At 37.5% G+C, this 144,179-nt stretch overlaps 1 protein-coding gene and 1 long non-coding RNA gene across 6 annotated transcripts; one reads left to right on the plus strand and one right to left on the minus strand.

Annotated features, from left to right (window-relative positions):
- Positions 1-7,528: 7,528 nt before the first annotated feature.
- LOC308662516 lies at positions 7,529-22,152 on the minus strand. Of its 2 annotated transcripts, none has more exons than XR_014025212.1 (4): positions 22,079-22,152; positions 12,869-12,915; positions 8,856-8,955; positions 7,529-8,520 (listed from the first exon to the last, which is right to left on the minus strand). It is a non-coding gene; the product is annotated as an uncharacterized lncRNA (long non-coding RNA). The 2 variants fall into 2 exon arrangements; XR_014025213.1 differs by lacking the exon at positions 7,529-8,520 and adding an exon at positions 8,609-8,672.
- A 942-nt stretch (positions 22,153-23,094) lies between these two features.
- Positions 23,095-83,530, plus strand: CSNK1G3 (casein kinase 1 gamma 3). Of its 4 annotated transcripts, XM_081318408.1 has the most exons (17): positions 23,165-23,287; positions 23,907-24,055; positions 26,372-26,453; positions 32,082-32,152; positions 35,350-35,782; positions 45,564-45,604; positions 54,560-54,629; positions 56,077-56,225; positions 57,579-57,813; positions 59,212-59,297; positions 59,397-59,481; positions 65,737-65,885; positions 67,017-67,112; positions 70,030-70,125; positions 73,472-73,578; positions 74,709-74,732; positions 81,280-83,530. In XM_081318408.1, exons 5-17 carry the CDS (start codon positions 35,608-35,610, stop codon positions 81,332-81,334), a joined length of 1,368 nt encoding a protein of 455 aa, XP_081174534.1. In that variant the 5' UTR covers positions 23,165-23,287; positions 23,907-24,055; positions 26,372-26,453; positions 32,082-32,152; positions 35,350-35,607; the 3' UTR covers positions 81,335-83,530. The 4 variants fall into 4 exon arrangements, with proteins under 4 accessions (XP_081174536.1, XP_081174535.1, XP_081174534.1 ...); XM_081318410.1 differs by lacking the exon at positions 23,907-24,055 and having other exon boundaries at positions 23,095-23,287; XM_081318411.1 differs by lacking the exon at positions 74,709-74,732.
- Positions 83,531-144,179: the final 60,649 nt, after the last annotated feature.

Here is a 144,179-nt window from a genome sequence, read left to right on the forward strand (position 1 = left end):
GCTCATTTTGGAGCTGATCTAATTCTTGCCGAAGTTAATAGCTTGCTAGAGTATTTTTCAGTCTTCAGGCAATCTCTCTTTGCCAATTTTCCACTGTGTACAGAAATAAGGAGTGAATAAAGCTGTATCATACTGTACTAGATGAGGTGGTTACACAACATAAAACCAATTTATCCCAGATGGTATACAATTATCTAATCAAAGCAGAAAGGTAAATACCAGTATCATAAGTTGTTCTACAGCCATATTGTAGACTAATCTAAATTATGCATTTGCCACACTCATTACAACATTTCACAAACAGAATATGAAATATATTTTTTAAAAAATATGTCAGAAAAATAGATGAAAACTTGGGAGTTGTACAAGATAAAGTGGCAAACATTAGAAACAGCTGGGACAACTCTTAAGATGGACTGAACTATTTCTTAATCTGAGAATTGTGCTTTGTCTAATACATTTGTCTAAAACTGCTGGGTGGAAAATTATGATTCATTCCTGGGTCATATTCAGCATGAGCTAAGTCACCCAGCAGAATTCACTTATTGTGGGAAATTTTATAGAAGAAATAGGACAATGTAGTGAAACAATAAGATAGAACAAATGGGGAATGAACTCATATCGTTAAAAAAGAAATGAGCACATTTCATACTGCAGTCTGACATTAAAAATAAATCCAAGAAACTTGGGAATCACTGGTCTAAACACAAAATATGATTCAAAAGTCAAAAGAGAAGAGGTAAAAATGAAAAAATTAGTCTTGTTCCGCTAAAAGTCAGTGGTGAAAATCCAGATGGATGAGCTGCAGGAATTCAGGTACAGAAGGAATGAAAATCTCTATAGTTGGATATTTATTTCACTTTTATTCCAGGATTTGAACTTTGTTGTGTGATGCATCCAGCATGTGGCCACTTGGCAGAGCCCTATTCCCTTTCACAATGTTGAGTTACACATTTAAAAGTACCTGAATTGGGCTTCAAGAAACTACAACAACACAACACATTAGATTTATACATCATGTTTGTATAAATCATGTTTTGCTGACTAAGGCACAAAGGTTTAATTCAAAAACATGTTAAACCATAAAGTAAATGCCTTTGAGCAACAATGTGGCATGTGAACCCAGACTATTGGTGTAATAAAAGGAAGAGGACCCAAAAATAAAGCAGTCCTTTAGAGAACGTATTTTCACATGTCAAAATATACTCCAATGGATATTTTTCTTGGTGACATGGCTGGGCAAAAATGAAACGGAATGTAGTAGACAAAAATTAAATGAAGTTTAGCTTTCTTCTAATTTTTTCCTCCACCAATGAGCATACATTGCTGCTGCTTTCATGTCGGAAGCACCAAGGCGCTTCCAGGGTGAATGGATTAGCTGGTGATACTACCGTTGCCCAGGGGACACCCAGTTAGGGGCTCCATTCATGTCCTCATTAATGTGTCCACTGAAACAGTCCCTATCGATCTACTCATGATTATTAATTTTAAAACTGATAGGTCAGCAAGAGCTGGACCAAATGACAGAAGCTTGCACGCCACTAGCAATTCTCGGGTCTCAAACGCGGGCTTACTGATTGTCAACCCAGTGTCCTAACCATGTGAGCCACGCTCCTTAAACTATTATGTGGATTATTATAAGTGATTATTTTTACCTGAGTTATTGTCCTCATATCTGAATACACTAGAGAAATCCCAGCAACTGGCTTTGGTTGTTTATAAGAAATAAGAGTTTCTTCAGTTGCTGCTATGAATAAGTCAGGGATTTTAATTTACTTGCTAGGAATTCCTAGGAGACACATTCTGTCAGTAGATGGAAGCGTATAGCTCTGACTTTCCCATCTTGCAGAACCGGTGTTGCTTTTGCCTGGCTCTTTGCCCAACAGCATTTTCTTTCAAAAGCTTTTCAGTTGTATGTGAAAGTGGTATCTGACAACAGATGTTTATTCTTAACCGGAATTATCAAGAGGATTTGCTTGAGAAATATTATAGGTTAAGTCTATGATTATGTTACTGTGTATTTGTCACACAGTTTAAGCATAGGACTTCTGGAAAACAGGAGAATATAAATTGCTTGGGGAAAAAAGTCATTGTGTAGAGCTAATGTCCTGGGACATAAGGATTGACTTTACATTGCATTTTGATTAATAGGGCACATGTCATATGAAGAATTTTTAGTTTTACTAAAGCAACATCTGAAGTTACAGATTACAAATTGCAGTACTGTATGTCTTAAGTAGTATGTGAGCCAGGCCACTTTATGGAAATAGTTCCTACAGGATGCTTTTTCCAGTTGCTCATGGGATTAGCTCAGCAGCTGACCTAATTCTGTGATTATACACCTATCATTGTGGATCAACAGAAGGTTTGAGGCCTGGAGAGAACTGGTTTAAAAGGACAGTTATTCAAAAGAGATACAGTTCATTTGTTTTCTGTCTTTGTTATTTTAACAGCTAAAACAAGTTACCATAGCAGGAAGTTTTAAAATGCTCTTAATCTGCCCAATACAGTGAACCACAAACTACAGTATATTTTACATTAATCTTATGCAAACCCATCCCTTGTGGCTAATTTGTTCAATGTATTATATGAACCTAAAGAATCAGATAAGTCATGATTCAATTAACAATGGTCAAGCCTCTTATGAGAATACAACCACTGAGAGAAGCAAAGCCATTTAAAAATCATATGATAAATACAGAAGGGTCCTTGGTGCTCTCCAAGCTTGGTTGTTTTCTTGCAGATGTTTCATTACCCAAACTAGGTAACATCATCAGTGCTAGTAAGGAGTGAGTTTACTCTCTATTTATATTCTAGTGCAGGGGTGTCAAACTCGCAACATCATGTGACGTGTTGCAACATCGTGATGTTTTTTCCATTGCTGGCAATGCGGGGAGTGCAGTTTCACCGTGATGCATCCAGCCCATGGGCCAGCAGTTTGACATCCCTGTTCTAGTGGCTTGTCCTGTCAGTGTTGGTAGAAGTGGTCTTGGAGGGCTATTTACTCTTAGCTTGTTTGGCAGTTCCTTGATTGGGGTATTGTTTACTTCTTGATTGTTGGTCTGATGTTAATTTTGTTATTAATCTATGCTCATCTGTGTGCTGATTGCTGGTGGAGAGATGTTTTGGTCTTTATGTTCCTTTTTTGGCTTGTGTTTTTTGTGCAGTATGTAGATGTTGTTTATGTGTTTATTGATGGCCAATTTGTCAGGGTGTCAGGTTTCCAGGAATTCTCTAGTGTTTTTGGACTAGGCTTAGTCTAGGATGGTCACGGTTTTCCATTTGAAGCTATAGTTTCTCCATGTCTTCTAACTACTAGTTGGCGTTCATGGATGCATTCTGCTAGTTTGTCCTATGTAGTAGCTTTGCAAGTCTTTACACTATATATTGTAGATGACTCCTGGTTTTTCTTCTGAGTGGGCTGGGTGTTTTGGTTTACTTAGGATGTTTGGAGGGCTTTAGTTGGTTTGTGTGCTGTGCTAATTCTGTGTGGTTGTAATAGTTTGTTGGTGGTTTCTCAGACATTTTTGATGTACTCTTTTTTACAGATTATGTTGGTTGTGCTATATTGGGTTTACAAAGAGGAGGAACTTATGTTGTTAAGGAATGACTCTGCTTTTGTCATTTGTTGAAAGCCTTGGACTGTCAATCCATTTAGTCATGGTATAAGCTGACAGAACAGGACTGTGAAAACAAACAACTGACTACTTTGATCTTATTGTCAAGATGGATTTGAGTTTTTCAACTGTGGAGGGAACAAAGAAAGAGGTCTTTAAGTGTGTAGCTCAGGCAAAATGTAGAGTATATTAAAGTGAAATGGTTGTGCCAGAATGAATAATTATTGCTTTAATAAACTTCACATTGTACAACAATCTACTGTAAAAAAATTGAATTTGAAAAAAAAGCACAGAATTTTTCAGAATAGGGAAGATAGTGAGACAAAAATACATGCTGTCCTTGTTCCTGTAAAGCAATTATTAAAAAAAATTTAAAATAGCAGGATTCAAAAAAGGTAACTGCAGTCAAAATTGGGGGTTAAATTACTAAAAATTTCAGATAGTCAGATAACATTTTAGCTGAAAGTATAGACAACTTAATTAAATTCATTATCCAGGTAAAAATAAGTAAAAAATGCCATCTTGCATACTTAATGAATCTTGGCAATGAAAAAAAATGAAGGTAAATAATTTTGTTGAGCTCATAATACTTAAATACTCTACTGGTGAAGTGATATCAGCAACCAAAACTTATATAAACTGATCATGAAAAATGGAAAATCATGGACAATCCAGTTGTACAAATTAAAACATTAAAAAATTTCAAGGGATGGCATCTGTGGGTGGTACATTTTTCACTATATTTTAGTTAAAAACTTATTTGGCTTATCTGCAGTTATGTTTCTCTAAGTGTCCTAGCAAAGAAACCTATCTATAGGTATTCCAGTGATAAAAAGATGAAGCAAAAATCTCTGAATTAAACAGAGGCTATTTATTAAGTCTCTGATGAAGTATACTGTAGCTTACAATTCCTGGTTATGTTTGGTTCCAAAGTAGAAGTCCCCAACATTCAATATATTAAAATGCCAGCAATGCTGTGAAAAGTTTAACTACCGTATTTTCCGGCGTATAAGACGACTTTTTAACCCATGAAAATCGTCTCAAAAGTTGGGGGTCGTCTTATACGCCGGAAAATACTATTCACCTCTCTGATCTGCAGTCCCCGGCAACGCGCTCTGAAGCCGCCTCCCAGCCAGCATGTCGCCACCAAACTTCCCAGCCCACACCGCGTCTAGGCACTGCAGCCCAGATGGGTCCGGTCCCGGTCAAGGACGCCGCGGAGCCCGCTGGCACCGGGCGACACCCGGCAGAGTTGTCCTGCGCGCGCGCTGGCCAGCTGCCGGGCGTCGGTGTGTCAATCACTCATCGGATCGGGGGAGGGGGCGGAACGGCTTGGAGCTGAGCCGCCGCTGTCGCCGTTGCCACCGGGGTTCGGACGGGAGGGAGAAGCCTCCTCTTCGCGAGCCTCCCTTGCCTCCGAGCCAGGCTGGCGATCACTGGAGGGACGGATGCGCCGTCGGACGGTCGGAAGAAGCAGCCGATGCACGGAAGGCAGGCTCACGACGAGTCGAGGTGGGCCTGCGTCTGTGGCGTGCAGGGATGGCGGGGGTGGTTCCCGTAGCGAGGGAGGCGCGTCCATGGGGAGACGGGTGAGGCCTGTGTGGCGTGCTGCAAAGAGGGGCCCCGCTGAATGTCGCGCCCGTAGGCCACGACAGACAGTAGGAAGGGAGCACCTTTGCTCCTGCCGAGACACCGCCTGACCCGCGCCGACCGGAAGAATCGCTTGCCTGGTCACAGAGTGCGGAACAGCGGTACTTGGCGCCCCTCTTGCCCGCAGACCATGCAGCGGCCCTCGCCAGCCGGCCTTGGCATGGCCGCCCCAAGCCCGGCTCTCTAGCGTGTCTTCCGGGCCCGCCTGGCCAACCATCTCCTGGGCGGGGCTTGGCTCCAAACGCGGCGGCTGCTCCGTCTGCAAATGCTATCTCAAAGCCGAATCGCGCTTGGCTGTGCAGGCTGCCGAAAGGCCGGGACTCAGAGTTCCCGCGGTGGTTGCGGCTTCTGGTGTGCTGTTTGCAGAGTCTGGCCTGGAAGAGCGCGTGGCTTTGCACCATTTGCATCAGACGGGGCTGAATCTGAATCGGGCTTGTGTTGGACACTTGGCAACTGGCATGTAAGTATTTTCCGGCGTATAAGACGAAAAACATTGAAAATCTTCTCAAAAGTCAGGGGTCATCTTATACGCCGGGTCGTCTTATACGCCGGAAAATACGGTAAGAAAATTATTAAGGACAACAAACATGTAGTTTATAGTCCCACACTTCTCTGGTTATAACATGCACAAATTATTTGGATGGTATGGAAACATTGCTCAGAGAAAATCATGTCTCCCTTCCAACTTTATTATTATTATTAAAGTACTGTAAGAACGAATATTTTGGCAATAGTTTGGAAAAGGGACAAATTTAATGACTGTTTCAGATGCTAATAAAGAGGTTACATTATACAATATTACCATTTAGAGAACAAGAAATCCAGGAAAATCTGCAAAAAATACTGGATGAAATTAGAAATAAAGAAATCAGACTGGAAAAGATACCAATGGTTTCTAAAATCTTACATCAAATTAAATTGTTCTACCAACAATTATTTATCTTAACAGTCTGAGAAATAGAAATTATGTGAAACAGAAGTATTTTTAATGTGCAATTAATCAGGAAGATGGCTGGCATACAATTTGGGAAAAGAAAGAGAAAATCCAAGAGTGAAATGGTAATAAAATGACCTCACTTTTATTCCAATGTTTATAAGAAACAGGAACTAGACATGCAAAAAAAAAGATCATTTACAAAGACAATATTTACTTAGTCCCTTACAAGCTTAGAGACATCTTACAAATGAACCAGTAAACCACCTTTGCAATACAGTTAGTCCTCAATTTACAACCTCAAATGAACCCAAAATTTCTGTTGCTAAGTAAGACATTTGTTGAGTTTTGCCCTATTTTACGATCTTTCTTGACACATTTGTTAAGTGAATCACTGCCGTTGTTCAGTTACTAACCCGGTTGTTAAGTGAATCTGGCTTCTCCATTGACCTTGCTTGTGACAAGGCTGCAAAAGGGGAATCACATGACTCTGGGGCACTGCAACGGTCATAAGTATGATTCAGGAGCCAAGAGCCTGAATTTTGATCATGTGACCATGGCCATGCTGCAATCGTGAAAAACGGTCATAATTTTTTTCAGTGCCGTTGTAACTTTGAACGGTCACTAAACGAACTGTGTAAGTTGAGGATTACCTGTATTAGATGCTATTAAAAAACAAAACAGGCGATGTTCAGGGTTCAGACAGTCCCACAAGTCAATACTATAAATGTTTTGAGACCAACTCTTACAGCCATTAAAAGATATAATGGATGGTGAACTATAGGGAGCTAAGATGTCTCAAACTTGGAAAGGAGCCGACATAGCACTATTACCAAAGGAGGGTCAAGATGCCTTGAGAAATAAAAAACTATTGACCAATTTCATTACTAAATAATGAACACAAACTTTTTACTGAAATTTTGTCTGAAAGATTGAAGAAGATTTTAGTTTTATATTCATTAAGACTAATCTGGTCTTTTTGCTAAAAGGACAATATGAGATACTCTAATGTGAGAACAGTTTTGAATGTTATCAAATATTTACAACACAACAATGAGAAAACAGCTTTAATATTTCTGGATGTGGAAAAAGCCTCTAACAATTTAAATTGGGTCTTTATGTTAAAAGTCTTGGAAGATATGAACTTCAGACAGAAATTTATTCAAGGGGTTACAGTGATTTAAATTTCATAACAAGCAACTATTATTAATGGAGACTTAAATAAACCATGTAAAATTCAAAAGAGCATGAGACTAGGAGGTCCCATAATCTCCTTTGTTGTTTATATTAATATTGGAAATTTTGACTAGAAATACTAGACATGATGAGGAAATAACAAGCATAGAAATTAGAAAATTTATAAAGTGAGGGCTTTTGCTGATGATTTAGTTACATTTCTACGAGACCACAAAACTGGTATAGAACACTTGATGAAACAGTTAAATGACTTTGGAACTTTAATGGGCTTCAAGATAAATTAACAGAAAACATTCAATTTTATTCAAAGGCACTTGATTTTTTTCAACATTTTTTGGTTATAATAAAATTAAGTCATATAATTCTTGAGTTTTCTAATGGGTAACCTTCAAAGCCTTATCAGCAATTTATAAGTGCAATCACTCTTCCCACAGGAAAGGATATTTTTAGTTGACTTCTTCATCTTTTCAAAAATCTATTTCATTCAAATTCTTAGTATTTAAAAGCTAAAACCACACTATCGTTCCCCTTTGCTATGTTTTACTTAAAATAAAATGTTACAAAACTGGCAAAAAAATATTTTTCTTCTTAAACTGATAGAAGAAAGGCTCACTCAATGAATATAAAGCTTGCAAGTTCTGAAGGTTTTTCAATCTTGAACAGGTCGGATAAAAGAGATTATGGGAACAAGATACATTTATTTTCTTGTTTATATTTGTTGTCAAGATTGGAAGTCACTGTATTTTTTTTCTTTATAGTTCTTTTTTATCTTACTCTGTACTTTTTACTTCTTTTTACTTTCCTTTATTTTTCTGAATATAGATTGTATTTGTTGTTATAATTAAAAATCTTCATTATATATTCATTTTACCTATCTGTTTCAATATGATTTCATAAGGCAAGTTACAGATTTTTTTTATTAAGATTAACAGATAAGTATTAACGATTTATAACATCAGAATTATATAGATCTACCTCGTGTCATATTATGGAAATTTTATAGGAGTGCAGTGACTCACCTGGTGAGGGCACTGGGTTGATAATCTGCAAGCCCGCATTCGAAGCCTGATTGCTGCTTTGTGATGGGGTGAACTCCCATCATTTGCTTCAGCTCCTGCTCATCTAGCAGTTCAAAAGTATGCAAATGTGAGTAGATAAATAGGTACTTCGGTGGCTCATTAATGGAGATATGAAAGGAGCCCCCACCTGGATGTCCCCTGGGCAATGGCGATGTCACCAGTTAATCTTTTCACTATGGAAGTTCTTCAGTGCTTCTGACACCAATGTATAATATATGAAAAATTTATTACTACTGTATTTCAAACACGACAGGCTCAAACATTCTGGAAAAATACTTTGAGATAGGATCTTCTACTTAAAATTCTCTGTGGCATAACATTCTTTAAAAATCTATTTTGGCAAGTCATCAAAGAATTAAACATAAAAGATAACATTACCTTCTTATAAAGCTGCATTTCATAAACTGCATTCTTCCTTCATTGTTTTGGGGGAGTTGTACAACCATTTTTGGAGAGCATGCTCATTTGGTTATTCATTCTGATAAAAAATGTTTTAGGAAATTGTGAAAATCACTCACTTATTATTCATAATTGCTATTGGTTTACTGGTCAGCTTTATAAACCGGTGTAGCATAAGAAATTAATTATGTTCTTAGCTGAAGAAACAGCAAGCTTAAAATACAGCAAACACAACAGCAAAAAGCTCAGAAGAATGCTACATTTAAGGATAATTTGCGTCAAATCTGGTTGCCATTTCAAAATTATATTAATATTTTATAACAGAAATAGCTTTCTAGGTAAAAATAGTGAATATATTGTTTGAACTGCATTTGTCCATTCTTATACCTGTTTTAAAATATTTCAGTCAGGAATTTTTCTCTATGGAGCATTTTAAAAATCAGCAGTAGTAGAACAGATGCCAAATTATGTATAATTGGAAGGATTTCATTTCTAGGAAGGAAATACAGTAAGAAGTGTTCTGAAAATGATTTGTATTCTGAATCGAGACTGCTGTATTGTGATTAATCCCTTGTTATCACTGTTAACAACCCTTCTCCAGATAGCTGAACTCATGAAATACCTTGATCATCCAGAAATACCTTTATTTGCATGTAGCATAGATTACAGCATGATAAGGTGAGTTAGGAGATATTGTACAGTATTCCAAGGTCAGAAGATGGTAATAACTCACAGCGCCTGGTGATTAGGATCTTCATCCCTACCACCTGAATCACTCCATTGAGGAGGAGATGGTACAGGATGTGAGATGCCACCACCTGAATCGCCAGTGTCCTATTCACAAAAAACCTCACCCTCTTAGAAAATGTCATGAGCTTAGAGCTAAGACTATACAAGAGCGGAAAGAGGTTCTCTAAAAACTTAGAATATGCTACAGGTGCTTGCTGTGCCTCATATGACCATTTTGCTAAAAATTGTAAAGCCTTTGTCAAGTGCACAGAATGTAATAGCGACAAGCACGATACAGCTATGCATCCTGTTCCACTTCTAGGCAATCCACAGGAATCACCTGTATCCAACCCTGCTTCAAATTATGGCGGGGAGCAACAAGCTCACGCTCCAGTCACAAAGGTCTCATCTTTACCCCAATCTTCAAGTCAGAGACCTTGTTCTATTTAAGGACCATCAATCTCAAGAATTGAAAGGCACCAAAAACTTTCATCAGACTATTGCAGAACTTGTCTTGCTTTTGCCCCTTGAAGACCAAATTCGTTGCCTTTCCTGGTTGGATCCTGACTCCAAGAAGACAAGTTATTTGAACTTTAATCTAGACTATTTGCAGCCTGTAATGGCAGTTCTTATTATTGCAATATGTATGCATGTTTATTTCTTATATTTATATCTCTCAGGTTTTAATGTCTCATATATCTCAGGTTATCTCTTATATCTCTCAGGTTTTATGTCTTATATGTATGCATGTTTATTTCTTATATCTCTCAAGTTTTTATGTCGTATATATCTCAGGTTATCTCTTATATATCTCTCAGGTGCTTTATGACAACCAGCAAACTACAAACATGTATTTGCATTTGAATAACTACCGTTATATAATTTTATATGGTGGTATTATGAAATACCAGACGGGGAGTGTGCTGCCACCATGTGGCTGTTTTACGGAAATTACAATGTGGGCAGCCAGAACCCCTCCTACCCTATGATGTATTTCCTCTCCCCTCCCCTTTTCTGGGATGGACTTCCTCCTTCTTCATCCCTGGAGATGTTCATTCTCCATTACCGGCAAACATGTGATAACCAGCAGACATGTGCTCCAGATCCACGTGCAGATGCTGGGAGTTATTACTATCTTCTGACCTTGGAAATACTGTTCAGACATCATCTTAACGCACCCCACCTGTTGTATTCTACTCTACATGCAATAAAGGTATTTTTTAGATGATAAAGGGTGTTTCCACGAGTTCAGCTATCTGGAGAGAGAGCTGTTAATGGTAATGGCATCTGCTTATATAGACCATAGAAGTCTTAATAAGGGATTAATTACAGTACAACGGCTTTGATCCAGAATAATTTGTATAGTGATTTATGTAGCATATAAATTTCTTACGAGCTTTGGATTGTTTGCAAAAACAAAGTAGGCTCTTTAAAGATATTTTCAACAGAAATGTGAAAAACCAGTTTGTTAGATGGACAATTTATCCTAACTATGCTGTTTTCTATATAACAAAAAAAGAAGTGCAAATATCATCAGACTAATAAAAACCAAGACACTGCTTACACAATATTGCTATAGCAACATTAATGCCGTAATTATGCATCTATTGCAAAAAAAAAACTTACTAGGATTTACTCTCAGGTAACAATGCATGGAAAGTAGCCTCAAGAGATTTTTTTTAAACAATATATTTTCTAATCCATTTTTGCTTGCCGTTCTATGATTTAATCTGATCAGTTTAATCTGATGTGAATTCTGGCTGAATAAAATAAGTGTTGTGCTACAGATATTCATTACAGTATTTGGCAATTTTAAGTGGATTCAGGGCACTACAGATTAATTTACAGAACAAAATTGGATGTTGTTAATAAAAGAAGGAAGAGTAAAAAAGAAGATATATAGCCTACAGCAATGAAGAAAATTTAAAACCAATGGTTTTTGTCATTATTGGATGCTCAGATTAGATTGGTAATGTTCTTCTATAAATCAGTCTAATGTAATAATTGAAGACTAAGATTAGAAACAAGGTGGCCCATGTTTAGCCATGCAAATCATTCTGGACTCGATCACTAAGCAGAACCTATTTCACAGGATTGTTATTTTTAAAATAGCTGTTCTGTACCAGCCTACTACCGGCCCTGCAGAAAAGGCAGGGACAACCCCTTTACAAAAAGGCAAGAGGCTGGAACTAAGCCTGCCAAATTTATTGACCCAAAACAGAGCAAAACAAAAACACGAACCATGAAACGGGAGCTATTCAAACGGTTGTCTTCAGCAAATCAGCCCTCCCACACATTCCCCTTTTAAACAGTTCAAGGCGTGGCTTCTCTCTGCCTCCTTCCGAGGTGCCCCATTGCCTTCCTCTGTTTACTCCTGATTGACTGCCTCCTGTGTTGGGCGTCCTTGAACAGGGCCAGCTGTGGGTCATCTTCATCCATGCTGTCAGGCTCACACAGCTGGGTCTGCGTCGTAACCAGATGGGAGGGGCCTGGCTGAGGGCTCTGCAAAGCCTCAGGGCTGTTCTCTGCAGGCTCTCCAACACCCCCCTCATCCTCCTCTGAATCGTCCGACCCAACTGCCGAACCCACAGGCTGACCCTGAATCACAACAATAGCTTCCATGGGTAGCATATAAATGGAATGGGGTGTGTGTAAGAGATGCTTAATTTTTTTATTAGTTTTATTTATTTATAACATAAAATGTGAAAATACAAAAGCAAATAGTAGGGGACAACAGTAGAAAAAGGGAAAACAAAAAAGGTGGAAGAAAGGGAGGAGAAGAAACAAAAGGCATTGACTACCGACTCTCTCTGTTGCAGCAAAATCAGACATTAAAATCAAATCTCAAGTTTTTACACTTCTATAGTAGTATGCACTAGCCAGTTCTGTATCGGCAAATCAGTCTAATCAGTAAAACCCAAAATCATAATATCATTTTTTTCCACCTCAAGCACAAAGTCCAGAAGTGGTTTCCAAGTAGAAACAAAAGTACCTAATGTTCTTTTCTTTTATCAGCACAGTCAATTTGGCCATCTCTGCTAATCTCATCAGCTTTTGTAACCAGTTGTCCATGGTAGGAATCCAAGCATCCTTCTACTTTTGTGCATAGAGCAATTTTGCTGCTGTCGCCATATATAAAATCAGAGTTCCAAATTTTTCCCCCACTTCTCTTTCCATTAGACCAAAAAGTTTCTGGTTTAATCTTTATGTTCACTTTAAGAATTCTGCATTAATATATGAATCCTACTTCAATATTTCTTTACCTTAGGACATGTCCACCATACTGCTAAGCTTGTAAGCCGCCCTGAGTCTTCGGAGAAGGGCAAGATATAAATGGAATTAAAATAAATAAATAAAATAAATAAATGATAAAAAGTCTCTTCTTTACATTTCCAACATTCATTTGAAATAACTTTATACATGCTTAATTATAGATGCTTAATTTTTTGAGGACAATGATCCACAATCATTTTGGCTCCGATATCAGAGGAAGTCATCTGGCTGTTCTTTAGGATTCTGTTTGACATGGAAATCTTGATAGGCATATGAATCGGTAAAGACTATCAGCTGTTTTCCTCTGCCTTTCTTGTTCCATAAGACAATCCCAAAGAGGAGTTATCCCGCGGAAGTGAGAAACACAATGTTATGGAAGTTGTTCTTGTTTTAAAAAATTAATAAACTTTTATTAAATGAACTTTGCCTTACACTTTCTAGGATACACAAGGATACTACTAATTATGTAGATCTACTGTGTTTCCCCGAAAATAAGACCTGGTCTTTTTTTTGCCTCCAAAAGAGGCACTAGGACTTATTTTCAGAGGATGTCTTATTTACTTACCTGAGGACCGCCGCAGCCAGGCCTTCCATGCCCCGACACCTGTTGCACCACTGCCTGACTTCTGCAGCCACTCGCAGGCTGCAGGGAACATTGCGCTGGTGCCGCTGCTCATGGCCAGACACGTGTCATGTGCTAGTGGCAGCACCGAAGCAATGCACCACACGGCCTGTGAGCGGTTGCAGAAGTTGGGCGGTGGCGTGATAGGTGTCGGGGCATGGGAGGCTTGGTTGCAGCAGTCCTGAGATAAGCGTGGGCCAGCTTCCCCCCCCCCACCCTAGCTTAATTTTTACGTGTGTATCTCACTTCTTCTTGTACAACCAGATGGCAGGACTGAGTGGGTGGGGTCTTAACTAGGGTTTCAAATCACTTTCAAGTGAGATATGGAACTGAAATTAATTTGGTCATCTTGGACAATGTTGATGAAGAACAGAATGTGGAAAACTTGGTCTTATCAGCTATTTCTGTATTCATCCTTCTACATGCTTTGTGATGAGGTTCTCCAGACTTTGCAGCACTAATACTGAGATGCTAATCTGGTTTTTTGCAGATGCTTTACCCCATGTCTCTGCAAGGTTTATTCAGTGAAATAGGTCCAAAGAGATATTACGTTATGGAATTTGTAGTCTGCATGGTTTGAACTTGGGTGTGTGTGTTGGTTATTGATTAGGGGCCCTATGAGGTTCTTGGAATCATTTTGCTTAATTGAAGATCTGTTTTTAACATGTTTAAGTCTTAAAAGTCTTTTAAGGACTTTTGTGCAAGAATAAAAATAGTTTTTCCGGGGTTTTGAATCTCATGGCAGAGACTTCCCATTTTCCAACCAAGCAAACTGTATTAGGACCATGAATTTCTTAGAACAGAGATAGCCCTATATAGTCCGATTTTGCAGTCTATGCCTTATGGTTGAATTCTCTGAATTTCAGAGTATTAAACCAAATGGAAGAATTTTTTCACTATAGTCTATGCAAAGAAGTTTTGTAGGAAAGGACGATTATAAAATTTATCCCAAGTGTCTAATTTTACTTTTTCATAAAAATCCTGGTATATTTAATTTAAAATATTTATTAAATTTATATACTGCCCTACTCCCAACAATTCTAAATGGTTTACAAGTAAAAAAAATATTAAACAGTGTATATATTTATGTATACACACATACACACACCATAACAGATAAAATCAAAGGAGTAAAATACAAGAAGATAACAAGACAAGAACAAAAAAGAAACAGACCCACACAATCCAAAGGGGCTTCAATCATGTTCATCAATGCCTGGGAGAAAAGCCAGGTCTTCGGGACCTTCGAAACATCAGAAAAGTGGGAGCCATCCAGATCTTGCAGGGAATCTCATTCCAGAGGGCAGGTGTATTTCACAGACTGTACTGTTTAACTGTAGCAACCCAGAGCATACCAACCCTGACAAACAGAATCAACTACCTAGAGCAGACATGTCAAACTTGCGACGTCACATGACGTCGCGCAATGTATCGGAGCTTTTTCCCCATTGCCGGCAATGGGGTGGGCGCAGTTTTGTTGCGACACGTCCGGCCCGCAGTTTGACACCTCTGACCTAGAGTCTAGGTGGAAGATAGGTCTTCCCTGAAGTAATCAGTCCCTGTGCCATTTAGGGCACTATAGATAACTGGACCCATTGGGCCATCACTTCAGAGCTATTTCCTTAACTAATCAGAAAAACAGAGTGACCACAGACAGGGAAAAAAACAGTGATAACAGGACTTCTTGCTTTCTATTGGCTTCTCTACTGAGTATCCCAGTGGGAAACTGGTAGGGAGCATCAGAAATCTTCATCTCTCCCTTCTTTCCTCTCTGTTCCTTCCTTTCTTCCCCCCTCTGCCTTTTTGCCACATGATGTTTAGACTTCCTGCTGGCATTTCCAACGACTTAAATGAGGATCATAAAGCCAGCAGGAAGTAGCAAGTTCAAGCCATCAGGCAGGTGAATAGCTGCTGTTGAGTGGGAGAGGGATTGAGGGGTTGTGCGGGTGGCTGGAGTGAATGTAGAGACCCTGGATGAGGGGCATGGGTGGGAAAGACTTACCCCAGCAACTTGCAATCTTCCCTGATCGACTCTCTCCCTGAAAGCTTCCCACAAGCAATGACTTTGCTATTCGGAAGGTTTCAGGGAGTGTTGGAAATGAAAATTATATGCTGCAGCTGATCAGTTGTGGTGCTGAAGCAACACCAGTGGAGCAACACTAAAGTCATCACAATTTTTCCAAATTTCATTCCATGGGAGTTATAAGTCCCAGAATTTTGTAAGTTTGAATTACCTTGGTTAAATAATAGTTGCCCAATTGAAAGTTAGAGTGAGAGTTTTAATAGTATATAGATGACCATGATGTTATCTCAATCAAGAATGAAATGATAAATTGAACCCAATCTTTATTAAAAGCTTATTTATTAAACTTTTTATATATATCAGTAAAACTCACACAGCCTCACCTATTACATAAAATGATGTTGAAATGATGGAAGAACACTGTAGCTGACTTTTTTCACATCTGACCAACCAGAGGAACAGTTCACAATGGACTATATGGACTAAGACAGGGGTCCCGAATTCCTGGGTTGCGGCCTAGTACCAGACCATGGCCTATTTGGAAATGGGTCTTGCAAGTGGTGGGCCGGCTTGCATGTGTGCAGCTCAACTTGTGCAAGTTGAACTGTGCAGGGGTATATGCACGTCGGCCCACCTCTCATGTGGCCCGATCCACCTCTCTTCCCCACCTGGGGCCTCGAAGCCGCAAAGGTTGGGGACCACTGGTGTAAGAGATATGGTTTCACTATAGAGGATACAAAACAACAATGAGAAACCAGATGTCTGCTATTGATGCAAAGGAAAATATCTCTTTGGGAATTGCTAGTCAGGTCATTCATGTCTTTGTCTCTACCATGAAGTCAACTGATATTAAATTGAAATGTGGCACAAAGTCATTTGTGTGAGAATAGGAAAAGATCCCAAGTACTTATTTTAATGATAGCCAAAATACTGCACAGAGAAGGAACCACTAGCCACCTTTATACAGATTGCCGTGGTGCAAATAGTATATTTCACTGTAATACTTGCACTGTGAATAAAACTGAAGTTTCCAGGAGTCAACACTGACTACACACAAAAGACAATAGTATAAGGCATGTATGCCCAATCTTTTGGTTTGCCTAAGCCTCTTTGTGTGAAGAGGAATTGTCTTGGGGCACATATAAAATATATAGTTAAAGTATATAAATATATACTTTATAAATCAGATAATAATATTAAATATTTATGATCTTGTGGGGTTGCATTACTGGTTGCTCAGGGCTGAATGCAGCATCTGGGCCATGGGTTGGACATACCTGTTGTCAGGTATTACAAGATGGCTTGAAATTCCAAATACAGCCACAAAATGAACATTTCTATTTTACACTGTATTGACCTAAATATCAGAAGCTTCGAAGAATATTAATTGCTTTGATACAGGTTAAATACAGTGTATAGAAATACAAATATTTATTTATTTATTTTATTTATTTATTTAGTTTACTAAAGCTAGAATCTAAAATTAACCTCAATAGAAATATCCTATGTAGTATGTAGTGTATTTCAATTTTAGGTAAATGACAATTTTTAAGACAAACATCAAAGAATTTGAGATTGATTTAGAAGGTTACTGGTTATAAATAAATTTGAGGGGAAAAACAGAACTCCATAAATACATTATTTCCAGCAGTAGGTAAGTAAGAGTCTTTTGTATTCAGATATACAATACCTTGATGCAGAGTGCATTACAAAATGTGGATGTTTAGTCAGTTTTGTAGCTAAAGAGCAGACAAACCCAGGCCTTACCTGTGGTCCAACACCTTAACCACTATATCATACTGATTCATTGGGTATAAAAGCCTTTTATTTCTTTTAAGAGATATATAACCAATATTTGGTTTGAATAATTCTTAAGAGTCAAAAATATATTCTCATTTTTTACAGCAAACATAACAGCATATTTGGTGTTGATGATTCAAGCTCAGTTCATAGCATCATAATTTTATTTATGTTGATCTCAGGATTTATCATGAAATATTTATCTAAAGAAATGGGATTGACAAGACTATGCAAACCAAGATCTCTATTTGCTCTTCATTTTATACCCTGCATTGACTGAGAGTAAAATGTTTATTACATTTTTTTGAACAGGATCCAAGAAGAGGCAACAATCCAACGTACAATTAAGGATGCCTAAGTTCCATTGAAATAAAAAAAACACAATGGGAGTTAATGTGCTTAACAGCATACTGGATGGTGGCCATTTCTTAATCATCTTCCAACAAATGGATTTTGGTTCCCGAACTTGTGAGCATGTGAAATAATAAACTGAAATTGACATGGAAATGCAGTTTTTAAAAAGTACATTTTGGTATGAGAGACACTGTGAAGATACATGATGGAATTTTGAAGTAGCATTTAGCTAGCAACAAAGCCAACAGAATAGTTTTAATTACTTTCAGCAGGAGTAAAACCTATCTTTCTTTGATGCTCCTGACCACTTTGGCACTGACCTCTTTTTACTTATTTTCATGTTTTTTCTCATCTTTGTTTTGCCATATAAACTATTCAGGACTGTGTCTTTCATTCCAGTCACCTGTTTTGACTCCTACTAGTTGGTTACATACAATATCAGTGGCAGGCGACAAATAAAGCAGGGAGAAAGACAGTAGAGACATTTCTCCTTCTCTCTAGGAAGCTAAATGAATTTCATTAATTAAATCTTAAACTGTGTTTCAAAACATCCTCAGACCTTGAATTAAACAAAAAAGATGTCACATTACATTCAAGGTAGGTTATCAATACAGATAATATTTACTTCCAATTCTATATAAACTGAATCAACCCCTGGGGCACAAGCTGAATGTGAGAATTAAAACGCTCTGTTAAAATCTAGTTAGTATCAGACTGAATCTGCCATTTTTTACTATTTAGAAGGATGACCTCTTTAATGATTTAAGTTGTGCTTGTCCGAGTTACATAAATTAATAACAACTCTGGATATTCTGAAAAGCTAAAAATGTGACAAAACAGCTGAATCAGGAACAAATAGAACTGCATACTAAATACTTTTTAAAACACATAGACATAACACAATAATTCAGCAAAAATGCAGGTGCGATATATTTTTAATAAAAGTAACATATTTTATAGGGATAAAAGCTCTCAAAAATACCATAAAGTAAATAGCAGAATTTCTATGGGAGATATTTTTTTAAAAAAAATCCTATTTTTTTCTAGTATTATCTTTGCTACTTGGGGAGAAAAACTAAATAAAATGAACTTTTTAATAACAGAAAATACTTGTAGCTTGGTTTTTAGATTTTAGCAGTGGTTTGCTCTCCAAGCTTGTCTCAATATAGTTTCTGAACTTTTTGTTACCAAACTAGGTAACATCTTCAGCAGGATTTTCTTTTCCTATTCTCCTTAGCTGATAAATGTCATGTCTTGATAGGCCAGACCATTTGAATTAATATAGCTCTAAATGAACAACCAATTGCACAACCAACTGACCACACAAGACATTTGTAAACTAAGGAGAATAGGACAATAAAATCCTGTTGATGATGTTACCTAGTTTAGTAATGAAATGTTCAGAAACTATATTGAAACAAGCTTGGAGAGCAAACCACTGTCAAAATGAACTTTTTTCTAGATGAGATGGCTTATTTTAAATTAAGCATAAAATGTATCTTTTGAATCTTAGATTTACATTACAGCAAAGGGATTGAAAAGAAATGGACTCAGCTATCTTTTCCATCTATACCACAGGTCTGCAACCCGCGGCTCTTTCAGCCGTCTCCTGCGGCTCCCAGTCCTCTGCCATGTGCAGTCCCAAAAAAAAACAACAAAAAAAAAGTGGGACTAAAAAAGTTCAACCAATCAATTCAAATATGCAGGGTAGGTGCATATCTCGCCTTGGCTCCTCTTCAGTCAAACCCTGTTCTGCGCGTGTGCGCATGTACGCACATGAGCACACATTTTTTGCAGCTCCCAGTTTTTCCTTTTGTGAGGGAACCGGTTCCGAGTGGCTCTTTCACTGTTTCAGGTTGCTGACCCCTGATCTATACCAAACATGTCAAACTTGTGATGTCACATGACGTCGCACAATGTATTGGGAGTTTTGCCATTGCCAGCAATGGTTTGGGCGCGGCTTCCGCATGACACGTCTGACCCATGGGCCGGCTGTTTGACACCCCTGATCTATACAATATGCTTATTTAGCTATGGTTAGATGCTTACATATTACACAAGCAACTGTTGTCCCAGGGTAATGCTAATATAATTTTCTAACTGCTGTGTGCTTTAATCTGCAAAACAGAAAAGAAAGAAATAGTACATAACATACTAACACTCAGTGCTACAATCAGGAGATCTAAAATAATTCTGGTTGAATGCACCAATCCATTGAACAACAGTGGTTTCACAATTTATGTGCACAGAAGGCATCAGTAAGTTCCATGGTTATACCAGAAACCCAGTCCACACATACAATATCCCAGAGTTCACTATTCTTTTCTTTATCAAGCAGTTAACAAATAAGGGAAACATTAAATGTTAAGCTGAATCAAGCGACATGACAGCTACATGCTTCCTCTCAGACAATGGTCAAATCCAGCAATCAATGGGATGGTCCAGAATGGAATGAGAATCTCTGGCACAGTAAGCAACCAATTCCCTAGGTCAAAGGATAGGAGCTTTATGTGGAGAATTCATAAGGCCAATTGCAAAAGAATGCATCTGTTGTAGCCAAGGACAATGCAATAAAAAATAACTATTACTGTATGTTTTTCAGAAAGTTATTGTCTTCAGCAGGCTTGAGTATTGATATGAAAAATGAAACTGATACTGATTATATCCAATTTAGATCAGGTCAATTTCACCTGCTGAATAATTGCTCTGATTTCTTCCACTGATGACAGAGCAGTTTCTAAACATCAATGAGTTATTATGTCTAAACTTTATAGTGTTAGCAACAATCCTTGATGTTCAGGATAAAAAAAAAACATTTAGCCCAGGGGTGTCAAACTGCCGTCCTGCAGGCTGGATGCGTCATGCGGAAGCTGTGCCCACCCCATTCCCGGCAATGGCAAAACAGTCCAGATATGTTGCACGATGTCATGAGTTTGACATACCTGATGTAGTCCAACCGTGTATGTCATAATGGCCAATTTGAGGCACAACTTAGTAAAAAAAGGAACTTCTTAAAATAAAGCCAGAAATTAGGTGTCTATTCCCACCGATTACCTATATTAAAATTTATCTCACCTATTATCATAAACTGAATTGCTAAAGACCATACTTCTTTTAGGGAATTCAGGGAGTCAAACCATAATCAGTGATTTGAAATAACTGAAAGTTCCCTAAGTTAATTGAGGCAACTGTTTTGATTCAAGAGGTTTTTAAAAAATCCTTTTTCATATACAACTCAAAGTAATGAATGTTCCACTCCTCCTCCTACAGCATTTTCCCCATAACAACAACCTTGTGAAGTGAACTGGACTGAGACAGAGTGACTAGCCCAAAGTCACCCAACTGGTTTTTCAAGAATCCTGGAGATCAATCTCACAAAGAGCCATAAATCCATTCTTACTATCTTCCTATGGAGAGGTCCAGACCAATGTAGACTCTTAGCTGGGATGGATGGAAAGAAGACAATTCTCTGTTTCAATGCATATTTTCAACTCATGTTTTCTAGAAAATAATTATTTATTAAACAAGCTTATATAGCCTCCCAACTCACTCAATGACTCTAGACGGCTTACAACTAACTATAAAATATAATACACTATGGGACATGACATAGGAACAAGCATAATGAAGGTCTGACTAATAAAAGAGCAGCTGTAAAAGCTACCAAGTTTATACAGCAGGCTAAGTCCCACTTTTTTTCCCCCAATAAATGACAATTGGCTGAATTTTCACAATCTTCTGACAAAAATTTAAAAAAGTCCCACTTGCTTAAGGCAGTATGTGAATCCAAGTATCCAAGATTCCCATATTTTTGTTAATTAGAACAACAATAGAAACAGTTGAAGAAACCATGGCTTTTATTTGATCACTAGTTGGAAAGCAAGTTCTGGCAGCAGCACAACAACAGTAGTAAGAACACAGCATAAAACAATTGCTCAATGATTCTCTTTTAAGCGGTTTTAGCTCACCAATTGCCTAATGTTTCTTAAGGTTTTGGTTCAGACAATCTTTTTCATTTACAGTACAGTGTCGTTGGGGATAGAGAATGTGCTACAGGCCTGATAAGAAGGCAAGATACGATACTGTCTGAGCTCTGATCCCCTCCTCTACCCCTATTTTTCCAATCTTATGATTGAAGCATCCATCCACTCTCCACTTTAGCTAATCCTATATCCATCAATCAAGTATATGACTACACCCATTCAATTTCTTATCTTGCTATTAGAGAAAAATATTTTAATGCTGTTTTTAAAGCCTCGGACTAACAAATACATCAAACTCTGGTCTTGATTAATGGAATATCCGGGGTTTAAATTGCCCTTTATTCCGGATAAAAAACAAACAATAAAATAAACTTAATATGTCCAGAATTACTACAGACTAAACCATCCTAGCACTTACCGCTGGGGAAAGTGACAATCCCTTCCAGAAGAGAGCCAGCCACCTGGCAAATCCCCTATTCAAGTGTCCACCGGGAAAAGCCATTGTGCCCCATCAGATACAATCCTCCGTCCGCTCACTTCGGAGTAAACTCCATTTTAATCAGAGGAACTGATTTCTGCAGTCAATGCAACCAGGAACGCCTTATAAAACTGTAATTCCCTTGTCAGGTTACCCCTTTCGGATAAAGGCAGGACAGACCCTCCAACCATGCCTCCAATCCAATCGTTACGCGGGTAAAAAAAAAAGAAAGGCAACCACCAACCCACAGGTCCCTCTTTCTTCCCGGCAGGTACAACCACGGCCCGCAAAAGACGGAAACCTCCCCCCTTTCGCTCAGCCTGCCTCTTCTTGTCGATTGGCCAGAATGCCTGTCTTTCAAGGGAAAGAGGAAGGCGGGCTCCCCAAACCTCTCTAACGAGAGGCCGCTAGGCTCTACCTGGCGCGTTTTCCCCACCGACCTCCCTCCGTCCCCACGCCGTTCCCGAAGCTCCTCCCTCTTTCCCTCGGCGTGAGTCATCACCGCTCTTAGCTCCGCCCACTTTCCTCATTGAATCCGTTTTTTTTTTTTTAAAAAAAACAGTCCTCATGGTCGGCTCGCTCGTGGGCGCGGCTCCACCCCTTCCAAGAGGCTCCGCCCCTCCACTTCAGGCCTGAGGCCCGGATAGCTCCCGCTCCTGGGCTTCGTGAGGCGGAGCGAGAAGAGCCGCCAGCGAGGAAGCTCCGTGGTATCGAATCGCCGCCACCAAGTCCCGGAAAGAGTTCCACATATAAGCCGGCTCTTTGCTGAATCGGAATCTCCCGTCCAGGTTTCGCGGGGCTCCTTTTTTTTTTCCTCCCGCTGGCCAGAGGGAGGGACGGAGGAGAGGAAACCAGAAGGACGGCAAGCCCAGCCGCTCACGCTTCCCGGCACACGGTCCCCAAAGCCTTCCCCTCGCCTCTCTGCCTCCTCGCGCCGGCCGGGGGCAGCGCAGACTCCTCCCCTTCCCTCTTTTTCCCACCCTCCCCCGTAACCGCAGCAGCAGCAGCAGCAGCAGCAGCAGCAGCGCCACCTTCCCTCCTTCCTTTTCCCGGTTCCTGCTGCCCCCGAAGCCTGAGACGCACCTGCACCTCCCAGCCACGGCGCGAGAGAAGGGCAAGGCCGGAGTCGGCCGCAGCGGCTCTTCCAAGGTAGAGTCGCTTCTTCAGCGCACCGTGGCCAAAAGGTGGGGGAGGCGGCGGCGGCGGCGGCGGGGATGGAGAGGGCTCCGGAGGGAGAGGAGGGGGGGGAAGGCGGCGGCGGCGGCGGGGAGGGGTGGCTCTCCTTGAAGAGTGTACAATGGAGAAGGTGGCAAAGGCGGGAGGGGTGGTGGTGGGGGTGTCTGGGCGGAAGAGGCGAAGGATCGGGGCCCGCCTCTTTAGTTGTGAGGCTTGTTGCTGCTTTTTTGTGGAAAAGGCAGCCGTAACCCTGCGGCGGATTGTAGGTGTTTATATATATATATATATATATATATATATATGTCCCTTCTGCGTGGGCTTCGCTGGAAAGCTTTTGGGGGGGGGTCCGCGCCGCGAAGGGTAAAAGCGCGGCTTCCCATCGGAACAGACGTGAGTGAGGTAAATTCCTCTCTTGCCGTGCCGTGTGGATGGGAGCGCGTTGTGTATGCGTGGTTTTTCTTTCGGGGATTTTTTTTTGGGGGTTTTGTTTTCCTCCTCCAGCGCGCTTACAGTGGAAAGGGTTATGTGTGCATAATACATGAGGGTTGAAGTCTTCTCTCACACGCGCACGCATCTGCTGTTCCTTGCGAAGGAGTGTTGTTAACGCGTTGTGATGACCGGGGAGGTGAGACGAAGGCTTTGCAGTTTGCCTGCTGCTCCATCCCGAAAACAGAAGACAAGTAGCAGCCTGATCCTTTTCCAATGAGGGACCATCCTCCGCAGATGAGATTTATTATCATGGTAAGAAACCAGTGTTGTTGTTGTTGTTGTTGTTGTTGTTGTTTTTGCTTGGTTGTATCGGATCTCCCTTTCTCAGTCACCCAGGATGCAAAGCAAGGTGATTTACTTTGGATCACTCACTGATGCTTGCGTTGAAAAACCAGAAAAGCTTTCTGTAAAGATCTGTTATTGTTAGACGTTCTTCAGAGTTTCAAAAAACTGATGGCAACATCGCAAAACACTGAAGGTCTTTCTCCTTCAAAAATGGGTTTATTGAGCTGCAGTTATGACTTGTATGAATTGTTCAACTGGGGAAAAAGTATTTACAATGAGCACTGAATTATCTTAAGAGTGAACACTCTTATTTACTTTTGGTGAAGATCTTTTAAATTGCGTGCATTTTACTGGTCTTATGTGCAATTTTTGTATTATATCGAGGTATCAAATTATAACAATTCAAAATTGTATAATGGGTAGAAACCCAATTACCTTTCAAAGTTGGTAATTACTTTTACTTGTGAGTTGTTATAAAGGCTTTTGTGTGTATCATATTTTTAGCCTATTCAAATTCATTTTGAACTAATTCAATCTCTTCTTCAAAGAATCCATTAAAATCATTGCACTCTGAAAAGTTGTATTTTGTAAAGCTATTAGGAATTGCGTTAAGACTGTAAAGTTTGGATTAATGTATAATAGGTCACACAGTAATATTAATAGTTCTTTATTAGACTTTTCTTATTACTGTATACCTATAGCTGTATAATTTGATACCATTTCTTTCAAGATTTGGATATATGATACAATCTAAAACTGTTCATGTTTTAATAGATGGCTCATAATGTGTTCATAAAATACTGTTCTCAGGTTTAGATTATGAAAACTCATAGTTTCACAAATATACCGTACTTGTACATTAGATCAGGGATAATACTCTGATTAACTTGTTAAAATATTCGTATGAAATAACTTCAGAGGGTCTTGCATTATGTCTATTGCTAAATTGTGTTACAGTTCTTGGAAAATTAGTGTATAACAGTTTATGTATTAATACTTTGCTTCTTGCTATATGAAAAAGTTTAACAAAGATTTTGACTGTTTGCAAAACATGGTTTACATAGACAGTGCTAAACAAACTATTCTATGGAGTCCTGAATTTTGTTTTTAATTTTGAAATATGTCTGGACTTCAACTCCCAGAGTTCCCCAGTCAACCATGATTTAACAAGGCTAAACAGAAATTTAATCAAGCTTGAAAATTAGCCAGCTGACTGGGAATTCTGGGAATTGAAATCCAGAGATCTTATAGTTGCCCAGGTTGAGAAACACTGGTGTAGCATAAGCAAAAACTTTTCTGCACAAGAGGATAAACTATTGAGTTAATGAGCTGGCTAGCTGTAATAATCAGTTATGATTTTTGTAGAGGCTACTAATCCAGAGTAAGCAAATCTTCTTGTTTTATAGTACCTGGAATTCAGAGAGAGACTTGATACTAGGTGGAAAATTGCCTAATATAAGATTTGAAGAACCTATTTCCATTCTTGATTAAATTTCTGGATAAATGTTGCTATTTTCTGAGTATAGACTAATAAATTATAAGAAGCAAAACTGAAAAAATATACATATTTACAATATGGCAGGATTTACATAACATTAAACATGACTTAGTTTCAATTAATCTTTTGAATAAGTAATATGAATAATTAATACATAACAAGATTTGTAAACCACAATAACTCAGTTCTTATCATTTGGTTGCACCAATTTATTTAATCTCATTGCATATGAGATTTCAAACTCACTGAAAAAGGCTCATGGATGGACTAGGGGTACTTGTTGACACCCCCCACACACACCTAGTCTGATTGTTCAGGTGACTGGTGGTGAAGAATTCCTTTTTTCTACTGCATCCATATTTCTTGGTTAGGGCTAAATCAGGGGTAGGCAACCTTGGCTCTTTTATGACTCGTGGACTTCAACTCTCAGAATTCCTGACCCAGCATGGCTGGCTCAGGAATTCTGGGAGTTGAAGTCCATGAGTAATAAAAGCCAAGGTTGCCTATCCATGGGCTAAACGGACTCATTCTTTACCTTATGAATAGTTTGCTGTAAAGCACTTTACATGGGTGATGGCTTTGAAACTGCAATGATTTAGGAATCCTGTGGTGAGATTTCTGCCTTGCATTCTCCGTTGAAAGCATGTAGTACTTACCCTGCCTCAGTTGCACTAGCTTCCTATTGCTACCTGAGCCAAATAACACCCTTTACATATTTGTCTTGTTTACCTAAACAACTTTATCTCATTAACTGGGATCTCTGTTTATCATCTATGGGCTTATAGCAAGAGCAGCTGAAAAATGGATGGCTTGCTAGAAATGGTTAGGTCCAGGGCCTTCTCAGTGGTGGCACCAATATTATAAATGGTAAGTGGAGACTTCACCCCTACTGGATAATTTTTTAAAAAAATAAAATAAAAAGCTGTTTCTATAAATAAACATTCCATTATTTCCAGAGTATTTATGATGTTTGATATTGATTTGGGTTTTATATATGTTTTACATTGGTTTTTTGTTTATGCTGTTGGAGTTTGTGTTAAAAATTGTCTGATTTTATAGTGTATTGTACTGAGTTTCTAGAAATGTCCAGGTATAAATTTGGTAATAAGCAAATGAATAAATGTGTGAAGTTAGGCTGAGAAATAGTGACTGACCCCTTTATTGTAAGCAAAACATTAGTAATAATACAATGTTTTCCATTTAACTAAGACACAACATTTATGTTTGCCAATCTGATTATCAGTCCTAATTCAAGAAGTTCATCATAATGTAGAAGAAGAATGGGGAATATTCAAGCTCAGGTATGCCAAGTCCAGATCCCATCATTCCTGGTGGGAATTGTTAACATTATCTAGGAAGTATATTGATTCCCCATCTCTGATTTACCAAATACTAAATGCTCAAACACTTCCTCCCCAAGAAAACCTATTAATTGGAGGCACTCAGTTGCAGAATCAGAAACACAATTAAAAATAACCAGAGAATGTAGTTCAGACAACTTTTTCTTGGTCATCAAGTTGTCCTAATGTGAGCTAGTATTTTCATAATCCTACTACCTCACTGTAGTTGGGATTCTTGAAAGTTGAAATCTGAAGGATGCCAGGTTGCATATCCTTGAGTTAAGATTATAATAATCTTAAAATGAATCTATAAACCATAATTAATTTAGCTTTTGTATTGCTTCATTGTAATATAGTTTGTTTTTTGTTTCAGTTTCTTTGAAAATAACATGTTATATGGTGATATGTGATCTTTTAAAAATACATACAAATAAATATGTTTGAAAAAAATGTTTCAAAAAGCTGTTCATATCTTCAGTGTTGTGTGGTTGTAGGATTGGGGGTCATCCCACATCATTCTAATTTTTGTTGCTGCAATAGCAATAGTTTAAATAAAACAAGATGACAGCCTATAGTCCCTGAAGCTACGAGGGTCCATAACAAATCCTTATAAAGTTTCTTTTCATTTTGAAGTGAAGACACATGAAAGCTACTGTATACTCCAAAGAAAACCATTGAACTTCAAAACCTACCCCATTCTGTTTCTCAGATCAACCTCAAATAATGTAATATTTTGGTTACCAGTTTTCCCACCCCTTGAGATGTTCTTAAGATTGTGCACCACGCTAATATGTTTTGTAAGGGAAAAAAGTAATGTTCAACTACCATGCTTTTGGGAGATCTCAGTATATCATTACTTCCCAACTAAAAAAAAAGTTATGCAGTTTCTGAATACAGTTGTTCCTAGAGGGGACTGTGGGATTTATTCCACAATTTTTATATTTAAAGCAACTAGGCTAGGGAATAACTTTTTAAAAAGATTTACTCCTTTTTCTTTACATATGTTCGTTTAATGTAAACAGCAAAAAGTGCTGTTGAGTAACTGAAGTGTCTTTTCTTAAAACAAGTAATTTTACTTCCCTGACCAAAATGAACTCTTCCAATGAAGCTTTTATTGGGCAGTTGCCCTGCCCAATTCATAAAATTTTACATAGAGGCCAGTGGTTTTTACTGTTTTTAAAACCTTTTGTACTGTTAAAAAATCAGTTGAGGAAAAAAGAGAGAATGATGATATCTTTACATTTTGATTGCTAATTCTAATAGCCTATCCCAAGTTAAAAGACTGGTTAGGATTGTAACAATCTGGGGGGAAAAACTAAACTTGAAAATGTTTCTTAGAAGAAATATGAGCAATTATATGGACTATATATACTAAAGAATATGCAGTATTATCTATATACATAACCTATTGAGGTTTAAGTGTTAATTCTATAGATTTTCAGAGTTTTTCTGGAGTTTTATAATAAAGCTGAAGTTGGTTAAAATTATAAGAGCTTCCCCTGTCCTATTTCCCTGGCATTTGTTTCATATAATGTAGGTAATGGTGGCACTTTTACTTGTGTATTATTAACCTATGAGCTTAATATAAAATGGCTACACTGCAAACATAAGTAGCGTTGATGTACAGTGGGGTTTAAAAGATTGTGAAGCCTTTTGAATTTTCAATATTTCTACAGAACTATGACCTAAAAATTATGTTTTCCACATGTCCTAAAACAACCCATTTAAGTGAATACAAAACATACTTGTCCACTTATTTATTGAGGAAAATGAATCAAAGCCACGTACAGGTAGCCCTTGATGTATGACCATTAGTTCAGTGACTATCTGAAGTTATGACAGCAGTGGACAAAAGGACTTAGGATGAGTACTCCAAAGTTCTGGCCGTTACAGCACTCCATGAACAAACTTTGGACACTTGGCAAGCAGTTTGCACTGCAGTGTCCTGTAATCATGTGATCACTATTTGTGACTTGCCTGCCAGGTTCCCACAAGCAATGTCAGCGGGTAGGGAAGCCAGCAATGAAGCTTTCAAGTTGCTTTGGTAAGACTTCAACCTCGCTCACCTTTCTCTGCTCCCATACATCACACCCTTCTTTCACCTTTCACTCATCACACCCCAGGTTCTTCTTTCCCTGGCCTTGCAGCAGTCATACAATGTCAGCCCTCCCAGAGAGCAATCATGTCTGCCATAAACCAGATAGACCCAACAATGTCAGTCTTAAACCAGCGAGAAAACCTGACTAGATGAGTTAATTCTACTTTATTGTGAGGCTACATTAGCAGAATCATACAACTTTGAAGGTACAAACTTTGCATTTTTAACCACCTGATCAATTAAAGGGGTCCTGACATTTCCTCTAACTGTTAATCCATTGAGGACGCCCCTCCCCTCCCCTCTAATTGTTTCCCAGGCAGCATCTTTTTTTTCCCTTCGTCCACCCAAATAATCCACACTCCTGTGACGTTTTCCTTTTTCTTACTAGTGCATTCTTTGGGTTATAAAAAGGTTTTAAATCATGGTTTGATGATGTATGTAATTTAAAATATGCAATCCTACCCTTTTATAGTCATAACTTTGGAGTTAACTTTTGAACAAACAAGCATAGGATTGTACTGTAAATGTTGTACATTATTTTAGAATGTTCAGATTGTTAGAATGAGTATTTGAAAGCATAGCAACTAATATAACAAAGACAACAGTGACAAAGTTTAAACAGTCAAATTTAATGTTCTACCCCACCTCCAGCTGAAAATATGTTGAAGATCTTTAGGCTTTGTATAATTGTATTGAATATAATTTCTTCATCCTATACTGGGCAAAGTACCACAAAGCATAGAGTCAAAGTTTCACAAAAGTTGCCATAATTCCCTCTCCCCACTCCATATTCCCAAACAATGAAGGGTTATGGAAAACACTGAGAAGTGTTCAGCATGGGGATTAATTTGAGGAAGGAGTATATTTCTGTTTGTTTGTTTCCTGTGACATAGATAATCCATGACCGGTTGGCCAGATATTATATTTACTCTAAGTGAATGGTACCCCAAATTGCAGTCATTTTGATAGTATACATGTGACTTATATAGAATCTCAAATCTGTATCCAATTACATAAAAGGGGAAAAGATATTCCTGATCTTAGTTTCCAGAAATTTACGTACCATGTAAAATAACACTAGGCATTTCATCTTTGCTCTTCCTCAGTATATGTAATATGGTTTTCCTATTCCCTATTTATATATCTCTTTGTACTTACATTGAATTGTATTTGTGTTTGCCCTTTGGTTGCCTATCATGAGCTGAAAGAGCGGTTTGAGTTCTTTATAGTTATTTTGGTTTCACCACTATAAACAGTGTAATCTGCTACAACCCATTCCTACCCACACTTCATTTTTATTAAAAGGCACTGGTCCCAATATAGTTCTTTGTATAACTGTTTGTTTTGTCGTTGTTGTTTTTTTTTTAAAAAAAACTTCATTGTTGAAATTTTCTGTTTTTGCTCAAAGTTACCAAGTCAATTCAGATTTTATTGTAAACAGCCCTATGACCTCACAAAGTGAAATGGAATTACAATAACATTTTAAAAATGTTAGTTGCATGACATATCTGTGCAATCCCTCGGGAGAAGGGCGGTTTATAAAAACAAACAAATAAATAAATAAATAAATTTGTAGCATAATTATTTATGCTAAAACAAACATTATTTATATTCACTTTTATTATATTTCAAACCGAAAAAGTAATATTGTTAATTATATATCAAATACACGTAGCCCTCAGGCTACAATGGCAATTGGGACCAAAATTGCTGTCACTAAATGATGCAGTGATAAAAGTGTGATGTCGTGACTGGATCACTTAGTAACACTAATACTGGCAATTGTGGTTGCTGTCGTAACCCTAAGACGTGCAGGTCGTTAAGTGGGAAGCAGCAGGAGTCCTAGGAAAGGTGGTTTGGCAGATGGGAGAAGTCCTGGAAGGACAATGCAGGCAGCATGTGAATTGGCAGAAGGCCAGGCAGTCCCCATGGTGGGGATGTGTGCTTGGGTAGTAATGACTTGTGATCTTTCCTGTGGCTTTCCCTCTGACTTTGCTAGTGAGAAGCCACAGGGAAAGTCACATATAGCAGTCATATGTCAGGATTGCTTTAACTTTGAATGGTTGCTGAATAAATGGATGTAAGCCAAGGATTACCCGTACAAGGAAATTCTGCAAGGCTGCTGGTTGGTGAAATTTTTAAAGAGTGTCAATACTTTCTTCTTGGAGCCTACATAAAGCAAGCAAAACAATTACAGCACCAATTCATCATTCTGCCATATCAGATAAGTCCCATTCCATTGCTGGTGTTCCTACATACCTGTTTTCTATATAGTCTAAAGGTGTGTCATCTGGAACTTCAGTAGAGTATAGAGTATAGACCAAATTGAGACAGCAGTTCATAATATATGTCTCTAGACGGTGCTTTTAAAGCTTAGATTACCAGAAGAAAACAGAAAACATTTAAAACTGTTCTGTCTTCCCAGAATCCTGCTTTTCCATGAAGTGATTCTTATGCTCATTGTATAAGAAAGCCACTTGAATTGATAAGTTTTAAGTCACGTTCCTTTTGAACGAATGAAATATGCTGGATCACACAGTTCTGGTGAACACTGAAAGCCTAAAAAGGTATAGATCTTGTCTTTGCAAGAATTATACTGATTCTTCATCAGCAAGATATGTGACTGATAATAGCTATCTTTTAAGAGTGTTCAAATGTTGTTAAGGTAACTGACCTGTCGTTTGCTGACTGTCCATCCCATTTACTGCTTTTTGAACCTCTCTCACTTTAGCTACCTATCAGTCCTCTGGTATGAATACTGGTTTTAGTGATAAGAAGTGACCAGTAAAGTGGCTAAAACCAGGATGGTTTAAATGTATTATTGTGGAGGAATGCAAGAGTAGAAATTCACAAAGATTAGAAAACCTTAAGTATGTTCACAATAACATTTTCAGCCAAAATACATTGCTGGTGTACTTTTCATTGTCAACCTACATGATTACAAATATATTTGATAGGATAAATTAATTGCACCAAGAAGTAAGTATATTACAGTTTTTTTGTATTAAAATACTGAATTGTGTTTATTGCTAATGTTAAGTGAAATTTTATTTTCAGATGCCATGCACAAATAAAACAGTGTGTAATTTGTGATGAGAAAATATGAAAAAGGTGGAACATTTTCTTGGGTAAGTGATTTATAAATTATTTTATTTACAGAAAGGTAGAGAAATGGCTCTTAGATATTAAGTGTAGTTGCAGGGAGTTCAGGAAAGATAATTAAAGTGAACACCTTCAGGAGATAGCCTTCTAGCTAGTCAACAACACTGCGAGTATTAATTAACAAATTGTTAACAGTAACATAAAGCACTGAGAAGTTAGATTTGTTTAGCATTTTTGATTCCTGAAATTCCTTTTTCCTCTGCTGAAATACTTTGACATGCACTCATATTTTTGATGGCTCATTGCTTTTGATATTGATGAGCCTGTCATCAGATTGTGCTGCTTCCTTGTTAAGTCTATGAGTTTAGCTCTAGTGAGAGTTGGGAATTGGTTAACAGATACAGGTAGTCCTCAGATTATGACAGCAATTGGAACCCGAATTACTGTCGCTAACTGATGGAATTGTAAAGTACAATATCACATAATTGGATTGTTTAATGACGGCAATCCAGGTTGCTGTTGTAACCCCAGGATCATGCAGGATGTTAAACAAGGAGTTCATGTGACAGTAATGTGGGAAGAGGCAGGAATCCCAGGCAAGCAGTGTGGCAGGTGACAGCTACAAGTGAATACTGTAGGTGGGTGCTACAGAGCACAGGTGGACAGGCATTATGAAGTGCAGGTGAGTAAAAAAGAGACTGTAGGAGATGATCAGGCTGAGTCCAAGGGAGGTGTTAACTATGTCATAAGACACGAGTCCCTGCGCTCCTCCAAGAGATCTAAGTCCAGCCCACTTTGAATGCCTTTCTTATCTCCTGCTGATTTCCCTTGACCGTTGGTTGGTCAGACTCTTGTAGAGAGAGCTTAATCTTGCAATAAATGTTTATACTCATTGAATTTGAATCTCCTGATTTCCCTGGTGCTTGACAGAGACGGGGCAACTTGCAATCTCTCCTAGCTTGCCCATTGACTTTGTGAGAAGCTGGTAGGGAAGGTTGCACATAGTGATTACTTGACTGTGGGTCCTGCAACTGATGTAAGTGAGAGCTGGTTGCCAAGCTCCCAAATCACAAGCATGAGACTGTGGGGCTGTTGTGATGGCCAGACCTCAAGGGCTGATCATAATTCCCCCTCACTCAGTGATATCATAACTTTGAATGGTCTCTGAATGAGTGGTTGTAACCTGAGGACTACTTACTTAGAATGGAAATACCCGAAGATCTGCTCCAAAAGAAAAGGGGAAAACAAAGGAGCTGTAAAAAATTTTGGGGTAAGACTTAATTTTTAATTCCTCACCTTAAAATACTGGACACTTTTTTGTAAGTTTTAAAGAACTTTCAAAGAATTCAATCTATAGAGGAGACAATTGTTGGGTGGTTGAGCAATATCACCTTTATTTCGGTAAAAAACTGGAGCCTTGAAAATTGAGACACAGTAAATCCTATTTTAAAAGGGACGCAGTGGCTCAGTGGGTTAGGACGCTGAGCTAGTCGATTGGAAGGTCGGCAGTTTGGCGGGTCGAATCCCAAGTGCCAGAGTGAGCGCCTGTTACTCGTCCCAGCTTCTGCCAACCTAGCAGTTCGAAAGCACGTAAAAATGCAAGTAGAAAAATAGGGAACACTACGGTGGGAAGGTAACAGCGCTCCGTGCGCCTTTGGCGTCTAGTCATGCCGGCCACATGACCACGGAGATGTCCTCGGACAAGCGCTGGCTCTTCGGCTTTGAAACAGAGATGAGCACCGGCCCCTAGAGTCGGAAAAGACTAGCACGCATGTGCGGGGGAACCTTTACCTTTACCTTTAAATCCTATTTTGCTTTCTGAAACAAAGTGAGATGGAAGAATAGGATTACTGATGACAATCAAAAGGCTGGTCAGATATTTAAAAGTACAGTGGCCCTGAAGGAAGGGATCTGCCACCAGTTTTCAAAATTCTTTGCAGTGCCCTCATAGTCATATGAACAAAATTTTGGCCTATCAGGTTCCACCAATTTACGATACCCTTTTAGCCACAGCATCCGTGAGACCTTGCAGTACCAACACAAAAGACTGCAAAAAAAAAAAAAAAAGCCCTGGCTGGTGCCATAAGGGCATGCAGTGCGGTAGATGTGGGGATGATCATAGGACTAGGTGACAAGGGCAGATGGCAGCTTTGAGGAGATGGGCAGCCCAAAAGGCAGGGATGGCGGGGGTGGGGAGATAGGCAAGCAGGGACACTTCCAGAGGAGGTGGTCCCTTAATTGAGATTTGGAATTGTGAGTGATCAAGTTGGGAATAGATTGTATTGGGGGGTGGGTGGGATTTATTTATCATATAGCACTTTCGCATCATATTTCAGTAAAAAGAACACACAGGTAAAATTGGGGGAAATCTTTAGTTAATGACGGATGGGGTTCATTTAACAATGGCAACGGAGTGTCTGGATTGTTGTCACTAAGCAATGTGGCCACATGACATCGCACTTAATGAATGCTTTGCTTGTGTCAAACTCAATTTCATTGAGGGCCGCATCAGCATTGCGGTTGCCCTCAGGGGGCCGGGTGGGTATGGCCAGGGTGGGCGTGGCCTACTGGGTGGGCATGGCTAGAGTGCGTATGACCTACTGGGTGGGCATGGCCAGCTCTACATTGTTCGCATCAAGGGTGCCTATGGGGGCCTGGGCAGGAGTGGGACAGATCTGAGGGTCTCTGGCAAAAGGAGGGTCTCTGGGCCAGGGCCAAGGCAGTGGGGGCTGTTCCCTCACTGTTTCCAGGATGGCTTTGCGGGCCGCATGAAACCACTTTGCGGGCCGGATCTGGCCCCCGGGCCTTGTGTTTGACATGTCTGGCTTAGTGACAGAAATTCCATTGGTAAATCCAATACTATCTGCAACTGTTTTTTACCTTTTCCCAAGCGTTCCATTTAGTCAAGATAACTCTTGTGTTGGTGGTAGATCAGTTTCATTATTGTATATGGATTACACTGGGTTGAAATTAAGTTTAGGATTCAGCAAATGTTACTGTGTATAGTTTTGTACTCATGTGGATTTCTTCAACTTCTTGATTGCAGTTTGGTGTGCATTATTCTGAATAATTATTTGAGGTATCTTTATTGCTGTTTTTCATTGCAGGTACTGTAACCTGGTATCCTGTGTATAGCTTTTATTAAATGTTTATTGGTTTAATAAATTTTAATTTTGTGCTGTATGCAACACAATTGTTTAATAAATGGTTACTTTTGTTACAGAAGCACTTTAAGCAGTAAATGGTGCTGATAGAAGATCTACTGAGATTTTGCTCTAATAGCTACCAGTGAAAAACACTTTGCGAATGGGATGAATACGCAAAGAGTGACTGCCTGCAGCAGCTTCATAACTCACATTAACTAAGTGGAGCGCCTAACTAAGGATGTTTTCATTTGCATGTTTTACCCCATTTGACTTGGCTTGTCTTGGCTTGTCTTGATTGGGGGAAGAAATTCAAAGTGGAGTACCATAAACTTGATATGGATAAAAAAAAAGACAAAGACAAACTGGATGATAGAATGGCAAGGCCTAGTGGACGCTCAAGTCACAATCCACGTGGTAGCAGCTCATCAAATTCTGGTGTGTTAATGGTTGGGCCTAACTTCAGAGTTGGAAAGAAAATTGGTTGTGGCAATTTTGGAGAGCTACGATTAGGTAAGCCTTTCTTCATCTAAACATTCCAGTAAAAAACTCTTAAAAACATTGTGTGTCTAAATAATAATTTCATTTGCTAGCACATTCAAAATTAGCTCTGCCAATATTAACATTTGAAAGGAAATAATGTATAATAATGTAACAGCATCTTAGGTGTTTGGAGTTATTCACACATAACACTCACTTGGGATTTTAAACTACAATCTGTTGAACCATTATAGTCAGCTGAATCACACTTCACAATAAAACATTGCGTATAATGTTAAAAAGATAATAGAATAATTTTTAGCTGTTCCCACTGGAAAACCAAAATAATCAGGCAACCTACATGAAAATACTGCTTGTTTAATCTTAAACATAATTCCCAAACAATTTTCACTAACACTGATATTTAACTGGCGTGTTTGAAGAAATATATACTAAATCAGGGGTGTTAAACTTGTAACATCATGTGACATATTGCCCTGTATCACGACTTTTTTTCCACTGCCGGCAATGGGATGGGTGCAGTTTCACCATGACGCATCTGGCCCACGGGCCAGCAGTTTGACACCCTTTTACTAGATGATTCAAACTCATGTTAACCTTGTAATGTATTAAGAAATGATGAATTCAATTGGACTGTGATGTGGACTTAGAATCTGATAGTAATTTAATTTGAATCCTAGTTTTCAGAAAAATACTTTTGCAAATAAATGTAATTTTGGATCCCATGTTTGAGCCCAAGATAGAGATTTCTGAGAGAGCAGTTCCAGAGTGATGTTTTGTATGATTTTGTACATTGCGCTAAGTCATGTATTTTTGCAGTATTTTTAAGTCTTTCCAAGAAAAAGAGTTTCACGTAAGCATCAAACTCTTGATTTAGCAATTCATTTACTTATTTATTTACTCAGCAAATTTTATCTTCCTATTCATTTTCAACCTTTCATTTCTGTTTTCTTTTTTAACTTTTGTTGTCTTATTGCAGTCCTTGTTTTCTTGCCTCTATAGTGAAAAAGCAAATTTGTACTAAGCAGAGAGCCATTGTAGTGTAATAATTTATAGGACTTTCATTTGATTCAAGCCCTGTAACTAAGCTTGGAGATCACTGATTGAATTCAAGTGAACTTCAGTCTGTAGTCCAACCTACCTCATAGGATTGTTATAAGATTAAAAGGGCGCGAAAGGGGACGCATGCACAAACGAGGCCGATAGCCTGGGTGGGTTGCGCAGCCCATTTGCACATGCGCAAATGGGGCGCTAGCCGCCACAGGGGGTGCGTGGACATTCGTGCATGTGCGCAGTGCCAACGCATGCCGCATGCACGAATAGGGCTGCGCCAATGTGCATGGCCCCGTGCGTACACGCATCAGTTTGAAACTGCTTTCCTTCCCTCCGCTCCACGAGCTCGGAAAGGTTGGAGACTTCTGTCCTAATGAGTAGTGGTATATGGGAAAGACTTTGGGAGATGGGGAAAGAGATGGGGCCTAGGGAACAGTCATATAAGAGACAGGATTGCCTGCAGCTGCATAGTAGGCAGAGCAAGAGAAACCCTCAGAGGGAAATTCTTGGACTGTAAAGGGGACGGCAAGAACATTATATTTTCAGGCTTACAATAGTCTGTTAATATAGCTTTACAGTAAAGTAGAACTAATTTGTCTTGTGTTTCCTGATGGGTCTACCTGGTAAGGCTGACGTTATGGCAGTTCCCCTTTTAGAAACAGTAATTCCAAACATTGCCTATAAAAATGAAGGGAAATGAGTTTTTTTTCTCCCCTCAAAGTAGAAGCCTTATGTTTGTAAGACTGACCTATTTAATTAATAAAGGTATCTCCTAAGATTGAATATATCCAGTGAAGTAGAACTCATCACATTCCTTGGTAATTGTTTCCATTGTCAAATCAGCCTTCCTGTAACTTTACAGATCATTAGATCATTTTATATGTTCTGTACTGTAGGACACGACCTAATCTTTTGTGCAAGATTTCTTAAGGTAGATGGAAAAATGCTCATCTGTCTCTCTCTCTGTATCTGTATCATCATCATCATCTTCATCTTCAGTTTTTCTCCTGTTGGAACATGCCCAGTTTATTCAGTCTCAACTTTAAGATTTCTAATCCCATGATAATATTTATTTCCCTTTTCTAAATCTGTTACAGTTTCTCTGTATCTTTTTTAGAATATACCCAGAACTGAAAGTTAACCTGTAAGAAAATAATAATTAGTTTGAAAATACCAGATCTTCACAAATCTGTGCTGATCTTTTGTCATCACTGCAGCTTTTCCACCCTGAATTCATTTTAATGTTTAATGTTTTTGAACACTTTCTCTATAATTCCAGTTTTATGTAATCTTCTTTGTGACCTGAATTGCTTTCAATCTTTTATATACTGTATGTCTTTGTTTTGGTTTGTTTCTTTTTGCCCCCTGATCTTTATTTGTGTAGTCTCTTAGCCTTTGTCTACTTTTACAAGCTGCTTCTGCTATCTTTTTGTTATTGAAATTATTTGCAATTTTATTTTAGTTTCTTCTTTTTTTTATGAACCCTCAATATTTTCTGCATTATCTTCTCCTAGCATGGCATTTAAAGTTCTCAACACCATCACTATCTTTACTCCCTTAGATTTCTGAACAGGATTTCAATTCTTTCTATTGCTGTTTTTTTTTAATAAGCTGAATCTTCAAGTTTTTAATATTTCAGTCATGAGAGTTATGTCATTTGATCTCAGATTATACATATTAAAACATATTTGCCCCGCTAAAGCTAACTTTTTTAAAAAAATCTTTTGAAATTGTTGTTATATGAATAACAAAGGGATTTGTTTAGTGATTTTCTTCTTTTCTTAATTGAGTAATTTAATAGGGTCCAGTCTTGATATTGACACACTCCTGTAGTGCACGTCATCTGAATTTCTTCTGTCTTTTCATCTCAAACCTCCCAACAGCAGGATTCAGTTTAAAAGACATCTCAAATTCATGATACTCTGCCAGGCACATTTATCAGAGTCTTCAGAAATAATTATCCAAGTAATGGAGACCATGGTTTCAGAAACCAAACCAAACCAGTTACCTCCTTTGATACAATTTCTGTATTAATTTATTTGTAGTGGGGTTTTTTGTCTGTGAGCCAAAATGATGTATGAGAACAACTCCTTAAGCTCTTAGATTCTTCAACTAAGTTAGAGATGATATGAATAATATTTATTTATCTCACATGGAAATTATTGTCATATTTTCATTCCTAAAACAAATTCATTTCTTCTAGCATCCAGGATAAATTTTACTTCCATTCTTTCAAATCTTACCAATGGATATAAACTGGATATATGCAATAGCACCAGCAACAGTTTTTTTTAATATCTTGCTGCATTTTTAATGCATCTGTATTCATTGAATCCTTGGTGGAAAGATTTTATTGCCATGATGATTCAACAAACAAAGCTTCACAGTGCACAAAACTCAATACAAACTGCATATACTCCTTGACAAAAAGCCCTTGACTGCGCTTCTTTCGACTTGACAAGCAGCCACGTTTGTTGGACTGCCATGTAGTTTGTTTCTAACACTTTCATCAGACACTATGAATTACATAAACTTGCTTTAGAAGCAGAGTTAAGGAAATATGATGCTTTCGTGTATGTTTCATCCCTGGTATTTAATTGTTCTCACATATCTGTGACCATTGCCCTTATGGCATTTCAGTTGAACAAAAATTGGGATTTTAGAATCTTACTGCAAAGATTCTTCTTGGCTAATGAAAGAGGTTTGCAAGCCCCACAATGTTTTGCAGAAGGCTGGTCTATGTGGAACACTAAGGAACCATTATTTACTATCTTTGGGGAGAATTTTTAGAGAGGTACTTTGGATTTGAGGGCACAAAGATCCTATACAGTGTATGCAGACTTAAATGTAGTACCTTTCTATAACTTTCTGAACCAAATGTGCTACTGTACCTGGTGTTACAGCATCAAAGGGTAGTTACATGATCTCTGGAAAAGATGTAGCTGCTTTAAGAAATCATGCTAGTAGAATTTAGTATTTTTATTTGGAATTCACTTTTTATCTAAGTAAAGCAGACATCTCTTTTTTTTTCATAACAACTTTATCAGATGGGTTGAGCTGAAAGCAAGTGTATGGCCCGAAGTGACCCAGTGAATTTCCATGACTAAGGGCAGATTTAAACCAGGGTCTCCCCTTTGCTTGTCTAATTCATTGTAACACATTGGGTCTCCTTCTCCTCTCCCTTCAGGCTGAAGTGTTATGAAGGTCTGTTTTTTTGTTTCTACCGTGTTCTATATCTCCTCCCCTCCTTGCTTACCTAGACGACCATTTATATAAATAGCTGAATTCTTACATTGAACCTGTTTCTAAAACTTTCTGTTTTGACCTAGTAGAGATGCTATGTGTTTTATGCAGTTAGTTTTTGCTTAACAACCATTCCAAGTTATGATAAGGTAAAGGTAAAGATTTCCCTGCACATGCGTGCTAGTCGTTTCCAACTCTAGGGGCTGGTGCTCATCTCCGTTTCAAAGCCGAAGAGCCAGCGCTTGTCCGAGGACGTCTCCGTGGTCATGTGGCCGGCATGACTAGACGCCAAAGGCGCACGGAGCGCTGTTACCTTCCCACCGTAGTGGTCCCTATTTTTCTACTTGCATTTTTACGTGCTTTCGAACTGCTAGGTTGGCAGAAGCTGGGACGAGTAACAGGCGCTCACTCTGTTACGCGGCACTCAGGATTCGACCCGTCAAACTGCCGACCTTCTGATCGACACGCTTAGCGTCCTAATCCCCTGAGCCACCGCGTCCCTTCCAAGTTATGATAGCACCAAACAAATGATAGTTACAACCATCCCCAAAGTTACAGTCATTGCAGTGACCCTGCAATCATGCAATCAAAATTTGGGCACTTGCAGCCTTCTGGCTTTTACAAGCACAGAGTGCACTTCAACTCCGCTTACTTGTCAATTTGCCCCAATCTCTGTCCTTTGGGCTGTCTTCTCCTGCCGCCACATACTGGCTCGCTTCCGTCTCAATTTTCCCGACATTCCCATAGGGACCCCAGTCTGCCTGCTGGTGCTCTACATGCCAGGCATGACTCACTGTCTCCTTCTAGCGGCCATATATGGTCTTGCAAAGGAACTGCTTGTTCCATGGGGGTAGCACTCCCTAGAAGGCAAACATATGTGAGCTTTGGATTACGACTCAAAATAGACCAGCTGGTGGTCCCCTGCTGAGTCCTCTGCTGATTGCAGTCATGGCACATCTTGGCGCTCGGAGGACTAGGTTATTGCCATGCGCCTTGCATGGACCTGGCAGAGGTGTTGCTTTCTTAGTGCTGATTTGGGAAGGAGGGACGGAGGGAGGAAGGAAGTTAGCACTGTCTCCTCATGTCTCCAGATTGTCATGCCAGAACCTATGACAGGGAAGCTATTTCTGAGTTTCCTCGGGTTTTTAGACATATGAATGAGCAGTTCACAAACAAGGAAATAGATAGCTATGTACTATGTACTACTATACATTATTTAAAGAAGCTATGGGTAATCTCAAATATTGAAGATTGCAATGCCTCCTCAGGACTTTATAACTTCGCTTTACAGCTTATGGAAACAAAAGTAATTTAAATACTGACGTAGAGTTATATAAAATTAAAATCAGCAAGAATAAAGGGTTTGGGGGAATCAGCTTTTTTTCTTCTTTTCTATTCATAATTATAATCCATGATCATTTAGTGAACCTAAGGGGGAGGAGAGTTTACATGATTAAAAGTCAGTACTATGAGGTCAAGGGACGCGGTGGCTCAGTGGGTTAGGACGCTGAGCTTGTCGATCAGAAGGTCGGCAGTTTGGCGGGTCGAATCCCGAGTACCGCGTAACAGAGTGAGCGCCTGTTACTCGTCCCAGCTTCTGCCAACCTAGCAGTTCGAAAGCACGTAAAAATGCAAGTAGAAAAATAGGGACCACTACGGTGGGAAGGTAACAGCGTTCCGTGCGCCTTTGGCGTCCAGTCATGCCGGCCACATGGCCACGGAGACGTCCTCGGACAAGCGCTGGCTCTTCGGCTTTGAAACGGAGATGAGCACCGGCCCCTAGAGTTGGAAACGACTAGCACGCATGTGCGGGGGAACCTTTACCTTTACCTTTTACTATGAGGTCAGTTGTTGTATCATGCAGTAATTATAGCCTCTTACCTTGAGATGGAGGTAACTATTTCTAATTGTTGATACAAAAAAAATCAGAATCGAATTTGGAAATTCCGGTAACAAGTTGATACCTTGATTCCTGTGTTTAGGTAAAGAATCATGGAACAAATAACAAAATATACAGTACTGTGCAAAACTCTTAGGCACCAATTAGATCTGTTGTAATAACAAAGGTATAATGACCATATATAATTATGTGTCAATCTCCTTATTAGAATACAACCAGAAAACACAGGAATTTTTTATGCAATATTCAAAAACAGGAAAAAGCAAGAAAAAAACAGCTTCCATAGACCAAAGTGGCAGGTATGTAGTATGACTTCCCCTTAACTTGGCTCCCGTAAACCTCAATGGGATGCAACGTTACATGCTGTCATTGCTAACACCTACTATTTAATGCCAAAATGCCAAAAGGTCTGTAACACCAGGTTTATGCAAGTCATGCTTGAGCATTACATTCAGTACATACACATGTTCTATGACTGTAATTCATTGGAAGCTTGCTAATAAGACTATTTTCAATCACATCATTCCAGTCAAAATGCCAAAGATCACAGAATGTGACAGACATAAAATCATAGTTTTTCAGGGCCACTCTCAACAAACAAACTGGATATTCAAGATGTTATAAAGAAATTTGAGAAATCAGAAGAGGTCAAGGACAGAGAAGAACTGGAAGGCCAAGGAAACTTCCAAATTCTTTTGAGACGTTCCTCAGAGTTTCTTCTTTGAGAGACTGGAAGAGGTCCAGCAAGGACCTGACTCAGCATCTGGCAGCTTTATCAGGATGCCAAGTTGATCCCTCTACAGTCTGAGAAGCTTGATTGGGAATGGTTTTATGGAAGAGTAGCAGAGGAACAAGGTGAAAAGGCTAAGGTATACTAAAGCTCACAAAAACTGGACTGAGCATCAGTGGAAAAGAATGTTATGGAGTGATGAATCCAAATTTGACATTTTTGGCAATATGTGAGAAGAAGAGTTGGAGAGAATGGACAAATAAGTGCTTGCGGCCTTCAGTGAAACATGATGGAAGGTCTGTCCTGGTTTGGGGCTTCATTTCTGCCAGTGGTATTGGTGATATTGTCTGTATTGATGGGATCATGAATGCTGAAAAGTACAGACAAGTTTTAATTCATCATGCCATTCCTTCTGGAAAACACCTGATCGGGAATGGGTTTATTTTTCAGCATACTAACAATCCTAAGTACACTGCTACTACAGTTAAATCATACTTAGGAAGGAAAACAGCAGATAAAACACTGACAGTCATGGACTACCCTCCACAGAGTCCAGATCCGAATATTATAGAGGCAGTATGTGATCACGTGGACAGAGAAAGAAAGAAAGAAAGAAAAGACATGAAGAAGAACCCTGGGAAGTGCTAAAAGAAGCCTGATATAATATACCAGAAGATTACCTCAGAAAACCTCAGGACAATTAGGAAAAAAATGATGCAAGAAATTAAGGAATGAGGGGGCCTTGGCCTACCGAATTGGGAACTTTACTATCAGGCTGCCCTCTTAGTTTGGGGCAAGGAATGGATAAGTCTAAGGAATAATCGATTGTTGAGTTTGGAAGGATTTGATTTGCTGCAGGGATGGCATGCAGCTCTTTGGCGGGAAGGTACTCCTCCAAGCAAACAGTTTACTCGCCACTACATAAGGGATATACTGATTCAGAATTGGGATAAGATAAGGGCTACGTACTAAGCGCAAATTCCGTGTTGGTTATCAACTTTGGAAGCCTTGACCCATCCGACCCTACTCAAGAAGGGAAGAAGACCAACTTATAAAGAACTTTTAGATAGCAGGGGAGAACTCAAAACACGACAAGATCTGGCTCAGCAAGGGTTTCAATTGGAGTGGTGGGCCTACCTGCAGATCCAGTCAAGGTATAAGAAGGATAAGGAAGGAAGGGGTATTTATCTGAATCTGCAGGAATTAGATAAGATTTTGCTGGGTCTGGAGAAAGGGATGATATCTAAATGCTATAAATTGTTGCTAACTAGGGTAGTAGGGGAGGAGGTTGTAAAAGATGCGATGATTGCCTGGGGGAAGAATTTTGGTTATGCACTTCCACTTGAGAAATGGGAAGAGATTTGGTGGACTAATATGAGGCTGGTGGTTTCCACGTCATATAAGGAGAACATATACAAAATGCTTTATAGATGGCATCTCCCTCCGGCTAGACTTTCCAAAATGTTTCCCGGATTGTCGGCCGATTGTTGGAAGTGTGGTAAAGGGATTGGCACATACTATCACTTATGGTGGACATGTCCGGAAGTGGTTAGATATTGGATGAGGATCCAAAAATGGATAGAGGAAATCACAGGGTGTTTAGTTGATCTTAAACCAGAGATGTATCTGCTTGGCTCCAGGCCTGGAAATATTAAGAAGGAAATATGGTATTTGGTTTTACATATCTTAACGGCGGCAAGGATGGGGTATGCTCAATTTTGGAAGGCAAATCATACCCCGCCGGATGAAGTTATAATTAGGAGAATACTTGATTGTGCAGAAGTAGACACATTGACCAAGAAGTTGAAGGGTAAAGAAGAGACACCAGCATTTCTATCATGGAATAAATGGTATATTTGGATGGATAAAAGATTAAAGAAATGAGGGTGGCTTGGAGGTTGGTCAAAAATGAAGTGATATAGTCTTTGTTAATGAATAAGCTTTGGAGTTGAATAGTTATAAGAGACTTAATGAGTGGAATATAATTGTTAGTTTAGAAGTAGATATAATGTAAAATTTTTGAAATGGTTTTCAATTTTTTGATTTCTTTGTTTTTTGTATATTGTAAATGTTTTTTTGTCTTTGTTGGTGTATGGTGTGTTTTTAACACGAAATGTAAATAAAGATTCATTTATAGAAAACCTCAGGACAATCTTCCCAAAAGAGTTCAAGATGTGCTTAGAGCCAAGGGAGGTCACACTGAATATTGACATTTTGCCTGAAGAAGCCATTTTGTTCTGAAAACTCTGCTTGTTTAAATTTTGTGTACATATTTCCTATATTTTTTGTTTCAGAGACTGAAAAATAATTATGAATGGTTATTAAAACAAAGCGGGTGGTGGCCTAGGACTTTTGCACAATACTGTACATATTGATAATGTACTTGCTGTGGCTTGTTCTTCCATTAACATACAGTAATTAGAGAACTCTTCATCTATGCTGCCCTCTCACTCATTCCTACAAATCCTAGTATTCAGATTTTCAAGCTCCCACATAACTCTGAAAAGGGGAAGAGAGAGGGTCCTTTGTGTATTTTGGAAGAAAGGTGAGAATTAAAAACATTGTTTTAAGGTCTGCATTGATATTTTTTAACTGTAAGATAACATTTGAATATATTAAATTGTTACTATGAGCACAAGTAAAAAAATATTAAAATAATGTTCAGTCATTGAAATAATAAGATAAGCCAAAAAGATTGAATTATATTAGTGTGTTTTGATCTGTACACTAATGTATGCCATTTTTGCATAAGCTATTAAAATATGTTTGTTTTTTTTGCTATACTTTCATTGAAATTTGACTGATAGGCTGAATTTTCTTATATATAGAGGTATAAATTCTAACATTCCTGTTTTTTCATTTTTAAGGAAAAAATTTGTATACTAATGAATATGTGGCAATTAAACTGGTAAGTTAACATTATTATTTGAGATAAAAATGCACAAGATTTTAATCTGTTTTCAAGAAGTTTAAAAAAAATCATTGAGCTTGTTCAAATAATTTCAGTGAAATACAGGCTTTCTCTTTTTATTTGGATATCCCTCCCCCATCACTCTTTGAAATTTTAAATTACAAGACTGTAACATATATATCCCTTCAAATTATACACTTTAACATGAAAGTCAAAATAAAGAAACTTTGTGCTGATGTTGTACCATGTTACATAGTATGAGTTTGGCCTCATGAAATAATTCTGAAAACAATATAATTTCATTATTCATATCCAAAAACCTTATTTCTTAGGATTGGAAGAAAAGTATTTGATTTTAAAAAGTAAGACTATTTTCTTGTGAAGTGTATTTTCTTTTATGCTTTCATAGCTCATTTTCTTTTAATTTTTATAAAGTCAAGAAAAGGCAACCCAGGAGCAATATTCTCTTTTCCAATCTCTTTCATGATTAATAGTTAATAATTGAAAGTTAAACAATATGGCAATGTATATTTTAATGCAGGAAATACAGAATGCCTTTATCCCATATTCATAAAGTAATGCAAAAGTTGTAAACATGTCCAGAATTGCAGCTGTAGCCTAAACTCTTATCTCTGGATAAAGAGGAAAATTGATATCAAGGGGTGAAATGTTTGAATGTGCATGCTTATATTTAGAATTGCACATAATATTTTAAACCCCAAAACACTTTGACCCAATAACCAAGTGGTCTGACCATGCCAGAAATATCCAGAACTCAAAAAAAGATGTTTGAGCTCAAACTCAAAGAACTTCTGGAGTGGTTGGGTGTAATTTGTTTGAAGGCCCTGCTCTGAAGTTCAAATGAAGCTTTTGAACTTGAAGTATGATTTTTGTGCACACCGTTGGTCTATATTCACATTCATCTATCTGTTTATACTGTACAAAGACTGATATATTGTATATTGAGCAGAATAGAAAAGTTTAAGGATTTGGGGACAGAAATGAGGTTATTGCTTATTATTGGAAGCAATCAATACTTTACTCTCTCTAATGAAATAAAAAGATGCATGTGCTATGATAATAGCTTTGATGGTTTTTGTAGCAATCACTAGTTCATCCGTGGATGTTATATGACTTCCCATTCAAAGTATCAATATTGTAATTTTGCCTTATTGAAATTCAGTTCTTAAGTATTACGTCTCATAAATACTGTGTGAGAAGCCTACACATTTGCAAGACACACAAATAGCCACGTCATGCCGAAATCTGCTATTTGCTGCCTCCTGCCCAGTGCTGCTGCCATGAGGCCACAGAACAAGCTGTGCGGCAGTAAGAAACCGATATAGCAATTCCTTACCTTCGCCGGCTTGTTCTGTGGCCTCATGGCAGCGGCATTGGGTGCAACGCATGAGGTGGCAAATGGCCGCAGCTGGTGCCAAACAGCCACGTTGCACTGTTTGCCACCTTTTTCGCAATGCCGCTACCATGAGGCCGTGGAACAAGCCGGGCGGAGGTAAGGAATCGGTATACCGATTTTATTTATTGGAAAAAAGAATTGATACATTTTTCTAAAATGCTATGTATTAAATGATTTATTACCTTACAATATTTCAGACAGTTGCTTTCTTGATAATTAATATAAAACAGGTTTTAAATTAGAAACTGCTGCCAATAAGGTAGGAAAAAAAAGGCCAACAGCCACCCACAAGTCAGTAAATAGGTCTTTAAACCCCCTTTGAAGGGTTATCAAACCTTCACAAAAATAAAAGGAACAAGAAGCCAATTTCAACATCATGGGGCCAGTTGCCAGGGGAAGCCATTTCTGTACAGAATTTATAATCTATATTAAAAAGGCCTTGCTCAAATGTAGGAAGAGGATGGTTGTAGAGAAACAAGCAGGCAACTACTGATGAGTCAGAAGCTCTTAAACAAAAGCATTGGTAGTTTATACTGGCTTGAAATGGGAATTGGTGGAGTAATGAGACATAAGTATAGAATGGAAGGTTTGGAAATACCCAGGTGTAGTGTTCTGAATTCAAAGGATGGAGAGAGAAGTCAGGAGCATCTGCAAAAAGATGACTGTACTAATCTGATTATGAAATAACCAAGGGAAACAACCAGAAAAAATACTAAATTTCTCCATCAGAAACTCCCGGATCCTGGGGTGTCCACTATCTCTGCTATTATTTATACTAACACTGGAAGTATTGAATAGAAATATCAGGCAAGATATAGAAATTAAAGGACTGGAGATAAAAGATGAAAAATACAAACTGCAAGCATTTGGAAATGACTTGATTTTCATATTAGAACAACTGCTTGAAACAAAAGTTAAGCTTATGGAGAAAATAGAAGAATTTGGAGAAGTGGGAGGGTTGAAAATAAACAGAGAAAAGACTAAAGTACTAACTAAAAACTTAACAGGAAAAAAAAGTAACTAGCAAAAAAAACCAAACCTTCAAATAGTCAAAAATATTAAATATTTAGGAATTTATTTAACAGCAAGATGTGCAACAATAAAAGAAGATAACTATGTAAGGTTGTTAAAACAAATAAAATTGGATCTGTAAAAGTGGAAAAATTTACAACTTTTAATTCTGGGGAGAATAGCAACAGTAAAAATGAATATCTTACCAAAAATACTCTTTTTATTTCAAATGATATCTATAAAACTGAGAAAAACCTTTTTTGATGAACTAAATAAAACTACTGAAATTTATCTGGCATGGAACAAAAGCTAGAATTAGACTGAAAATGTTACAAGAAGCGAAAGAAAGTGGAGGACTTGGATTGCTGGACTGGTCGCTATACTACCAAGCAACTACGTATATTAACATGGCTAAAAGAGTGGATAATGCTTAGAGATAAAAGACTATTATACCTAGAGGGGCATGACCTACCACTTGAATGGCATGTGGTATGGGAAGAATAATACATAGATACTTTCAAAACCACTTTATAAGAAATGCACTTCTTCTAGAATGGGAAAAAATAAAAGTGAAAATATATTAAAATACCTGGATGGCTTTCAACGATGGAAACATTTGCTTACCCAAATTTAATCAATTACGAGAAAGTTGTGACCTATAAAGATATTTTGGTCAATGAAGGGAAATTGAAAGACAAAGTTTACAAGAACAAGGTATTGATCTATCATGGTGGCCATATTTGCAAATTCAAACAAGATATGAAAAAGATGCTAAAACAATGGGATTTTATAAAGAACAGACAGAATTTGACCAGATACTGCTAAAAACAGATGAAAAATTGATTAAGAAACTATAAATATTTGTTAAACTTAGAGATGGAAGAGGAACAAGTAAAAGAAGCAATGATAACATGGGCAAAGAACTTTGGACATAATATAGAATTAGAAAACTGGCAAAGATTATGGGAAAGAAATGCTAAATTAACGAAAGCAGTGGCTTACAAAGAAAACTTATACAAAATGTTTTACAGATGGCATCCAACACCAGTGACATTAGTGAAAATGTTTAAAAATACATCAAACAAGTTTTGGAAATGTAAACAAAAACCAGGTACTTATTATCATATCTGGTGGACATGCTCTAAAGCTAAATGATTTTGGTCAAAAATACACATATGCTTGGAAAAAATGACTAAAAAACATAGATTTCAAGCCAGAATTGTTTCTGTTAGGCATAATAGGAGGAAACTACGAGAAAGATTGTATATATCTAATTTTACTGCAGCAAGAATTGTATTTGCCCAATATTGGAAAAATGAAAACTTACCAATGGAAGAAGAACTAAGAAAATTTTAGATTGTGCAGAAATCTAAAATAAAATTAAAAATAAAAATAAAAATAAAAGAGAAAGAAGACTCAGTGTACTTTAGAACATGGGACAATTTTTACCAATGACTAGAAAAGCGAGTTAGAGAGAAAGGAACTTGAAATGTACTATGTAACATTGAATATATACTAGTAAGAAGAAGATTATTGAGCGATTAATTAACATATTGATTATAATACAGAAATTAACTGTTACTTATTGTTTTTTAAATACATGAACCCAGACAATATGCTGTTCGCTAAATATTAAGAATGTTTTTTTTTAAAAAAGCAACCCTAACCTTAACCCTAACCCTACAAAATTAATAAAATACACAAAAAAGAAACTCCCTGATCCTTTGAATACTTATGAAACAAAAATATACAACCTTCTTTGTGAGAGTCATAAATTGGAAGAGAATTGAATGAACATAAGTCAAAACCCTGAGGCTCCAGTGGAGGACACTGGAATAATTTGGGAATCAGTAGACTGGAGGAAAACACAATAAAGAATGAAAAGGACCATCAGGCTGAAACATATCAACCATATAAAGTGAGGTGATGAAAGGATATTGAAGATGAAACATTAATAAGGCATTTCAATATAGCAGACTGTGTGTATTCATCAAAGACTTCAAAAGACTAATAGATCTGAGTATCGTCAGCATTGGGTGAGAATTAATTTCTCACATTGATAAGCCCAGCAATAATTACCAAATGCAAATAATCGTTGGACAATCATGAATAAAGCACACAAGGGAAGAATATTAAGGATATATTAAGAATCTTAAGGATAAAATAGGTTTCAGGACTGATTCTCAAGGGGAAAATCCTGGACTGTATACTATGCATACTTATAGTATGCGTAGCAAAACATACCTATAAGAGTACTAAAAAAAGTACTGCATGTATTTCAATTCCCTCCCCCCCCCCAATTGTTTTCTTCTGTTTAAATTTTCTGGAGATTTTGACTCTGCGTCAGGCAGTTTTATTTCCTTTTGCATGTCCCTACACATTGTTAAAGTCTGCTCTAGAAAGTTGTAGAATATTTCTTTAATAACTTTAGGTATTGAATTGGAATGTTAATATATCTTGAAATATACAGAGAATAAAATTTCTGATATTTAAATGCTTGATACAGAACAAAATCTGATAAGGTAGGCCTGTGTGAAGAAATAACTTAAAAAAACCTAAACTATATAATATCAGGTACCTTCTAAATACTGCAGTACAAAACATTCCAGAATGTAGGTACGATTACAGAGAAAGTATATGTGAAGTTGTGGCAAAAATCATGTAACAGCATCTGATAATCTTACCCACTGTCTAGCCTGTTTCTGGAATGGCAGGTTCTGATCCAAAGTTATTTAGGCTTTTTCTGAATGTGCTGAAAGCAAAGCTTTGAACCTGGCTCTGTAGCTAATAGGTAGGTCATACTGTTGATTCAACATTGGACATGTCTAAGTATGTCACTGTAACTTCAATATTAGGAACTTGTGTAGATCCATATAAGTCGTATTGCAATAATTTAAACATGGGTGATGGTGCCTAGCTATTCTATTCCAGAAAGCATTAAACTCATTTACCAATCAGAGCTGGTAATAAATGTTTATAGCCATAGAGTCACATTATGCTCCAGTAAGATTGATGAGTCTTTGAGCATTTCAAACAATATACTTATTCTCTAGGACAGGGCTTTTCAACCAGTGGTACGGGTATTACCTGTGGTACATTGGCACCTGGCAGGTGGTACGCGACCATCCTAGAAAAGTGGTAGCGGGAAAAGGGAATGAGGTGAACTGGTGGCAGCACCACACAAGGTTGAGCGAGAGATGGCTGGAGTTGCAGTGCTGTCAGGGCTCAGTTGAAGCTCCAGGATCAGCACCAGGCTCCAGCTGGAGCTTGGCACTGATCCTGGCGCTTCTGAGCCCAGAAGAAGCGCTGATCAGCTGGAATGTTGCAGCATCTCCAGGGTCTTGTGATTTACATTCAGATGCTTGGCAACTGATTCATATTTATGATGGTCACAGTGTCCCAGGGTCATGTGAAGTGACCAAAACCTGCTGCAACCACCCAGCAGGGGGGGGAATAAAAACCAAACACCCCCCCATCCCACCCCCGCTGCCAATCCTCAACAGAAATGCTCAACAATGAAAACTCGGACAGGAGGAAGAGTGTTGCCGGGCAGGCAGGCAGGTGTCTTGCTTGGCTGTGGCTTGGGGGGCACTTTTTTCAGTGCCATTGTAACTTCGAACAGTCACTAAGCGAACTGTTGTAAGTCGAGGACTACCCGTACTTCATCACTTTTTTCCTTTTTTTTTTTTTTTGGTCATCAGGTTTTTGACACCTTGCTAGGCGACTGGTGGTACTTGGATGTTGCCATAGCCTAAAAGTGGTACAATGGGTGAAAAGGTTGAAAAGCCCTGCTCTAGGAGGTATATGGTGCCAACTAGAATAAGTATATATCACATGCTGGTGGGGGAATTTTGGAAGCTGAAGTCCACACATTTGTTGAGATTGAGAAATACTGTGTCCGTAATATATATTTTGTAGTTATTTAGGCATGCATCTGATTCATATATTAAGAGTGCTTAGGTCTTCCGGTGGCGACGCGACGCCGAAGACAGCCGTCTCCGGGCTGCCCGCTCCGCAGCTGTGTTTTTTCCATCGTAAACAGCGCCGATCAGCTGTTTAGATGGATTTGAAGCCCCCTCCTTGGGAGAAGAGGAGGGGGTGAGGCCCCAGGTAGGGGTTGAGCTCTCCGTGGCCGCCTGAGCTGAGAGTTTGGGCGGCTGAAGGATTGAGCCCCCCCGAAGCCTGGGTTGCTCCGAGCTGCGCAGCGTCTCTGCTGGAGCAGAGCCAGGCGTTAGCAACCACCCCTGCCAAAAGGAAATACTTTTGAGTATCAAGATGCAGGCAGAGCGATACAGGAGGTCAAGGTGATGTGGACTTTTAGCTTTACTCTCTAGCTCAATGGATTTTATAGCTTTAAAGTGAAAGTGCGCAATAAGTGAAAGTGGGGAAAGATGGCGGCCAAGACTTCTAAAGCTATTCAGAGTGCGGGGTCTTCCCCGGTGCAACAGACCTCGTTGTAAGCTTTGCTTCCTCCTGCATTTCCTCCGGCATTGACGCTTAAGGAATTACAAGATGCCCTTGAAAAGCATTCACGGTTAATGTCTGATATGATGGATGAAAAGTTGAAAAAGCTGGAGGAGAAATTGGAGAAGAAGATGGAAGAGAAGTTTAGAGCAATGAGGGTAGACATGTTGTCTATGATTGAAAGTGTAGCTGAATGTGTGCAACAGCTGGGTGAAAAAGTGGAGGATCTCAGTCAAAAGAACTCTATATTAGAAGCAAAGGTATTAGAGGAGGAAAATATAAGGGACAAAATGGACGGAGAATTGAGCCTTGTTCAGTACCAACAGATGCAGTATGCTATTAGAATTAGGGGTTTAAAGGAGAATTCTAAAGAAGATTTAAAGCAGCTGATCTCTGAGGCTTTGGAACCGGTATTGGGCCAGCCAGCATCTGAAATTGAGGGAAGTATGGATAAAATTTTTCGTGTAAATTCATGGATTGCAAGACAGAGGAAGTTACCCAGAGATGTGGTGGTCTATATTACAAAGAGAGTAATTAGAGATGAAGTCATTCAAGCTGCTTATGATACTAAATTGGTAGTTGCTGAGCAAGAAGTTTTGGTTTTAAAAGAGATTCCTCCAAAGATTTTAAGGAGAAGGAAAGATTTTGCATTTCTTGTACAGGAACTTAAGAAATGTGATGTCAAGTTTAGATGGGAGATTCCAGTTGGACTGGTGGTGATGCACGAAGGTAAAAGACATCGTTTGGCTACTGTGGCCCAGGCACGTGATTTTTATAGCAATGTGTTAAAAGCAACCCCCCTATCACTTCTGGAAGCTGCAAAGGGATATGGCGAGGGAAAGCCTCAAGATATTGCAGATAGACAGACAGAGGAGAACGGTGCTGGAGGGGATCAAGTTACAGCCTCATCGGTTGCTGCTGGAGAGCAGAGGATGACGCGTGCCGCCCTAAGACGAGCGAGACGAGAGCAAGAGCAAGATAAGCAGAAAGTTATGGAACCTCCAAAGCGTACTTATAGTGAAGCTGTGGGAAGGGCGCGGTCCAAAGAAGATACAGGGGTCATTTCAGACGTGCTCCAAAAGCTTTGGAGCGTCAAGATTGGTGACTAAATCTCTAATTTAGAATGTCAATGGATTAAATTCATCATAGAGGAGAAAGAAAGTTTTTCAATACTTAAAACAATTTAAGACTGATGCTATTTGTTTGCAAGAAACGTATATTAGGGTTATGGACTAAAAGTATTTATTGAATTTAAGATTGGAATGGAAGCTCCTAATCAATAACAAGTTGATTTTTCTTAACTTACTACATATAAAGGTTACTTAATTGGATTATAAATTTTTTAAATTTTTTATTTTATTTTCATTGGAGATTGGAATGGTGTCCTAGACGTATAGTTGGATGATCTGGAACTGTGAGACATTTGGTGTGATATATGCAAGAACTATTTTTGATCATAGTTCAGTTTGGTTGGAGATTAATAAGGTTAATAGAGATAGGCGCTTTTGGCGCGTAATTGAGAATTTGTTTAGAATTTAGAGAAATGTGGGAGAATGTAAATAGTAGATGAAATTTTTTTTTCTTTTTTGAAATTAATATGAATAAGGATTGGGATTAAGAAATTTTATTTAGTATTTGAGTAAAGTTCCTTTTCTGTTTTCTTTCTTTTTTTTCTTATCTGTAATAGTAATATTGTTTGTAATCATTTTACATGAGCTAGAGGGTGATAGAATTAATAGTTTATTGTGATAGCATATGGATGCTTATGTTTGTTTTTCTTTTTTATACCCTGTATTTAGCTCTGGGGAGTCGGGGGGGGGAGGAGGGAATGGGGGAGAGGGATAGGGAGGGTTAGATAGGGGTGGGGGAGGGGGGGATTAAAGTTAAAATGTACTGTAAAACTTTTTAAATAAAAAAAAGAGTGCTTAGGCGTTCTTTTTTCCATGGAGAAACTAACGGGGCAATCACTAGTGCAGTAAATGAGTTACATATCTGCAAATAAATCTTTTTCTGCCTGCCTCTTTTTATTATCAGTATTATAACCATTTTGGTTTTTCCAGGAGCCAATGAAGTCAAGAGCACCACAACTGCACTTGGAATACAGATTCTACAAGCAGCTAGGGTCTGGAGGTAAGTATAATTTGTAGTGGAATAGAAATTGTTATTGAAACAAATATGTATCGGTCAGTATACTAGTATTGGTTTGCCTCAGAAATATGAGAAAGTTTTCTTAATAAGTCTTCTCAGACTCTAAATCTGATAAGGCAGTCAGGATAGCTTTTGTCCTTTCATTGGCAGGCAAGATTTGATCAGTTTTTAGTCAGCCTTTTACGCTTAAGTCAACTTGCGGATAAAAGCTAAATAACCTGGTTAATTAATTATTTCTTATTATTTTGCTTTAAATATATTTTAATTATTTAAATATAACTATTTTAATCAATATTTTACTTTGCAGTATCTGTATTAAATTGGGAACTTGCCATTTAGATTATGAAAGCTTATTAACTAGAACATTGTTGCTGTACTAGACAGTGAAACATTTAATGATACCGTATGTATTATTGATACATAGCAAATTAGACATTTCAGTGCAGTGACATTTAGCATTTGCCTGATAGGCTATTCACAGGTAAACTCACCCATCAAAGTACCTTCATCCTCATAATTCATCCTTTTCAAACTGCCTTGTAATTGAAAAAGAAGTTAATGTGCTTTAGTCATATGTGGCTATAGGTTTGATACTACATACATAAGGTACATGTTTAATTTTTTAAAAGTTATAATAAGCTTTGATAAGATATCTATTCAAACAAGATGCTCTATTTCTCATGGACAGAGCTAGGTAAAAATTTACAAGCTTTTTATACACGTATTTCCCATGACTAGCATTATAAAAATCATCATTGTGAAATAAGGTTTTTCAGAACAAATTTATAATAAATTAAGATTTCATTGATTTTCAAAATGAACCTGTTTGCTATTTTAGATACTAATGAAAGGTGTCCTTGAAGCTTTAAAGTATATCTAGTGGTTAGGCTTGCAGCAAAAAGCATTAGCTATTTCCTTCATTACTATTAAAGTAGTCTCATTAATTTTTTTATCTATAATGAAATGGGAATTTGTTACAATGAAATTTGAGGACACACAGTGATTTTTAGGAGAAATAATCTTTGTTACAGGTTAGGCCTTTGTACAGATTTTATCTAGATTCATTATTTGATTTGCTTATGAATCATTTTGCCCAAAATCTAAGAGAACAGAAATCCTAATATTAAAAGCATTAATAATGTGAAATTGATAGTTTGTATAGTTAATAAACCCATTAATATCTTGTATTGAATAACATGTTCTTCCATATATTTAAGCTTTCACTTGATACTGTTATTGTTAAATAAAAGGCTGAGACTGGACTGTTGTGAAATTCCATGAAGGGATGTTGTTGCCTGTTGTGTTTTTCATTTAATGATTACAACCAAGCAACATAAATTTTCATTTGCAAATACTAAAATAAAATCCTGTTTAGGAACTGAATGCAACTAAATGTGATGAATAACATTTGTTTTTTTTTTCTTTTTAGATGGAATACCTCAGGTTTATTATTTTGGCCCCTGCGGCAAATACAATGCCATGGTGCTGGAACTACTGGGACCTAGTTTGGAAGATTTATTTGATTTGTGTGATAGAACTTTTTCCTTGAAAACTGTACTTATGATAGCCATACAACTGGTGAGTACAGCTTCTCTATAAATTGTCTTCTGTATCTTATACTTAAATAATATGAAAATATAAAGAATGTACAAAAATGTATCATTATTAGGTTCCTGGTGTTTTTTTGAGCTTGTTTTTCTTCCTGCCAATATTTCATTACCACTCTAGGTAACTTCATCAGTGAATGGGAGAGTGAAGTTTTGCTAACTGTTTATAAGTGGTAGGTAATATCTGATTTGATTTGGATTTTCCTTGATTGATTTTGGGCATTTATTATTGTAAACTATGGAGATAACTTTGACTTTGAGGTTGCTTTTATTTAAAAAAAATAGAGAGGGATATTATCTTTTACTTCGTAGTTTCTGTTTAAGTGGTGCTGGTTCCTTATCTGGGTATTGATTAATAAGTATGTGATGAAAAAAGATTTGTTCGTCTTTTTATTTTACTTTGGTTGATTAATTAGGGTGCTATGCCTTTAGGAATTCTCTATCATTTTTTTCATCTGGTTTAATCTAAGATGTCTACAGTTTCCCTATTTAAAAAGTGGGTTGAAGTTGTCTGTTGTGAAACTAAGGAGTTTTTTTTAATCATGACTTCTAACTGCCAGTTGACATTCCTGGATATTTTCTCTCAATTTTCTGCCCCCCGTAATGGTTTTCACAGTTCTTGCATTATATATTGTAAATATTTTTGGTCTTTAGATTTTGCTTAAATAGCTTTAGATAGATATCATTTATTTATTGCTACCATAATGCATAGAAGTTATTGTAATTTTTTGGTAGTTTCTGAGATGTTGGATATATGATAAAGGGATCTTTTCATGGGTTTAGAAGGTAGTATAGTTGTTGGTTCTGTGTTGCACTAGTGTCTATCCATATAGCCAATAACTGCACAATTCATAAAAAGGATAACTGTATAAGTAAAAATAATGTAAATTTACTAGTGAAAAAAACTTTGAATTATAGTGTGATTCTGTAGGCAGTATTCTTTTTAACACATAAATGGTACAGGTGTAGCAAAATATTCTCAAATCTATGGATATCTAGCAGCCACTTAATTTACAAGACATTCAGTGTTTCAAAGCTTAAAAATGCCTTTGTTGTATGAACTATTATTAACAATAAATATTGGCAACTAGTGTATAATTTAATGAAGGGATATTTTTAAAAAGTACTGTCTTTAATGGATAGGTATTCAGTATATCACCAGCTATGAACCAAAATAATGTTAGGAAATTTTTAATTTTTAATTTCATTCATGAAAAATCTTGAATTTCAAGATAGGAAAATACAGTAACTCCTTCATTTGTTTGACGACTAAAGATATGATAATTTTTATTTTTTAAAAACTTTCTTTCATTCTGTTTGATAGATTTCCCGAATGGAATATGTTCATTCAAAGAACTTAATATACAGAGATGTGAAACCTGAAAACTTCTTAATAGGACGACCAGGAAACAAAACTCAACAAATTATTCATATTATAGATTTTGGTTTGGCAAAAGAATATATAGATCCAGAAACAAAGAAGCACATACCATATCGAGAACACAAAAGCCTTACAGGAACTGCTAGATACATGAGTATAAATACACATTTAGGAAAAGGTATGTATATAAGTATGTAAGTAAAAGCATGAACACAGCAGCTTCACTAGATTTTAGTAAGCAGCTTATATATTAGTCATATTTATTTTAAAAACTCAGTCTATTTCATTTAAACATATGTGTAGGAGTATGGATATAATTTTTAATGTTATCAGTGCATGGCAAAATTCTAATTTTTAATAAAAGTTTTTAATAAACGGTCAAGTTCAGTTATACTCTTTTTAATGAAAGTTTAGCTCTAAACAGCTTGCACAACTCCACAGTTTTCCTTTTGTGCTATTGCAAAACTAGATTTAAAATTAGTATTTCTTAGTGTGACCAGATCCAGTAGTTAGGCCAGTTATTTATATACACAATGCAGCATTATTTATTAGATTTGTATAGCCATCCACCTCACATACAACAGCTTTGGGTGGCAATCCTTGACTTACGAACATAGTGGAACCTGTCCATTTTGGTCATCAGTGACAATTGTAAATTGGCTCATCATGTAACCAACCTGATTGTATGATTTTGTTTGCAGCAGTCGTTACACGAATCATTATGGTCATTAACTGAATTCACAGTTGTTAAGTAAATACCACAGTTGTAAAGGGAACCTGTTGTTTGCTGTGGGTTATTTTTGCCCAAAACTGCAAGTAAACGCTGGTTTTCAACAAAAATGTAAATCACGGTCATGTAACTGTAGGATGCTGCAAATGGCTGTGAATGTGGGCTGGTTGCCAAGTGCCCCAAATTTGGTCACATGAGAGGGATCTGGCCATTGAAACTTTGGAACCGAGTTGTAAGTATCTTTTGGGGAGTCTGTTGTAACTTTGAACAGTTGCTAAGTGACCAGTCATAAGTTGAGAACTATCTGTAGAACATCAGTAGCAAATTGCAGAAAATAAAACAGATTGGAAAACAAAAGAAAATAGCTATCAAGGAGAAACCAGTCAACAACAAATTTATTCAACTCAAACCTGAAAAATAGTACGGTGTCAGTTCTTCCATATTTTCATGATGAGGGTGTATATAGATTTATAGAAGGCTTACAATTTTCTCTTCTTACTTTAGCTTGTAAATTGTTGCGAAAACTTGTTAAAATGTTGGAGAAAATGTTTTCTGGATCTCTGCCTCCTGGACATCTGTAGTCAAAAGATAAAAGAGAAAAAAGAAAGAATCATAACATTCTAATTAGTTCAGTGATGGATCTATGTAGTCAGTTAATGCTTTTGCATTTCATGGGATTTGTTAGGTTTATTTGATGGAGCTTGTAACTCCCAATTTGTTGTTTATTTCTAATTTTCAGAAAATGTTAACATTATTTTATACACTTTCATATTTGTACATATTTTCCATTGATTTCATACATCGGTTCAGAAATCTAGCCTTCATATTTTCAATTTACATTTTCAGAGCAAAGTAGAAGAGATGATTTGGAAGCTTTAGGTCATATGTTCATGTATTTTTTAAGAGGCAGCCTTCCCTGGCAAGGCTTAAAGGTAGTATGAATTTTTTTGATTTGCCTTGTTTCTTCTGATGTTACCAAAGTTTTATAGAATGTTTCTGAAGCAGTTAATTTGATGTTTTTTTCAACTCAGGCAGATACCCTGAAAGAACGGTATCAGAAAATTGGAGATACCAAGAGAGCAACTCCTATTGAAGTACTATGTGAAAACTTTCCAGGTAAAGAGTTCTGCTATTGAGTAGGCTATGAGGTGGCTATATTGCTTGTTGTACAATATATTATAGTGCCAGATTGTGCAATTAATGCTGCAATAATTGAGAGTCATAGAGTTGGAAAAGCCATTTAGGCCACCAAATAGCTTCCTGCACAGTTCGGGAATTGAAATTAAATCTGTCTAGACTTCCCTTGAACACTGCAAATGATGAGGAGCATATGAGTTCTCTGATTAATTAACTGCAGTATGAAGTTGCTCATATGGTTAGGAAGCTTTATGTAACATTCAGCCAGAATCTAGCTTCCTTCCTGTAACTTAGATTCACCATTTCCTTTTCTTAAGTCTGCAACAAAAGATACCAGGTTTTGACCTAGTTTTTGTATGATATGCTTAATAGGTATTTTGAAGAATGCTGACTCTTCTAATATTTCTAGTATTCTGTGAACCTGTTTCACTGTCACTGAATTATTCTTAAAATTAAATGTCTAGAACTGGACATAGTATTTCATATGGTATCCTAACAAAGTAGAATAAAATGGAATAATTGCTATGATTTGTTTTGTTTTGTTGGTGTCATTTAAATTTACTTTAAACTTTAAATTCACATTGCTGCCTGTACAGTATTCAGTTTGCAATAATTCAAAGACCTTTTTTTACAAATGCCTTTACTAAGGCAAGTATCCTCCAGCCTATATACCGTGTTTCCCCAAAAATAAGACACGGTCTTATATTTTTTTGCCTCCAAAAGAGTCCACCAGATCTTATTTTCAGGGGATGTCTTACCTGCTTACCTTAGGACTGCCACAGCCAGGCCTCCCATGCCCCGACACCTGTCATGCCGCTGCCCGAGTTCTTCTGCGGTCGCATGGCTTGTCGATTCCGTCACAAGTGGCAGGAGGCCACATGGCACATTGCGCCATGGCACGGGTGAGAGGTGGAAGTGGTGCAATGAACCACGTGTCCTCCTGGGTGCGGAAGCACTGGCGCAATATGCCATATGGTATGCAGATGCAAGCGGATACAGAAGAACTCAGCCAGTGGTGCGACAGGTGTTGGGACATGGGAGGCCTGGCTGAAGTCCTAAGATAAGCGGGTGCGGGGCGCGTGGGGCAGCCACACCCCTCCACCCCTGCCCTAGCTTGATTTTTACATGTGTGCCTTGCCCCAAAACTAGGGCTTATTTTGGGGGTAGGGATTTTATTAGGTGCAAATGTAAAAATGAAGTTAGGTCTTATTTTGGGGATAGGTTTTATTTTCGGGAGAAACATGTATATATAGTGCATTAAGAAAGTATTCAGACCCCCTTCATTTTGTCAATTTTGTTATGCTACAGCCTGGCTCTGCAGTTGTTGTAATACATTTTTTTCTCATTAATCTACACTCAGTACCCCTTAATGACAAAATAAAAACAGAATTTTTGAAATATCTTTAAATTCATTAAAAAGAAAAAACTGAAATATCACCTTGGCATAAGTATTCAGACTCTTTGCAACAACCCATGAAATTTAGCTCTAATGCTTCTCATTTCTCTTGATAATTGCTGACATGTTTCTACACCTTGATTGGAGTCCAGCTATGGTAAATTAAATTGATTAAACATGATTTGGAAAGGCACACATCACTCTATAGAAGGCTGACAATGCATACGGTAGCAAAGCAAAAGCCATGAGGTCAAAGAAACTGCCTGCAGAGCTCAGAGACAGGATTATTGCAAGGCACAGATCTGGGAAAGGCGAATTAAAATTTCTGCTGCACTGAAGGTTTTTAAGAGCACTGTGTCCTCCATAATTCTCAAATGGAAGGGGTTTGGCACAACCAGGACTCTTCCAAGAAGCGGTCACTCGGTCAAACCGAGCAATCGGGAGAGAAGGCCTTAGTAAGAGAGGTGATCAAGAACCCGATGGTCACTCTGACTGTGCTCCACAGATCCTGTGTGGAGATGGGACAGGGTTTAAGAAGAACAACCATCATTGCAGCACTTCACCGATCTGGGCATTATGGCAGAAAGGCTAGATGGAAGCCTCTTCTCAGTGCAAAAGACATGAAAGTGCATTTGGAGTTTGCAAAAAAGTACCTGAAGGACTCTCAGACTGTGGGAAACAAGATTCTCTGGTCTGATGAAACCAAGATTGAACGGTTGGCCTTAATTCTAAATGTTATGTCTGGAGGAAACCAGGCACTGCTCATCAACTGCCCAATACCATCCCAACAGTGAAGCATTGTGGTGGGAGCATCGTGCTGTGGGGATGTTTTTCAGCAACAGGGACTGGGAGACTGGACAGGGTTGAGGGAAAGCTGAATGGAGCAAAGTACAGAGATATCTTCAATGAAAGCCTGTTCCACAGTACTCAGGACCTCAGACTGGGCCAAAGGTTCACTTTCCAACATGACAACAATCCTAAGCACACTGCCAAGACAACACAGGAGTGGCTTAGAGACAATTCTGTGAATGTCCTAGAGTGGCCCAGCCAGAGCCCTAACGTGAGCCCTATTGAACATTTCTGGAGGGATCTGAAAATGGCTGTCCACCGATGGTTGCCATTCAACCTGACTGAGCTTGAGAGGATTTGCAAGAAAGAATGGTAGAAAATTCCCTAATCCAGATGTGCAAAGCTTGTTGCATCATACTCAAAAAGACTTGAGGCTGTAATTGCTGCTAGAGGTGCTTCAACAAAGTACTGAGTGAAGGGTCAGATACTTACGCACTGTGATGTTTCAGTTTTTTCTTTTTAATAAATTTACAGGCATGTAAATTTCTGTATTGTATTATATTGGAGTACTGAGTGTAGATTAATGAGAAAAAATGAATTTCAACAACTGTAGAATCAAGCTGCAGCATAACAAAATTAACAAAAGGGAAGGGTACTTTCTGAATGCACTGTATATACATTTGATTATTGTTCCCTGAATGAAGAATTTTGCCCTATTCTTCTGCTTTTAACCCATTTCTCTAACATTATGCTCTTTAATCTGAGTGTTTAATCTCACCTTCCACCACTCACATGAGTGTTTCTTGATTTTTGATGAACACAATGAAAAAGAAGAAAGTAATGAACTTGCTCATCTGGTTAATTTTTAAAAAATATGTTCAATTCTCCTTGTTTATGTGTTTGTCAGAACATGTTGCTATTTATTTGTACTTGGCATCTTGAGTTATTCCATCTATAACTCAGTAGAAGTATCAGTAATTTAAAAGCATGCACAATTCTTGTTACATGAAGAGTTTAATTGATTATTTGAATTCTTATATATTTGTTAACATGCCATGAGAAATATAAGAAGTGATCCATTTGTTCCTCGTTTTGAAACCATGCTCCCAAATATAAGTAACTCTCTTCCATTACCTATCAAACAACTTGGTATATACATCGAGTCTTCTTGTTGCAAGAATCTTCAAAGGTGTTCACTATTTTAGAAACATTTTCAACTGAAGCAGTGAAACTGTCTCAATTCTGTAATCATTGTCATGAAAAACATCCAGGCAAAAATAATAAAGACTTGGAATATTTCAGAAATCTTCATGGGTTATTTATTAAACATTAAATAATACTTTTTTTAAAAAATGTTCTAAGAAGGCCAAACAGACTTACTCATTTTACGGTATTCCAGAGTTTATTGCTAACATAGCATTGATAATACCATGTTTGCAGGAAGTTATTTCTGTAGTAATGCATCAAACTAAACGAAATATTGAAACTCTTACCAAATAGTAGTAGAGTGGTACAAAAGAGCATTGATGAAATGGGTAATGATATTGAAAATAGTTGGATAACTCCCTACAGTTGGATAAAGCTTTATTAGCAAAGCTTTATTAATGGACTGTATACTATATTTTGAAGATAACTTTATCCTGAAGATATGCAACTACAAAAAGTCTTATAGCTGTAGCAAATCAATTTTGCTGCATTAAAAGCATACTTTGAAAATGCCAGTATTCCATTAAGAAAAATTATTGCTTGTGTAATTGATAAGAGTTGTACGGAAGGAAAATATTACAGATTTATGGCATTTGTGAAGAATCAGCTCCAAATCTTTTCTGTATTCACTGTATACTTCACAAGAATCATCACTTTGCTGACCATTTTATGTCCAAGTGTACACAACTCACTAAATGTGGTAAATGAAATAAATAAGATTAAATTTAATTTCAAAGGAATAAATTATTTCAGCAACTTTGTTAAGATAATAAACACTAGACTAGTCTGTTCATTTTTTAAACATGGATATTTGGTAGATTTTTAAGACTGTTTGATACAGCTTGTGGAATTTTTCAAGATTCTATCATATGGAAAAAAATGTCTGCAATAAATACAAAAATATGAAAAATATATTATTTACTTGCCTGGAATATTTCAGAAATTTAATGAGATTAATTTGAAACATCAAGATAAGCACTTGATGCACTTAAGGACTGAAAAAATGTTTCAATATATTTTATTGCTGTAAAAATACATCACAATGACTGCACAAACCACTGTTCCATTTCTTTTTTAGCTAGATTAAATTTTGCTCTCATGAATTACATTGGTCAGACTTTCCATTACATTTATAAAGAACCACTTCAAAAGCCATTCAAGATTTGACATCTGAGGTTGTATTTTTTTCAACTGCCCAGTATCTTGTTTGCTACATCCCAGTATCTAATAGTGATATACCCAAAGTTGTTATAAGTCAAGAAGTTCTAAGTTTTCAATACATCATTCAACATTATATGTGAAGTTTTAAATGTTAATTCTATTCTAAATAGTATAGTGATTAAAATACAAAACCTAAACCAGAACAAGACAACCAAAGAGTAGAAGGTTCAGATCACCTATGTTAAATTTCCAGCACATGTACTGCTTCTCTAGCACTTTTTAAAGTGTCCAAAAGGCATGAAAAAAAATTTTTTTTGATGAACTAACTTCACTTACAGTTTGTAAGCATATCAATTAAGATCCACGTTTTCCAGTACAAGTGGTGGAACTTCAAAAATTATGTGTAAGAACACAGAAAGTAATTCATTTGGTAATTCACATTACCAAAAATAAGGTTCATTTTGTAACCTGCATCATGATGTTTGTGGCATGGTATTTAAATATATTGTGAATACCTACAAATTATAAGAAGAATTTATTTAGAAGATCTGGCATTCGTTTTCATAAATTTTATTTTCATAAACTGAAATAAATTTCTACTACAGAGCTTCTCCACTGAAAATTACATATACATGCCCCAGTGATTTTGAGATAGTTAATTTCTGTAACAATCCTGTGTAGAAACGTATTTCAGTTCTATTCAGAGAAGATACTAATGCTGTAGAAAATTTTCAGCTTGTACTGTAGGAAGAAGATAATTAGCATTGTACAGGTTACCTAAGACTATATCAAAATGACATAGTCAAAAGATGAACCTATTATAACTTGCATGGGTTTGTTAGATAATATTAATGATGGCCTCCCCTTTACGGAATGTGTTCAGGTGGATGCTGGACAGCCATTTGTCAGAAGTGCCTTAATTTGGGTTCCTATACTAAGCAAAAATATTGAAGTAGTTTCCATGATTTTCTTTTCTTTTATTAAGTCTATGCAAATAATTTGATGCAGTACAATCTGAGTGACGCATGTAATTGGTAAAATGTGCTTGCTTAATCATTCCATTCCTATATTTTGGTATACTAATGGCATTACGAAAAAAACATGTTACTTTTAGTCAAACAATCTTTGACTAACAATTTTTCTATACTCCCTTCTCTCTTAGAGATCTTCTAATCACAAATTTGTTAGAAAGACATATTCAATTTTAATAAATATACTTGATAAGACTGGAAATATGTACTGGAGCCTTGGTGAAGCAGTGGGCTAATGCCTCCTTAAGTAACACCAGCTGCCTGCAATTAGTGCAGGTTCGCATCCCACCAGGCTCAAGGTTGACTCAGCCTTCCATCCTTCCGAGGTAGGTAAAATGAGGACCCAGATTGTTGGGGGCAATAAGCTGACTTTGTAATAATGCCGCTTGGGGGGGGCAAAAGCCCTAATAAGCAGGCATATACATAGAATGAAGGCTATTGCTAAGCACATTGATTTGTGCTTAGAGTGTAAGCCGCCCTGAGTCTTCGGAGAAGGGCGGGGTATAAATGGGATTAAAATAAAATAAATAAATATTGAACGCTAATTTATAAAGATATTTTCTCTTTTTATGTTAAAAAGCCAAGGCTTACAGTAATTGAACACTAATTTTTCTAGTAGTTAATATTACCAATGCTTCTTTATTCCTGTAGAAGAAATGGCTACATATCTTCGTTATGTGAGAAGGCTAGATTTCTTTGAAAAACCAGATTATGACTACTTAAGAAAGCTCTTTACAGACTTATTTGATCGCAAGGGTTATATGTTTGATTATGAATATGACTGGATTGGTAAACAACTGGTAAGTATAGTTCAATTTTTTTTTATATTCTTAAAAAATTGAACGTTCTAATAGACAGTATAAAAATGTAGTAGCCTTTATTTAGCTTACATTGTCTTTTATTGCTTAGGTAATGTTTTATTGCTCCATTCTTTATGATAAGATTATATGCTAGTTTTCTATGCATTGATGCAAAGTGGCTGTAAAAAGGCATACCATAGTTAAAATTTTGTAAAAACCATTCAGTTCACTATTAAAACTAATTCAAATTAGAATGGCGCTACTAAATAGAAGATGTTGATTCATTCACACAAAACCATCCCTTCCTCTCTCTGCTAAAAATTATATTGTGTGGGTGAGAGAGACCGAACTATGGCACATTATTACTCCATATTCACTTTGCAATCAGTACTGTTCCAGTATCCCATACTACAGTGATTCTCAACTTTTTTTCCACTACAGATCCCCTTTAAATACATTTTGTGGCCATAGACCATGACACAGATCCCAAGACTTAACTCAAGGTTTAAATCATAACATTATTTCAAGCCTTCCCAGACTCCCTGTGATGACATTTTGCCCCCCACCAGGAGTCCGTGGACCACAGGTCGAGAACCACTGCCATAGTATATTTTAATGAACATCTGTGACTGACTTTTTTTCTTAGAACAACTTTTCGCTTGCCTCAGTTAAATTCCAGTCTTTTATGTTCAGCCTCTTTTTTTTAACACAGCAATATAATCTTGAGTATTATCTCTTTCTTTTAGGTTATTGTTAGGACAGTTTTGTGTCACCTCTGAATTTTGTAGGACCATTGCTTCCCTTTTCTCATGAAAGTGGTTTGAAGAATAGAGACATTTACTGAATTCCATGTAGTACTTTGCTTCAATTTGTTGGGAAAACATTGATGAGCACTCCTGAATTATAATTTTCATACACCTATGAAACTAATAAATTATTTTAAGATACCATTAACTTATTATAAGTTAATCTTATAATAAACCAATGAAATAATTCCCCTCTGTCCACATGTTGCAATACTAAAGGCTTGCAAGTCATCTTGGAAACTAAAAATAATCTTTCACTATTTCTCAAAAAAAAATACTGTTGTCCCAGTTTTCTTATCGTGTACCTATAATGCATTTTGTGCAGCCTACTCCAGTGGGTTCCATCCATTCAGATCCTGCGATAACTTCCAATAGAGAAGCACATCCACACAGAGATAAGATGCAGCAGTCCAAAAATCAGGTATGCCTGTTTCATGTTGCATTGTAATAGTAATAGATTGTGACTAGTTATATAATAATAATAATAATAATAATAATAATAATAATAATAATAATAATAATAATAATAATAATAATTTAATTTCTATACCGCCCTTCTCCCGAAGGACTCAGGGCGGTGTACAGGGCAAATACAGTAAAAATACAATGTACAAAAGATAAAAAAGAATTAAATAATACAGCCCAATTCCAATAAAATTAATACAGTTAATATTAAAATACCCCAACCCTTCAGACTAGGCCGGCTTGTTCAAATAAGTATGTTTTTAGGTCACGTCGGAAGGAGTGAAGGTCGGGAGCCATCCGGAGCTCCACCGGTAAACGGTTATATATATCATTTGTTTCTTTGAAGAAACATTTATTAATATCTAGACTTTAATATTGTGTAATACTATATTGTACAATATAATGCTAAAAGTTATTATTGTTAGTACAGACATAATTAAAAGGAATGTGAAAGTTTAATAGTGGATTTGAGATTATCCCATTGCAGTCTTCAAAGGAAATTTCTCTGTCTTCACAGTGGTTAAACATATTATCATGGGAATTAATTAGAGTTCTGTATAATCAGTATCCTCTTTAGGACAGGATTTGAAGCCAGCTTCAAACTCATATTTTACATATTTTTATTACTGAATTTTGTTCGTTTTGGGGGATAATACTAATGCTTATTAACTAATTTATTTGGTCTAAGAAAGGAAAAATTCGTCTGTAGAAGTAGTCCCACTTCTTTCATTTGGTCTTTTTATAATCATTGAAGTTGTTTATTTTGAATCTTCTGAATCTAATTTTTTTATTTTTTATTTTTAAAATAAACAATGAAGTTTAAATGTAAAGTTAACATTATTATTACAATTCCTGTAACCAATTTGGCGTTTCTTAGAATTTTCGGAATGAAAAATAACCACATGGAAAATAATTTTTGTCAGCAAGAATGAGTGATAACATACTATACTGTATTTTTGTATTTGTATATACTCAGGTTTTTCCAGCTCTTTTGCATGGAACCTGAGAAATGGAAGTGGGGAAAGAAAGAAAGAGAGGGAGGGAAGAAATGAGGATGGAAGGAAGGGTGGATATAAAATAGCAGAGTGGAAGGAAGGGACAGGAAGAAAGGAAAGGAAGGGAAGAAAGGAAGATTTCCAGCACTCCCTACCAGCTTCCCACAAGGAAACTCAATAGGGAAGCTGGCGGGAAGTCAGAAGTTGCTTCTGCTCCAATGGTTCCCCCTCGCTGCTTGTGGTCATCCTGTTTCTCTGTTCCTCACTAAGGAAATATCTCTGAAACAGTGACCCAATGGGTCACAGGTTTGCTGGTAATAAAGTGTATATCTCGACATTAACTTTAAATATAAAATACTATATTTAAAATATAGTAAGATAGTTTATGGACATACCATGTTTTAGTATTAGGCATTAAATTTGACTATAATTCAATATGTATAAGTTAAGTGTGCATGCCACGGAAATACTGAAGTTCTCATTTTATTATTTTGTGCTCCTCAGTGAAAATTCTTGAGGTGTTTATGAAATGGGAAAGAAAACAGTATTTTCAACAGAACAGCCCACCTAAAACATTCTGTAGAATATTTTAAGTTGGCTGTGTTCAGTTATTCTATGTCTTAATGGAACAGAACTAAAAACATTTCAAGTATTGTGGCCATTGGTAGCAATGGACACTCAGAACAAGTTCCTTGACCCTTTGTTTTTCATCCATATGAGGATGCAAGAATAGGTAGGATAGCAGTCTATTATTACAGCTTTCTCCCCAAAAGCGGGTGTATATGTGTGCGTGTGTTCTTCAGTTAGCTATTGTTCAATTTGGTTCAATAAGTGAAAACAACATAAAATCATATTTGCATTTCTAAATGCATACTGGAGATTTCTTATTTGTAGGCCCAAGATGATCCCCAGACTGCATGCAGAAAGCTTCAGCAAACTACACTAAGACAGCAATTTTTCATCACTATAAATGCATTCTGATAACTCCACATCAACAAGCAAAATAGATAAGATCAGAATATAATACTCTAAAACAAGATTTAAAAAATGAACTCCCAAAGAGGGCTTGCTTTAGAGAGCACACAGATAGAATATAAACTTAGCAACACAAGCATCAGCTACAGTGACTCCAGCCTAATCGCAAGTCCCTCACAGCACTCCTGTTCTTCCTTTTATTCTTCCATCAAGAAAAGTTCAATCGGGAATGGCTAATGACTTAAACATGTGGTGTGTAATTACCTTCCCACTGCTTTGCTCCAGTAGTTCATTTCTCTGTTATCTAAGCATACATTAAACTTGATATTAAATTTAGAAAATAAAATCCCAATCATAGGAAGCAAGAAACACTCAAGTTGCTTGAAGCAATACTTGAAATGATGACAATAAAAAAAACCCTGAGTTTTGTTTCATTCTCAAACTCTCAAAACACCCTCAGATCATGGGTGTTTTATTTCAGGAACATATTGCTTGATCAGCTGTTTCATAACCAAAATGGTTCTCATTGGAATCATTTTGCATGCCTGTAATTATTCAGAATAATGTAGAAATTAGTTTTCTAAAAAAGTGTATAATTTCCAAAATTAGTTCCCCAAATATTTTTATTCTGCATGGAATTCCACATTTGAACTGTTGTTAAATGATTCCACTCATTGTTATGCATCTTTTTTTTTTTTAAAAAAGGGGGGGGGAACGGACTTTAAACTGATATTATTATTTTGCATTTGTACATGTTTTAGTATACGTGCATAGGCTTCTATGCATTTTTGTGCTCTTTATTTAGAATAAAATACAATTGATTAGCTGCGTAGTATATTTAATATATTTTGGGTTCTTTTTCCTCCTCTTGTATGCATGCTTAATGCACTATGTTACTGGCAGTCAATGGACCACAGGGCAGCTTGGGACCCCCATCAGGCCAATCCCCATCACTTGAGAGCTCACTTGGCAGCAGACAGACATGGTGGCTCGGTACAGGTATTTTCTGTTTTTTGCATGGCTATTTCCACATCTTAATTTCCTTGGACAAAAATGGCATGTGTTTAGTTGCCACTGAAAATTTACTTCTAATTGTGTCCATAACTAAATGTCTTCTGTTACAAAAGCCGTAATAAAAAAATCAGGCAAAATTTGTTTTTTTCCCCCCTACAAGTGCTTGTATAAGAACAGCCATCTGCATTTTGAAGAAAACATATTTGGACGACTCCTAGGCAGTAAAATTGTCATTGAATGATGTGTAGTGGAAATGGCAGTGCCATTAGAGCTTCAAATGATTGCTGACTACTAGTAATAGTTTGATCGTACAAATCACCATTTATTGTAACAATTTCTAGTCCCTATTTAATGTCCTTTTATGCTTAATGATTGAAAGCAATACTGATATCGCTTTTGTTATAATAACCCGTTGGAAGTGTAGTCAAATTCTCTGCCTTACCATATCATTTGCCTGGTTTGTGAACTTTATAATTGCTTAGTGAGTAATACATCTCAAATATATTATGCATATGTAGCTGTTCATTCTTTCTAAAATGGTCTTGAGAAACAAGTTTACTAAATCCAGTAAAAGTTGTTGCAAGTCCATGTGATGTAAAGAGAGCTCATGTATCTATGATTACATAAATTTGTGCAAAAGGGAGAAACAAATGGAAAGTTCCCTGTCACCTACTACTCTTTCTCTGTTTCAATAGGATCTGGATAATTTCCTGCTGCTTTCCCAGCAGTTCTTTTATTCCCTTGATGTCCTTTTCTTTTGCTTCTGCCAAAGGGCTTGTTTCATTTTTTTACCACCAATATCTCTCCATTGTCAATTATATCTTTCTTGTATATTTTTAAATGGCTATATAGCAATTTCAAATCACCCAGACCCCCCAAAAAAGATATATTTGAAGAATCATTTGTCTAGCTGTAGTTGGCTTGTCTGCTGTTGTCTCTCATACTTAATGATAATCTAATTTGCTATATTCAATTACTATAATTTGCATCTAAATCAGGATTAGTAATTTAGGGATAAGCCATAGAGATAATAATGCTTTTCTGCATCATACATTCTGCTTTGTTGAAAGAAAATTAGACTGCTTCATTTTTTGAAACCTGGCCATAATTCCTAAGTAAAAAAAAGATATGTGGATTGTAACTTATATTGAAGTATAATATCTCCAAGGAAATGCATTATTTTGTTAATTATTTTTTTTATGTTGTTGCTGTAGGACAGAGGTCCCCAACCTTTTGGGCACCAGGGACCGGTTGTATGGAGAAAGGTTTTTCCATGGACCAGAGAGTACGTGGTTTTGTGTGCTGCCTGCATCCTGCAAATGGGGCTTTGCTTCTTTGTGTGGACCAGTTGCTGGCATGTTGCAGCCTGGTACCGGTCCATGGTTGGGGACCCCTGCTGTAGGATATCTTTTAGATTGTAGCCTTCAACTCATAGACTTTTAAAAATGTTTTCCATCAATTAAATTCTTTTCAGGGTTGTTTACTACAGTTTTTGAAAACATGTAACAGCACATTAAGAGCATGCCAGAAAGATGATTTCGTTTCTCTTTGGGGTATTTCTCATCTTATTCAAACTTCCATAATCACTTTGTCAACCTTTGTAATGGGCATAGGAAATAATTGTTATTTTGTACTGTGAGTGGGAATCTAATGCCATTACCATGACCTATCCTATGTTTTTGGGAAAATAGACCTGTATACTAAGAAACATAAGTATTAGTTTCTACTAAAGGTTGTCAGTGATGAGAGAAGAAGTAGTTCATCTATGCAAAATGGTTTGTTTGTGCATTTTGTTCCTGCTACAGTCATTTTCTTTCTTTAACATAGTTTCCTAGCATTTAAGATACTAGTCTACATTACTAAATTTTGCAATCATAAAGCAATTAACAGCATCTTTAAAGATAATATTTTTGGAATCAAAATTCTCTGACTTGTATTGAATTAATCAATTGGTAATAATTATATTTTTAAGTCACTTAGAATTGCAATTTGGTTGTTTTTATACTCTTCCTTTGGTTTTATTCTGTGTTTTGCATTTCCACTAAAGAAAATATGATTTATGTTATAGAGAGAAATTAGCTGGATTCATTCTCCTCTTTCCTTGATCCCATATTAAAAACATCCCAAATAAATTTGAAATTTGATCTGTGCAACAAATGAGCAACAGATATGCATTTAATTTATTTATACAGTTTATAAAGCCACAAATAAAACTCACTTCTGAAAAACCATGCCAAGAAAATTGCAAGGACTAGTCCAGACAGTTGTCAGAAGTCAAAAACTGACTTTAAGGCATTAAATGAATGAATAATGTACCAGGTGATGTTCTTAAAAGGAAAAGTCATATTTATTATATGTGTATTATGAATTCTATCTAGAACATGTATAATTTACCAGGGCATGTCATAAGTAAAACTAAGTTGTTGATGCAATGAAAGAGTTATGAGGAATAAAAACTAAATAGTAATGAAATGCTTGGTATTATGTTACCTAATTATCTTGCCTCCCTTCTCAGTTTTAGTCTTTCTGGATATGTGTCCTCATTTATATTACCTTACCCAGGATGTTCGCATTAGTAATTATGCAGGCAACTATGACAATGTCATTATTTAAAATTGCAGCCTATTTCATAGGCATACTTATTTATTAAATTGATTTTAATGGTGGTATGGCAGTTTATTATATACAATTGCAAAGTGGATGTCCATCTTTCTGTGCAGCAGGATTACTTAATAAGAACAGATGTTATTGCTTATCAGCTTAAAGCGTCATTGTTATCAATCAATCTTACATATCTAGTGAAGTTCTTTGAATTTATTCCAGGGTAGTTAGCCAGAGATTTATTCAAGGATAACTACTATATATTAGGATTGTAATATTTTATATTGCTAGCACCTATTTTGCAGATGGCTTTTTCTACAAGCAGTTGGAGAATGATTAGTAATGAATGAAGACAGATATATGTGTCCCAAAATAATGTTGCAAGATCTAATCTGGGTCTATACTGGGACCAGATGTTTACTTTTCTGAGCTTTTAGACTTGTTCTGGACCCCATCCTCAGAGGACCAAAGCACATATTCCAGTAGTGAGAAGTTCCCTGAGGAATCTTAAAAGCTTGGAAGAGTAACATCTGGTCCCGGTGACCGATCCAGATTGGATCTTGCAATAATTAGTAATAGACACACATGAGTGAATAAAAAAAGTACTACCACTTATGAAATAATATGCTCATACACTAATTCCAACTCTTTGATGTCATAATAAACCAGTGTAGTAAATGTAAATTATACAATTATTATTGCATAATTTTTGAATCTGTTTCCATTGCAGGTTGTAAGTTCAACAAATGGAGAACTCAACACTGATGATCCTACTGCTGGCCGTTCAAATGCACCCATCACAGCCCCTGCTGAAGTAGAAGTTATGGATGAAACCAAGTATGTATTGCTTTGAAATAATATCTTTGGAGACAGCTCATTTTATGAGGTTGAATTTTCCAATTGAAATTCCGATGATATCTAAGTTCTTAACTGTGACAAGTAATACATGAAGCCCCTAAACAGTTCTTTTTTTTTAACTCTTAAGACAGGGGTCCCCAACCCCCAGTCCGTGAACCAGTACCGGTCCGCGGCATACCAGCAACCAGTCTGCACAAACAAGCAAAGCCCCATCCGTGGGATGTAGGCAGCACACAAAACCATGCACCCTCCCTCCATGAAACCGGTCCCTGGTGCCCAAAAGGTTGGGAACCTCTGCTCTAAGAGACAGGGGAAATGTGTATGAGAGAAATTCCATTTACTTGTCTATAAAATGGTTTCTTAGTTGAAGCTATTAACCTTTCCAGGCAGTACAATTTCCTCACAATATATTTCATATAGAATACTACTAGAATAAATACTAGTACAATAATGTGATAGAGGGGTTTATGCCGTTATGCAGCTTGCTGCTGTCTACAACAGCATTCTGCTCACTTATAAGCAAGGAAAAAATTTGCCTGAACTTTTTAAAATAATGTACAAAATACTCTCACTCATAATACAGATGTATTTCAGCAAAGGGTGTAGCTTTTATACATGAAAGCACTTCAGAATAGTTCATTTTCCCCTCCTGAGGTGCACCAAAAGTCTCTAGGTAGTGGGATATTTGTGTATATCTAACCATTTAGCTTTCTTTTTGGCATTGCAAATGAGTCAAGATTGCCATCTACAAAGGATGGTGTTAGTGACAGGCACAATTGAAATTAACTGAAAATATTTCAATCTCTGGTTTTGAAATTCTATATCACATTGAAACACCCAGAAAGAAATATGATCTATGCAACAAATAAATCAGCAAGACATGCATGTTTGTTGTGCCTTAAACTAGTTGAAGAAATTCCTAAACTACAAGCTGAAATGTAATACTTTTAATGGCGTTGGTTTTGGTTGATTTGGTCTCCATTAATTTAAATGATATGTTATTATCTTACTCATTACTTGACTATATGACTATATGTTCAAATGTAAGTTTTCTTTACAATATACTGCATTCTGATTTTTCCCCCTTCCTTGTATTTTCCTCATATTAGCTGCCAGAAAGTGTTGAACATGTGGTGAGTTTTAAAGCACAGGCAGGCAGAAATAGCTCCAGAGCATTTAAAAACAAAATTACAATTGGAAAAAACCCAAAATAAATTTAATTGTTTTAATATTGGTCTTCTTTAATAATATAAGAAACCTGCTAGCTTGTTGAGGAGCACTTTTGCCTGCTTCAATTCTTATTTGTTTTGAAGTGATGTAGTTTTAATGTATTTTTATCTAATACGCCTGAATTTATGCTTTAATTTTAATTTATGCTTTAATACAGTTGTTTTGCCCATCGATTTGCCATTTTAAAGGGAAAACAACAATTTCAGGTATTTTAAATTTCCACAGTAATACCTTAACTTCATAAATAATTAAATATTTTAATAGCACTAAATTACACTATATGTTTTCACCCATATTTACTGAGTTGTTAGTGATTGGTAACTGCTAACTAATAAACTCAGGGAACAATTACTCCTCTCAAATTTATATTTTAGTGCATTTCCACATTTCAGTCATTGTACTCATCTCAAAAAGCAGTCTATAAAACATTTTTCACATTTAATTTATTATTGGCAAGTTTTAATTTTGGATGGAATGACAAATTTTCTAAAATGATGGTTGGTTTTTTTTCTTTCTAATTTTGAATGCTAACAATTGCACCAGATAGGGAAGCTGTATTCATAATATCATTGGAAGTTCTTTTATGTTTTAAATAATCAAATATTTGGATGTAATTAATGAAATTGTATTTATTGGTTTGAAAAAAAGCACCCCGCTCTTCAGCCCCTCTCCTCATAACTTCTCATCCTTTTCATTATTAAAACTGAAGGAAATAAATTCATTAAACATTTATTTCCTCCAGTTTTCAATCTTCCATACATGATGGAAACAGAAAAATGCAGGTGAAAATAGTGGCTTAAAAAAGTTAATTCCTAGCTACTAATCATGACATAAAAGTACCATAAGTATATTATAAAAACCATACCTTCAAATATAATAGTGTATAAAAATGTTACAGTAAAACTACAGAAAACACTTTCAGTGGCAGTGACATTGCATAAAGCTACTAACCCTTCTAAATTAATATACCTTCACCTTTAAGGAAGATTCTGGAAAGACCATGATAATATATCCTAAGATATCTGTAGGAGAATATATTAAATAATACAATACAGTCAATTATGTCTCAATTTTCTGTCTGTTGGTTTCTTTTAACCTGTTTTTCATGCTTGAAATTAAATTTTAATTGCTCTGGTTAGGACAGATTATTCAAATAATATTTTTTTAAAATCATGCAACTATATTTTGGTCGATGAAAAATTATCAGTTGCAGTCCCTATAAATACACTTAAACATTTTTAATATATATGATAATATATATTATGTAACTATATTTAGTATTTATTTTGTATGTTTTACAGATAGCATTATTTTGAATTTATGCTAATTTATATAGTGAAGCATATTTCATTTTCCGTGTTACCATATAATTCAGCCCTTACACTCTGTATGGTAACCACAATAATATTGTCTTTTCCGTTATATCTGTTTGCACAAGCCATCACAATTTACAGAATTCAATAAATTTATGAAATGAGTTTTATTGATGGGTTACCAGGGAGTTGAAAGTATAGGAAAAATAAAGTAATGCAGAATTTTACCACAAAAATAACGTTCTTTCAGTTGCAGATTTTAGGTGGAAAAAAGTATGCATAATGAAGTTCTATTTTTATCTACCTATTTATTTATTTATTAAACATATTTGTATGCTGCTACAAATAAAAAAATGACTCTTGGCAGTTTACATAAAAAGAAAACAACTTTAAAAAGAAATAAAATTACAACAGCGCTAGAAAAATAGGAAGAAAATAAAAGATGGCAACAATAACTTTTATCAGGAGAAGACTTAAAAATATCTTGATCTTGAGGTGCTTGTAGCAGTCTAAATTCCACAGGGAGGGGCCATGTCACAGTGTCAGCAGTGCAACAGAAAACAGACTCTTTGCCTCAGCTCCCCCAAAGTGTGGAATTTCCTAACTAGATCTAGTTGGTCAGTCAGAATTTGGCTGGACAAGGTGGGGAAGGGACCCAGATGACAAGCCATGTCTGGCTTTATAGGTCAAAATCAGCACCATATAATATATTGGACCTGGAAACTAATACAGATAGACATTTACATAGCTGAAATGGAACAAGTAAGGATTGTGAGGGAGGTAACTGAGTTGATAGGAATATTTGAATTTTATTTTGCTGCTGCTGAGACAGTCTAGACCAGGGGTCAGCAATCTGAAACAGTGAAAGAGCCACTCAGAACCGGTTCCCTCACAAAAGGAAAAACTGGGAGCCGCAAAAAAACGTGTGCGCATGCGCGTACATGTGTGCATGTGCAGAACAGGGTTTGACTGAAGAGTGGAGCCAAGGCGAGATATGAACCTACCCTGCATATTTTAATTGATTGGTTGAACTTTTTTAGTCCCACTTTTTTTTTTGGACTGCACATGGCAGAAGACTGGGAGCCGCAGGAGATGGCTGAAAGAGCCGCATGCGGCTCTGGAGCCACAGGTTGCGGACCTGTGGTCTAGACCAAGGGTGTCAAACTGCCAGCCCACGGGCCGGACGTGTCATCAGGAAACCACGCCCACCCCATTACTGGCAATGGAGAAAAAGCTCTGATACGTTGCATGATGTCACGTGATGTCGAGAGTTTGACATGTCTGGTCTAGACTATAAACCTACCTACTGGTAGTTATCCAATATCATTTTTCTTGGTGGTCATCACATCAGGAGGGGTGTTTGATTCCAATTCAAGGAAACTAATGAGTTTGGATTAGCAGTTGAATGTACTGGTCTGCTGTAATTCTCGTCCACTGTTTAGTCTGGGGGCCAAATGAGTGATATAGCCTTCCACCAGAATCAAGAGTTCTGTGTTGAATGTTCAAGGATGGGGACTCACAGTTGCCCAGCTGTCTCCAGGCATTCTCTTCTGTTTGTCAGCCATTGTACTTTGTTTTCTCCCATCTACTAAACTAAAGAGATAAATAGGAAGTTGGACATTTGGGTATTTCATTGTCATATGGACAGAAGAGAAGACAAGAAAAATGAAATTATTTCCCTCAGGTGCAGATTTGGTTTGACTGCCATATATAAACTTTGTCTTTCTGTCTATCCATTCATCCCGCCTTTATTGTTTTTTACAAATAACTCAAGGTGGCAAACATATCCAACACACCTTCCTCCTCCTATTTTCCCCACAACAACAATCTTGTGAATGTGTTGGGCTGAGAGAGAGAGAGACTGGCCCAAGGTCAAACAGCCTGCTTTTATGGCTAAGGCAGGACTTGAATTCACAGTGCCTTGCTTTCTAACCTGGTGCCTTAGCCACTAGACCACAAGGCTCACAAATTGGACGGCTTTGGCTGGAAAGTTTCTCTCTTTGGAGAACATTTAGATGCCTAGCCATAAATTAAAGATCCCATTTTTTACTCTCATTCTTAGAAGATAAAAGTAGCTAATCTTTTTAATTGTATACTCCCAAGTAACTAATCAAATGCTTACACCATCCAGGTTTTCAGAACAGGCATGATATCAAGTGAAATGACAAGTGTGAACACTTTCAAAAGAAATGCTTTGTATTGTACTCCAGTGTGTTCAGTAGAACCCTTTTAAATACATAATACAATACTATGTGATTCTAGCCTTCCCCTGAATCTAAGGCTAGGATGAAGTGCGTAACATTTGAAGGTGAATATCTTTAGTTTGCAATGAAGCTTCAGTTGGGGTACACAGACTACACAATATACTTGCTGTATTAGTTAGAATACACCATGATGTCTATATCATGATCAAGATCAAACTAAACTAAACCAGCTCCTCTTTTCTGCCACTAATAGCAAGAAACTAGGCCAAAGAAATTCTTTGTTAGTATCCTCCATACACATTTTTTATTATCAGCATTTCCAAGATAATCTTTTCAGAGAAAGTGCTTCCCTGTTTTTTTTTCCTTTTCCTGGTTTTAATTTCATATTATGGCAGATGGTTGGGTTTTGTCCATAATTAAAAGTACCTTTCTTCCATAGATCATCACTGCATAAAGCCTACTATAAGGCAAACAATGGTTTCTTGAAAAATAATCCACCATTCTGAGTAGGACTAGCTGATTAATCCCATTTAAGATCCAATAACCACTGTATTCATGCTAATAGATTAACATATGATTGCATTCTCTAACATAGCTTCTCTGAAAAATGTTTTACAACAAATTTCTCTTAAAACAGTTCATTTCAATTTCCTGTATAAGGTCTGAAACATTTTAGAATATTTAATGCATGGTAGAATAAATTAGTGTAGACTAACTATAACTTTTAATAACAGTTTTAGTATGAATGCTGGCTTCAGAAATATTTCAGCCCTTAAAGAGAAGAGAGGGAAAGAAGAGAATTTGGAAATAACAAATATTTAGTACATATGAGAGTGAGGCCCTCTAGTGATCATTTACTTAAGAGCACACATTTCGCTGCAGTTAGTTCTTTTTTGTATTTAAATACTTTTAACATAGCTGAAATCTTACAGAATGTGTCTCTAAGCCCAAAGAAACAGAGATGATGTTATAATTTAAGACATGCTACTGTTCTCATTTTCTTTAGTTCTACAATGAAGCCCATCAATATTTCATCCCTTAAGATTAATTAAAAAAAATACTTAGAAGAAGAGCAGTTTACAGTCTTCTGGTGGGACAATATGTTTGATATGTTTTTAATCATGGTTTTAAAAGCTAGGGGATGAGTTCTGATTATGCTCATCTAACCCCACAAAATATGTTCTAAAACAAGGCTTGGTTAAGTCTCAAATTGATCTGCTTTTTAAATCCCTGATTTTATAATAAATCAGTTTGGAGGTACAAGTTTAAGTCTTGTTTCATACCCTTGAATTTCTGAGTTTTCTCATTACTGTTTATTCAAGTAAAGATTACTTTAACTTCCTTAGAAATTGAACGAACTTTGCAGAAATAATAGTTCTTTGTAAAATAGACAAAAATGCAAAACCTTGAAGAAATTTTGAGATTTCTGCCAAGTTTCTTTACATTTGCTATTCATTTAATTGCTGATATCTCTTGGAAGATGCATCCATTTTGTAGGCAGTGCTGACTACAGCAAGAGATACAAAATGTTAATTTTCAGATGGATATATCTGAAATATAACATTTTTAGAATGTAAGGTGTTCCAAAAAAAATTTGAACTATTCCATTTTGTTGTTCTACAGTTGCCTTAAAATGATACTTCGCAAAGAAAGCCATAGCTACTTAGGACTAAGTTTAATATTAATTTGTTTTTGTTTTGCTTGAAACAAAAATACGAAAATATAAGAAAGACGGAAATGTCCTTCCCAGCAATTTGTATAAACATAACACATATTATAGATATACTACTATATAAGATACTTGATCCTTTTCAGAATAGGGCTAGGGAATTATGTTAACTAAAAAAAGTTTCAAGCTCTTTTATTTTAGGGATAATTGGCATCAAATTCACAAGAAGTATAATAATGGAACAGATGATAGGTATAGATTGTGCAGTGGCAAAATGACTTGAATATTTATCTTTACCATGCAAGCCCAATATAGTCTTCTGAAGTTCAACTACTGTGCAAGGTTTTAGTAAACTGCAATGTTGTTTTTTTTGGGGGCTTCCAGGATCTTAGCCAATTTTGTTAATAACATGGTTTTACTTGATGTAATTATCTTTTATAATATGCTCTGTACGCTATTATAAAAACAGCACAAGCAGTCCAGAATGCTTTCCTATTGATAAACTAGTAGGAATGTTCACTACCTTTGTTGTTTGCCAGTCTTAATTCTACAGTGTACTATGAGCATTTAGCTTTTAGTAATGCTACAGTTAACATTAAACAACAAAAGAAATTAAATAGATATTAATTACCTAGAAATTACCTAGAAATCCTAGAACTATGGAGAGGTATTTTTACATACTTGTCCTAATTTTAGTAACACATCCTGCTCTCTCAGCTGTCCAGGCGCAGGGATAGGCAACCTCGGCTCTTTTATGACTCATGGACTTCAACTCCCAGAATTCCTGAGTCAGCTATGCTGACTCTTTTATGAGTCATGGAGTTGAAGTCCATGAGTCATAAAAGAGCCGAGGTTGCCTACCCCTGGTCCAGGGGAAAGGAGAATCTTTTTTTTTTAAGATTACCTTCTTGAATACCCATAAAATCTGTTCACTGTATTAAAATAATAGGCTAATTGTAATAATGAGACATAAATAATATTGTTTCTGCACACTGATTAAATCAGATTTATAAGAAAGTGCCTGCATTGTCCTCATATTGATATTCTGCTATGACAGTACTATCTCATCACATCATCTATTTAGATGCGTAATGGAGTCACCTGTATTATATATCTTTGTTTTTATATGGTTTTGTTTGCTATAATGCATTTTAATATTACCTGAATGGCTTCAATTTCAAAACTTCATGAAAACTTATGAAGTAAACTTTACCAAGCGTGCTTTTTTCTGTTCATATAAGATTGTTTTTATGAACAATTCTAGGTGCTGCTGTTTCTTCAAGCGAAGGAAAAGGAAAACCATTCAACGTCACAAATGACTTTGGAGGAAAGCAGACGGCGTGGAATTACTCACTTGCTCATCTGCTATATCATGATAAGTCATCTCTCTAGTTACCACACATTTTTCCAGCATCATCTTTAAGTGAGAAGGTTCTCATACTTGATTTGATTTGGTGGTTCAACATATTTTTAATTTGGATCATCTCTCTTGGAAGCTTTAACGCTGTGTCAACATAAAAATATCTTTTGATCACCAAGATACAAACAAATGCTTTTTTTTTCCCTCAGAAAAATTGACTTTAGAAAACATTAGCAGTGATTAGCTGAAGACCAGATAATTTATAAACCTGGTATTTGCTAAGGTTTGGGGAATGCCATACTGAAAGTGATTAAAAGAGAGAACACTGGAAATTAAGCTATTGTTGTCCAAGCATTTAAAATATCTTGCTTTAAGATTTCTTTTCTCAGTAATAGGGTTTTTTTAACTTTTTTTCCAGTTGTTGCTCTGGTGGTAGTACATTTGCAAACTTGCCACTTAAAATTATTACAAATATGGTAGAGTCACTGCCTGGTGGTACTAAGACAGAAGCTAGATGAATCATTTGAAGACAAAGCCTAAATGCTGTGCTTTCTAAGGGAGGAGGTGTATCAGTGTTTGTAAAATCTGGGCTTTCAAATCTGCTTTTGTTGTACCTCTAGTTGAGATGCAGTGTAGTTAAAGTGGCAATAGTGCTTGTACTGAAATGCAAATATTTGTATAATGCAAGCTGTGCTTCCAGTTATGTATGACATCAATGCTGAAACATCAACTGAAAGGGTTATAAAACCACGCTATTAGGAAATTACTGCAAACATGTAGAGTGGGAAATCACAAAACGTTATTCAAAAATTATTGTTGAATGACAGTTTTAAAAATGAAGGTCTGGATGTGCCAAGTAATAAACTGAGGTATGTATATTATTGATTTAAGAAAGGAAAATGGAAGTGGGTTAACCATAATGTTCCTTCAGTGAATGTTAGCCTATGGTTTATGATTGCCGCTTGGGGGTTTCTAGAACATTCTTACATTTCAACAAAATACTGCATCACTAAAATACAGCTGATTGTTTTGATTAGGTACTTTCCTGATAATTCCTTAAAGTGCCTGTGTTATGAAATAACAGTTCATTAGAAAAAGCAGTTCTTTCTCTTCCTCCTTCTCCCTTCAGTTTGCTTTGTTTAAAGCCATAATGACAGAAGCGTATGTTTATCATGTTAAGCTGCCAGTATCATAAGGATTTGAGTACAGGAAATAAAATGGCTAGACAGATTTGTTGACCAAAATGCAAATTATGTGTCTTCTTATAAAAAGGGTTTCCTAGAGCTAACTTTTGTCTATCAGTGCATGCCTTTGGGCATAATTATTTATTTTTAATATCTTATGGTAACATTCAAAACGTGTATTAATTGATAAATGCACACCAGTTGAATTCATTATTGCATTTACAGGGATTGTTTTATAATTTATTTTTCTTAACTGCCAAACTGCAGTGTGTTATCTTGAATTAGGCACACATATAAACACATTGTGCAAATCTGGCTATTGTTAATCACTGTTTCTGTTAGTGTAATAAATTCTCAATTTACCAACTTGATCTGACCAATAAAAGCATAAACTAGATGATTTGGTAAAAAATTGCCACTTGACCATTTCAGCTGATTTTACTTTAAGCACTAAAAGAAACTGATTTTTTTAAAAGAAGAAGGTAGGTGGTTATCGCCTTCTTTGCAGTATTTGACCAAATTTCTTTTCTCTATTATATTTGTAAATACTTGCAATATATTTCTTATCATACACCTAGCCGTTTCATTTTCAAGGTTTTCTTTGCCCTGTACAGTGTATATGATCTGAATTCCTTACACATAACACTGTGTATATTAATCCAGTTATGATGAAGATTAAATCAATGTAAAGCTTGTTTGTTTTCTGCAAATACTGGAATCTAGACATTGCTGTTTAGCAATATTTTAAGTATACCATTTTAATGCTAAGGAGAATGTTCTCACACATGACTTGGCCAATAGAAAGTTATACAGTTGTGTTCAGGTTAAATCAACAATGTCTGCATTTATATGCTTTTTCCCGGTCTAAACTAATAAAATCAACATTGCCTGAATGTATGAATAATAAAACACATCCCTGTTTAAAAATATGTAATGGATGAAGAAGAAAAAATAAAGGTAGTTTTTTTTAACCCTTGCTTTCATTCTTTTCTTAGCACTGAACTAATGAATTGAAGTGATAAGAAAGTGGATGTTTGCAGACAGCTTCATGTATTGGTGTTTTCATTTAATGACTATGCCAGATATCATAGATATTTAATTTTATTACATACTTTCTAATGTTGAGTGCCTATGCCTGGAATAATTGGAAAGTAAAAGGTTATGGGTGAACGTGATCCTAGTATTAAAAATCCATCTTAAACTAGTTTAAAATTCTGAAAATGAAAAAATGGTAGGAAATGGGCCAAAGGGAAGTAGATCTTCAGGGATCAAAAACTCCTCATCTTCGAGAATTGTAGATCCTCTTTTTTGAAGCACTGACATAGGAGTTTTGGTTAAAAAAACAAATGGGGGGCAAGGTGGAAAGATAAAATATCAGTATACTTTAGATTAATAGTATGTAAAAATGTATGAAGCTCAAGATACCTTTTCAAGTGTATGAGCTTGAAACAATATTCATGTATGTATTCCAAGAGTTTGTTTCAAGGTCAGAACAAAATATGCTGTTCCAAACTGAGAATGAAACTTAGCCATTATGAGCAGCAAAATTCAAATGTTACAGTCACAGAAAACTGGAATGAACCATTACAACCTTGAAATAGATTGATGCAAGGCTTCCATGCTTGAAACCACACAAAATTTCCAGAGAAATGTACATTTTGATTTTACATTCATGAAGCACATTGGAATGAATTCATTGCTTTTTTCCTTTGCTTAGCTCAGTTCCATGGCTATTCGTATTGGCAGAGTGCAAGACTTTATTTTTTTTAAAAAGAGCTAAATCTAGTGAGGCAGCAACTAGTGGTTCTCGGGCTAGAGAAGACTATTATGTAGCCTAAGGCCACCAAGCAAACTGCCAAGTTAACGCTCATTGGTGGAAGGAAAAAGCCTAGAATTTAATTTCTGGAATACCAACTTAGAAAAGACTGCATGAGAGGGCCAAATCATCTGTATAATACTTTTGTCTACAATAAAGCTCTTAATCTATCCATCATGCCTAAGAATCTTCTGCCAAGTAAATCTATTCCTAATATACTGAATCATTGATTTCACATTCAGTATGGGAATTGGGTTGAAAAATCCCTTTTGCCCTTTTATTTAAAAATAAGATTATATATGTCTGTATATGTGTCTATTCTACCTTTTTGTTGTGACTCTATCAAAAGAGAGAGAAAGAGGACCAGAAATATTTCAAAATCCCACTGACTCTTATTTAATACTTTTAAATTACTTCCTTAATAGGACACAAATTCAAACTTACAAGGAGGAATATTCCAACTGGAGTTAGAGCTGCTCAAAATAAAAGTCTCTAATAGCTATACTGCACTCTTTCTAAAAATAATGTTACGTATGGGTAATTATTAATATTCATTTTCTTACCTCCTAGATATTCTCAAAACGTTAGTTCTACATATATTTTCCATGCTGAATGAAACAAAGTGAAATCTTTATTTGTACTTATTTGTTCTACTTGTACCAGGTGGTCCTTGGTCAACAACAGTAGTTGGAACCAGAATTTGCATTGCTAAGGTTTTTTTTTTTTCTTTTTACAACCCTTTAATCCTTTGTTTTGGGGTGGAGGCAGGGCGACTGAGTGGAGCTGAGTGTCTACTGTCTGGATGCCCTTCTTGACATCTATACGGAATTCACAGCAGATATTTTCTCTTTGAACGCTTAACCTTCCAAGTGGGGGGAGAGCATCTTCACCTCTAGGCCACTGCACCACTCAATTTCTATTGCTAAGTATTTTGTTATAAAGCAGAATATCATATGGTCATGCCACTTAATGACAGAGATTCATGGTTACTATCATTAAGTGGGAATCTTGTGATCACAACTTCCAACTTCCTGCCAGCTTCCCCATTGACCTGGTTTGCAGGAAGTTAGAGGAAAGATGCATGTGACCACAGAATGCTGTGACAGTTGGAAATCTGGGGCAGTTGCAGGGCACCCAAATCGAAATTGCATGACAGTGGAGGTACTGCACCAGCAGAAACTGAGCTCTGCTCAAAGTGCTCAAGGCAGCAGAAATTAGCAAAGCAAGGTAAAACAAATGGCAAAAACAGGAAAGCACAGTTCATTGTATACAAGAACTTAACTGAGTAATCCAATATCAATCTGAAACCGAGGAAGAGATGAGGACTTAGTTAACAAGCCAAGATCATAAGAATTCTACTTAAATCGTGGTATGTGAAGCCAGATGCTTAAGTTGCTTTTAGCAACTGAAGACTGTTTGTATGGGGGTTAAATCAGTTCCCTGCTAAGTGTGTACAACTGTTGCCAATCTTTCCTTAAGCTTTGCTGGTTGGTTCAGGATTTTGCTGCTTGTTCATAAGTTGCAAAGTGAGCGGGGTTTAGAGATCCCTGAGAAAAATTGCCATGGGGAGGGGTGCTTGTGTTCCAAGTAAATGCCTGAAGCATTGTGTACTGTGACTGACTCCAAGGGCATGATATCTGGTCACAGCTACCGCTGGTTCAACAGTGTGATGAGTTTAAATAGTCATGAATGAATGGTCATTAAATGAGGACCTCAAGTATAGTACTGAATCAATAAAATGGTAGTTTATAGCATTGTTTGAATATTTAGTTTATGTTGCATGCACACCTAAGCATAAGTCGCTTGCTGATAGACACACAACGTGTCAAGGCAGGTGAATCTCAGCTGCCCTTGCTGTGGACCTGGCTTTTCTATGGTAGATAGTTGCAAGACAAACAGTCCTGTTGACAACCAGAAAATAAGTAGGAGCACATGGAAATCATTTTCAACTGAGACCCAATGAATTAAAAGTTGCAGCAAAACTTTACAGATTACAATGTACCGCATTTTCCGGCGTATAAGACGACTGGGTGTATAAGACGACCCCCTACATTTCCTATTAGATTATAGGGTTTGGGCTATACTCGCCGTATAAGACTACCCCTCTTCCAACGCACACCAAATAAAAATTAAAAAACATCAGATTTGATTTTAATATGGTAATTTTAATTCAAATGCTTATGACATGCAGGTACTTAGTAGGAAAACTGTCACTTATAAACAAGGCTGTCATCAAACATGTAAACATAAAACAGTGCAAGTGGATTAAACTTAATAATAATAATAATAATAATAATAATAATAATAATAATAATAACAACAACAACAACAACAACAATAATAATAATAAGTTGGAAGGGACCTTGGAGGTCATCTAGTCCAACCCCCTGCTAAGACAGGAAACCCTATACCATTTCAGACAAATGGCTGTCCAGTCTCTTCTTAAAAACTTCCAGTGTTGGAGCATTCACCACTTCTGGAGGCAGGTTGTTCCACTGGTTAATTGTTCTAACTGTCAGGAAGTTTCTCCTTAGTTCTAGGTTGCTTCTCTCCTTAACTAGTTTCCATCCATTGCTTCTTGTCCTGCTTTCAGGTGCTTTGGAGAATAGCTTGGCTCCCTCTTCTTTGTGGCAGCCCCTGAGATATTGGATCACTGCTATCATGTCACCCCTCACCCTTCTCTTCGTTAAACTACACATACCCAATTCCAGCAACCGTTTCCTATTTTCCTAATTCACTTTTTCACTTTTCCTAATTCACTCTAAAGCTTTCCCTGCGCAGAGCCTTAAGTAACACCAGCTGCCTGCAATTAGTGCAGGTTCTCATACCACCAGGCTCAAGGTTGAGTCAGCCTTCCATCCTTCCGAGGTAGGTAAAATGAGGACTCAGATTGTTGGGAGCAATAAGCTGACTTTGTAATAATGCTGCTTGGGGGGGGGGGTGAAAGCTCTAATAAGCAGGCATATACATAGAATGAAGGCTATTGCTAAGCACATTGATTTGTGCTTTAAATTGTAAGCCGCCCTGAGTCTTCGGAGAAGGGTGGGATATAAATGGGATTTAAAAAAAAGACCAAATGGGAGATCCGCTCCAGGTTTTCCAGCCAGCCCACCCAGTTCCTGAGTCAAATGTGTCCTTAGAGCTAAGCAGCTGCTCTGGCTATGGCATTCCCCACCTGCCTTTCAAGTTGTTCTTGCATTCCCCACCTGCCTACAGCTGCTCTTCAACTTTAGAAGGAAAGATGCCCAGATCCCAGCCTGTAAAAAATCACAGACTGCAGCTTCTACTCCAATTGGTCCTGCTTTCCCTGCGCAGACTAAATGGAAGATCCGCTCCAGGTTTTCCAGCCAGCCCTGTCCCTAAAGTTTCAGTACCCAGCGTATAAGACGACCCCTGACTTTTGAGAAGATTTTCATGGGTTAAAAAGTTGTCTTATATGCCGGAAACTACGGTACATTTGTGCTTGCTCTCAAACAGTTATCCTTACTCACCCACATCCTTCTCAGTTAGGCTGCCAGACACTAACTAGAGCAGAGGTCCCCAGCCTTTTGGGCACCAGGAACCGGTTCCGTGGAGAAAGGTTTTTCCATGGACTGGAGAGTGCATGGTTTTGTGTGCTGCCTGCATCTCGCAGATGGGGCTTTGCTTCATTGTGCGGACCAGTTGTTGGGAACCCCTGAACTAGAGGATCGGAAGCTACCAAATCTACATGGTAGAAATGTGCCCTCAGATTTTGTTTGCCTAAGCCCCAGATTTTGTCTTGTTGATCCACAAGTCTAATAGTTGCCATTGGGTGCTCAATGTCTGGTTGTCTCCTGCTAACATTTTTGTGATCCTTAACAACTTGGTTCCTTCTTATCTACCTCTCAAAGGGACTATTTTGACAACCTTTTGCCCTCTGCATACATGCCTGCTCCATTTTTAGGTTATGGCTACTTCAGCTGAACCTCCCATTCCTAAAATACAGACTAGGAATACAAATTAAAATAGGCAGGAAAATGGTAAACAAAGATGGAAAAGCAAAGATAGAAAAGAAAAAGAACTAAAACACATCAAGCCCTCAGAACATGTGACTATCTCAACTGGGCCTTCATGAAATCCCGCCCCCACCCCCCCCAAAAAAAAAGATCCAGCAGGAGCTTTCCATAAAGAAGAGAACAACAAACAAAGCAATATTGTCATTCCAAATGTTGCAGGAATATCTGTAAAGCTCAGGAGGATTTTCAACCAATAAAATATACGTGGACACTTTAAACTCCAAATACACTAAGGCAGAAACTTGTCCACTCTGAAGATAAAACACCCACACACAAACTGAGCAATGTGATATACGCAGTACAATGAAGACCTGCAGATCTGTACATTGAGAAACAAAGCAACCACCTCACAAACCACATGGCACAACATAGACCAAATCCCATCAGGACAAGATTCAGCAGTCCATCTGATTTGAAAGACAAAGATCACTCTTGGACTTCCGGTTTTGCACAGTAGTGACTGGTCGCAGGCTTGCAGATTCTCCACACCCCCGCGAGTAATTTCGCCGTGCCAGGGGAACCTAAATGGGTCTAAGTCACCCCAGAGAGGAAGTGAAGAAAGAAGGGTGCTTCAGCGATTCTGGAACGGCGGTAGCCATTCCATTTGATTTGGGGAAAGCCTTCTAACCCAACAGAAGAAAGGCTGGCCGTATTGCATCGACCAGCCCAAGCTACTAGCAACCGAAGTCTAAAAGTACTAACCTGCACAACTGTGAACAGCGTACTTGAAACTGGGTGAGGAATTCGATCTTCTCTATTCTATATTTAATTTCCTGGAAAAGATCCCCAAGAATCAAAATACCTCTGAAAGGGAAGCAGGGGGATTTCCGCCTCACCCTTATACTAACAGAAGCGGCAAAATAACCTTTTTATGGAGGATCAAAACATATGGAAGTGAAATAAATATAAAACCTGAAATTTAAAACTTAAATCTGGATAAATCTAAAATTGTTTGAATGGTTAAGACCCATTCTAAAGATAATTGTTCATTTTGGAAATTGAAAAATAAATGGTTGCTGACACCTAGTGGTAGATGAAGACTGTGACAGCTATGACTTTAATATAAGACTTGGCAAAACCTGGGAAAAACTAATCTGTGTTTGTGACCTGTTCTTTAACAACAAAGAACAGCTGTGACAAACAACAACAATAATCTGGGCTGTAGACAAAGAGAATTATAAATTTCAGAAAAAAACTATTTGAACTATTTGGATTACAAATATCTATTTAATTGGGACTCTAAAGCTATTTGCAGAGAAAAGAAAGGAGAAAAACTCAAATTCCTGGCCATCATGGATCAGAGACATGTAGAAAAAACATATCAAGAAAACATAAATACTTCACAGGAGATATGTAGGATACTGCAACTAATTCAAACAGCAATGACTTTAAACCACAAAGAATTCCAAAATAAGTTTGAAAATATAAATCAATCTATTTCCAAGTTAACTCTACAACAAAAAAATTCCCAGAAAACAACAACAGAGAAGGAGAAGATAAAACAGATAAATGGATATAGAATTGAGAATAGAGACTTAAAGATGGAACTTAACAAAACAAGGAAACATGATTTAATTCTAGTGGAAAAAAATTCACAAGAATTGGAAAAAACAACTTATCCCTTAAGACTATAAAATAAATCTGAGGAAAAGAAAACAGATTGGATAAAATGGACTGTAGAGATGTCAGGAACATTGGAGAGAAAGGAAATGAAAAGAGAAGAGAAAAGAAAGAAAAAGATTTTCAACAAACGTGGAAAGGCGGAAGCTCTGTACAAAGACACTTCACCTGATTTACTTTTTATATCTACATTAACATTTACGAACATATAGAAAAATCTTTTCATTCAGCAAAATACATTGACTAAGAAAGATATTGGGCAAAAGAAAAAGACTAAAGTGGCAACCAAGAAAATAGATGATGGGACTTACCAGAGAGAATATTTAAAAAAAGAAACATTTCTTTGAATATGGTTAAAGAAATAGAAAAGATTTGGAATATATATGTCATTCTAAGAGGGATGAAATCCCTAAATAATATAGTATGCTTTTTTCCATTTTTTATTCTTTTTCTTGATATGAGTAATATAAAAAAGTTGAAATAACTTAGATAAAGGAAATGTTTTAGATATTTAAAAGTAATTGAATTTAAGAAAATTATAATGGATAAAATGTTTTGAATAAGAGTTAAAAGACTAAATGACTAAATGTATTAAATGGAATATTTAAAGATTAAACATTTTTAATTATGGTTAAAAAGAATAATTTTTTTTGGAAACATATATATTAGCTTAGGAGGAATATATATTTTAAGTAGTTGTTAGTTTTTATGTTTCCTTACTTTTGTTCTTTCTTTTTTTCACTGTTTTATCTATTCCTTAAGAAATGTAAAAATGTGAGATGGAAAAAAATAGAGTTAAATTTTTAAATTTAATTAATTTTTGAGAAAATCTTAACCAGAAAAAATATGTAGAATTTGCTGGGAGAAACAAACTAAAATAAGGATTGTAGCAGGATCTATGATAAGGCAATCAGAATGATTGGATAGAAATTTTTTTTATATTGATGTGATAAGGGCTTTTTTCCTCATAGAATGCTCAGAACGGAGTTCCGACACCTTTTTTTGATGGATTTTTTCAACTTTTGCACAAACTGTGCTACTCCCTTTATTGGGTTTCGAAAGCCAATAGGAATTGCTGCTGAGCGTGCCAAAAGACCCGGCCGGCAAACGTTGCACATGCAAGTTGTCTGCAACGAAGGCAAGTTGGCAGGAACTTTTCACCCATCCCTGCTGCCCAACTACACCATCTCCTAGTTGTAAGTAAGAGAAGACCAGGAGTGGGAGGTGGGGAGCAGCACTTAATTCTGCCCTGCCAAAAAAGTGGAGTCCATGTAAATTCCTGCCTCGTGCTCACCTCATGTCAGACAGGCTGACCACAAGTCAGAAGGAGAAAACGCAGTGGCAAAGAAACCCACTTCTCAAATAACTCGCATTGGTCAAGTCTACCCTGCCCTCTGTGAGACCCTTGGCCCAATGGGGAGGCAAGGCGTGGCAGACACAATTTCTTTCTCCACCTCTTTTTAACGGTAGTCCTGAAGATACCTGGAGGAGATGGGAGTGGCAACGCCACGGTGCTGTGGGAGCCGCGGGACCCTCTGCATGGGGCTGTGCGGGGCAGGTGGGGTAGAGGCGGTACTGGCAGGGCGGCTGCGGGCACTTGGTGTGGACGTGGCATGCATGGGGTGCAGTGGGTGGCTGACCTTCCATGGGCTGGGCCAGCTGGCGGCCTACCCGGTGCTGGACCTGCGCCGCTGCCGCCTCGCCCTGTGCACCTACGTGGCCATCCTGGAGCGCCTGGCCTGTAATACCTGCTCCCACCTCGGCCTGCCCGCACCCTGCTGCTGCCCTGCACCGGCGTCTGGCTCGGCAACTGCAAGCTCTGCACCATCAGTGTGCATTGTGGGAGACACATCACCTTACACGGATTGGCCCTAAACTGCTGCACTGACTTAATTTGGTTTGACCACATCGTCCCGTGTGGCCTGGAGGGGCTGGAAGTCACCTCCCTCAGCCAGGAACTGTGTCTCATGGTTTATTTTAGTGGTTATCTGGATTCTTGCAGATTTTGTACGTCTATCTGAAGTAATCTTAAGCATTTTTTTCATAAATTACTTAAGTGTATGCAACTATATTTTCTCATATTTATCTAATGTTACTTTTGCATCTACTTTTTTCAATCCATTTTCTTTGTCATTAATTGCCCAAGAATAAGAAATGTAAATTGTAAGCTCCTCATAGCACAGTTCTATATCATTGTTAAAATACACTGAGCAATTATGGACATATTCATTCATATTCATAAATAGATTGAATTGTAACACTTTCCCCCTCACCTAAGCCTGTTCTCTTGTGTGTATAATTTGAACATAGCCAGGCCATTTTTATCAGCAGTTATAAAGAAATAGAAACAAAATGTTTAACTTATGTATTAATAACAATTTCTTTGTAGTTCATTATCTTGTCAGTAACATGACTCCATCAATTAAACACATATGTTGAAGGCAGCATATGCACTTGTATTAGACATCTATTATCTCCCACTGCTAGTCCTTCCAAAAGGGACTTAATTTATGTCATACTATATATGCGAAAGTTGTATCCTCTATTAAAGTGGAACACATCATTTTCCAAGAAGACAAATAAAATAATATTCCATCTTTACTATACCCACCTGCAGTATATAAACGTGGGAAAGCTATCCCACAATTTTTCACCCCTATGGCAGCCTACTATGCTGTCTTCATGATAAATTTGATAAAACAGAACTTAGTATTCTAAGTTCATCATGAACTAAGTCTGATGAAAACTATTTTGGCAGGGATGAATTAATAGCATACATTTTAGGTTATAGGAGCATCTCATTCACTTGAACCAATGTGATCATATCTTTAAAATGGTATGTACAAGCCATCAATAATGTTGCTAATATAGGTAGGTCCGGTTTATGAGCTGTTCGTATTTAGGAGATGGTCACAACAAATTCTAGTTTATTTGGTGAATGCCTCAAAGATGCATTACTTCATCTAAGCCAAAAACAGATGGAAAAACTAAAGGCAATTATGAATTAAACTTGGTTCAAATCACAAAAGATTTGCCGGACGAGAATTGGACAAAACTTTGGAATTTACTATGAACATTTGCCGTATAAAAGATTAACAAGATGAGAGTTCCGGCACCTTTTTTTTTAGAGAAAAAGCACTGGATGTGATTATTATTTTTAGGAATATTGGGGGAAATTATACATTTATTGTTATCTATCAAAACAAGAATTATATTAAATCAATGTTTGCAAAAGAGAATATTTTGGGAAAAGAGGAAATCAACTAAAACCATTATGTGGATTATGGATTATAGAAATCAATTGTTAGTGAATGTTTTACAAATGTAAACCCAGACAACACACTGTTCACCAATTATTAAGTGATTGATGGTTTTTTTAAAAAAATCAATAAAATATATTACCAAAAAAAGACAAAGGTCACTCTTGAAGATAGTAAAGTCCACATTCTGGATAGAGAGGACTGCTGGTTTGAAAGAGGCCATCTACATTAAGATTGAACAGTCTTCTCATAGTATTCCTTTCATTGTCCCCTGCAACAACCTTTTGTGGTAAATTGGTTTGAGAGTAACATGTAAAATATGTCTGAACTTCTGTATCTCTGAACTTCTGTATCTTCCCAATGCTAATCTGACACCTTAGCCAGTGCCATGGTGGCGCAGTGGTTAGAATGCAGTATGGCAAGCCCATTCTAAGGAGTTTTGATCCTGACTGGCTTAAGGTTGACTCAGCCATCCATCCCTGTGAGGTCAGTAAAATGAGGACCCAGATTGTTGGGAGCAATATGCTGGCATTGTAAACCACTTAGAGAGGGCTGTAAAGCACTATGAATCGGTTTTTAAGTCTAAGTGTTACTGCTATTAATCACATTAGTCCATTAGTCAGTTGCATTGACTCTACCAATTTAATGTTTCATTGACCCATTTGATTGAAACATGAATAGATGGGATGATATTCTGTGTAATACTATTTTGTGAATGGTTAAATAATTGTGTTTGAAAGGAAAATTAAATTTAAAATCAACCTTTTGAAAAGATAGCGAGATACGCAAAGTCATGCACACGCCTTACAATTCTCACCTTATAAGTACTTGTCAATTGGTAGAAGGGGGCTACAAACACATGCAACCTTCCCTGACTGCTTCCCAATTGATTTTCTCGGGAAGCTGGCAGAAAAGATTGCATATAGCAATCTTTGACAACTAGTTGGAACCATTTCACAATCATGTGACTATACCATGTTAGTGTAAATGACATTTTGCGACAGTCCAAAGTTTTACAGGCTGTAAAGCACACTTTCTGAGAAGATGGTTAATTTGAATAATTATTAATTGAGGGTGGACTACCTATAGAATGGAGTGAGTGAATTTAAGTTATTAAATTCTAATTCCACTTAGAGAAATTGGAAGCATATTTACATATGGATAAATATACTCAGGGCTTAACTGGGGCTCTGCTTCTAGCATAAAGGACCAGAACTAGGAGTGACGTGATAACCGTGTTGCAGTATTTGAGGGGCTGCCACAAAGAAGAGGGGTCAACCTATTCTCTAAAGCACCTGAAGGCAAGACAAGAAGCAATGGATGGGAACTAATCAAGGAAAGAGCCAACTTAGAAATAAGGACAAATTCCTAGCAGCTGGAACAACTAATCAGTGAAACAGTTTGCCTTCAGAAGTTGTGAGTATTCCATCACTGGAGGCTTTTCAGAAGGGATTGTATAGCCATTTGTCCAGAATTGTACAGGATCTTCTGCTTGAGCAGGGGGTTGGACTAGAAGACCTCCAAGGTGCTTTCCTATTCTGTAGCACCTTATCTGTTACACCACTGTCTGTTTTTCTCTTTCTTAAATATCCAAGAACAGGACTCTGCACTCTGGAAGTTCCTTCCAACCCATTTTGCTGGTAACAGACTTCCAGAAGAATTCCTGCCTTTTTAGAGCATGTTCGATATATACTTTAAAAAAAAATTAAAAAAATCAAGCTGCTCTTTTAATATTCTAATTGCTGCTTTAGCAATTCTCTGCTGTTTTGATGTTTTTATTTCTGAGTTCTTACTGATGTTATTAATTGCCAACATAAGATAGAGTTTAAATAAATTGCCTTGCTTTGTAACATAATTTGGCATGTGAAGGGAGGCATTTTTTCTTTTTTTCTTTAAAAAGGTTTATTTGTAATATTTACACTGTTCTCTTACTTCCTGCAACTTAAAAGCTTTTATCTTTTTATGTACTGCTTGGCTATAATAAGCCAATATTTATTTCATATGCTACATCTTTCACATATTTGTATACCATGTATTGTGTATGCCTCTTTAAAACTGTGTTCTGAAGAATCTCTTCACTTTAATTTTGAATGACATGTACAAAACCTTTACTCAGAATGATGAAACAAGTCTTTCTAAGTATTCCAGAGGTACAAATGTATAATAAATTTGATGTCTAAAACTCTTAACAAGATTATTCCCATTAAAGAATCACACATCAGACCTGAGGAAGATTCAGCAAAATTAAGTGTAACATAACTGAACAGGTCATACATCTACTTTTCTATTTTTATAATACAATCACTTACTGAATTATTGCTCAATGTACAATAATACAAAGAGCTTAAGGTAAATCATAGAGTTGGCAAGGACCATTCACTCAACTAAGCTTATTGCTGAAAAAATCCAAATCAAAGCAACTTTGAAAAATGGTAGCTAGGTTTTGCTTGAACACATCTAAAGGGGACCCTACCAATTTCTTCACTAGCTTAATAAACCTGTTATACTGGTTTTGTTTTGTTAAAAAAGACCAGAATCTGTTTTCTTGTAACTTAAGACAGCTACTCCTTATCCTGCAGTGAAGAAGGTTATGAAGTAGGCCACTGTCTTCTATGGATTTTCTTTAGATATGTATTATACGCTATCAGTTCATAAATCAGGTAAACCAATGGAACAAATATCCATAGCTGCTTCTGCAAAGGTATTCTGAAGTTAGGGGTAGTATGCTATTTAGTGTTTCCCAAATCCTTGCATGAAAATGCTGGCCAAGCAAAGTTTCCTGCTCAGTGTATCTTTAAACTTTCTCTCCCAATTCTGCTCTTGACAAGAGGCAATGCTGGGAGATGGGAATGAAAGGCCCTTTTATATGAATGAAAGTTCACCTGGACATCACTGGATAGAATGGATTAAATAAAATAGAGAATAGTTATTGCCAGGGTAGGCGAGAATTAAATGATTTAATTAAAGCATAAAGGTAAAGGTCCCCCTGTACATGCGTGCTAGTCGTTTCTAACTCTAGGGGCCGGTGCTCATCTCTGTTTCAAAGCTGAAGAGCCAGCGCTTGTCCGAGGACGTCTCCGTGGTCATGTGTCCGGCATGACTAGATGCCAAAGGCGCACAGAACACTGTTACCTTCCTACCGTAGTGGTCCCTATTTTTTTACTTGCATTTTTTACGTGGTTTCGAACTGCTAGGTGGGCAGAAGCTGGGACGAGTAACTGGCGCTCACTGTTACGCGGCACTCGGGATTCGACCCGCCAAACTGCCGACCTTCTGATCGACAAGCTCAGCGTCCTAACCCACTGAGCCACCACGTCCCACAATTAAAGCACAGATATAATTAAATTAAAATTGAATGCTATTAATGTGATTATAATTCCATGTTTGTAATGATTTGGACCATCACTTTAAATATAATTCTGTGGCAATCATTCAAATGAACTTGGAGGTTAAATCCCAGACTTTCAAGTTGTGCATGTGACTTTCAGATCACAAAATGGTGCATTCTGATTTTAGGATGCTGCCCTTAAATTTAAATGAATTCTCAAAGCAGTCATAAACCAATGCTTTTAAACTTTTAAGTAACAGTGCAAGTAGCAAGAGTGCTATCAAACAAATGAAACAATTGAAGTTGTAAAAGCCCATCTAGTTGTATGAAAGCTGTTTCATACAACTTGTTTCATACAAGCTGTTCGTATGAAAAATGATTCTGACACAGGACAGACATAGTTTTTGATACTATGGCAATCTGGTATTTCATCTACAGCTAAGTATCTTATTTTGAATTACTATCTGCCTAGTTTTGAGACAGAACAACTTCCTGTCTATCATTGTTCCATTTTAAGGCTGCTTGATCATGTGTGTTATTTTGCAGGCAGAGAAACGTGGGAGACTGGGTATGTAAGAATTCAACTGTCCCTCAAGAGTCTTAAATAGGGACATAAAAAGAGGTTTAGATGCAAACATGTAGCAGACTTCGGAATACCCAGTGCCTGAGGCTGTCAAAGTCATGAAAGGTTAAATAGGAGTATTTTTATATAGCAATCACGAAGAGGACCAGCAGCCTACATGCTCTGCTCAAGAACTGCCAAAAATGAGCAGAGGGGCTTGACAGTTTTTCAAATACGACTTAACAAAACCATGTTCTAGTAGTCAAATCTGGAAGATACCAGCATAAACCACAACAATGTTATACTGTAAATGCTTCAGTCCATTCCAGTAACATTCTAATTTAAGATCCAATTTCCTTTCTTCCCTCTCCTTTGCGCTGTTAATGCACTCTTGTTTTATTTCACAGTGGTGTCAACTAATAATTTTGCCACTTGGTGGCAGCATTGCCTATGCAGTTAAACTTGATGGCCCTTTCTCCTTCTGCCTACTTAAATGTTGGCTGTGTAAAAAAGATTGATAGCAATGCAAATGTATTTATAACCACTAGAGATAGTCACCTTCCACCCCAATTAGCCCCTGAATTGATTTAGTGAGGGAAAAACATCTATTACAGCTCTACGGATTTCTGTGACATTATTTCAGGATGTTTTTGGGAAATTTGTGCAGGCAGAAACCTTGCATGTGTAAACTTAATATAAGATGACAAAAGGGAGGGTATACCAAAATTACCTAGAGGAGGAGGGAGAGTCACATGCTGTATCTAAAATGCACTGATTAGAACAACTTATGTATAAGAACTTCTGTTGAATTTTCTAAAACGCTTTCATTTGTGTTTTTGAAAGATTCATTTATAAGAATGTTGCTTAGAATGAAAGATGTGATGTACCAAAAACACTTTTTTAATGGAAGCTAGCAGAAATCAATTATAGTTTTAAAATAAAGCCTAGTTTATTAAAAAAAATAATAACCTGCAGGTACTGAACCATATCTCAGCAGATCAGCATGACAGCTCGGGGCCTTTTCTCTGTTGAAAGAAAATAATAATAATTGCATAATATGACAGCAAAACAATTATTTGTGTGAGAGTTGAAACCACAGAGGAAACTGCTGAGAGAATTTTTGTAAAAAAAATTAGAACCATCAATTTTTGCCAGAACAAGTATTAAGTCACAGCTGTTGAGAATTTCTATCAGAGGAAACATCTAAATACCCTACCCAATGAAACAAGGATTGGCAGGTATAGAATGGATGCAATTAACTGTTTATTATTGGTATATATATAAAAGTCTTCTTCTATAAGTTTGTTCTTGTCTTAGTTTACATTGGATCAATATCATAAGCTATTTTCTAGCTGTAATGAATAAGCTGTCTTGCATGAGAGAAGTTCAGCATTAGCGAATAAGAATTGCAAACAGTTCAGCTCGACTGTAACATAAAGTCCATAAAATCCCATTAGTGTGAAAGCCAGTGTTGAGTTAAGGGTAAATCTGCCTGACTTTTCCAACTTTCTCTGAGTTAATTTGCTTTTAGCATAGTAAATAAATAGGATAAAGTGAGGTACTAATTCAGATTTAATTTTTGAGTGTTTGTAATAAGGCATAGGCCATTTTTAACCATTATATTGATTTTGGTTTTCTCTGGCTCTGTGGAAAAGGAACAAATATTAGTTTAGTGATAATATATGATTCCATTGTATTTAGGGGAAACGGGGAAATGGGGATGCTATGGCTCTTGCCTTTATTAGTCAGCTGATGAAATTATCTGCAAAGATTTCTGAGCCTCTCTGGCAGTAGTAAAAAGATGTAGGTTGCCATTTTACATTCCCAATGATGACAGGAACCTTATGGGAATAGCCACCCAATTTTAATCAGTGAAGTGATGACACGATCACTAATGGCCACAAATTGTGAATATATATTGGTGCTTGGCCTGTAGGTACAAGTATAAAAGGAAAGGATGGCTAGCTATGTAATATTCCCCAAATATCACCTCATCATATGGTAACATAGTTTGTTCTGGAGTCCTTGGTGCTCTTTGAGTTTAGTTGTTGGCTTGCAGACATTTCATTACCTGACTAGGTAACATCATCAGTGCATGGATAATGAAAAATCTGAAAGCGAACAACAAGCTCAGGTAGCACCAAGACTCCATAGTTCAACTCTTCTATAGTTTGCCATGCAGTATATAAAGGCAAATTCACATTTTAATATGTAATAATTGCATAAAAAGGGGGACGCGGTGGCTCAGTGGGTTAGGACGCTGAGCTTGTCGATCGGAAGGTCGGCAGTTTGGCGGTTCGAATCCCGAGTGCCGCGTAACAGAGTGAGCACCTGTTACTCGTCCCAGCTTCTGCCAACCTAGCAGTTCGAAAGCACGTCAAAATGCAAGTAGAAAAATAGGGACCACTACGGTGGGAAGGTAACAGCGTTCCGTGCGCCTTTGGCATCTAGTCATGCCGGCCACATGACCACGGAGACGTCCTCGGACAAGCGCTGGCTCTTCGGCTTTGAAACGGAGATGAGCACCGGCCCCTAGAGTCGGAAACGACTAGCACGCATGTGCGGGGGAACCTTTACCTTTACCTTTACCTAATTGCATAAATATATATTTTTCTTATTGTGATTATTCTGCCTTTCTCCCCCTAATCATGACCATCTGGGATAGAAAACCTGTAGCCTCTGGGCCAAGTGTCTCCTTTTTTTTTTAATCCAGTGACACTAATTAATTGTACCAAATCAACTTCTTTTTTGATACACAAAGTAATAGCTGTGTTGTAAACCAGGTTTCACATGGTAAAATAAACTAAGAGGAGCCCAATCTTATTTTTGCCAAGAAAACTGGGGGGAAAAAGACTCAGTCCTGCCTTTCAATGTGACTTGACTACACCCATTATACCTCCTCCTCCTCCTCTTGAACCTCTTTCCCCCAAAAAACCTTAAACAGAGGTTTCGGACCTCTGTTTTAAAGGACTCATATTTTTCCTATTTTAATGGATAATGTTTATAGGAAATCTAAATTATTAAGGCTGAAATATGAACAGTTTCCTAGAAATCTATGCAAAAGTTCTCAAACTACATTCTGTTTATAAATATTTCACAACCCTTAATTTTTGTTTATTTTGGGGAAAAATATAATAAAATAAAGAGCAAAAAGAGGTCCTTTAGTAAAGAATAGGCATGGCATATTTCACAGATTAAAATGGTTCATACAAGAGAAAGGGTAATTTTCTATTGTGATTTTTGCGACAGGGGAGATATTGAGAGCAGGAGAAAAGAATTATCCTATCCTATCCTATCCTATCCTATCCTATCCTATCCTATCCTATCCTATCCTATCCTATCCTATCCTATCCATAAGGCATATGTGGAGGAGATGTCTAAATTAACCAAATCTGGAGTGGGTCGGGCAGAAATGGTAGATCATGAGCACTGAGAAATTGTGCAGTCTGAATCTGGGTCCATCTGATCAGAGATGTTAGGACAGAGGGATCCAACAAAATCAAGGTTGTGGCTAAGACCACATGATTATTCTCAACCATTCAAACATTTCTGACATCTGTAAAAAAAAAAAAGGATGAGGCTTCAGTCACATGGCTACTGCTGCTCTCTTGACCTTTGTGACACTCCCAAATATCCCTGCTCCAATTTTCATTCCTGGGCCATGAAATATAGCCTTCTCTGCAGGTTATATAAATCACTTTCAGGGGTTCCATTTCTCCAAAGCCATTGAAAGTCAGGCAATATTTATTGCTCTGAACACACGGTTACTATAATTTGAACCTAGAAATATGGATCACTAAAACCAATAATCACTTCTGTCCCTCCTTACTTTGGCATATTATACTGTATTACTGAATGGTATTTAAGGTATCTGCATTTGCAATGCATTAAATCAGTGGAACAAGATGATGATTTTGAAATGGATTGTGCCATTTAAAGCCCTACAATCTATCTTGAGTAAATAAAATCTGTTATAAATCACTATAACCTGACTTGACTTTCGGCACTGCCTACTTCTGAAGAGTAATCCCGGCAAAAAAATCAAGCTGTAGATCCAATCTTTTAAAGAAGTAAAATAAAAAAAATGATTTGGGGCCTCTATTTTAAAATATTCTTCATTTTAAAAAGAAAAGAAAACAAGCTTTTGCAAAATACTGGAAATCTGAGGCCTTTATAAACTATTGAGTAAAAGAGATTTCCCAGATGATATAAAGAAACTCAATTTTTCAGCACATATTTTGTTCAAATTCATTACATTCACCCAATAACCTCATTTCTCTAGCAGTGTATCAAATACACAGAAAGTGTGTTATGAAAAATTTCTATGAATTCATTCTACCTATTATAAATACTTTAGATAAATACTTTATGATGATGGCCATGGTGAGCAGGCCTAACAACTAACAGTTCACTTATTTCCCTTCAGTCTCTCTCTCTCTCTCTCTCTCTCTCTCTCTCTCTCTCTCTCTCTCTCTCTCTCTCTCTCTCTCTCTCTCTCTCTCTCTCTGTGTGTGTGTGTGTGTGTGTATGTGTAAAACAACAACTAGTTTTCAAAGCTTAAATGCAAAGCAAAAGGAAAGTTTTAGCTCCAAAATACATAATTGCTTTAAGAAATTCATTTGCTGTTTTGGTTCTCAATTCCCTAACTGCTTTTCCCATTGTGATTCTGTGGGGAAGGGTTTATTTTTCCTCCCCATCCGGCCCCCTCTGAATCCTACTCATTTTAAACTTGTTCTTGGATTCTCCTGCCCTAACAAATGTGGGCTGGTACTTTTCACTTTTCACAATTATGCTGCTGGCCTCCTTTCCAACATCCTAGTGGATTGTAAGGAATCAAAGAGTGCTTCTACAGAAATGTTTGGTAAGGTTGAATTATGCTTTTTCTGGTCTACACAAATCCAATCATGCAGTTTTCTTGGCATTGTTTGGCAGCGGTTTCCCACTGTGGTCTTCTTCTGCCATATTCTCTGACTTTTCAATCTACCTTCCATCCCATGGTTCCTTGAAAATCTCCCGTCTAAGTACTAAATACGCTCAATGCTTGCTTAAGTTTCAGACTAATCATGTTCCTGTTTTAATTCTGAAATACTGGCAAATATATCTTTGCACATAAAAACTTCCAAACCTCCCCAAACCAAAACTAAACCAACCAGCTAACCAAGTTTACTACATAGGTAAAAACACTAGCCTTTCTAGTTCCTGAGGTCACGTTCCACCTTTAACACTAATTCGGGAGAAAGTTTCTGACATACCAGTGTACTGTACCTTGCTTTGTTTCTGGGCCACTTCAAAACAACAGCTAAACTATAATTATCTATCACTTCTAATACACTTCTAGAGTTTGTGTGTGCGTATGTGTGTGTGTGTGTGTGTGTGTAGACTAAGTGTGTCCAACATTTAGTTTGCCTGGGCCCCATTGAGGAATTGTCTTGGGCTGCATACAAAATATATGATATAGTTAATGTCTATAAATCAAATAATAATGTTAAAAGTTTACATCTTGTGAGGCTGCATTACTAGCTGTCCAGGGAAGTAAGTAGCCTGCAGGCCATGGATTGGACATATATATAGCTAGCTAGTATATACTTCTATGTATTGTAATAATCTTCAAAGCTTCATGAATGGCAGGAACACTAGCATATCCAAAAGAAGGCATATAGAAATCCATTACATCCATACTTCAGTTATAAATGTTGAAGTGATCCCAAATGCTTTTGCTAGAAAGCTTGTCAGAACAACAAAGAACAAATACAATAAAGGTATTTGTAAGAACTACCAATTTATTTTTTGCAGATTTTCTGGTCAATTTTCACCAGGAAAAATCTGAAATCACTCTGTAAAAACATCATTCTATTTATCACATCTTCGTCTATCCTGTAAAAATATAATTATTCTTTGGATAAAATGTACCATGCAGCATTACTGAAGAAAGAACAGGATATAAAATGTTGATACTATTAATTTCCTGAAAGAATAGTGGAATGTTCCAGCTGTGTTTTAACACTGATTTTTTTTCCCATAGAATGTTTCAAATGCTCTTGAACAATGGAGTGTGAACAATGTCTATTGTTTGCCTGAAGCTATGACTCCAAGCACAGGGGCATGTAATCGTGACCCCCACCGTGTGCTGCTCAGGGTCACTGTCTGGACTGTTTTGCTGAATACCCAGTCAGGCTGTCTTGACAGGCAGGATGTATTTTCCTTTTTAAAGGCTCATAGTCTTACATTAAGCTTGGCCTTAACTTGTCTGTCACATTGCCAGCTCCTCAAAGAATGACAGTCATTCCAATGATCAGCACAAAGCATCTTGCCCATTTTAATATTCAGCTCAGGGCCCTCTTTTAGGCGTAGAAGTATAATTGTCTTATAAATGGCAAAGTTTATATAAGGAAATTTAGCATCTTCTCCAAAACATTTTCTCTTAAAAATATGAACCAATAGGTGTTATTTTGGGAGGCAGATAGGGAGCTACAATGCATTTATAGCCAGTACACTCTTTGATAAATAGTACAAAAACATGTTCCTATTACTCATCTTTAACTGCTTCTGTATGTGTGTGTATGCCTTCAAAATTCTAGCTTTTAAAATTAACGTCATAAGGTATTATTATGAAGCTTTCCTTTTCTCTGCAAAGTTCCTGTTATATGTTTTTCTTCCTCTCTTATTTTCCATCAATTTTCTCCTCTCTAATTTGGCTGAAGTGTAATTGGTGCACTATAATCTTTTGTTTTCCACCAGCTCATTGATTGATGCTTGTGGAAAAAAAATGTTTCCATGGTAACAAAGGCTTGTCGGAAGAAGACTTAGTGAGCATGTGAGCTACATTCTTGCTCTTGAGTTTAATTTAATGTAAAATGAAGTAAACTTTGACCATTTAGGATAGTAACATTTCAAAGTGCTGGGAAAAACAATATCCACATTCCTGCAAGTCAATAAGATGCTGACTGCTCTCCATCTTCTTTTGGTAGAGCATTGGATATGTTACATTATCTGGTGATAGAGTACAAAAGCATATGATATGTTAATCATATCTATTCCTGTATATTTTAAACAAATGACGCTTTATTTGTTAAGAGATGTTAAGGAAGAGAACTGCTTAATGTTTTCACAGTGAATTAATGGAAGACAAAAGATATTCCCTGAGATTTCTTTTGGTGTGTCTTGAATTTTTAATTATATATAATCAAGCCTATGTTATCAGAATAACACAGGAAGTTGTGGCCTTTCTCAGGGCATGTTTCAGTTTTGTAACCAAAGAAGCTCTTAGTCTTATTGAACTGAACTGCAAACTGAGAAGAAAACCAGATGTTTCCTTGTGATTATGACTTGAGGAAAAGTAGCACTAAGGGCAAAGCAACTGGATGGTAGTCAAACTAGTGGACAGACAAACACACTGTTCACCTTGGATTACGTGTAGGGGATATGTAGAGGATGTAGGGATTATCCTATGGGCAGGTAACAAAGAATGATGACTGATACTGCCCATAGAGCAGAACATTTGGGAAAAGTTATGTTCTGCAGCACAATGCTGTGACTGCTCTCTTTTTTTACCTTGGATTTATTATTTGTAGCATCTGGTACAGTTTTACCTACAATGGAGGGTTGCTGTTATCAGGTTCCTAGTGGAAGGCTAATGCAATAGAAATATGTTCATACAGGAGGTCCTTAGCTACAACCATTTGCTCAGAATTACAATCACGCTGGAGAAAAAATAATTACAAAGGGTGATATAGTTCCCACTTTTGCAGTGTCCCTTGGCCACGTGATCACAATTTCCCACATTCCCGATAACTTCCCACAAGCAAACTCAGTGGGGAAGCTGGCAGGAAGTCACTTAATGATCTGTGTGGTCCTTGCTTAATTACAACATAGAAGACTTATGGAATTGCCATCACTAAGAGACATAGTCACATGATACCACACTGTATGACCACTTAATGATGTCAATTTAGTTCCAGTTGCCATCATAATTTGAGGACTTTATTTATTTTTGTGTCCCAAAAGTTTTGAATATTAAATAAATAATATTTAGACCCAAGGTGGTAAGTGGTTAGAATGGAGTATGAGATGTGTTTGCACCTCACCACACAGCAACAAAAATCACAACCCTCTCTAGAAACTGGACCACATCTCAACAATGACAGCCAGACAACCAAACAAGCTGAAAACAGACCGTAACTCAGAAACATCCAAATAACACCCACACCAATTTACATCACACAAAAAGGTATTTAAAGGCCAGTGCTCTGACAGACGAGCACAATTCAAAGCGCACTGAAGATGTCACCCTGAATGGAGATGAAATGTTTGCAGCCAAATTGCCAAGCTCAGAGATCAATCCAACAGCCCAGAATGCAGTATTGCAGATTAACTCTGCCCATTGCTAGGTTGACTCAGCCTTTCATCCTTCTGAGGTCAGAAAATGAGGATCCAGATAGTTGTGGGAAAATATGCTGACTCTGCAGATCACTTAGAGAGGGATGTAAAGCATTGTGAAGTGGTATATAAGTCTACTGCTATTGCTATTAGCTACAGATTCCAAGTAGCTTGAATTATAGTTTAGTTCCAGAAAAATTATTGACGTTAATCTGGCCTCCTCTATTATTTAATTTTGAGGAGAAATTCATAACTCTGTTAATATGATTTTAAAATTATTGCTGTTTGTTAAACATGCATCTGTTTTCTTGTATTTAGCATATGAAATCTATTTTTATGTATCAATAATAAGCTAAATGGCAAAGAACTAAAAGAATTATTATAGAGCATTGGAAAAATAATTCTATCCCAATTTGTAGCAATAGATTGTTGGTATATGCTCTCTCTCTCATTGTTTGCATTGGCTCTTTCTCAGTAGAAAGGCCAAGAATAAGACTGCCAAGCAAACTGATCTAATTTTAGCTGTCAGCTTGATTATATATTCCACTAGTTTTTATTCCTGTTTTGGCATTATGTATCAACACATTAATATATTTTGTTTGCAGTTTTCCTACTTTATACTGCATTTTTATTCAACACATATAATCTATTTCAGCTGATATTTGAATTGGTATTTCTATTTCTTTATTACAAAAACAATTGGGCCATACAAAGCACAATCCAACTTCTTAAAGCAAGGACTAAAAGTAGCTAAGCAGATGAACTAAGAATAGATCACATTAAGGCACACCTGTAACACATCCATTTACAGTATGTAATGTAAACGTACGGAGCTAATTCCAGAAAATATTTATTCACTTTTAAACTGAGGCTTAGATAAACTGGTTTAAAATGATTGGTTGCACCCCGATGAAAAGAATTCCAAGTGCACATCGTACAGATTTCTAAGAAACTTGAAGTATTTTGTCATACACTGGATTTCATTCCATCAGAATTCAGACCTTCTCATAGAACTAAGTTGGCACTAGTGTGCATTCAGGTGCCTCCAATCCCCTTGCTGCAAAACCAGATTGGAGTCCTCAGGCCGCTCCTTCCAGCCCATTTCGGAGCTGGCCCAAAGACGAAGGGAATGGTTTGCACCACACCTGATTGCTGCAGGGCTTCACTTCCAAAGACCCTCTGCACAGGCTCTGATCAAAACTCTTGGACTGAAAAAGCAACAGTGGGAGTGAAGAGCTGTTCAAAGGAGGAGGAAGAAGCTGCAAAGTGGGAGAAATCCCTATCAAACAGGCGAGGCATGACAGGTGTCGGGGCATGGTAGGCCTGGAGGCGGGGGGCCCTTCGGCACGGTAAGCGATTGCAGGATTCATGGGGCAGCTCCCCCATGCCCTCCCTGCCTTGTGGCAATGCCCGCTCCCCCCTGCATCTCCCCCCCCCGCAGAGTACCGGTTCTTAAATTATTTGAATCCCATCGTTGGATATGTTGCTACCCAGACATCTTGCTTTCATTGAAAGAAAACTGCATTTTGTTTTCTATCACAATTGTATAAGACAGTATTAGGCCTCAGGCTAAACTGAAAGGGGTTATACAGAAAGGCAATAATCTAAATATACAAGCAGAGGTATAAGAAAAAAAAATATGAAATTTGTTGTTTTGGAATAGCCAAAGTCTAGATCTAAACTCATAGAAATATTGTGGCAGGATCTGAAACAAATAGTTTATGTTAGAAAGCCTTCAAATATTAGTGAGTCAAAGCAGACAGCCATGGAGGAATGGGCCAAAATTCCCACTCCCAATGATAAGACAGGGTGATCACTTATTATGGGAAGAATTTAATTGGCACTTATTGCAGCCAAAGATGGACAACTAATTAGAGAATTTGAGGGATAATTACTTTTTGTTGGAAGACTTCATTTGAGGAGATAAATGAAGGAAGCAACAGCCAAAATTGATTATTTGTTCAACCAAATTCTCTCTATATATCAACTGGGCCTGCATGAAATTCTGATCATATTTAGTAGAAAAAATATGCAAAAATACTAATTTTTTTAGTAGAAAAATATATGCAAAAAACAACAACAGAAACTTGCCCTCCAGGTATGTTATGAATCACATATCAGGTAAATGACTGATGGAGTTATTTGTTGCTGTTGTTGTTTGGCCTATCTTTTTTTGTCTGATTGCAACAATTCACTAAGCAGAAGAATTGCATAATTCTCTTTGCAAGTAAAATTGGGAAAAACTTTCCTTTGGCAAATGAATGATATGTTGTGCATAGCCTTAATTCCTTGACAACTGGGAATTTCTGATGATAGAATCAGAATTGGTTTATTCAGGGCATAGAAGTGCTTTTGCGAGCCTTTCCTTCACAGTGTTCAAGAAGAGACATAAAAATATTTCCAGTCCAAATTGATTGTTGCGGAGCTAGGCACAACTGAGCTTGTGTTACTTGCTTGCCAATAATATAGCCATATATTGAGAATCTACAATATATTATTCAGATTCAGATTCAGATAACCTTTATTGTCATTTTTCCCCTGTGGGCATGGCACATATTAAAAATGAAATTTAGTTGCTTGCTCTTAAGTGTACACATACATGACACACATTTAAGACATATTATATACAATGTATGTATAGACCTACACACTTACATATAAGTAACATATAAATATTATATTTTTATAATATATATAATATATATATTTATTTTATATAATTTATATAATATAATAAATATATTATATTAATTATACCATGGATGGTGGATTTTCCAGGTCATCCCAGACGCATCTGTGTCTCTTTCCTATTGTCTGGCAAGAGCTTCACCATAATGTACAATCCAGTAAAAATTTGTGTGGTGGCATGTAAGATGAGAAAAATGTTGGTTCCTTGAAAATATTACCAATTGTCCTCGACTTACAACCACAACTGAGCCCAAAATTTCTGTTGTTAAGTGAGACATTTGTTAAGTAAGCCTTGTTCCATTGTATGACTTTTCTTGCCATAGTTATTAAGTGAATCACTGCAGTCAGTGGTGGGATTCAAAGATGTGAACAAACGATTCTCTGTGTAGATGCTGCTTCTGGAAGTCCATTCTGGGCCTGGGCAACAAAAAATTAGCTACTGGTTCTGTCGAAGTGGTGCGAACCGGCTGAATCCCACCACTGACTGCAGTTGATAATTTAGTAACCCAGTTGTTAAGTGAATCTGGCTTCCGCAATGACTTTGCCCGTCAGAAGATCACAAAAGATCAAATGACCTTGGGATACCGCAATGGTCATAAATATGAATCAGTTGCCAAGCCTCTGAATTTTCAACATGTGACCATGGGGATGCTGCAAAGGTCCTAAGTGTGAAAAATGGTCATAAGTCACATTTTTCAGTGTCGTTGTAACTTTGAATGGTCACTAAATGAACTGTTGTAAGTCGAGGACTACCTGTACTTTGTTTTCTTCAGACAGGATTTTTCCCCCCTCCTAAGCTACTTGTAATAGCTTTTTAAAATAATGTTAATTGTATTTAACATATATTTTCTGGTTTCAGCAAGGTTTTTGTTTTAGATTTACTTCTTTCATGCATCAGTATTTTCCTACTTTACACATGGTTTATATTGCATAGGGTAATTTTATTTCCATTTTGTCCATTTTATTTCTGTACAGGAAGAATTTGTTTGTTATACATTCTTTTATCTTTATCTTTTTATTATTTTAGTTTTTAGTACTTACTGTGGATACAATTTTGACTATAACTTGTTGGGTTTTAAATGTTTCCTTCTCTTCATCATGATTTATAAACTTTTTATGTTGTATTACGCTATGCTGGTCTTTGGCCATAATAAAGTGTAAATAAAGATTGTAGAACCATTTCATGTCCTGCAGTGCATACTTGCAAATCTTTTTTTTTAACCCTCTCTCCTCTTTTCCTTTCTTAATGTGTATTATAAATTCATTAGGTTGATTTAAAGTAGCTTTATTTTTGGCTCTCTGCACTTATATTAGTAGTCCCTTAATTAATTGCAACCTGAATGTTGTTGTTCTTAATATCCACAGCATAAATTAGCTGTTTAAGATAAGACTCAACTATGCCTTCACTTTGTTTAAAAATATATCTATTTGCAATAAAGTAGAATTCTGCAATAGCTATTGTTTGTGTGTGTGTTTGTGTGCGCGTGATGCATGGTGTGTGTACATAGTGAGATGATAGAAAAGTAGAGATTGCTAGCTTTTGTTCCTTTTGTCTCTGTACAGCATACTAAGAGCATCAAGATGCAGTGGAAGAACGGGACAGTGTGAAAAATTTTCCCCTCAAACATTAAAAATGAAAGAAGAACAGCAGAAACTATTATGATCATGAGGTTGTATTCATTTTTTAAAAAGCAAAGGAGGAACACAGAAGATTTGCCATTTTCTAGAATGTAACTTTAAGCAGAGAGGAAGAGTCTTGCAATCCTCAGTATGTGGAAAAGTCTGCACAATTCAACTTTTGCTGATATTACAAAAAGTACTGATTTATTAGTGCTACAGCCAAACTGCTGGTTCTCAGACAGGTAGCATCCTATTTCCCTCACCTCCAGCCATACTGGGATGATCAGGACCTGGCAACTCCACATACCTGAATGTAGTGATAGATTGATAAGAGTCAAGAGGGTCATGGAAAAGGGTTAATAGAAAATGTCCAGGAATTAAACTGGTTAGATGGAGTTGATTTCAGGTGTCCCTGGAAGCTTCTGACTAACCTTGTCTAGGTTCCCGAAAACATAAACTGATTTACAAAAACAATAATCTCATTTAATAGAATACATGAAAATGAACAAATCTTACTATAACTTACGTGCTGTTTGAACTCATCAATAATGCAGGATATTTTTCACCATCATTCATGAGTTAATAATGGTGGAATGCAAGGTAAAGGAAAAGAGAAGCAACAAGACACTAGGTATTTATGCTGAAAAATATATAAATATATAGATGAAAGCCAAATCATATGCTTTTATCTTGGGACTAAATGGAAGAACTATAATTCAATATATTATTTGGTCCAATTAGATTTCATTATTCCTGTAAACATGCTTAAGATAAGCAAATAAGAGATGGCTGAGACAGCTGATGAAGCCTGTGATTGGTTGGTTGGTCTAAACTGGGGAGCTCAGAGTGGAAACCATTAAAGTTCACTGAGGTATTTTAGGCCAGTCAAAACTCATCTTAGAGGTTTCTGGCTATTATGAAAATAAAGAGTTGTGTATTATATTGTTATTGTATTGTTAAATATTGTTTAAAATACTAGGAATCCAATATATCTACATATCTCCTTCCTTCCTTTTCCCACTTCATTGAAAGCTGAAGATACTACTGTAATGTTAAATAAATAGAGTGTTGTCCTTAAGTCAAACCTAACTCTTCCGGACTTCCTGGAGTCCCTCATGAAACTTTGTGGCCTGCTGTTACCTTCTCCTGGGATCTTTGGTCAACTTTCCAGTTTATCCTATAGCTATAGTATTTTCTGTTGTTTTCTCATCCAAGTACAAGTGGTTCTTGACTTACAGCCATAATCGAGTCCAAAACTTCTGTTGCTAAGTAAGATGTTTGTTAAGTGAGTTTTGCCCCATATTACCACCTTTCTTGTTAACTGAATCACTGCAGTTGTTAAATTAGTAACATGGTTGTTAAGTGAATCTGGTTTTTCCATTGACTTTGCTTGTCAGAAGGTCACAAAAGGTGACCACATGTTCCCGGGACTCTGCAACCATCAAAAATTCAAGTCAGTTGCCAAGTATCTGAATTTTGGGCACCATGACCATAGGGAAGTGGAGAAAATAGTCATAAGTCATATTTTTCAGTGCCATTGTAACTTTGAACAGTCACTAAATGAACAGTTGTAAGTCAAGGATTATCTGTATTATCCAAGACCATCCCTATTTAGCTGCTCAGTTCAGGCAAGGTCAGTCAGATCCTGCTATTTATTGCAGCATAATTATACAGGATGATCTTTAAAAACCACAACCATATTCCTCAGTGTTCCAATATTTCAGGGGCTGCCACAAAAAAGAGAAGGACAACCTATTTTCTAAAGCACCAGAAGACAAGACAAAAAGCAATGGATAGAAACTAAACAAGGAGAGAAGCAATATGGAATTCAGGAGAAATTTCATAAGAGTAAGAACAATTAGCCAGTGGAATGGCTTGCCTCCAGAAGTTGTGGTTGCTCCCTCACTGGAGGCTTTTAAGAAGAGACTGGACAGCCACTTGTCTGGAATGGTATAGGGCAGGGGTCGGCAACCTAAAAAAGGAAAAGAGCCACTGGGAACCGTTTCCATCACAAATTAAAAAAAGTGGGAGCTGCGTGCGTGTGTCCATGCACGCGCATGCGTAAAAAACGTTTTGCGCATGTGCAAAACGGTTTTTTGCGCATGCGCGGACGCACACGGTTGCCATTTTTTTAAAAGTGAGATGGAACCGGTTCCCCGTTGCCCGACGGCGACGGCCTGTCTGCAAAGCTGCCGCTTTCGGCAGCTTTGCAGACGGGCCGCGGCAGCTTCCTCAAAGAGCGGCGCCGCTGCCCCTTCGCGCAGAGGTACACGCGCACCTCTCCAAAGGTTTGGGGAGGTGCGCGCGCACCTCTGCCCATTCGGGGAGGTGCGCGCGCACCTCTCCAAACGGGCGGTGCCACTCTCCATTTGGAGAGGTGCGCGCGCACCACTGCCCGTTCGAAGAGGTGCGCGCGCACCGGGCGGCTGGGAGCCGCAGAAGACGGCTCAAAGAGCCGTATGCGGCTCCGGAGCCACGGGTTGCCGACCCGTGGTATAGGGTCTCCTGCTTGAATAGGGGTTTGGACTAGAAGACCTCCAAGGTCCCTTCCAACTCTGTTATTCTGTTCTGTTCTGTTCTGTTCTGTTTAGCATGCTCAGTTTACCACACTGATATTATGCTAGCAAGTACAATCAATCCTGAACCAAGTATTACTGAACTAAGAAATATAGTGCATGCTGGGGTGTGGCAGGAGGAAGATTCACAAGAATAATTGCATTTTGAGTTTATAAGATTTCATCTAGACTAAAATTAATGTGAAAGTTTTGGCTCAGAAAAACAAAGAAAAGTTTCAAGTGATCCTTGTGTGACCAGATTACAAACATTTCAATAGATTTCTCTCTCTCTCTCTCTCTCCCCCCCCTTTTGTCTTTCTGTCTGTTGCTTAAAATACTATCTTCACCTTCTGTGTGTACGGTCAGCATTGCAGTGACAGTAAGGCAACAGTATGGAGAAGACTTCCCAAAATAACTTTCCTGGCATACTTAATGATATGCTTTAGATCCTCAGTGGCACACAGGTTCTCTCCTGTATCTTTAAAGGTCAGCCTTAGCAAAATTGCAAATGATGCTTCTCAGATTTGTTTGCATAAGGTTAGCAGATCTGGGATTCAAACATTCAGAAGAGCAATGTGGTCATTTCTTCGACACCATCTACTGATTGGATATTTGTTGCCCAGATTTGGTAGCATTTTAAAATACACATTAAAAAAACTATTCACCTACTGGGTTTAAAAATTTTTGGTGTGTGCTTGTCTATCTTGCACATTTTCCTCATTTTCTTAGCAACAATAAATATCAGATCAAAGCCACTATAAAAATAAATATTTAAAACCTTAAGTCCAATTCCGTAATTGGCTCCAGCACTATAGAATTCATTATTACATAGGAGGAACTGGAGCAGTCTGCAAATCACTGATCTTAACCAGATATTCATATTTCAGTGATTTTTCAGTGGCCTCTCACAAAAATGTCCATTTCCTGATCCAACAAGTAATGGTTTTCTCAGCATTTTGCACTTCTTCTAAAGATGTATTGACACCTTAATGGTTCCACCTCTGAAGGTACCTGTTCATGCAATTCCTTAAGATTTTCTTATGATGTTTTTTCTACTATGACTGCAGTAGAAGTTCGATTATCTTTCTCCTCTTCTTGCCTGATAAAGAGATTTGGAGATTTCAAAAGTTATCCACGATGCTTAATGTACTGGTTTGGTTTAACAAAGATATTGCCAAAGATATTCATATGCTTGAATCATACTTAAAGCCTGCTAGAGTTACCCTCAAATAAGCTGCTCGTTTTGACACCAGACACAGAAGTTATGCTTGATATTGATTTATTTATAAATAGCTGTATTTAAATGATGTGTAGGACACTAAAGGTGGAAATATACATTAGTCGATTCTATCTTCAGTTTTTCCGCTGATATGTACAGATTGGTGCATGCTGTTTAATGGATTATATCATTTAGAGGATGAAAATGGGTTTTCTAGGTAAACCACTGCCTTTCCCTCCTCAAACTGAAATGTATTAAGAAACATTCTTAGGGAATTGCTTGTACAACTTTGTTTCTAAGATCTGCATCCCAAATCTCCCCCAAGGAGTTCTGGGCAATCTAAACATGCCAATTATCTGTATGACAAAAGTAGGATATGGTAAAAAAAAATCAAGATAGTAACCATGAAAATGGAATTAAAGTCTTGTCTATTTGTGTGTGCCTTGCCACCATCTTGACTTTTAAAAAATGAACCCTGGAAACACTCCTGCCATGACCACTTAAATAAGTATACTGAGCGGTTTGTCCTATATGCAGATACCTATTTGCCACTATGCACTTATTATTGTATGATACTCTATAGCAGGGGTGTCAAACTCAATTTCATTGAGGGCCGCATCAGCATTGTGGTTGCCCTCAGGGGGCTGGGTGGGTATGGCCTGGTTGGGCGTGGCCTACTGGGTGGGCGTGGCTAGAGTGTGTATAGCCTACTGGGTGGGCAGGGCCAGCTCTACATCATTCGCAACACTATAACAAGAGAATAATTATGGAAGCCATAGAAATAGAAAAACACCCCCACAACATGAATAAACGTGACGATACCTCCCACCTACCAGACATCTGGAAACTATCCCTAGTCAACAAATGAGTCCCAGCCACGAAAACCGACACCAGATCCACAACAACACAGGACACCACCACCAATCACCCTCACCAGACTCAAACCCAAACCCACCCCATAGACGAAATGCAACCACCATCCAGTAGCCAAACCTCGGCATCATCTCCATCTGCTGCACCCCCCCGACCCCCACACAAAGCAAACTGACATATGCCATGAACACATGGCCAGACCGCAAACCCGAAGCCAAACCAAAGCCCAGGATGTTACACCACAGCCTTCTGCTTGGGACATTACATCACTGAATTCAGGAGGTTACAACACTAAAACCCAGGATATCACAACACAGCAAACCACCCAGGATATTTCAACACAGAACTCAGGAAATCACTAGAATAATTTTAATTTAATTTTTAATTTTATTAGATTTATATACCGCCCTTTCCCGAAGGACTCAGGACGGTTTACAGGGTATTTATTTATTTTTTTTTATTTAAAAAGTTTTACAATACATTTTGACTTTAATCCCCCCCTCCCCCACCCCCACCCAACCCTCCCTATCCCTCTCCCCCATTCCCTCCTCCCCCCCGACTTCCCAGAGCTAAATACAGGGTATAAAATCAAAAAACAAACATAAGCACCCCTATGTTATCAGCAATAAACTATTAATTCTATCTCCCTCTAGCTCATGTAAAATGAATACAAACAATATTAATATTACAAATAAAGTAAAAAAGAAAAAGAGGAAAACAGAAAAAAAGCTTTACTCAGAATAGATTTTCTTAATCCCAGTCCTTATTCATATTAATTTCAAAAAAAAAGAAAAAAAACTTTTTCACCTACTATTTACATTCTCCAACCTTTCTCTAATTTCTAAACAAATTCTCAGTTACGCGCCAAAAGCGCCTATCTCTATTAACCTTAATAATCTCCAACCAAACTAAACCATGATCAAAAATAATTCTTGCATGTATCACGCCAAATGTCTCGCAGTTCCAAATCATCCTTGAGTTCAAATAAAAAGAGTAAAAAAAAAAAAGATTTAAGCAGTCTGTAAGACAACTTGTTGTTAATTAGGAGCTTGCATACCCATTCTTAGTTCAACACGTACTTTAAGTCCATAACCCTAATATACTTTTCTAACAAACAAATAACATCAATCTTAAATTGTGTAAAATATTAAAAAAAAAACTTTCTTTCTCCTCTATGATAAATTTAATCCATTGACATTCTAATTTAAAAATTTAATCAGCAATCTTAACGCCCCAAAGCTTTTGGAGCACGTCTGTCATGACCCCCAAAACTTCTTTGGACCGCGCCCCTCCCACAGCTTCACTGTAAGTACACTGTAAGTTTACAGGGTATTTAAAATCAGCAATACAAATACAAAAGTTAAAAAACAATTTAAAAAGATTAAATTAAATTAAATTATCCCTTAAAATAAAAACCCCGGTTAAAAAATTCTCAGCCTGGGCCGGAGAGCTCAAAGAGCCAGGTTTTCAGGTCCCGGCGGAATGAACGAAGGTCAGGGGCAGTCCTCAGCTCCACGGGCAGCTGGTTCCAGAGGGTAGGCGCACCCACAGAGAAGGCCCTCCCCCTGGGTGTTATCCGCCGGCAGTCTTTTACCGGCAGGACCCTGAGGAGACCCTCCCTGTGGGAGCGCACTGGACGAAGGGAACTTGATGTTGGCAGCAGGACCCAAGCCATTTAGGGCTTTATAGGTCATCACCAGCAATAGAGCTGAGGATGTCATCACACAGCCCATTACCCAGGTAGTTACAACACAAAGGACTAACAAGCACACAGCCAGCACCTCAGCCACACAGGATGTTACAAATCAGCCAACTAATCCCCTTAGAATAACCCCATCAACCAATCATAATGTAACATCACAGCCAACCAATCCACTTACAGCAACAAAGCCAGCACCCCACGCATCCCCACCAGTATTTATAGAGAGACGGCAGCTCTGATCACTCTTCGCTCGCACAAGCACGAAACTGAAGACACCAGCCTGAAGATGATGAGTGGGACCTTGTCAAAATGTCACCAAGACACCCTCAATCCTACATGGGGAAAGACCCGAATACGCCAAGACCTACATATCTATATCCCTGAAAATCTACGAAAACAAATATGTGTGTGTGTGTGTGTGTGTGTGTGTGTGTGTGTGTGTGTGTGTGTGTGTGATGAAATTTAATTGCCTTTACATATTGGTTGGCATTCAGGTTAATTGTTGAATGTGATACAGAAAGCAAAAGATTCCAGCAAACCAACAATTCATTACTATTCTGTTGTCTTCCTTCCTTCCTCCCTCCCTCCCTCCCTCCCTCCCTCCCTCCCTCCCTCCCCCCTCTTTCTTTCTTTCTTTCTTTCTTTCTTTCTTTCTTTCTTTCTTTCTTTCTTTCTTTCTTTCTTTCTTTCTTTCTTGTAGGAGTTAGAAATGAAGTCATTTCCTTTTATTTTCTTTGTCTGCAAGGAAAAATAAATCCTTTGGCAAAGTCCTCTTGAGTAGAAGGCATTGATCACTGTAATCTCTTTGAAAGTCCTCACTATTTAAGGTATCTGTGCACAATTTTTTTACTCAAAATATAATTGAAATATTGCAGCACATAAGTGAAGATTGTTACTGGATCTATACCATCAAAATTTGGAAACCATTATCTAAATTACCTACAAACCTTTCATGGCCACTACAATTTGGTTTATTTTTTTTCAAGTAGGTCTTCATAAATGATTTAGATGAGGATGAATTTATGATTTATGAGGAAGGAGAATTTTCCTGTCATAATGAACCAACTAACATTTAAATAGCTTTAAAGCTATAGTATAGTTATTACTTTTCTCTTATACTTTCTCTTATGTTGTCAAGTCATGAGAATGACCTAATACTTGCATTGCAAAGATTTATTTTTACTATAAATTACAAGGCAGCTTAATGATTTAGATGATTTAGATAATACACAAATGATTTAGAAAACCTTCATAAATGGTTTAGATGAGGGGATAAAAGGGGAACTTGTCAAAAAGCTGGCAGGAATAGCCAACATCCCAGAAGATAGGCTCAAGATCTAAAAGGATCTTGATAAACTGAACACAAGGCAAGAAAAACCAAATGTGCAGGTACAAAATAGGTGGGACCTGGCTCAATAGCAGTAACTACAAGAGGGATCTAGGAGTCCTAGTGGACAACCATTTAAATATGAGCCAGCAGTGTGCTAATGCAGTCCTAGCATGCATTAAAAGAGGGATAGAATCACTTGAAGTGTTAGTACCACCTTATAATGGCTTGGTAAGACCATCTTTGCAATACTGCATTCAGTTTTGGTCACCACAATATAAAAAAGATGTTGAGAGTCTAGAAAGAGTGCAGAGAATAGCAACAAAGAATGATGGTTAGGGGGTTGAAAGCTAAAACGTGAAGAATGGTTACAGGAATAGGGTATGTTTACTCTAGTGAAAAGAAGGACTAAGGGTGACATGATAGCAGTGTTGTAATATTTATGGGGCTGCCACAAAGAAGAGGGGGGTCAAGCTATTTTCCAAAGCATCTGAAGGCAGGACAGGAAGCAATGGATAGAAATTAATCAAGGAGTGAAGCAACCTAAAACTAAAAAGCAATTTCCTGACAGTGAGAACAATAAACCAGTGGAATGGGCTGCCTCCAGAAATTGGGAAAGCTCCATCACTGAAGGTTTTTAAGAAGAGATTGGACAGCCATTTGTCTGAAATGGTATAGGTCTCCTGCTTGTTCAGGGGGTTGGACTAGAAGACCTCCAAGATCTCTTCCAACTCTGTTATTTGTTATTCTGTTACTAAGTACTTGCTTTATATATCCCTTTGATGGACAAAGTTCTGAGTCCCAAGGGGGCTTAAATGAAATTATTGGGTTGGGATAAAAAGTTTCTTATACAGATACATGCATATACAAACTCTCCTCGCTTTCGTATACATTTAATCTCTTTTCCTCCTTGTGCCCTTTAAGGTCCTCCCCCTTAACCTTTAAGCAACTCGCTGCAGATCACCAGTCAAATGAATGGCAGACTGGTCCAAAACCAGCAGAAATGAGAGAAGAGAAATGACTACATGTTGGAAAATTCTCTTTTATTATATAGAAATACTAACAGAGGATTATTATATAGCCATACAGATTGGTAGCAGAGGATGGTTATGTAGCTACTGGTATACAGATCAAATAAAATGTGCAGTGTACAATCAAAATGTTTCTTGTCACTTAACAGTTTCAACTGTCACAGGAAATTCAGACTATAAAAGAACCATAGATTATAGACATTGATGCAAATTAAACACTGCCATCTACTGGCTGAATAATTCTGTAGTTGTTGCAATACAAAATACATTCTAACATGTATTCCAACACTATGCTATAGCTTTTAGGCTGTTTGAATGTTAGTCGGTTGGTTATGACAGGAAATTTGGGAACAAAGTTAAAATGGTTTGATTGGTTCCAGCCATAGCAACATTTCAGGGTCATCAAACAAAAAAAACACCTCAGGAAATGTTGTACCTAAGAGAAGTTTTTAACTGTAATAGTATGTGGGAAAGACTTTGGGAGACAGGGCCAAGAGATTCCACCTAGGGAACTGTCAGATAAGAGATGGCATGGCATGCAGCTGGACAGTGAGTAGGGCAAGCTCAAAAAGTGTCCTCCCTAGTTTCTTGAGCTCTAAAGAAGACTTCAGGAGAACTATACTTTTAGAATTGCATAAGTCTGTTAATGTAGCTTGACAATAAAGGTTTGCAGTATTGGAAGTACAAGACTGAAATAAACTAGCCTGGATCTTTTCTGAATATCATGCCCTGCCCACTTTCCTGCTGTGTGTCTCAACGGTCTCATATTTGACTTTTTCCCAGGTGGCCCTTTCTCCCAAGGCCTTTTCTACTCATTATTACATTAACAGAGACTTAGCGTTATCATCAAGTATTGTTCATAAATTCTGTGAGTGTATCTATCTCAAGTCAACATTATGTGTTGATTAAGGCATTGGACTAGAACTAGGCTGAGGCAGGTTTGGTGTACCTTCAGTCATGAAAAGTCATGGGATGACTTCGGGCCAGTCATTTTCCATTAGCTCAATCTACTTCAAAGAGTTGTGATAGGGAAAATAGGAAGAAAGCATGGTATGTACATTGCTTGAGCTACTGGAGAAAAAGTGGAATATAAATTTAACCAATACATAAATTTAATAAATTGATATAACATAATATGCACCAGTGCAATGCAATAGCAATCCCACTTTTTTGAGCTTGCATGCTTGTCCTGATTGGAACACATAGCTAAAGATAACATAAACAAATGCTTTATTTGCATGGCTTGGGAAGTGCAAGATGTTTGCAATTAGTTGCTCAACGGCTAGATCCAACAGTATAACTATGTAATATTTTCTTATAAAGCTGGCACTGCTGATCTTAGTGGTTTGTACTGCATTCTCATTCTTTTTATTTAATTCATAAGAATGCAGTACCTCTTAAATAAACCCTTTGATGTTTTCCAGACATGCTGCTTTACATTTCCAGTTATCCTGACCACCACAGCAAGGGTGATGGAAGTTGCAGCCTAAAACATTTGGGGTATACCTGATGGGAAGGTGCAAACATACAAGGAGTTTGAAAACTTATCATAAGCTGGAGAGAAATTGTGCATGCCAGTTGGGCATCTAACTTGTGAAGTTAACTATAAATTAAATAAATAGTGATTCAGAAGTCAAAGAAATGGAGAGAATGTTCTTCACGAGAAGTGATATTTGTCTGAGCGCACTGAATCTGCTTCCAGGAAACAAGGAGTGATAATAGTATTTTCCTGACAATTGAAGCATTCAGGACATAAATGAGTAAATAAATGGTGAAAAAGGCCACATGAACACTTCCCACATTGCATATTCATTTTTATGTGCAATCCTCAAAAGAAGTTTAAATTACATGCAAGTTAAATTTCCCTTGCTGATTTGTTAATGTAATCTAAATTGTAGACAAAGGTAATGATAGAACAATGGAGAATTATTTTGTAGAAGTTAAAAACCTCATAGCCCCTCAAAGCTCTAAGTTCATTTTTATGTAAGTATCCAGGTATGATGCAGAGAGATTACAATCTTATTGTTTTCTCTCCCCCACCACCCATGAATTTATAAATGAATAATAAGTTCAACAAATAACACTTTCCTACTGGGTATGTCAGACAAATCATTCTGTATGGTGCTTTGAATTTAAATCAATCATTCTTGGTGCCATTTACCCAACTATGATTTCTGTTTTAACAGCATTTGGAACTTTAATAAATGGCCTTAAGCTGAAAGACTAAGATTGGAGAATACAAAGTGCAATTCTATGCTGTACCTGTCTATCACCTTTGGAAAGCATTGTCTGGATTAAATTAGAATGCAAATATTCTCTCTTCGGGTCACTTTTCTTGAATGGTATGGAGTTATCAGATGGAAAGCAATTATGATTTTAATCAGTAAACTGGAAACAGTACCCATTTTGACATTATTAATACTGAAATAGAACATGATGAAAGTAGAACAAATAAGCAGTTTCTCATTTAGAGGGCTAATATCCCTAATATAAATAGAATTTTGAAAAACTAACATCTGCTCCCTAAACATTTAGTGTATATTTAAATTGGACAGAGAGCACATTTTTATTGTTCAATTCAAGTATAAATATTCTAGAGGCCACATTGTGTGACTCTGGCCATTTGGATTTTGAATAGTTGTCTTTGTGATTATAAAATTTTAATATGGGATTCCATAAATAAACTTCCAAGAATGGAAGGACACTATGATAAGAATCCCCTTCATGGATTACTTCCTTGTCATGGTGAAGGGGCTTGCGTAATTCAATGAAGCTATGAGCTATGTTGTGCAGGGTCACCTAAGATGGACAGGTCATAGCAGAGAGTTCTGAAAAAATGTGATCCACTGGAGAAGGAAATGGCAATCCACTCCAGTACCTTTGCCATGAAAACCCCATGGACAGTACCAAAAGGAAAAAAGATATGACGCTGGAAGATGAGCCCCTCAGGTCGGAAGGCATCCAATATGCTACTGGGGAAGAGCAGAGGGCTAGTACTAGTAGCGCCAGAAAGAATTAAGCGACTGGGCCAAAGCCAAAAGGACACTCAGCTGTGGATGTATCTGATGGTGAAAGGAAAGTCCAATGCTGTAAAGATTTTTTCTCCATAGGAACCTGGAATGTAGGATCCATGAATCATGGAAAGCTGGACGTGGTCAAACAAGAGATGACAAGACTGAACATCGACATCTTAGGAATCAGTGAACAGGCTGATAAAATTTTTTCAAGAGAATACGATGGTCATAGCAAACAAAAGACAAGGGAGAAAAAGAAAGATACACCCAATTGAATGCAGAATTCCAGAGAATAGCTAGAAGAGATAAGAATGCCTTCTTAAATGAACAGTGCAAAGAAATAGAAGAAAACAATAGAACAGGGAGGACCAGAGATCTCTTCAAGAAAATTAGAGAGATGAAAGGAATGTTTCATGCAAAAATGGGCATGATAAAGGACCAAAATGGCAGGGACCTAACAGAGGCAAAAGAGATTAAAAAGAGGTGGCAAAATTACACAGAAGAACTATACAAGAACTAGCTTAACATCCCTGATAAGCACGATGAGGTGGTCACTGACCTCGAGCAAGACATCCTAGAATGTGAAGTGAAGTGGGCCTTAGGAAAGTTGAGCAACAACAAAGCTACTGGAGGTGACAGTATTCCAGCTGAGCTATTCAAAATCTTAAAAGACGATGCAGTAAAAGCATACACTCAATTTGCCAGCAAATTTGGAAAACTCAACAGTGGCCACAGGATTGGAAAAGATCAGTTTACATTCCAATTCCAAAGAAAGGCAGTGCCAAAGAATGTTCAAACTATCGCACCATTGCACTCATTTCACATGCTAGTAAAGTTATGCTTAAAATCCTGCAAGCTAGACTCCAGCAGTATGTGGATCGAAAACTACCAGAAGTATAGGCAGGATTTTGAAGAGGCAGAGGAACTAGAGATCAAATTGCCAACATATGCTGGATCATGGAGAAAGCTAGGGAGTTCCAGAAAAACATCTACTTCTGCTTCATTGACTATGCTAAAACATTTGATTGTGTGGATCACAACAAATTGTAGCAAGTCCTGAAAGAGATGGGAGTACCAGACCACCTTATTTGTCTCTTGAGAAACCTATATGTGGGTCAAGAAGCAACAGTGAGAACTGGACACGGAACCACTGATTGGTTCAAAATTAGGAAAGGAGTCTGGCAAAGCTGTATACTGCTGCCCTGCCTGTCTAACTTATATGCAGAGCACATCATGAGAAAGGCAGGGCTAGATGAATCAAAAGTTGGAATTAAGTTTGCCGGGAGAAATATCAACAACATAAGATATGCAGATGATACCACTCTAATGGCAGAAAGTGAAGAGGAACTAAAAAGCCTCTTGTTGCAGGTGAAGAAGGAGAGTGCAAAAGTTGGCTTGAAACTTAACATTAAGAAAACCAAGATCATGGCATCCGGCCCTCTCAATTCCTGGCAAATAGATGGGGAAGAAATGGAGGTAGTGACAGATTTTGTTTTCCTGGGCTCTAAGATCACCGCAGATGGGGACTGCAGCCAAGAAATTAAAAGACGCTTGCTCCTGGGGAGGAAAGCCATGGTAAATCTAGACAGCATACTAAAAAGCAGAGACATCACCCTGCCAACAAAAGTCTGTATAGTCAAGGCTATGGTCTTCCCAATTGCAATGTATGGCTGTGAAAGTTGGCTGAGCATTAAAGAATTGAGGCCTTTGAACTATGGTGCTGGAGAAGACTTCTGCAAGTCCCTTGGACTACAAGGCGATCAAACCGGTCAGTCCTAGAGGAGATCAACCCTGACTGCTCTTTAGAAGGCCAGATCCTGAAATTGAAACTCAAATACTTTGGCCACCTAATGAGAAGGAAGGACTCACTGGGGAAGTGCCTAATGCTGGGAAAGATTGAGGGCAATAGAAGAAGGGGATGACAGAGAATGAGGTGGCTGGATGGAGTCACTGAAGCAGTAGGCGTGAGCTTAAATGGACTCCAGAAGATAGTAGAGGACAGGAAGGCCTGGAGGAATGTTGTCCATGGGGTCGTGATAGGCAGGACACAACTTCGCAACTAACAACAACAACATGATAAGAATCAATTTAAGTTCAAGGCAAGTGTATGCCAGCAATGCTTAGACAAAGTCAAATATAGAATATCAATGTTCCTATCCCATAGAACTTCAAGTAAAGATAGATTACTTAAAGTAAGTAAAAGCAGATTTGCATTATATGTGCTATGTGTAAATTTTTTCCTATAAGTGATTTTCAGAGGTAGATGAATTGCAGCTGTTTGAGCCATACTTGGAAAGAGCCCAATTGTGGAGCCGGGGACCAGAGAAAGAAGATAAAGCAACTGGTTGCCATTAAATGTTTGGAGGAATACCATCATTCTCTGGAGTGAAGGACTAGACTAGAGCAACCTCACTAGGATGTTTGTTTAGGTGAAAATACACTATTTGATTCTATCTCACTATGTGGATATATGTTTTACATAATGGTTTGCTTCAACAGTGTTAAATCCTGCTTTAGCCCCAGTTTAACTTTCTCTCTTTATGTAGAAAAAGCTGGGCCAGTTTGATATCCCTGTTCAGATAAACAGATGTGACGAAAAGGCACAAACGTTTCTGAGTTCCAGCTCACTTCAACAAATGGACTGGCTAAAGTGGTGTAGGGATTTATATTGGGATGTGTGAGGCACAGGGAGGGAAGACAGGTTAGTTACACACATGCAGATTAAGTGTACAAATAGATTACAAATACTTTATAAATCAGTGTTTCTCAAGCTTGATCCATAAGATATATGGACTTCAGCTCCCAGAATTCACCAACACCCAGTTGAGAAACACTGTAATAGATTAACAATTGTATCAGGGTTTCTGAAACCTTCTGTAATAACTTGAAAACCTTTCAATATGTGTGAATTCAGCAGTTGCTTGCTGAATTGTGATGGTCAAGTTTCCTTTTACCAAAATGGTTACTTTTGAAATATGTAATGACATGTCCCGGAAGATAAAAATGCCCTATATTACTTTGTCCTTGCTTTGAGTTCTGATATCAAACATTATTTGGTTATTTGGCAGAATGATTGGTGACACTTAAAATATAAACTTATAAACTATAAAAATATATTGAGAATAACTGCTATATGTAATCAAGAATATTGTTGTCAGTTTCTGTCCCAATGTATAGCCACAATGGCATATGTTAAACCCAGGGATCTTTTAACTGGGATATGGCATACACATAGAAGATTTATGGAGAGTTTGATTTGCTCGTGAAAAGTAGTTATTTCTCACTCTTGTTATGAATAAAAATTGTTTCCATGTAGCACTCAGACTTCAAGCATTTTCGTTCATATTTAAGATGAATTAGTTTAAACTTCAAAGTTGCAGAGTTCTAGGATAAACACAGAGTAAAAACTGCAGGGGATAATATTTAATATTCCAAAGAGGAAAATACTTATCATTTCTAGCACAAGTACCACCACATCAATTTACGAAGTTTAAACTAATGATAAAAATATAGAAATTTATGTTATTTATTTATTTAGCAAATTTCTATACTGCCCATTATGCTAGAGTGACTGGGTGGTTTATAAATAAAGAGAAATAGAGGAAATAACAAATAAATAGCAAATATCAGTGAAAAGTGGCACTGGAAAATTTATGAGGACTAGGAGAAATTTTGGTGTTGAATACAGGAATGATGCATATGAAATGCAAAGATGATGAGGAAAAAAGAGAATAGTTTACACTTACTTATTATGGGATATTTATGAGTTGCCTCTAAGACAAAAGAAAACTCAGATTTAGAGCTGAAGCTTTGTTTCTCAAATTTCTCAAGTCTTTCAAGAAACAGCGTAAAACACCACTATACACTAAGGAAATGGTGTACTACGGGGCAAATCTATGGGAGATTACTTAAAACTGAGGAGAAACAAAGCTGATAATGGGGTCCCTGCTGCTTTAAACAACAACTGCTAGTAGTTTTAATCCCAACAGTCAGAATTTAGTGTAAGATCTTAGGTGGCAATATCTCATATGTTGTAGAGCAGGGGTCTTCAAACTTGGCCCTTTTATGAATTGTGGACCTCAACTCTGAGAATTCCTCAACCAGCATGGCTGGCTGAGGAATTCTCAGAGTTGAAGTCCATAAGTCATAAAAGGGCCAAGTTTTAAGACCCCTGTTGTAGAGCCTTTCACTGACCACTAAAAGCACTGCTTTAAGCATTCAAGAATCTGAGGGAAGACAAAACATTTTCCAGATATCAAAAGAAAGTACAAAGGACTGACAAGGAAACTACACTGCATGAAGATAAAGTGTTATTTAAGTAACATGATAAATGGCTCACTCTAGGACCAGTAGTGGTGCAGTTAAATGAGCCATAGAAAGAAGTGAGTATTCTGGCCTTGGAAATATATCAGGGTAACATGGAGGTGTGGTTGAGGTATCAAAGTCTTGATCAATTGAATTGAAAGGTTTCCAGTATGGCCAGAAAGTGATGCTTAATTAGGTACGCTAAGTATAAGAAACCTTCACTCCTTGCCTCATCCTGTCCATCAGGCCAATCCAACCATCCCCTCAGAGTCAAACAACCTCCCAACCCCATTCCCAAGATCTTTCTTCCATAGCATCTTTTCTCAAAAGCTCCTAATAACATTGTTTCTCATTGTGTTCCGCATATGAAAACCATTGGAAAATAAATTTCTGTGCAGTCAATTGTTCTCCTGATTTCATCTGATTTCATCTTCTCCATTTTCCAACAATACACTTTTTCCTCAGTCTTCACTGAGGATCAGAGTATTCCATGGATAAACCACACAGCAAACAATAAGCTGCTGAGGGGAAGCTGTCTTTGAGGCCTCATGGTCTTTGGTTTCTACCTGCTTCAGGGAATGGGACCGTTAACACCCATACAGAGAAAATGAGGCAAAATTATTAGAGGAGGAAAATTTTTTATCCTTGTTTAGGATTGGTGTATTGCAAGAAAATAAACTTAGGAAATAATATACAATATTATTATATACAATATAATATGCAATATAGCAATTTGCAACCTCTGGCACCATTTACCAAGTTATTTATTTATTTTATTTATAATGATACTTGTATGCCGCCCTATCTCCCGAAGGACTCAGGGCGGCTAACAACAATAAAATACAAATGAATACAAATATTAAAAAAGAATTAAATTGTGTCAAAGTCCCACTAAAACCAATAAAAACATTTAAAATCATAATTAAAAACCCCATTATCATCAGTCCAGGTCGGCCTGTTGGAAAAGATATGTCTTAAGGTCACGGCGAAAGGACCGAAGGTCTGGGGCCATCCAGAGCTCCCGGGGCAGTTGATTCTACCAAGCAGGTGCCCCAACAGAGAAGGCCCTCCCCCTGGGGGTCGCGAGCTGACATTGTCTGGCCGACGGCACCCTGAGGAGGCCCTCTCTCTGTGAGCGCACAGGGTGATGGGAAAACGTTCCTGGCAGCAGACGGTCCTGCAAATATCCCGGGCCTAAGCCATATAGGGCTTTATAGGTAAGAACCAGCACCTTGAATCTTCTATTACTTCTAAGCCTTCATTTTTAATATACTATCACACCAATATACCGTATTTTTCAGACCATAAGACACACTTTTTCCCCCAAAAGTGGGGGGTAAAACGAGGGTGCGTCTTATGGTCCGAAGGTGATCCGTATGGCCAGCCCCAACCTCTGCAAGTGGAGCACGAATCGGCACGTGCTGAGAAACGCTGATCTCATGCTCCTGCACTCTCCCTCGCTCGGTTTCAGCTTCCCTTGCTACAAGAGAAAGCAGGCTGAAACAGAGTGGGAGATTGCCAGGAATGCGAATCGGCTGATCTCGCGCTGCTGCAATATGCCTCGTTTCAGCTTGCTTTCTCTTGTAGCAAGGGAAGCTGAAACCGAGCGAGGGAGTTTGCAGGAGCGCGAGATCGGCCGATTTGCATTTCTGGCAATCTCCCTCACTCCATTTCAGCTTGCTTTCTGAAAGAGAAAGCCGGGCTGCAGGGCCGCCTCCGCAGGTAGAGAGGGAAGGACAAAGAGGGAGGGAAGGAAGGAAGGCAGGAAGGAAGGAAGGAAGGAAGGAAGGAAGGAAGGAAGGAAGGAAGGGACAATGGGAGAGGGAGGGAGAGAAAGAGAGAGGGAGAGAGAAAGAGAAGGAGAAAGAATTTTTTTTCTTGTTTTCCTGCTCTAAAAACTGAGTGCGTCTTATGGTCCGGTGCGTCTTATGGTCCGAAAAATACGGTATGTATAGTCCTACCTATACACTTTATAAAGCAGCTGGGGATTGGGAAAAGAAGTTGCCTTCTTCTTATGGCCACCCTTTCCTGTTTGGTTGGTGTTTTCCATGTGTGAACTTAGGGCATCTGGGCACTTAAGGGAGTTACTGAGAGCGCTCCCTGCTATATCTGAAGACATAAATGTGAAAAAAAAAAATCCAAGGGTGTTTGTTACCATATACAATGAGGGAATCTGCTCAGTGTGTTTCTCACCTTTTGAATTATTTGCTCAAGCTGGGTTATTTATTTCTGCCTGAGCTTCCTACCTGTGTTTTATCTCTAAGTTAGGCTTTGTTTGTTATTGCCAACTTGCACAGACATTGTGAGTAATTTGCAAAGGCAGCTTGCCTCTGACATTCCCTTCCCTTGAAAGCTAATGTGGAAGACTGACTAAAATGACAGCAAAATCATTGTGGATGATCTTTTTAAACATGATCTGCCAATAGTAGGATGGCCACCATGTGAATATGGGTGGTGGTGGTGGAACAGCTAATATGCTGAGCAAATAGTTTGGAACAAATGTAATTATGTATGTGCCATCAAGTGGCATTGTAGAATAGATTCATATTAAAATCACTTCAACCATTCCAAGTTATGATAAGGTAAAGGTAAAGATTTCCCTGCACATGCGTGCTAGTCGTTTCCAACTCTAGGGGCTGGTGCTCATCTCCGTTTCAAAGCCGAAGAGCCAGCGCTTGTCCGAGGACGTCTCCGTGGTCATGTGGCCGGCATGACTAGACGCCAAAGGCGCACGGAGTGCTGTTTCCTTCCCACCGTAGTGGTCCCTATTTTTCTACTTGCATTTTTTATGTGCTTTCGAACTGCTAGGTGGGCAGAAGCTGGGACGAGTAACAGGCGCTCACTCTGCTACGCGGCACTCAGGATTCGACCCGCCAAACTGCCGACCTTCCGATCGACAAGTTCAGCGTCCTAACCCACTGAGCCACCGCGTCCCTTGAATATATACCCTTGGCTTAATTCATCCATTTTGCATTCAATAAGCGTTCTGTAACATGGCAGTGGTAAAACAGATACAGGTAGTCTTTGACTTACAACAGTTCATTTAGTGATTGTTCGAGTTACAACGGTCCTGAAAAAAGTGACTTAGGACTGTTGCAGCATCCCCATAATCGTGTGATCAAAATTCAGATGCTTGGCAACTGACTGATTTATGACAGTTGCAGTGTCTTGGGGTCATGTGATCAACTTTTGCAACCTCCTGACAAGCAAAGGCAATGGAGAAGCCAGATTCACTTGGCAACTGTATTACTAACTTAACAACTGCAGTGATTCAATTAACAACTATGGCAAGAAAAGTTGTAAAAATGGGGCAAAATTCAATTAATTGTATCACTTAACAACAGAAATGTTGGGCTCAATTGTGGCCATACCCAGGACTACCTGTAGTTTATGGGGATTTTTACACAAGACTCTTCGTTTCCTAAAGGAACATTTGAGATTAGATCTTCAAATTAACCTAAGGGCCTTTCACATGGCTTGAGCCTGCATTAGCCAAAGCTATACTTCTTTCCATATAGTCCTATATAAGCCCTGAGACTGCAACTGAAGATTTTGCTTCAAGTACCTTCCTGTGCTGTGAATTACTTGGTAAGTAAACCTTTTGACTAGAAATCTGTCTGGGATCTGCTCTGTTATTGTTTTCATACACTTTGATTCAATTTCCTTAAACGAACCTTGTTCTGCTTTTTTCAAACCTTTGATTGTATTGAAGGTCTTTTAAATAATGTATCAGCTTTCTCTTTTTAGCTGTTTTGGTGGATGTTTTTTGTTATGCTTCTGGACTGATTTTAGTAATGGTTTTACTGTCCATACTGCTGAAATTTCTCTCCAAGTGAATTTTATAAATAAATAACATTCATAATCAAGCATCAGAGTCTTGGGGAATAATGTATTTAGCTCATTGATTTGAAAAAGAAGTGCTTCATGAAAGAATTTATTACAGTCTGTAACTTTTGCATTTTCTTTCCTTCTAATTTCAGTATTCATGAATCTGCTCTAACTCAGGGTAATACTGATGGATGTAGCCAATGAAAGCTTATTCCATAATAAATGTGCTAATCTTAAAGGGGCCACAAGACATCACTAGGATAGATTTCTGCTGATCTGGCATTGCTTGCTATATGGCACAAGGATATGTGTGTAAGGGATATTCTACTATCTTTTTCTTTTACACTTTCAAGAAATGATTTGGCTTTGTACCACTTTTCATCAACTCCTCCAGAAAACCCTGAAGAATTTGTGTGCTTTTTTCTTTTCTTGCCGAATGTCAAGTTTGCCAGTTGTTTCAAATGGTCACAAAGTTATAGCTGCATTTAGTTATTTCTAAAAGAAATAGTTGTTGTTACCAAGTCCTCAGGGGTGGACCCAGTGTCTAACCTCATTTGGGTACAGAAGCTAAGCAGTATGATGGGGAAATTGGTAGAAGACAGATGTAGACCACTATGATTTGTCCCATGTTTTGGTCTTTGGTGCTTCAGTGTTCCTGGCTTTGAGATGCTTATGCTTACTACAAGTTGGTTTGCAACAAGGTTTGTCTCATCCATGATTTTATTATGGATGAAAAGGCCAACCTGGTATCCATTACCAATGTGGTTGGTTGCAGAGGGGAGGAACTCTCTTGCAGAAGTGGGCTCCAGATTTCATGTGTGGCACCAGCCATGGTTCCAGGGGTAAAGAGATGGTGTGGTTATTATTATAGAGAACTTTGGTGGCTACCAGGGTTTCTGCTCCACAGATTAACCTTCTGCAGGAAGAATCCAGAGAAATAAATATTTTGGGGGATATTGAAAAGGCAGAATATATTTCCACAAAGTAATAATGGAGAAGATCTAAAAAAAAAGACAGAAACCAGCTTCAGCCCCTCTCCCCCAAGCAGAAAACTCAGCAGAGGCCAGCTTTTAGAAATGCAAATTCAATAATCCTTTCAGAAAGGTTTGAGCCTTCCAGCTAGAAATTCTAAGGACAGGAAACATAATAGGATTAACCCACCAATACCAAAAAGGACACACTCAGACTCAAGTCAAAGTACATGACACAGGAAATACAAAGCCTCAAACAGGAAGAACTCCAAAAAAAGCTCAAGAATGTATAAAAACCCACCACTCCCAGCTACATGTGTTCAGCTTTCCTAGAGCCATCTTTCTGTCTGCCTCTCTTCTTTAATAAACTGCAACCTTCTTTCTAAAGCAGTCTCCATTTTGTTTATTCCCAACTTGGACTGGATCCTGTTGGAAGATTTTTCTTTCAACACTTCAATGATATATGGAATGACCTTGGGAGATAGGCCAAAAGACACAGCCAAGGGAATACTCGGATAAAAGGCAGCTGAGCTCATAGCAGGAATGTGGGATGGATCAGAGGCTCAGATGAGACTGTCCCTAGATTCTTGGGCTGTAAAGGAGATGGGAGGAGAGATGTACTTTCAGACTTGTAAGATTCTGTTAATGTATCTATACAATAAGATAGAATTAGAACATTTGGTGGTGTTCCTGTTTGGTTCATCTCATAAGGCTGATATAACCTGACTTGGGATCCTGTTTGCGAAGTTGGGCTTTAGGGATCAGATGAAATAGCCTTCCTATTTCACAGCTGTTTTCCTGACTAAAGTGTTCCATGATATGGGTAGTGGAGTTCCCCAGGCTTATGGTTCTAAGGGACGTCAGCCTACCTTCTTTTAGCCCAGATTCTGAGGCACCTTAGGAGTTCATGGTAACTATGTTTGTTTTGATATAGTTTATTGATCTCACTTATTGACAGTCCAACTTAGAGTCACATGTTATATCTGTTTTTCTCTCTCAAGGCACTGACACAATCTGGAACTGGAGAATGTTACCACCAAAGCTTTCCTATGGATAGATTACATTCTATTAAATTTAAGTTGTCTGTATACAGCAATGAAGATGTTATATGGTTGGGTAACAAAATGTCTGCAAGCAACCAAGCTCAAAGAACACCAAGGACTCCACAATTGTTCTCTATTAAAGGCAGGAATGCACTACTTTCTTCCTGGGACATTGTTTATTTTCTCACTCATTTATTCGTTTCTAACAAACAAAAAATAAACCAAAGTCCTTTTTCACAGTGTAAAATGCTTTACATTAAGGTTTCATAATACCCTTGAGTTTCTATTTTAAACTGATGTTTAAATTGGAATAAAAGTAAAACCTTGGCAGTTTAGATAATTCACTTCATCTGGTGGCCAGCTATGTTAACAATCTTATCATGTGCTGGTGCTTACATGAGATGAAAGACATCCCTGGGGCACTGGAACTGCATTTTAGAAGCAGAGTGAAAATACAGTTATAGTCTGTTTCATCATTTCATTCGGCAAAATGATAAATTATTTTAACTGGAATCTGAAAGGTTAGACTGTGGGTTATTTTGGGCAGATTAGGTTTGGAAAACTGAATGTCAATTGTTGATCAGTATTCTGGACAGGACGTGTTCAGCACAATGTCAACAAATTGTCTTTATTCCAGCATATTGAGCCCTTGGAGGAAATGGCATACTGTTAACATATGAATAACATCACAGCCTCGCAATGCAAGATGGATTTCAGTCTCCTGAGATAAAATGCTAGAACTTCACCCTGTACATCCAAGCGCCTCTCCTGACCCCTTTTATTCTAAAAATCCTGTTGCCTGCTTCAACCCCAGCAGCACAGGCAACTAACTCTCTGCAAAAAAAACCTCAGGATTTTATCGTCACATTCATCAGCAAGTGGCATTTTCTTATACTAAAGATAAAAAAGCTTATTCGATTAAAAAACAAAAAAGCAAAACAAGATTGGAAAGTAACAGAGCAGTGAGCAAGTACATTTTTCAGCTTCTGTGATCTTAAATGTTCGAAGGTGATACCCAAATTAGGAATTCTGTCAAGCAGAACATTTGAAAACGGTAGCGCATCTGCTGTTAGATATTATGCTGAAATGAGTATGGGCAAGCCTTTAGCTTCCACCACCCCTCACCTCTCTCTTCACAATCAATTATATCCATGTCATGTAGTAAATACTCTTAAATCTAAGCCTAATTCTAAAATTAACCCAATTTTAAGTGTAACCAAGGGATAAACTAGTTGACAAAAATTCTTTGCTTCTGGCTTTATTTCATTTCATTAAATGCCTGTTTTCCCTGCCTCTGTACACAGGCACAAATAAAGGGCTGGTTATAATAACTCAGATCCTCATTGGCCAATTGAGGGGAGAGGAGGAGAAGGAAGAAGAACATTCTAAAAGCAGCAATTTGCTGGGTCACCTTGCTTTGTACTTATGCCTTTCTGTATTAGTGTCTGCACTTCTTGAAAGTAGCCAATGACTCCTGTGTTCCTTCAAGATCAGCAACATTCTAGAATGGAATAAATGTAGCTTTCATTACTATGAAACTAGGATATCAGTTGTTTATTTTTGAGAGTCTCTGGCCACATGTCTTGATGAAAAGGGTTTCTTGCCTCTCCATTCTCCTTAGCTCCTGAGCTTCAGATCCTTTAAAAAATGCTAGTTTGAGGGCGTTGCTAAGATAAACCTATAAGCGATTTTCACTCTTTGTTTTCAGCAACTGGACAGAACTGTAGATGTTATGGATTGTTTTTAAACTGTTTTGGAGCATTTGGACATTAAAAATAGAGGTAATGTGAAAGCATCCCATATTTCTTATATAGAATTAATATTAAGCTCTACTGAACATATTGTGTGAGTATAATATATATACTTAACAGATGTATTTATCACTAATTTATTAATTACACTTGTGCATGCCTCACTTAAGATACACAGAAGATTTAAAAATGTTTCACATGGGCCAAAAATCTTGTCATCCAGCTGGTAGGAAGAAACATCAGCAGCCACACCTCCTAGTTATTTTATTTATTTATTTACAGGACCTGTACAGCTATTTATGATTCTAGACAGCTTATTAAAAACCATTAAAATAATGATAAAAACAAAAGTACCCTTCCAACAAGGTGCCAAATCAAACAGACTTTTGACTCAACCCTCATTCTGGCCCAACATTTGTGAGGAAAATCCAGCCCTTTATGGCCTTCTGCAAGGCTAGAATGGCTGATCTCTTGACTCTTGGGTGGGAGGCTATTTTAAGTCACCAAAGTCACCAAAAGGCATAACTCTTCAGTCTCACCCGGTGACAACATTTAAGGGACAGGACCTGGAACATGCCCATCCTAACTAACCTTGTAGGGTAGGGAGATACGTCCCCACAAAAAATCTGGCCTTGTGCCATGTAGGACTTTAAAGGCAATAAAATGTGCTGTGATCTAGATTTATTTATTTATTTATTTATTTATTTATTTATTTATTTATTTATTTATTTATTTTATTAGATTTGTGGATCATAGGCTGCCAATGCTTGTATTAGTGCAAAGTATTTCAATCTATGTAAGCAAGCTAAAGCAGTATTATTGTGTAGACATTTTTAAAAAACTTTTATCCGCAACTTTCCAATGCTGTCCATGTACTGTATGTGCATGTGCATTTATTTAAAAAAGGCAAGATGATGGTGTTCAAATGGTGTGTGATGACACACATACATGGAAAGTGGCTGAGCTTTTATTGCAATTGCTATGGCTACTGTCTTGTCTTTCTGACATTCACAAGGTCACTGCTGTAACTTTCACTAATGTATACATTTTTCTACAGTTTTTTTTAAAAAAAATATCTGTATGAAATATGAAAACAATTTTTATTTTAAAAAGATATCAGTGAATTTTGATTGTAGTGCTAACCCGCTATATTATATATAACTAAATGTTCTCTCATGCATTAGAAAGTGTAAAATTAGGTAAATTCATATTTAAAACTAAATCAAATCAATTTCCTCGTCTGGCTAACCCAAGGGAATTTTTTTTTATTGAAAAGTTTTAAGATACATTTTTAAAAACATAAACTCCCTCCCTCCCCCTCCCCTCCCCCTTACCCTCCCTTACCCTCCCCCCCCCGACTTCCCAGAGCTGAATACAGGGTATAAACTTTAGAAACTTAAGCTAAAATATGCTAACTAACTAAAAAAGACACATTAAATTCTATTGCACTTTAACTCCCCTTAAACATAACTAAATTACTAACAAATAATGAATAACTAATAATACATCATATAAAACTAATACTTATTCAAATGCTAAATGAAACTTGTTATTCCCATATTTATTCTGAATATATTCTATCCATCTTCTCCATTCCACAATGTATCTCTGTTGCGATTGTTCTTTCAAATATGCTGAAATCTTTGCCATTTCCGCCAGGTTTGAAACTTTCAAAGTCCACTCTTCTATAGTAGGCAGTTCCTCCTTCTTCCAATATTGCGCTACTAAAAGTCTTGCTGCCGTGATTAAATTCAACATCAATTTAGTATCTATGACAGTACAATCTGTAATGATACCCAACAGAAATAACTGTGAAGAAAACCTTATCTTTTTCTTAAATATCTTCTGCATGTTCCACCAAATTTTAATCCAAAAAGCTTTTACAAGTCCACCATATATGATAATATGTTGCATCCTCACAACCACACCTCCAACATTTAGGCTGGCAGTTCGGATACATACTTGCTAATTTTTTAGGATCTAAATGCCATCTATAAAACATTTTATAAAAATTCTCTCTTAAATTTTGAGCCTGAGTAAATTTTACATTTCTGACCCATATCTTTTCCCAAGTATCCATTGTAATAACCTCCTGAAAATTCTGGGCCCACTTTATCATACAATCTTTAACCAGTTCCGTTTCTGAGTCTATTTCTTAACATGCAAAAGCATGAGCAAGCTTTCAATGAGTCTGGCCTTCATTAGGTATCTATAGTAAAATGTAAGTTTATATTGTGCCTGTAGCAGATTTACCTAAGTTTTATGTTTTATGTTCAGTGCATTTCTTACTTCTAGCACTGCTGTCTCTTCCACAAGATGAGAAGATACAAGAAGTGTTATAAAAGAAAGCTCTCATCTCTCTTGTCTTGATGCAGAAACAAGCTCACAAAATAAGGATTTACTTTCAATGTCCTTCTGACAGTGAGAAAATCTATCTCTGTGGGAAGCTGTTCTAATATTGAGCTGACATCTGCTTGGACAGGTGCCCCTTTAAACACCCCACAGCTCCAAACCTGTTATGATTGGACCTTAGTACACTGAACTAGGCTTTCCATTGGTTCTTATTGTTTGAATCAGCAGGAGGCTGAAGAGGACAAGATTGCGGTTCAGTGAGGTGTTGAGAAAACCACAATCTTGTCAATCCTTTTCCCTGCTGTCATGACAAATGGAACTAAGAGGCGAAAGCGTTGGAACGGCCGATACATCATTATCGCACGAAACTCTCCAGCCAAGAGTGCTACTATTCAAATGGATGAAGAACATTATGAAGTGATGTTACAGCCCTTATTCTGACCGTTTGAAAGATCTAACTCATTGTCTTCCTGGTGACATCCTGTTAAAATGCAACATATTAAAAGTGGATTGATATATGTGTCATTTTAGGCATTGTTGCAGGTAAACAAGAGAAGGGATTGCAAAAGTAAAAATACTTTCTCAGTTAATAATTGTAATACAGTATCGGATCTTAATTAATCAATAACACATATAAATTAATAGGCTGGGTAAATCTACTGGATGTTTTCCACTCCCTGAAAAAATTCCCCCTAAACTGACACATGCCCGTGAGCTTAGAACTTGGCAATAAGATGAACTAATGCCCATGCCTCCTGTAGAGATGCTCATACCATGTTGCAATTAAAAAACAATTATAACTGTCCCCAAATAATTTATTTCTAATTTTAACAGCAAATGACACAAAATATTAAATGATATAATATAAACTGAAATGTTAATTTCAGTTTAGAAATATATTTACTTGGAAGGATGCCTTCAGCATAAGATTAATGTCATAAGAGTACATAGAGTAAAAACCAAAGAAAATGTTGCTGTTGAATCAGACATTCTGATATAATTAGCAATGGTGTCCTTGCATCACTAGAAAAACGTATTTGTGCCAAGTGGAATATCCCCTTCCCTCCCCTTCCCCTGCATATTGCAGCTCTCTGCTACTCCTGAGAGTATCCCAAACCTCAGAATCAATTTCCCAGGAAGCACTGTTTCTTGCATCATGCATGGATCAGGGAAAAATAATAATGCTGTTTTAGCTTGCTTACATAGATTGAAATACTTTGCACTAATACAAGCATGGGCAGCCTATGATCCACAAATGAGTATAGATCACAGCACCTATTTTTGGAAAAAAAAGAGCAACAATACCCCACACCCCCAACCCAACTACATTTCTAGGGTTATTTTGATTATCCTACTTGAATGACTTTTGCTCCTCCTTGAACATAATGCTGCGCAATTATGGCACATTATGACCTTCAGAGCCTGCTTTTTAAAGAGCGAAAACTAATTGCAAAATACCTCTCTTCCATTGGACACATTTACCATTAAACGTAAGCCTTTATTAAAAGATACCATATTCTGTAAATCTTTTATTTATACACCATTGCGTATCTTCCCTGTATTATACTAAGTAAGGACAGAGTGCAAAACAATACTGTAGGAGGATAGAATCAGGCCCAAGGCAAATATATCATATTCCGTTGTTTTATAAAATGTTGGATACCAATTGTTTTAAAAAGTTATTCTGTGGTGTTCATGGTATGAGATTATTTCTGTTTCATTAATAATAAGCTAAGACATTGTAAGCTGTCAGTAAGTATGCTCCATACTCTAACCATCAACCTACCCTTTATCTGAACAGCAGAGAGGTAAGGTTGGGAAACAGAATTATTTGTAGACATAAGGATATTTTTGAATTGAAAGGCTAAAGTAATTTTATTGCTAGATCTTGCCAAACATTTGGATTGAAAATATACTAGGATTTTTTTAAATTAGAGAAGAGTGATATGATCATATTTTTTTATATCTCCTCCTCACTTGGTGCCTAAAAATTCAACCATAGATAGGGAATTAATTTTTAACAACGAGGTTTCTCTAATGATAGTTTCCATTAAGAAACTGATAGCACAGCATCTTTCTATGGTAAATTAGAGTTTCTCTAAGTCATTAAGATTTGGTTCCACTGCTATAATATTGATTTTTGTGTTAACAAGTAGAAAATGCTAATTGTTTTCATAAAATGGCTTAATGGTTTATTGGTTGCTTTGAATGGTTATGTTACTTTCTGGAATGGCCAACTAGCCAAGTTATAAGACAGCAACATATTGTGATGTTATTGTTTATGTTGTTTTCATTGGAAGAGAGCATGCCAAGGATATATCTAGTTCTTTGTATGTCACAGAACTAGAATGTTACAGGGACAACATTGTCTGCATAATTCTTATCTTTCACATAGGATTAGAGCTCACTAATTCAGTGCCTTTAAAAGAAGCTAATGGCATATTTCCAAAGCCACCACCCAGAGTTCCTTCTGGAGTATGGACAGCCTGGATAAATCTATTAAATAAAGAAATAGATCAAAAAGGGATATGTGATGAAAGACTGCCCAAGATTTCTACTTTTCTATTTATGGACATGACTTCCAAGATTTGTGTATGTAGTTATTTTTTCTGGTGAAAGACTTCTATGTGGTAAAGGTAATTTGGGTATCACCATCTGTTCTTCAATGAGAAAATTCCTTTCTCTGGAACTCTAGAAGAGCAGAATAAGATTCCCCCTTTTTTAAGCAAAAAGCTCCAGTTTACCAGAGTAACCAGGTTCAGGAAATTTTGAAATTTGTGCTAATAGTATAAATTCAGAACTAGAGTTAGAAACCCCTTCATGGATACTGCCTTGTCGTGGTGAAGGGGCTTACGTAATTCAATAAAGCTATGAGCTATGCCATGCAGGGCCACCCAAGATGGACAGATCATAGCAGAGAGTTCTGACAAAATGTGATCCACTGGAGAAGGAAATGGCAACCCACTCCAGTATCTTTGCCATGAAAATCCCATGGACAGTACCAAAAGGAGAAAAAGATATGACGCTGGAAGATGAGCCCCTCTGGTTGGAAGGCATCCAATATGCTACTGAGGAAGAGCAGAGGGCTAGCACTAGTAGCGCTAGAAAGAATGAAGCTACTGGGCCAAAGCCAAAAGGATGCTCAGCTGTGGATGTATCTAGTGGTGAAAGGAAAGTCCAATACTGTAAAGATTTTTGTTCCATAGGAACCTGGAATGTAAGATCCATGAATCAAGGAAAGCTGGACATGGTCAAACAAGAGATGACAAGACTGAACATCGACATCTTAGGAATCAGCAAACTAAAATGGACAGGAATGGGTGAATTTTATTCATATGACCATCAGGTATACTACTGTGGGCAAGAATCCTTCAGAAGAAATGGAGTAGCCTTCATAGTCAATAAAAGAGAAGGAAAAGCAATACTGGGATACAATCCCCTAAATGACAGAATGATCTCAGTTTGCATCCAAGGCAAACCATTCAATATCACAGTAGTCCAAGTCTATGCCCCAACCACCGGTGCTGAAGAGGATGAAATTGACCGGTTCTATGAAGCCCTACAGCACCTTATAGAACTAATACCAAAAATGATGTCATTATCTTCATGGGGGATTGGAATGCTAAAGTAGGAAGCCAAAAGATAACCAGAATAACAGGCAAGTTTGGCCTTGGAGTAGAAAATGAAGCAGGGCACAGGTTGATAGAATTTTGTCAAGAGAATATGATGGTCATACCAAACACTTTTTTCCAACAACCCAAGAGACAGCTCTACAAATGGACATCACCAGATGGTCAACACAGAAATCAGATTGACTATGTGCTCTGCAGCCAAAGATGGAGAAACTCTATACAGTCAGGAAAAACAAAACCAGGAACTGGCTGTGGCTCAGACCATGAGCTTCTCGTTGCAAACTTTAGGCTTAAACTGAAGAAAGTAGGGAAAAGCACTAGGCCACTCAGGTATGAACTAAATCATATCCCTGACGAATATACAGTAGAGGTGACAAATAGATTTAAGGAATTGGTTCTGATAGGCAAAGTGCCTGAAGAACTATGGACGGAGGTTTGCAACATTGTACAAGAGGTAGCAACTAAAACCATCCCAAAGAAAAAGAAATGCAAGAAAGCAAAATGGCTGTCTGAGGAAGCTTTGCAAATAGCTGAGGAAAAGAGGGAAGCGAAAGGCAAGGGAGAAATGGAAAGATACACCCAATTGAATGCAGAATTCCAGAGAATAGCTAGAAGAGATAAGAATGCCTTCTTAAATGAACAGTGCAAAGAAATAGAAGAAAACAATAGAATAGGGAGGACCAGAGATCTCTTCAAGAAAATTGGAGAGATGAAGGGAACGTTTTATGCAAAAATGGGCATGATAAAGGACCAAAATGGCAGGGACCTAACAGAGGCAAAAGAGATTAAAAAGAGGTGGCAAAATTACACAGAAGAACTATACAAGAATGAGCTTAACATCCCTGATAACCACGATGAGGTGGTAACTGAACTTCAAGCCAGAATGTGAAGTGAAGTGGGCCTTAGGAAAGCTGAGCAACGACAAAGTTAGTGGAGGTGACAGTATTCCAGCTGAGCTATTCAAAATCTTAAAAGATGATGCAGTAAAACTGCTACACTCAATTTGCCAGCAAATTTGGAAAACTCAACAGTGGCCACAGGATTGGAAAAGATCAGTTTACATTCCAATTCCAAAGAAAGGCAGTGCCAAAGAATGTTCAAACTATCGCACCATTGCACTCATTTCACATGCTAGTAAAGTTATGCTTAACATCCTGCAAGCTAGACTCTAGCAGTATGGGGATCGAGAACTAACAGAAGTACAGGCAGGATTTCGAAGAGGCAGAGGAACTAGAGATCAAATTGCTAACATACGCTGGATCATGGAGAAAGCTAGGGAGTTCCAGAAAAACATCTACTTCTGCTTCATTGACTATGCTAAAGCCTTTGATTGTGAGGATCACAACAAATTGTGGCAAGTCCTGAAAGAGATGGGCATACCAGACCATCTTATTTGTCTTTTGAGAAACCTATATGTGGGTCAAGAAGCAACAGTGAGAACTGGACATGGAACCACTGATTGGTTCAAAATTGGGAAAGGAGTCCGGCAAGGCTGTATACTGTCGCCCTGCCTGTTTAACTTATATGCAGAGCACATCATGATAAAGGCAGGGCTAGATGAATAAAAAGTTGGAATTCAGATTGCCAGGAGAAATATCGACAACCTAAGATATGCAGATGATACCACTCTAATGACAGAAAGTGAAGAGGAACTAAAGAGCCTCTTGTTGTGGGTGAAGAAGGAGAATGCAAAAGTTGGGTTGAAACCTAACATTAAGAAAACCAAGATCATAACATCTGGCTCTCTCAATTCCTGGCAAATAGATGGGGAAAAAATGGAGGTAGTGACAGATTTTATTTTTCTGGGCTCCAAGATCACTGCAGACGTGGACTGCAGCCAAGAAATTAAAAGACGCATGCTCCTGGGGAGGAAAGCCATGGTAAATCTAGAAAGCACACTAAAAAGCAGAGACATCACCCTGCCAACAAAAGTGCTTATAGGCAAGGCTATGGTCTTCCCAGTTGCAATGTATGGCTGTGAAAGTTGGACCATAAGAAAGGCTGAGTGCCAAAGAATTGAGGCCTTTGAACTATGGTGCTGGAGAAGACTCCTGTGAGTCCGTTGGACTGCAAGGCGATCAAACCTGTCAATCCTAAAGGAGATTAACCCTGACTGCTCTTTATAAGGCCAGATCCTGAAGTTGAAACTAAAATACTTTGGACACCTAATGAGAAGGAAGGACTCACTGGAGAAAAGCTTAATGTTGGGAAAGGTTGAGGGCAATAGAAGAAGGGGATGACAGAGAATGAGGTGCCTGGATGGAATCACTGAAGCAGTAGGCGTGAGCCTAAATGGACTCCAGAAGATGGTAGAGGACAGGAAGGCCTGAAGGAATGTTGTCCATAGGGTCGCAATGGGTCGGACACGACTTCGCAACTAACAACAACAACAAAGTGTTAGAAAAAAATAAAAGATTTTTATTTTAATAAATGCAGCAAAGTGAAAGTTGGAGATTAAGATTGTTGAACCAAATAGTGAGGAGGTCTAGGTCAGGGGTGTCAAACTGCTGGCTTGTGGGTCGGATGTGTCACAAGGAAACCGTACCCACTCCATTGGCAATGGGGAAAAGTTCTGATATGTCGTGCGATGTCACGTGACGTCGCGAGTTTGACATGTCTGGTCTAGGTCTACCGAGAAGTCCTAAAGTAGAAGAAGAGTTATATTAGACTATTGTAGCCAAAAATCAGTCAAGCTGGTAACATCTTTATGGATTAATTAATTGTATGAAAAGATTGTAACCTTTCATGAATGTTTACAAAGGCTTATGCCATTTAATAAAAAAGTGTTAATTTGAACAGGTATGACCAACCTTCTTCTAACTCACTAGTCTGAACAAAGCAGAAATCAAAAGAAATCAAACAACCATGAAGCCTGTGCCTATATTTTCCTTGTCAACTTTACTCTATTGGTCCATTTCTCCTGAGCTTGCAGGCAACGGACCTGAATATCAAGGAAATCTGTTCCTAAAGTCTTTGCTGCCCTTGGCCTGCAGACTAGAATTAAAAAAAGGAACAGCCCATCTCTCAGAAGTGGAAGTAGATTTTTTTTTAAATCTATGGATCAAGAGTTACTTTCTAACATACTTTCCCCTGAGTGCATTACAAACACTGAAAAATCTCCTTCCTTTTCTAGGTACAAAATACATTCTATATTAAAATTATTTTCATGGTGGTCTTCATATTTTAAGTTGGTAGTGTTTGATAGGTAAAGGTAAAGGTAAAGATTCCCCCACACATGTGTGCTAGTCGTTTCCAACTCTAGGGGCCGGTGCTCATCTCTGTTTCAAAGCCGAAGAGCCAGCGCTTGTCTGAGGATGTCTCCGTGGTCATGTGGCCAGCATGACTAGATGCCAAAGGCGCACGGAGCACTGTTACCTTCCCACCGTAGTGGTCCCTATTTTTCTACTTGCATTTTTACGTGCTTTCGAACTGCTAGGTTGGCAGAAGCTGGGACGAGTAACAGGCGCTCACTCTGTTATGCAGCACTCGGGATTCGACCCGCCAAACTGCCGACCTTCTGATCGACAAGCTCAGCGTCCTAACCCACTGAGCCACCGTGTCCCTTCAGTGTTTGATACTGTCCCATAAAGTTGTCAGCTTTTAGAAGGGCATACTTTGTGAACCAATAAACTTCAGAGTGCATTGCCCTCTAGAACACTTGCGTAAGAAATAACTGGTTTTTAAACATCCTTTTATGATATTGAAAGTCACATCCACAATACAATTGTTGGAGAGATTGTTGGAATTAACAGCCTATTAGCATGATGAGTTATAAGCAGCCTTTTCAAAGTGCAACAATGTGAGCTTTGTGATTACAGTGCTCTTCCCCCTCTTATCCCCTTGTGTTTGACAAATCTGAGTTTTGGTTGTTTCAGACGCTCTTTTTCTGAAACTGCAAACGTATTCTCTTACAGAAAGGCGCTTGATTTTACAGGCAATTGGTCCCATGTGTGGATTTTCTTTCTTGTACTAAAGCATTTAAAATAATGCTTTTAATAGAATTTTAATTTGTATTTGCAAACAAACATCTGCAACTACTTAGAAATAATTCAATTGCAAAAAGAAAATGCTTGTTATTTCTTATTAATGGTCCTTGTGAATCAAATTCTTCACATCACTATTTGATGCAAGAACCACTAGAATTATTATTTTTACATCAGTCTTATATCCCCAGGGTACATTTTAAATTTGGTTTTGTAGCAGTTTAGTTTTAAAACAAAGACCTGCAAATAGAATAACTGTTGCAATAGAAAACAAAGGTAGTACCAATAGTAATAGATGCCTGAGTGCAATCCCAGAATAACTGGAGCACCATTTGAATGCCATCTGCATCAACAAAATCACCATTAGTCAATTGCAAAAGATAGATATATACAGTGCTTTTTTTGTAAAAGAAAAAGGTGCCGGAACTCACACATGTCATACAACCCGCCTTGCCTACTCTACAAGGTTCCATCCAAGAAAAGGTGCCGGAACTCCGTTCTGAGCGTTCTATGACAAAAAAAAGCCCTGGATATATACATGGAACAGCTTACATCCTGTGACAATAACTTCAACACCTTAAAACATCAATCACTGCCTATCCCAGATAAAATGGATAAAAATGCCAAATCCAATCTGAACATTTGGCTGACTGTGACAAACCATAATAATACTATTCACTCGGTCAATACACGTTTATAAATCCGATTATTTGATTTGTGACTTGAA

The sequence above is a fragment of the Vipera berus genome, assembly GCF_964194415.1.
Source record: "Vipera berus genome assembly, chromosome: 2".
NCBI lineage: Eukaryota > Metazoa > Chordata > Lepidosauria > Squamata > Viperidae > Vipera > Vipera berus.

Excerpts from the sequence above, each read along its gene's own strand:
- CSNK1G3 (XM_081318410.1), top strand. The coding sequence starts at position 35,608 with ATGGATAAAAAAAAAGACAAAGACAAACTGGATGATAGAATGGCAAGG. Across the intron at positions 54,630-56,076 it reads CAAGCAGCTAGGGTCTGGAG|ATGGAATACCTCAGGTTTAT; the intron begins GTAAGTATAATT and ends TTTTCTTTTTAG. Across the intron at positions 59,482-65,736 it reads ACTATGTGAAAACTTTCCAG|AAGAAATGGCTACATATCTT; the intron begins GTAAAGAGTTCT and ends TTATTCCTGTAG.